This window comes from Xiphophorus hellerii, chromosome 20 (genome assembly GCF_003331165.1).
Source record: "Xiphophorus hellerii strain 12219 chromosome 20, Xiphophorus_hellerii-4.1, whole genome shotgun sequence".
NCBI classification, from domain to species: Eukaryota; Metazoa; Chordata; class Actinopteri; order Cyprinodontiformes; family Poeciliidae; genus Xiphophorus; species Xiphophorus hellerii.
Window position 1 is genome coordinate 21,135,617 of NC_045691.1, and position 138,264 is coordinate 21,273,880.

Here is a 138,264-nt window from a genome sequence, read left to right on the forward strand (position 1 = left end):
ACAACTGAGCAACCTTCGCCTGTCGTGAAGATGATGGTAGTGTCGGCATCGGGGTGCGAAGTTACGAGTTTTTCAGCCGCTTCATCAGCGTCATCTTCACCTCCGTCCTGATGGCAAACACAGAATCGCACCGTAACGTATCAGCGCTTGACATTCTGCAACACGACCACAGACGCGCTACGTACCATGTTTTGAATCTGATCTTCTCCGACAGCCATCTCGTCTTCATCTTCCTCCTCGTCTACTGCAGCATCTGCATCATCAGCAGCGTCCTCGGCGGAGTCTGACTGTGCAGAGACTTGACCTTCAAAAACAGAGAGCAGCAAAGCGTCAGAACCACAGGAAGGCTGCAGGTGGCTAGCTTTAAGGCTTAGAGATGTGCTGTTTATGTGTTCAGATTAAATATTGCACTCAGCAAAATCCTGGTTATTAGCAGGTCATAAGAAGAATACAGCTTTTTCAAATTAAAGTAATTTTCACTTTAATACAAGAACAAAGCTACTTCGTACAGAAAAAAGTCAAATATATGTTATATAAACCAAACAGTGTCCATATTAGCTTACTTTTGGTTGGATACAAAAGTAATTAGACTTTGGTCACAACTACATTACATGGTTAAATAATTAATAACTGAAAACATTGTTGGGTCCAATAAATAGTACACCAAATATTTTGATAGGTGATGATACAAATTTGACGTCTTCTCTATGATTTAAATTCAAATAGAAAATAATCAGAAAAATAAAGACCAGTTTGAACCCTGAGCAACACAGTGAGATCCCACCCCCACCTGTTGCTGCCCATATGGCTCCAAATAGGCAAAACTTTCCCCTCACTTAAATAACAAATCTGACTTTTTAAAAATAATAATAAAAAATGTACATAATAATCCTAAATCTGGACAAATTGTTGTGAAAAGTTCAAGCACTCTTCTTAACTTTCTTTTTTATTAGCGATACCAAAATCAGTGGGAAAGTTACCATATTCTAGCCAAACTGAAGGGTAAAGTGTTATTATTTACTGTGAATATGCATCTGAAACAAGGTGTCAGGCTGAAATGACCGACAGAAAAGCAAACCCTGAACGTGTCAGTGAATGGAGAAAGAAACAAAGTGAGGTCCCCTTCTTATCTATGATGACGTGTCCCAGCATGGGGAGCTGCTGCAGCTGCTGTTTCAACCCCAACATCTCTAAACCCAGAAACTCCACAAACGTGAAATACCGCATAAAGTAATTTAATTATGGGATGATTTTTACTATAATTTATAAGCGATGGTCGTTTTCATTCAATGAGCTGCGTTTGAACTCTGCTATAATGGATTTACAATGAAAATAGGCGCACATTCAGTTGTAGGATCACTTCATGCAGCGGTTCAGATGGTTCCCACTGCGCAGCTTAGTGGATGTGCCACGTCAATGTGGACTGAACTTTTTCTAAAAGGCTAACAAAAAGAGGGGAGAAACCAAAACTCTGCTCTAAAGAGGGAATAAACACTCACCGACTGATATTAATCCGCAGGGGAAGGCCAGCAGGAAAAGAAGCAGGAGTTTTGATCCGAAACCAAACATTTTACCAGACGTGCAGGCTGAAGTTAGTAACACATCAGCGCCTGGGAGAAGAGAGGGCAGCGAGCGAGCAGGAGGAGGGAGAACAGGAGGAGGAACCGCCTCTGGAAGGCGTGCGGTGCGTTCACAGGCGACTCGGAAATCGGATAGTTTGTTTTTTCTCCTGCAAAAAATAAAATAATTATTACTATTATTAATATGATCATTGATCACATTTACTAAAGACACAAATGGATTAATATATAAAACATTTAAATTAAGAGGAAATAAAATGAAAACAGAAATCACAAATATAAGTGATATATTTACCAAAAGTCATACCAAGTTTATTCCTATAGCAGTTCAAAGTAATTTGCACTCATCAATTCTGAAACAGACAATAATTATTGTTTGTTAACGATAAAAAAAATAATCATTATATCAATGATTTTGGTATAGTGATCAAAATCATTATATGCATCAAATATGTTGATCAAAGTTCCAGTTATTATTAATTAAATAAACTCTAAACTTTTGGTTTTTAAGTCTTGATTTAAAGGAATTCATTTTTTCCAGATATGTGGTGCATGGAAGCTGAATGCTGCTACTCCATGTTTGATTCTATTATACGAATTATTATTATTATTCATAATTAAATTATTAATAACTCCAACAGTCTTTGGGTGAGAGGCAGGGTAGCCTACACTCATAGTCAAGACAGAGACACACAGCTCAGACGCTCATACTTCAGGGAAATTTCAAAGTATTAATTCATGTTTCAAAATACAACAGATATTTAATACATATTTAAAAACAATCAGTTCTGTTAATGTGAGTTCCTAAGTCCACGCTGAAAAACTAAAGGCAATATAAGTGATAGTAGAACAACATGTGAGACTGAGAATTAGATTTATTTGTTTATTATACATTTATACATCGACCATCGTCATAACTTACATTTGCACTGTATAACAGTTTGAAAACACACTGAGATCTGTTTTCGCACTGTTTCAGTGAAGCTAAATTTAATTGTGGTTTCACAAATCTAGTACACTGAAGTTCTCGGAAAGTTTAATTTGTTGTTTGATTTTAGTTCTCTGATTACAATGTTGGCCACCATCTTATACATAGCCTTAGTGGCTATGAATCACTAACAATGGCTGTAAAAGCCATTCCACTCCTCACTTTTGGGTACAACAGAGTGACAAATCAGGCAAAAGGATGTTTGAAAGCTGGTTTCATGGCAGCAACCAGCCATGACCTCTCTTTAAATGACCTCAGTGCTGGTCTAACATCAGGTCAAAGTAATGCCAGAAGTTTGCTGATGGCTGCAAAAGTATATTTGGTTCCTCTGGAACTTACAAAAGGGACACTTAGCACAATGTTAGAAGCGATGTGTGTATAATTTGGACCCTGTTTGGTTTAGAAAATAATTGCTTCAAAATGTCATTACATTTTCTGTGCCTTTGTATTGTCATTTTTCATATGTATTTTCATTGCAGTTGACATTTTGGTCAACCTACACTTGATTGTTCAGTTCTTCAATCAAAGCCTGGTGTTAAAGTTGTTGCTGTTACATGATCTTTAAAAGGTTGAAAGAGAAGAATTCAAATGTGCAATTTAAAACCCCAAATTAAAATGGCACTCATGCAGACGGGGACTATTTTTAGGCAAAGGTGTGAAACCATTAATGGGACTTTCCACATTTGGAGGTCTTACAGTCACAGAAACATTGTCGTCCTAGAAACGTGTAGGGCACATTGATAATCATTTTAAATTGACGTTGTACGCCTCTAAATGCTCTTTATTCACTCATTCCTAAGCAATTTTCTATCAAATCTAGTCTTAAAATTTAAAATTTCAGGTGCGTGCTGTGGTGGCGCAGGGGGTTAGCACGCCCCACGTTTGGAGGCCTTAGTCCTCGATGCGGACGTCGCTGGTTCGACTCCCCGTCCCGATGACCTTTACCGCATGTCTTCCCCCCTCTCCTCACCCTCCTTCCTGTCTGCCTACTGTACAAAAAATACGAGCCACTAGCGCCGCAAAAACTCTTCGGAGAAAAAAAATGTTTAAAATTTCACATTAACTGACTAAGTTGTTTGTCACAATTATCTAAATAAAACAAAGAGTTGATGTTAAGCAAAGCTAAGAAAATTATAATAAATCAGAAAATCACCTCATTTCACTCAGTGAGATAAGATTTTATCTTGTTCTCTTTGCAGTAATTTAGCACACTGCTAATTTCTCTTCCTCGGTCACATGTGCATGCAGTGTACATGCAATATGTATTTCTGAAGATGCTCCCTGAGATTCTCAGGTTTATCTTGCCTCTTTCTCCTTTGATGCTCTTGGAGTCTAAAAAAAGCTTGCGGCTTTCTGCAAAAGCATACATCCTGTGACAACCCTCTGAGAAAAAAATAAAACACAGACGAGCCTCCTGCACGCCATCAGAGTGTGCAAACAGAAACATGCATCACACTCTGTAGAGTCGTCTAGCTAGCGAAACAATCAGTTTAAAGAGTTGCTAATTTAATTTTAAAACAGTTTCGACCATGAAGAATTGTAGCGATCGGACAAAAACAGGAGGTAAGTGTTGAAAGAAGGAACATGAGTGATCAGGAGATTCAAAAGTTGAATGTAAAATTTTGTTTAAAAATGCCAACCTAGAGATATTTTGTAATTATGCAAAGAATTTAAGAGACATAACTTTATTTTTAGGGAATTTAATGCCACTGTCACAGAATAGTAGACAATATTACGCTTTGCAGCAGGTATAGAAGTAACGTTTTCAATGAATGCTACTTTATTTTAGAAAATAAATTACTGTCTCTATTGTTTCATTAGCTTCATAGTTTAATCGTCTGTTCAATGTTTAACACTTATTCAGCGTTGCCAAAATCTTAAATAGCTCTAACAGGAAATTGTACCAACTGCATGGTTATTGTGAAATATGAAACTTTGAGCAAAATGCGTAACCACCTGCCAGCATTTTTTATTGTGCAACTCAAAGTTGTCAAACGTCTCTGTCTGTTTCACATTGTTCAGTTTGCTTGTAGGTTTATGTGGTTAAATGAAAAACATTAGTGTTTTTTTGATATAACAAAGTTATTTGAAAATAAACTGTTTAAAATGAAAAGTATTTATTGTGAATTGTGGCACAGCAGATAAAAAGTTATTTTTTATTGCTTACAGAAACAACTGGCATATACATCTTAAGAAATATTACTACTTTTCTGCAGTTGCTTGTAAAATTGTTTACTATTTGTATTGGAACAATGTTATTGGAGAATTATAGCGCAAGTCAAAATATGGACATACATTTTTCCAAGAAGGCAGACAATAAAGCAGGAAGTATGAATGTCAGTGATTATATTACTAAACACTGACTGGGCTTTTCTTTATTGTTTTTTTTTTAAACGTATATGTTCCATCACATCCTATTTTTACCTGAACAATTACATAACTATCCCAAGAAAAAGGATGAATAAAACAGACGGATAACTTGCACATTTCATTTTATAAATACACACCATGCAGTTCATTCTAGGATAGATTTTAAAGTTATGGTTTTTACTCTGGGGACTTTCCACAGAAATCTTTGGTTCTAATAATAACTTGCTTTTAACAAGGTCTAGGCTGCTGTGTGGAGCAGCTGCAGCTCCTGAACTCTGGACCGAGCTGTTCAGACAGTTTTCAGCCATCAGTGTTTTTAGATCACAGCAGACGAGAACTCACTGACGTTTAATACAGCATGAGATTTTGTATTTTTATGTTGTTTATTAATTCACTTGTTTTATTTTGTATAGTTAGGGTTGACCAATGCAGCAGTCGCATTTGAGTCAATTTAAACTTGAAAAATAGGAAAAAGGAAAATATGAGCTATAGATCAAAATACATGGAACGACTCTTGTTTGTTGTATATTTGTGGTTACACAGTTGGTCAAAAATGTTGCTAAGTGCCCCTCACACCGACACACACCACTCTCACGCTCTGGTGACATTTTCCATTGAAGGAAGGTCTCGTCTATAATGAAGCATAAGTGAATATAATGCAACAATGTTTTGTAAAGCACAAGTACAAGTGTTTAACATCATAGCAAACCTCTTATCACACACACAAAAAAACAAACAAAAAAAACAGCTTACAGAGATTTCAATACACCTACACTATACCAACTTTTATTCTGATACTTTGGAAACCATAGCGTACCTTGTCATGATTATTGCCATTACAGTGCTAAATTAAGCTTTAAATAACACCATACGTTAATCTAAGCCCAAATGTAGCCTTTTAATAGCTCAGTAGTCATAAATTAGAGGAAGATGCACGCAATTAACATTTTTTTCCATTTCCATTTTTGTCACAATGTGTAGCAAAATGAGGATATAATTGTTATTTTTAAAAATATATTTATAATAATAACAACAACAGTAATAATAATAATAATATCCATGTTTTGTTCAATCATACAGTTTGTTGAATAATGTTAAAGAAATATTTTAAAAATATATCATTTTTATCTATCACAGTCCATGATAGCTAATTGACATGATAGTCAAGTTTAAAAATCTTTATTTATTTATCTTAATTTCACCTAAAAAGTGGCAATTATATTGTTTTCTAATCTGTATAAATGCATTTAAACTATTTACATGTGGAATTTAAAGGGTTTTCAATGAAGGTATTCAGACTAGCAAGGATTCTTTTATGCAAATCTCCTTTAATAAGCAAGAATTCCTGCTTATATTATTATTTTTCCACTAAGGGACTTAATGTCATCCATTCTTTGTATCAAAAGTTCTTAGCTCTGCAAGATTCATGAGCTCCCCTGCACACACCGCTCTTTTGAGATCTCTATTTATGGCGTTGATGAGATTTAGGTTGTAGTGATACCTCCAGATCTTTTCTGCAAAGGCCCTCTGCTGCATATTTCATGGTACATGTAGTAATCAGTGTTATGGTTACATGTATTCAGAACAGCTTTCTACAGAAAATGGTGTGTTTGAAGGGAACAAACCCAACACTGACTGCTGACAATTTACCTTCTGTCTTATTTAGGTCTGACGCTGTATAAAGTCATCTTTAAATTTAAATTTGATAACTCTCATAACAAACGGCATGCTATTACAAAATCTGAAAAAAATCAAAAGACAGTTCATTTTCTCATCAGTTATGCTTTAATACATATCTAGATAAATCCAATACACACCAGTAGGATAAGTTCAAGCTTCTGCGTAAAATAGTTTAAATAACTGTCATATAATGTAGTGATTCTGTAAAAACAAATGACAGGGCAGTAAATAACCCAACCCATTTAGAATGGTTTTTCAGGCAGGAAAGAAATTCAGCATGATCCGCTGAATTTGTTTTCCCGCAACATCTAAAAAAAAGTTGCTTGCACATCCATGCTTGCAAAGGTTTCTGCGAAACCACATCTTCTGCTGACGACTGAGAAAAGCTGTGATGTAAACCATTTTGTCAGGATGCAGACTGCATGACTCTACTGCTTAGTTTATCACAGTTTTGTTTCTTTCAGTTCAGTATTTATTCATTTGTACCCTGGGATGAGACTCACCTCTAAATGGATTTTTATAATTGGCTGCAAATCTAGTTTAAAATTTGAATCTGGATAAATAGTTAATGCAAAAGCAATTGCTTATTTTATCAATGTTTGGTTTGTTTGTGTTTTAAATGTTTCCTCTCAATACAATTCCATTGTTTCTAACAAAGGCTAAGGTTGACGGTGTGGTGGATTTATGGTAAACACGGCCATCTCATTGAGCAGTTTGGACATTTCTTGGTAAACTTTGTGTTCTGCCTCTATATCATACAAAGTTCGGGTGCCAGCTGTCATAACAAGTCGGGTAAACATAACAAATAACTAAATATATATTCAGAGTTCATGTACAGATGGAAGATTTTGCTCCACAATAGCTAATCATTGGTTCTTCATGTCAGCAGGAACAATCAGCTTGGAATATTTCTGCTGCAGATTCACATGAAAGGAATTCAGTAAGGAAATTTAGCATGTTATACCTAATAGTTGTGCTTTTGCTTTTTCACAGATTGTGATTGGTTGAAATCAAATGCTCATAACATCATCTATGTCCTCTGTACTGTTCTGGCGCTATCGCTATTGTTTAACATCGCATGCTGCTTGTCAAAGATCTGCTCGGGTAATTATAATTTTTTTCTTTCATACATCAAAGGAAAAGTGGTATTTTTTTTATGGAGAATATATGATTACTTATGTTGCAACAGGGAAAGGAAGATGTCAGTGCAGGAAGAGACGAAGGTATGTAACTTATGTTTAACATGAGATTAAGTCAAGCTCTTTCCTTTCCTTTGACTAAACAAGAAGAAACTCATGGGCCTTTTTCATCTTTCTCTAAAATTCAAGTAGGAGTTCCAGACAAATGGAGGACAATCCAATTTATGGGAATTTAAGCTACATGGATGCAAGTAGGTACTCCGTGTGTACCGGTGCGTATTCACGTGTTGGCGGACATATTTTAAACAAATTGTAATGTTGTTGTCAACAGATGTAGCTGTGTATACAGACCCTGCTCCTCTCCACTCCTCACTGAGCTCTTCATCTTTAAGGATTGCACACAGGGTCCATCCTGACTCACAGGTAGAACCTTTACAGGTTCTCCACTGAATAAAGTATTTATCTGCCAAATACTGAAATTATCTTTATTTTTTGTATCCTTCTAGTCCAAAAGTCAGGAATGCTACGCCAACCTGACCCTGAAGCCTCCCAGGCCGCAGTCTGGGCGCATCTCTCCACAGATTCAGGTCTCAGATATCGTGCATTTAGAGAAGCCAGAGGAACCCGAAGAGGAAGAGACGGAAGAACCTGTTACCATAGATGATGCTGTCTCCACCATGTCTGATCTGTACGCCTCCGTGCAAACTCAGCGAGCCAAATTGGTCGACAGTGCGGACGGTGAAGAAGGCTACGCAAACCATCTCTGAGACGACCTGCTGACGCTCAGAGGAGGATGGAGGATGTTTTAAAAGCTTCACCTGCCACCACAGGAGGGCGCTATTTGTCACCACATTGAACTGACAGCCTGTTTGCAGCAGTGAAGTGCATCACTCAAAGTGTTACTCAGCCCTAGGTATACTCAGGACACGCAGACAAACAGGTCTTTACAATTCAGTCTAGTATAATTAAATTAGAATGCATTTTAATTCAAGGTTTAAATTCTGAAAGATAAAACATAACCATCTAATGATACCAACAGGATAACTTGAAGCAAACTGAGAACTACTAAATGAACCTATTATATCTATTATACATGTATTAATGTCCTAATTTTAGTTTAAGTGCAACTATTCACTCCTTTATGTTCATTACTTGTAAGTTCTATAGTAATGATGCCTGTAAATACTAATTCTTTGAATACTTTTGTTAAATAAAATATGTTTCATACTGAATGATTTCCATCCATCCATTTTCTAACACCCTTGTCCCTAGTGGGGTTGGGAGGTGCTGGTTCCTATCTCCAGCTAACGTTCCGGGCGAGAGGCGGGGTCACCCTGGACAGGTCGCCAGTCTGTCGCAGGGCAACACAGAGACAGACAGGACACACAACCATGCACACACACACCTTTAGAGAAACCAATTAACCTGACTGTCATGTTTTTGGGCGGTGGGAAGAAGCCGGAGTACCCGGAGAAACCCAAGCATGCACAGGGAGAACATGCAAACTCCATGCAGACAAACCACGGGCCGGGAATTGAACCCAGGACCTTCTTGCTGCAAGGCAACAGTGCTACCAACTTTGCCAGGTGTATTGCAGCCCTGAATGATTTGTTTAAAAGTGTGACACAGCAATCAATGGCAATAATGGGAATCTAGCACCAGAGAAAGCTTTTTAAGTTTTTCTGCTTTCTTAAAAATGTCAGGGGAACTCAAATCAGGTCGGACATGTTACAAATTGTTTAATTTTTTAAGTGTGTATTATTTTATCGGCAGTGCAGAAACTCATTAGACGTTGCAGGATTATAAAACTTTTAAAGGACCAGATCACTATAAAAGCACTTACTTGCCCTCAGATGTCCAGTGGGAAGAAAAAGTGCTGACTCCCAGGAGTGCGATACATTTCTGCTCCTTCTTGTAATCTTTATGAAGTGCACTATGTGCAGTGTGATAGGAAAATGTTGGAACGAGACAATAATACCTGACCTTTGACTGACAAAGAGCCAAAGGTGAAATCAATTTTACTGAGTTGAATCATATTTTAACAAAAAGAAAACAAAGACAGCATTAGTAATGCCATAATGCTATAATGTGTGTTTTATGTCTTTTCCTGGCTCTCCAATGAGCTGATGGCTCATTAACAATAAATCTCTGCAGAACCTGATGACAAACTGAGGAGGCAATTCAAACATTGGATTCAGCTGTGATGGAGCATATCAGCAAATGATCTGAAAGCCCAGATATGAACTGTCACTTCATATCTTAACTGGATATGAAATGTGTGTACACTTCCTAGATCAAAGAGTATTGCTGATTGCATGTTAAATTTATCACAGCTGCACCTTTATCATAGCAGTGATAGCATTTATCTTCACAATAATCACTGTGGGAGATAAGGAAGTGTAACACACAGGGGAAGAATGTTGTTAGTGCATATTGTTATTAGTTTAAATTTTGTCTTTAGCTGCAAAGATTTTTTTTTGGTTACAATTGATGTGTTTTAGAAATTTGTCATTCTTGTCTATAGTAAATAAATCTCAAAGACAGACTCAAAGCACAAAGATTATTGTAACTATAGATAATTTATAACGTGTAGATGATATAGACATGCCTTAGTAAGCTTCTTGTAGGTTAATTCAGAATATTTGAGTCAAATGGATGAGTTTAAAGGCAACTTCTCAAAGGCTTTCTTGTGTGACACTGAGGGAAAATCAAAAGAAAAAAGATTCTTTTGCTTGTGGAGGGATAAATGTTTGACCCAAGTCATACAACTTAAAAGGCAATTCTAACAAACACTATGTAATGTATACAATTATGACTTTGGAAAAAAAGTATTAAAAATGATCTCTCTCCTCTCTAGTTTTTAGCAATTATAAATAATTTTAGAAATCCTAAATGACCAAAACAAGAAGAGAGTTTTGTCACATTTAGCACGAGGCAATGAGAGAGAAATGTTACGTTTCTTTTTATACAGTGGGTGTAAATATCTGGCTTCAAGCATTGTTATAAATGTCTAATTATGTTCTTACATTGTGGGTGTCAAAATTGAAACTCTGGCAAGTGTAATGATTAAAAATAATTAATTAATGAAAAGTGATGAACAGTTGGAATCACACATCCAAAGAAAACATCAACACACTTTATATTAAAATACTTCAACCAAATGTGTTTGTCTATATGGAAAATTCAGAGCAGAGAACTTGACTGTAACAATGTGTTGTTCATTTTCCAGTGTTCTTAAAAAGACTATTAAAATTATGCAAGAAAAATATTATATTTAGCATGACTACATCCTCAGAGGAGGGATTTTCTAAATATAAGAACCTCACTGCATAGGTTTGAAAAAGTACCGTTTACATGCCCAGAGCTTAGAAATAAGTTTCTATGATTAGATAAGTTGACCCGGTCACTTAAAAAAAGGTACGTAACCTTTGTATTGGTAGTACATAATGCAACACCAAGAAGCACAAGAACCAGCTCAGCTTATTTTCATTTATAGCTTTGGATGGAGGAAGAGGACACAATGATTATGTTCAGAGTGATTTCTCATTTTATTGGTTTCTCTCCAGGTTCGGAGCAAGAAAATTCAGTCTAATGTCTGTAAAGGAAGCTAAGGTTTCTCTGTAGATCTGTTGATGCATCCTTGATTAAAAAAACAAAACAAAACCTTTTTATCCCAACAACAACTAAAATTTCATGTTTCTTAATAGATTTTAGAGCAAAAAATATCTTAATGCTACCTGTTGATTTGTGAAAGCATATAATCAACGGTACAGACGTGACTCAATTTAATCTGCTGAGCAAGATTATATAGTTGACATTTTACCAATTCAGTTTATAATTAGTGAGATTATAAACTGAATTTAAATGTCAGGCATAAAACTGAACAGTATGTACTTGATTTGAAGGAAAGTGTCTGGAGAAATTGTTGTGAAATTAGCTATGTAGAAATAATTTGAAATGAACTGTATGTAAATAAAACAGCTTTTCCTTCGACACATTAAGATATTTTAAGGTACTTGGCTAGTAATTGGTTAATTTATCAAAGGTAAAGGTGAAGATTCAAAGATAAACAGCTGATTTTCTGAACTCAGCATTGGAGGGAGTATGAGTTAAAAATGCTCAGACTCAAATGTGCAACAAAGTGTGACAAAAATATGAATAAAGTGGTACACTTTTGAGTAATAAACAGTACAGACCAAAAGTTTGGACACACAGTTGTGTCCAAACTTTTGGTCTGTACTGTATATGTACTGTATATATAATGAATCAATCAAATATTTTTATTTTACATTTTCTTCTAAAGTAAAATAAATTCAAATGCTGAATTGTTGCAGAGGAAAGACACGCTGGGGGCGAAAGGTGGATTTATTAGAATACATTCTAGTTGTAAAACAAAATTAGCAAGACATAACATCAGGGTGAATGTTAAGATACAAAACACAAGAGTCACAGATTAAATGAAATTAAGTATACAAGTAAAGCAAGTAAGTAAATAAAAGTTAGTGGGATATTATACAAACAGAGAGAAACACAGATCATGATTAAAAATAAAAACACTGAACCAAGACTAACCTAAAAAAGTAACATAAAAAACATGCCAATCTGTTCCTTGTACAAACTAAAAGTCAATTAATTACAAAACTCTGCTTCTATAGTTGCAAATGTAAGTGCAACTACATGGAAAACAAACTATGTAAAAATCATTTTTGCATCAAAACCTGACTTTAAGAAAGAGGGTAGAAACATCAGACTTGGGTATTCAAAGTTTCTGCTTTTTCTGTTGCATCAAAGTTTTCGAGAGTCTTGAGAACCTCTCCACCATCAAAGTCTGAAGGCACATCGAAGAAAAGCTCATCATCAAAGCAGTTCTCATCAGTTGGTGAAGCCATGAATGGCAGCTTCATGACCAGCCCGGTGAGCAGCCCACCAGCTGCAGCTGCAGCGATAGTGGCAAAGACAGCTGCAACCTGAAAGAGAGCTTGTTCCTGAGCAGTGCGGCCCAGACCTGGCTTCAGCCCGGGAATCAGCTTTTGCAGCTCCAGCAGCTTTGGATCTCCCTCTGGTGGAGCGCGATGGGAGAAGATCTGATACATGCTGGGCCCGTAGGTGTCTTCAGTGGCCATCAGGATAGCACAGATCCCTGCAGTGGATGATATGAGTCCGGTAAGCCCATGCAGATTGTGAATGCCACACTGGTCCTGGATCCTCAGGCGCTGAGCCAAAAAGGGAGTGAGGTACTTGTAGCCAAAGAAGCAGGCAGTGCAGCCTATGATGCCCAGAGCATATGCAGCTACTGGGGAGATCATCATATCCACAGAAGCCCCAACGGTAACTCCACCTGCCAGTGTCACGTTCTGAATATCTGCCATTGTTAGCTTGCCTCTTTTGTTGAACATCGCAGAGAGGGCAAAGGCGGTGATAGTGGATGAGCTCAGGCCTAAGAATGTGTGGAGTACGGCTCTGTGCTGGTCGTCACCTTTAAATGTGAGAGCAGAGTTAAATGAAGGCCAAAACACCCAAAGAAAAAGCGTTCCCATCACAGACAGAATGTCTGAGTTATAACTTGTGGTTTCTTTGGGGTGTCCTTTATTCAAACTTGGGCGATAGAGGACAAAAGTTACCCCCAGCCCAAAGTAACAGGCAAACAGGTGAATAAGAATACTGCCTCCTGCGTCATTGATCCGTAGATATTTGAGTACAGCCCACTCCGTGACGGCAAAGATAGGAATCTCCAGCAAAGCCATGACCAAGAGCTGAACAGGGCCGGTCTTCCCAAGCACAGCTCCAAATGAGATGAGGACCACAGCACAGGCAAACTCTGCATTTATGAGATTGATAACTCCAAAGTGGATTTTGCCATCAGAGTAAAACTGGAAGTACCCTTGAACCAGGATGGCCCACTGGATGGCGAAGGTGGCTGTGAGGAAGTTGAACACCATCCCACCGAAGCCGTAGAAGCGAAAGAAGGCCAGCAGGCAACCGAAGCCCAGGAAGATCATCACCTGAATATCAGCAAAGTAAGGGTAATCCTTATACATTGAGTTCTCCATCGGGTTGGTCTCGTTGTTTTGGAGCTTCGCACTGGAGTTATCGTCATAGGTGACAAAGATGCCGTAGAGTGTGATCATTACAACCTCCAGGACCAACACAAAGGTTGGCAAACGCAGCTTCAAGCTTGTTGATGCACTCATGATGATGAACGAGTTGAGCTGAGAGACATGCTCCTCCAGTTACTCTAACACCCCTTATATACAATTTCTTTCCCTGAGATAAGAGCAACTAATGGCTTTGGTGCATTATACTCCTCATATAAGGCAGGCCAGAGTCTTTAACAAAGCAGCATGTCAGATGAATGAACTTCAAACCTTCAGACTCATTATGATTATCTTATCTCTTCTTCAAGTTTTTATTTGCCTGTTCCAAACAGCAGTACACTGGTCATATATCTGTACATCGTTCTTCAAGCAGTGAACTTCAATTTACTTCTAATTCCTATAATTTTGATTATTTTTTGGGATGAAAACCAGATAGCATTTTGAGTCTAAATGTGAAATCAAAAATGAGTTTCACAAAGCAAAGACAGTGATTTCAAATTATTATCTGACTCCTGGTCAAACTCTAATAGAATTTGGTAGTCTGTTATTAGTAATTTTGGTTTATTAGACAACAGAATGTCTGAACACAAGCACACTGAATTCATAGCTCTCTATTATTCTTCAGATGTTAAGATTGATATGTACAGTAATATAAAATATTCAATTATCTATATTACCACTTTTATTTGCACATTGCATTACATTATTCAAAAGCTAAGATCTAAGTTGAATACATTTGAAAATGTACGTTTTCATAGTTAGACTTTTTTGTTGTGTATAGGGTAAACAAAAGATTCTTATTAGTATTTTATTGAGTATTGAACCTTCAGGACATCCCCTTTTAGTTATTTGTCCTTAATTTCTCCCACATTTGGTGGCAATATATCATTTATAAAATCTGTTTTGTTGGTAGTGTAGTCTATGTTCTACTTAAATTGTTAATAAACTTTATTTTTTAAAAAGACCACTGTCTCTACATAACTGCAACTTTTTCTCAGCTCATGATGACACATATTTACTTCCATACAACGTTACAATGGTTTATTTCACCGTAAATATACGAATGTTTTTTTTTTTTGTTAGCAGTAACACATTTTGACCAGCAGGTGTCGGTAGTAAATTTAATTTCTGCTTTATCCTCGCACATTCAACTTAAAGAACAAGAATTGAGGCTTGTCCCGTGATGCATTGCTCTGCCAACGTATGCAAACAGGAACATGGCCACCGGTTTCTAACGTAGGTGCTTTTTATTAGTCTCCTCTGTGAGCCTCACGCAGCCCGTGACAGCCTGTGAACCTGCCACGGAAGAAAACCCCACGGTAGAGTCCAGCCGCGGAACGTCCACACTCTGAAAGCAGCGTCCTGGTTGTTGTTCATCGGTCCCAGTCAGGTAAGGGCCGGTTAGCTCAATGCTAGCACACAAAAACCCCTCCAGTCAGTAAAAATATTATTGGGTCTTCGTGCGTTTAGGAATCAGGATTTTAAATGTTACGTGACGCCAGAAATGAGTACATAACTTTAACCCGAAAACAAAAGAGATGAGTTAAAGTGATGTAGCTTTGTTTCACTAAAAAAAAAAAAAAAAAATCCTTGACACGACTACACCAGAGCACAAGCCACAAAAGAAAAAAAGACAGTGATTTTCACGTCATGTTGCAAACGTTACTGAAAATGTTTAACATTTTCTCGCCACAAAACTGACTAAACACTGGATGTTACAGAAGTGCTTTTGATAAAACCCTCAAACAACTGTGTTAAAATGAAAAGCCACATTATTGATGTTTTTACACTGACACTCACACTGATTAATTTATTGCTTTGGATTATGATTAAATCAGAAACTGATGGCTGTTTGTTTTGGTGTATCCGTTTCTTCATACTTTTTTTTTCATAGAGATGCACAAATGAAGCTATTTTTGGTTGATACCAGTTTCTGGTTTTCATTTTTGAGGTCTAGATTTAAAAACAGAAAGTAAATAAAGAAAAAATATTTAGATTAAAATAAGACAGCCAGACTGAAGCGATTTATTTTTGATTTTCTTTTAAAATCATCAACTTTCTTCAAATGTAGTTTTAAAGACGGGGGCTGTGATAAACGATTGAAGCTCATCATGAATTGTTAGTTTCTCTTTATGTAAACTAAAAACACATAGTTAGTTAGTTAACAATTAATACTTAAAGACAAATAAAAACAGGTTAAAATATTTTCTGAAATGCGGACGTTATAACAATTACACAAAATAAATGGCATCTTTTTTTGGTGCAATTTTAATATAATTACTGACTCAAACATATGTTGTTTGTCCTATTTAGTTTTATACTAATTTAGGTAAAATTAACACTTGTAAATAATTCCAATAAGAACATGCATATTTAATTAATGCAGTTAGAGGAAAAACCAGAACAAAAATCCAATGAAAAGAGTAAAATGTACCTGGAAATATTATATAAAATATGCTAACATAAAACCCCCAAGAAATAACAAATGTTAACAATACTTTTCCAAATTTCCTGGTTTTTATTTGTTATCGTGTGAACTAGTTTTTATCATGTTGTTTTTATTATTCTTGTCGTTAATTAAAACAAAAATACTTTAAAGAAACACACTTTTCTAAACCAATAACATCAGCAGACTGTTTATCACCCTACTTACACAAACGATGAGGATACAACAAAATGTGTATCATCTTTTAAGAATTAGAACTAGATTAGAATTAACATAAGTGCATGAAAACTCAATATTTCACTATGTTTTTGTTTTTTCACCATATTCATGCTTTTGATAGTCACTGATTTTGTGTACAGCACTTTAGGCATAGCATGTTCATTCAATTGTTTTCAGCTGTATGGAAACAATGATTTGTTGATTGTGTAACAAACAAATTTGAAAATTGCATTAGTTGCAATTTGTAGTTGTACTTGCAAAAAACCTTTTCACAAAGAACATGAAACGACTTATAACGACTGTCCACTTTTAAAGCTCGTCTTAAAACCCATCTATTTTATTTGGCTTTCAACTCTAGCGGGATCTAGTTTTAAATTGTATGTTTTTGTTTTCAAACTGTAAGTTTTTATTTTATGTTTTTTTTATTGTTATGTTGTGTTTTGATGTACAGCACTTTGTATCAGCTGTGGTTGTTTTAAAGTGCTTTATAAATAAAGTTATTATGGTATGGTATGGTATTCTTTTACTCTCATCCTGTCACCTTGAACGACCGGACTGACATTGTGGTTTTCATCCTGAAAAGCAAAGACTGAGCCATCATCACAATGTGTTTGTGGCATTTGGGTCCATTCAAATATTTCTTTCCCCTTTAACTTTTTTTGGCAAGTGGATTTGGTTTGCACTTTTTTTTTGACTGAAAATGATCAAGACATGTGGGAATACAGAATAAATAAAAAAAAAAATACAGAATGAAATACCCTGTAGTAATAAATATTGCTGATAACTTGATACATGTCTGCAAAATTGTCTGTCAATTTATTTCTGCTTCAAATATAACCCTATTTAGATTGAAGTAATTAGGAAATTCTGCAAACTCCAGTGTTTTTTCAGAAAACGATTTTTATTGTGTAAATGACAGAAGACTAAACATGCTCATATAAAGATTGAAGAAACAGCTGCTTTGTGTAACATTGTTTATAGATTTCTCTAGGGACGCTCCAATCAGGTTTTTTTCCGATACCGATCACCCATGAGGCCGATCTTTGATACAACAAATATAACAGGAGCAATATTATAGATCTTTTCTCATAGTTGCTCCTGAACAATCTGGAGGAGCATTAAATATTTAAAATATTGTGTAATTTCCAAGACCAATCATTTAATAAGACTCACCCATTTGTCCTCATTTATTTCTGTGCATCCACATGTGAGCAACTGCTTAAATCATTAGAGGACTGCTTGAAAGATTGCATCAGTAATTGCAGAATGAAATATCCTCATTTTATCACGAAAAGAGTCAGAAAAGCAGAAAGTTCATGAACTTATAAAGTAACCAGATGTGCAACGACATGCTGTTTTTTTTTTTTTAATGTACCAGAGAGAAACAATAGAGTCTATAATGTGTGGAAATTTAACATTTTCTCATGTGCAGTACATTGATAACGGTTAATTCACAGAAACAATGTTCTGTTGGCGTGATCTGCTACCTGAGGGTGGTTCTCGTTTTTTCTGAGCCTCGCTGTGACTCTTCCTGGACATGCCAGCGAGCTGTCAACTTGCTTCCTCCTCTTCCTGAAATAGATCTAGAGGCAGTCTGTACCGCTGCAGGTCCTGGAAGAGCCTAAACTCTCCAAACTGCTTTCGTGCCCTGAGGATATTAGGAACCTATATTCCCCTACATCCGCTCCTAGTTTCTGACTCGTTCTCATTAATAAAGAAATGCCAGGTTAGGAAGATGCATCTTGTGTCCAAATCTGCAGCTAGAAAACTATTTATTTCCTGGATGTCTTTTGGATCAGAACTAAAATGTGATGTAATTTATGTCAATTTAGCTCTAATGTTCTGCAGCCAATCCCCATAGAAAGCTTGTCACCCTCTGCAGTCTGTGTGATAAAAACACCTTGACTTTTCAATTTTAAATTTAAACTTCATTTAAGGGCTAATAAATATTCATTTGTGATAATGAATATTTATGACAAATATTCATTATGATTGATTTGAATTGATTATTTTTTCTTACATTATTTAATGATAGTTTCCTTTTTCCCCACTAAAAGTTACTAAAAATCTTGAAATTTAAAATTTGCCAAATGATCAGTAGCTGCAACTTGTCTGCAACTGATGAATGTAACATTTTGATGGATGATAAAATGTCCTAGTAGTTATTCTAATAAATTATAACATTGTTGTTTTCAAGACCATTTTAAACTAATATATTGATAATGCCAGCTCACCCTCTAAAAGACCAATAAACACAGCAGTCAAAAATAATAAATAAACCGGAAGTAACAATCACAAACAGTTGAAACCATAAATAAAATGTATTATGATGTCTCTGTAAACAAGACCTTGTTGCCTTTCAAAAAATATTAATCATCACAATGGAAATTAATCAAACTCATTTTAATTTATCCAGCAATTATTTGATAAATTAGTTATCGTGATAGGCTTAAGTGCATACCAATATATAATATATTAATTTTGACTATGTTATTTTCAATAACAAACCTACATTCAGCTTCTAAGGAAATTAGGGTAGAACTTAAGCAATTTAACGAAACAAATCTGAAATGTTGGTCTAACAAAAAAGGAGTTCATTCATTGTACAGAGATCGGCTGCTGTTAACAAAGCTCTGGATGTTTTAATAGCATTAGCATTTAGCTGGTTGCCATTGTTAACTTTGGATATATACTCTTCTGACTCTTGGCAGGATGAGAAATATTCTTTGAGTTTTAGGCCCAGGCCAGTTTGCTGGCTAATCAAGCACAGTGACACCATCATCGTTAAAGCAAGTATTGGTACCACATTATCCTGGATAATAAAATCAGCATCTCCATAAAGCTTGCCAGCAGAGGGAATGATGAAGTGCTCTAAAATAGATGGCTGTATTGATTGTGGACTGCAGAAAACACAGCGGACCAACTTGACAGATAATAATAATATGACGCCACAAATCCTCACTGACTCCTGGCTGAAGTCATTTCTGCTGCTTGTGAACCTTTTTTCCGTCACAATTTTTCCTTCCACTCAACTTTGCATGAATAACATTGTTTTGTGAATAGCCAGCTTATAATATTTGGGATTACTGATCTTCTGGAGAGAGTTGATGTGTCTTCTGGACACCTGTCAATTCTATTGTCTTTCTCGTGATTGCGTAGGCCAATGGTTTTCAGTCCTTGTTCTCAGGACCCACTGTCCTTCATGTTTCTACTGTAGCACACAATGGCATGCTGAGGAGGCAATGCTTTTGTTTGATTCAGGTCTGCCAGAGCAGGGAAACATCTAAAACATGAAGGACTGTGGGTTTTGAGAATTAAAAACCCCTTTTGTAACATTTTAATGTTCTGTGACACTGAAGATTGGCTTTTCTCTGAGCTATAACCATAATCATTGAATGGGATTAGAAATAAATAGTTGAAATATGACTGAATGTTTTTGAATCTGTGCAGTTTCTTTTTTATTGAACTGCTGATATAAATTACCTTTCAATTATATTCTAATTTATAAATATACACCTGTACCATCACATTGCTTATGTGCAATTTCAATATGCATTGTCAATGGTAATGACAATAACTAAAGTACTGAGGCAGTAGTTCAAACTGGATATTACTTAGTAGTAAAGATCTGGTCAAACTTTGTTTCAGTGTCATCATGGCGAGTCCAAGGACCAGAAGAGTTCTGAAGGAAGTGAGAACCCAAGATGAGAATAATGTAAGTCCTCACACATTGGTGTATTTGTGTGATTTGATTTTATCCAAGAAAAGAAATAAAATTTTACCGTACTGGAAACAGAATCACTTTACAAATAAGCTTGTCTTTGTGTTATAGAGAAGCCATTTGATGGTCCTTTCATCAGTGCCTAAATAAGCCAGTAGTCATTTTTGACGGTCATTGTTCTGCCAGTGGACATTTGGTTGGCCGTCATCTCTGGCAGACATTTTTCCGCCTTGTAACTTTTGTAAAAAAAACAAAACAAAATCAACCAAACAAGATACTTTGATTGCACCTAATTTGTATTCTGAAATACTAAGAGTAGACTGTCAGTATTTTTATTTTGTGAAAATTTAGATTGGGAAAAAAAAGCTGATGCACCACCATGTACCATTTTTTAAAATTGTAACTCACTTTTTCTAATGTTTTCTTTGCAGCTTTGTTTTGAGTGTGGGGCTTTCAACCCTCAGTGGGTTAGTGTCACATATGGCATTTGGATCTGCCTTGAGTGCTCTGGGAAGCACAGAGGCCTGGGAGTGCACCTGAGGTAAGAGGGGTGGAGAACATCATGCTTTTGTTAAATCGAGAAATATAATATTTTAAAATCTGTCTGGCTCATGTCAGATCATTAGTGATTTTCCTGGTGTTTCAAAGCACATTGTTATAGCCTTTGAGTCGTCCTCTCTCTACAGTTTTGTGCGCTCGGTCACCATGGACAAGTGGAAAGATATTGAACTGGAGAAAATGAAAGCTGGTGGAAATGGAAAGTTCCACCTGTTTCTAGAACTCCAAGATGATTATGACCCAAACTGGACCTTACAGGATAAGTACAACAGCAAAGCTGCTGCGCTCTTCAGAGACAAGGTGAGCAGCACAAAACCAACGTTTTATAACTAAAACTTTCCGTTTGGTCTGGAAAGGACACAGCGTGTTACTAAATATTTATTTGTTGGAAATGAAATAGCTTTGTAAACTGTCTTGCAAAAACATTCCCACTCCTTTAACTTTTTTACACTTTATGAAATTACTACCACAAAATGCGACGTGTGACTGAATTGTAGATGATAATCCAAAGAATATCTGATTTCTGTTGTGAATTTTAATTTAGACCCCTTTTAATCGGATTCCTTTGAATAAAATAAAGTACAAATACTTTTTGGACAACCGCCTGAGTTATGGAAAATTTTAAAGTATTCAATTTGATTGAGCTTTTTTGCTAAGAAGGATGGGCAAAAAACTTAAGTCTCTATGTACGAAACTGGTTGAGACATTTCCAAAATACTTGCCGCTGTAATTGTAGCAAAACATGATTCTATGTCATGTTGACTCAATGGAGCTAAATTCAATACAATGCACAGTAAAAATTGTATGTTTATTTTTAAAATTTAAAATATGCATGGGTTTTCGACCATTTCACATCTGTCAATTTTAGATTTGTCACATAAAATCCCACTAAACTACAATAAAGTTTGATGTAATAACATTTTTGCAAGACATAATAAATTAATGAAATGAGTGCACTTTTGTCTTGTGGTCTAAAGAATTCAGTCTTGATTTACTTTTCTAGGTAGCAACATTAGCTGAGGGGAAGGAGTGGTCCATTGATACGTCCCCTGCCAGAAACTGGACTCCTCCTCAACCTAAGTCGGGCCTTTCATCGTCTCACCGGTACCTTGGACAATTTGAACACATTAATTCTGGTTGTTATTGAAACAGAGCAGGCTTTAAATTTGTTCATTTATTTACATCCAGATCTGGAGGATCTGGACAGAATCCAGCCAGTTCTGGTGACAAAGCTTTTGAGGATTGGTTGAGTGACGATGTCAACTCTTATCAAAGGTAAGATTTTTCCTGTCTCATTTCATTCTGGTTTGTTGTGCACAGCAAGTTATGTGTTGGTAATTTCATGTAACGTGCTTTTATTGTTCCTCAGTGGGGGAGGCTACAGTGGGAACCAAGAGAATCGATATGTTGGTTTTGGCAACACTGTAACCCCAGAGAAGAAGGATGAGGACTTCTTGAACAATGCAATGTCGTCAATTTATTCAGTAAGTCTCTGTATATTTAACTTCTTTTGTTTCGCTGAAGACTACTTATTATGCTTTCGTTGTTGTTTAATATTATTTTTTGTGTTTTGCAGGGCTGGAGCAGTTTTACTGTTGGTGCCACCAAATTTGCTTCAATTGCCAAAGATAATGTAATTTAAAATGTTTCATATAAAGCTGGAGTTTAAACGTAACTCCCCTTGAAGACTTGTGAAACTCATTATCTTGTTTCTTTTTATGCACTTGTACAGACAACAAAACTGGCAAACCAAGCAACTTTAAAGGTAAGAATAGCATCTCAAGTAGCCTGGTAAAGCCAAAGATTTCTTTGTGCTTTTCAGTCGATTTTATTGAAACATTCCTTCCAGCTTGAGGAGATTGATGGCATAGACATGCAGTATTTTACTGGCTATTTATTATGCAATGTATGTGGTACATCTTAGGCTGTGATAACAGTGTTATTACTAATATCTCCCTGCCCTCTTTGGACGTAGTTGAGGGGCTATAAAGCACCCCCTGAACCGGTAAAGCAGTTTATAGCTGCATGCTCATTTTTGCACATCATTTATTTAAGGCTACCATATTTTTTTTTATTTATTTTTTAAGCAAATTTTAAATAGAGAGCCATTGTGCAAAATGTTGCTGTATTACATGTTAATGTGCTTCTGCTTGTTAACACTAAGAGTTGCTTGTGTTGGTGCCTTGAGTTTATGTCCTGATGCAGGAGGTATATTGGGACATAAACGGTAATATTAAAAAAGGATTGCAAATAATTCCCACCCTTATTATGGATATGAGCTACTGTTCACTCACTTCCATATATAATGGGTTATCCATTTATGCATGTCTTCTTTTTGTCTTTTACAACCATTACAAGAAATGTTAGATGTAAAGATGTGCTATGGCATGTGAAAACATTTCTTTATAGCCCCCAGGATTATCATGTTACTCTGCAATGCATTCAGTGTAGTGCTGGGTGCACTGAACATATAGAGTAATAATAATACATTCTTGTCCAGTGTTATGGGCCCAAAGTGTCAGAATCAAATAAATACTTTGCTAAATAAGTATTTATGGGGTTAATTTCTATTTCTATTGTCTATCTATTGTTACATTTCCTCAACAATAAATATTATGGATATTTATTCTCTGTAGCTTCTATGCACCATCTCAGCCTTGTCTATATCACTTACTGATGTTGATGGGGAAAGACTGACAAACTGAAATAAATTGATATGCTGCAACTCGACTGTTAACTAATAACTGAAATAATTATACGTCTTTTGGATGTGTAACGGATACAAAGTTGATTAGACAGTTTTTACAGTTGATCAGCTACGCATTAAATAAATTAAAATGTTTACTTACACTTTTTCTGATTTTAGTTTCTTTAGAGTGATTTTATTTGTTGAATTGTGGCACTTTTAGCCACTGAAAGCCCTGAACAACATGATGGGGGTGGGGGAGATCTTTTAGCATTATCATGTCAGAGCCACTGGGAACCAAAGCCTCCTATATAATAAAAATTTGCTAAAGATTCTAAGATAAATTAAAAAAAAAGACAAATGATAGAAAAGTGTATAATGTAAAGCAGCTTAGAATGTGAGTGGAATCTTAGCTTTAAAAATATGTTCTATAAAACGTTTTACTTCTCAGAATATATTTGATTACATGTCTACCATAAATGACAGCCTGTGTTTGATGAGGACAGATGAATCAGTATGCAGTAAGCAGTGCTGCCTCTAAAAAGCAAGCTGATGTAAGCTTTTTTCTTTTTTTTTTCCTTTGCGCCATTACTCCCTCTAGAGCTTTTTCAGTGTCATTGTGAATGCTCGGTGTTTACATGCAACTGAAGGACAAGCAGCTCAGTGTGTTGCGCTAATGTGGATCTTTAATTATGTTTTTATTCAAGTGAACTCTCCTCTCTTGACTTCCAACTAGGCCACAGAGTTAGGACAGACAATAAATGAGAATGTTATCAAACCTACCCACGAGAAGGTAACACTGATGTTTGGAGTCGCTGCTTTGGTGGTGGGCTGCAGTGCTTTTTAGACAAAAACAACTTCAGATGTGAATGTGCTCTTTCCTCCACTGCTCGCCTCTGCCAGTTTTTCTGCTCAATGCCAGCTTACACTAAACGACAAAATCTGTGGACTTTAGTATAAAAATGCATGTTCTGTCAATATCTGTGGATGTCTGCAAACTGTCTATGCCGTCACATTTTGAATGCTTTGAATTGTTTGAGTAAAATTTTACGACTGTCTTATTTTAAGCTTCTTAGATTAAAAGTTATATTTCTCTAGTCCAATCAACTAATTGCCTTTAATTGCCCAAGTACAGAAGGATATGAACAATAATAGAGGTATGCTTAATCTGAAACCCATTGACTGACACTTTTGACAAAATCATTTTGTCTTCTAATGTAGAGTTGGCATTACTAATTCTAGCTGTCTGTAGTTATTGTGTGTTTGCTTTATTTAAAACTGTTATTACTTTCTTGCTTTTGCCTTCTTAATTGGTGGTGCTATCAACTAAACCAATCACTTTTCTCATCCAAATGTTAACTGCTGCTACAACAGTGTGTGCAGTAAATGAGTGCTTCTGTTTTTCAAAGTTTCTAATAATAATTTGGCTCATCCAGGTCAAAGATGGCAAATTGATAGATGAAATGACAGTCGGCATCACTGGGCTGGCAAACAAGGTATGATGGGCAGACCGCTGCCTCTATGTACTGGTGCAAAACCAGCCTCCTGACTGACTGACGGAGGGCTGCCCCCGTCAAAAAGAGATTTTAGAGCAAAAACTTGCACAAGAAAAGTCTGGACAGCCTGAGGAGGCTGGTTTTGCACTGTCGATAAAAGCCTGAACAATGCTAATTAAATGTGATGTTTTGTTTTTCTTGCTGCCATGAATATTCTGGCGGTGAGTACACTGTAGACCAAAATGTATCCTGTAATGTTAATAAAACAATTTTTATCTTTTGGACAGTTAAACCATAACGGCAATGTTTAAGTTGATTTAATAACTCTAATGTGTTGTGTAAATCATGATGTATCACCTTTAAATTCTACTTTACATTGTTCACTGTGTATTTAACAATTGTTGTAGTCAGGTTTTAAACTTGGTCTTACATTTGTTTAGGTTCAGGGAGCTGGAGCAAAATTGACAAACCTGTTTACTGGAAAACCGCAAGATGGGTAATTAACTGTCATATCTTTGCCTTCTTTTAAAGGTGCATTTTAATACATTAAAATGTAGTGAAAGTGCATTTATTTTAGTAATTCTGTGTTAAAATTGAAACTCGTGTATGACATTAAATAATTAGAGGGATAAATTTGAAATGTTTCTGTTCATTTCGATTATTATGGCTCACAGATTAGCTGACCAGAAATTAGAACATCAAATAAGACCAGTAAAGGAAACTTAGTATAGAAATGTTATGATGGTATAGTCATGACAACTACTAACTATTCCAGTTGTCATTGGTAACCTTCACAAGGAGAATATTCCTCAAAAGGTCACTATTGAAGAAATTTGCTGTTCAAAATTTGATATTGTAAAAGTTCCTTAAAACCCTCACCTAAAGTACTTTATTCCAATAATATAGTGTGGTTTTTCAGTTAATATTGTTCATTTTCTCCTGTGTTCAGCTCTGGTGGAGAGAGCTACCAGAACATGGATGCTACTGAGGGGTATCAAGGCAGCTCCAGCCAACCTGTGTCAAGGGATTTCTGGGAAACCTTTGGCAGCAACAGCTCCTTAAAGGAGAAGAAATCTCCCAGCAGTGACAGCTGGACCATGGCAGATAATTCTGCCAAGAAGAGCTCTGACAGCTGGGACAATTGGGGCTCTGAAGGAGCCTCCAACAACAAACACAGCACAGAGGAGAGCTGGGAGGCCTGGGACAACAACTGGGAGAATGCGGATGGTAAGACAAAGAAGAGTCCCTCGAAGCCTGCTGATGAAGCCTGGGATAATGCAGGCTGGTGATTGCCTCATAAACTTACATCACCTAAAGTTTTTTTTTTCTTCCCCCTTTCCACCTTCTGCCAGTTTCTCTCCTGTTATTCATCTCATTTGCACTTTCTGGAAGAGAGTTGCATTAGCTTAACTCCTGTTTATGCATTCAGGATGAATTTAATCAATGAACCCCAGAGATGATTTGAGCTTATCAAATGAACACCTAAAGGAACTGTTCACTGCCAGAGCTATATTTTATTAGGAACTGCCCCCATCTCAAAGAATCACCTTTATTCAGTGTAGATAAAATCATGACTTCCTGTATGGATTGATAAAATGTTTTGGTTGTAAAGTAAAATAAAGCGGTGTGCCAACAATAAGTGGTTTGGCAATACTGTTGTTTTTCAACATTGAAATTATCGCATGGAAAAAAAAATCTGGTATTGTAAATGAGTTACTGTAAATATTACAATATTTTTTCTGTTTAGTCTAATTATTATTTTTGAGCACCTGATGCCCATTTAGCCCTGCAGTCACATATTTAAAATCAATTACAATGAAACAGTTTAAGAGCTTGTCTACAGGTGATTAACCTATCGGAAATTAAAATCGTGATATGTAACATGCAATATGTGGATCTATTATTTGTCATTTTGAGTCATCGAGACCCCAAAACTGCTTCAAAAAATGTGAGAGCTGCAGAATCCCTTTGTTGTGTGATTAGGACAAGAAAATGAGACAAAAGGATCATGTGAAAATTGGCTGGTGTTGCTAAGACACAGAAAAAAAAATCTAAAACATCTAAATGTTTCTGTACAATTTGAATTAATTCCTTCTCAATAATAAGAGAAAATTGTTTCTTAGTGGATTTTACTGTTCTTGAGCATCCTCCTGTTTAGCATAGAGTGAGCCTGGACACTTAAGAGTCATAAAACTACCATTAGACACCAAATAAATTATTGGTATTCTCTCATTTTCATAGAAATTGCCATACAAGTACAACTGAAGATCTGATTTAATGATCAGATGAACTGTCCATCATTGTAAAGCTATTAAGAGCTATTCTATTTTGGGGCTTTTATGCGTTTTGTTATGTTTAGTTTTTCATTTTTTAATATTTGTTTTAAATTAACACTACGTGTCAAAATCACTCTGTCTTTACCGCTCAGATCAGGGTTCTTTAATTAAACAAACTTGTATCATCAATCAGACATATCATCTTGTCCTCATTTTCTACTTTTATGTTTTGAAGACATTATGGACCTTTGGGGGAAAAATTGTATTCTGTATTAAATCATTTTAAGTGAAAACGTCTTGTTGCAGGGAAGCACTCCTAGTACTGTACGTGTGCATGAAGGTTGTTTCAGAAACTGGATCCAGGGCATGAGTGTAGACTAGATTTTCATGAGGATAGTTTGCAAGCCGCAAATCTGTGAGCATTTGTGACATCACCTCAGGAGGTACTTGTATATTTCATCTCATGGTTACATTTAAAATTAGTATCACTATTATTAACATTCACTATGGCCGGTATACTTGGATTATCATTGGTCTTTAACGCTTGTGAATTAGTTCAATTGCAAATTGGATGAGTTTAGGTGGCATTTGCACTCAGTGATCATCATAGATGCGGGTACATTACGAAAAGTTAACCTTATAACAAAAAAGCATGATGTCATTGTGAAACGGGGTGTCTGTAGCAAATTTAATTGGACAACTAATTTCCTGTGGGGATTTTCATTTTCTGAATGGCCCAACCAAACCACATTGGAACTTGATTAGTTTTTCTATTAGTGCAATAAAATTTTTTATTTGTATCATGATGAGCATTGTAATGGATGTTGTGCCTCTTAGTCTTTGTATTATTATTATTATTATTATTATTATTATTATTGTTAGTGTTAATCAGTCAAAAAATGGCACTGAGTTGTTACAGCTCTTAGGATACAGTCTCGTTAGGCATAAAGTTCTGTTATAATCATAGAAGAAATATTCTTAGAAACTTCAATACAAACCCACTTCCCTACCTCCGAGAAGTCCATTGTTTACAGTTTACTATCCTTATTTTCAAGTCCCTCGGTTTTGTTTTGATGGTTGATTTCAACTGATTATTGTTATTATTTTGTGTGTACGGGGTTAAAAACGTGACTGACAGCAAACTCAAGTCTCCAGTGTTGATGTGTTTTCAGTGTCAATGCTGCGCTGTTTAAAAAAAGAAACCTGTAACAGTCGTCTTGCTGAAACTCTGCAGTCGTGTTTATGTACAGTCATGTGTTAAAGCCTTAAGAAGCCTTTGTAACTTTCTGTTAATGATGGATGTTTGCTTGTGTGTGTGTCTCTCTGATGCAGTGAGGTGTACATTTTAGTAAATGTTGCTCTTATTGTCTGCTACATTACTGACACATTGTGAAGACCCTGTTGCTTCTCCTTTTTTGTCTTTCTTAAGGTGGTATAAAATTGGGGATTTTAAGGGAAGACTTTGTGCTGAAACATCTCACCACTTTTTGATTTTTAAAAAGACACAAGAGCAGTAAACCAGCAAATGTCTTGCTTAGCCCACTTTCTTTTCCATAAAATACAGAATTTGTTGAACAAATCAAATGCATTTAACTACTTTTGTAAAAAGTTAAGACTTTTTTAATCAACAACTGATTATTTTTCACATTACAGTAATTTAATTTATACGGTTTCTCTGAGCATCAGTTGATCTGTGCCTGTGCAACATTTGAGATCGAGTATGTGTGTTTAGCTGTGAAACTAATCATGTCAAAATACTATTTTTGATGTCATGCATGATATTTAAAGTGGCTATGAATACATGACGTTGTTTCCTCAGTGAATTAAAGTACAGTTGTCTGCTTGTTTCACCAGCAGCATTCCTATAAGGTAAACCTGTGTTACCCATCACGTTAGGGCTGTGGATAATTTTTCCTGTACACATGGTTCAGTGTAAAATAAAACCGTATCGTGAGTGATTCTGTGTTGCGGTGTAGTCATTTCTTGAAATTTATATGAAATTTGTAATTTTCATAAATGAAAATCCAGATTTTTTTTTATCTGCAAAGCATTTTATGTTAAAGTATCACATGGTGATTCTTTTATACATACGCATCTGAAACATGGTGTCCACGTATTTAGCCCTTTCGAGCCACATTCAGTGCAAGTCTTGCGTGATGTGTTTACTAGTTTTGTGTTTATAAGGACTGAATATTTAGTCCATTCTTTGTAAAATTACCAAAGCTTAGATGAAGATGATAACCTATGTAATGAGTAACTTTAAAATATTGATCTAAGTTGTTCCATTATAGCTTAGGCTGCATGTTTTTGGTTGTTGTCCTGCTGAAAGTTTGAACCTCTGCTTTTCTGTTCCTGTTGAAGAAAATGATTCCCACAGTAAAATACTGCCACCATTCATAATAGGAATGGTGTGTTCAGGATGATGTGAAATGTCAAATTTATCGTTTTGCTTACTGACCAAAAAAGTTGAGTTTTATCTCCTACTCAAGATGAGATAAAACTCATCTTCTCCCTTTTTTAACAGCCTTCTTTTCCTGTGGTAAAGTACAAACAAGATTTATTAGGAATGTTGTTTTTTTTTTAACAACTTTCTTCTTGTCACTTTTCCATAAAGACCAGATTTGTGTGCTATGCATAACTTATAGCTTTCCTGAGTACAGTTGAATCTTTGCTTTCCTTTCCTAGCTGGCCTGATTAGTTACAGTCATCTCTTGTTGGGTCGTTTGCAGTTATATTATTTCTATTAAAAATAATAATATTGGTGCTCTGTGAGATATTGTGTGATCTACCATATTTATCCCTAACCTGTCTATTGTGTTCCTTCATGATGCTGTTTGTTCATTGTTTTCTAACAAACCTCCTTCACAGAACAGCTGGGTTTTTACCAAGAATCTCAGTATTAGATATGAGATTAAATCGGGTGACAACTACCTATTCAAATATGACTACTTTCCAGATTTTAATTTGTAAAATAATGAGAACTCCATTTGCTTCACCTGGCTGAACTTTTAATAAGGTATTTTGAGTTTTGTTTTGCATTTGGACCAGTAATCTAACCAGTAATGATGCATCCAAGGGAGCCTAAATAACAATCCCGCCTTAAATACCCCTTTAACTGTGGTGACGGGGTGATCAATAGAGAAGTACATGTCTACGTACGAGAGGACGATGTCGGTGTGAGCGCACGCACATGCTGAAAAGAACAAGGGTCTGCCTCATTTGCAGACGGTGACATTTAGATCGTGTCCCGCCTACAAGGCGTGGAGTCGTGTCTCCTTTCCACAAGTCTCTCACTGGGGACGGAGGGATTACCGGGTGGACCATAGATGGCCCGGACACGGGGTGAGTAGCACGGATGAATGAAATTAGCCCGTTTGTACGGCGTGATTAAACCCAGAAGGGGGGGAAGCTGAAAGGCATCATCTGCCTCCTTGACGGAGCTGCATCTTGTCAGCAATGGAGGAGCGGACAGGCTAAAATGGATGACTGTGGAAACATGAGCCGCCTTTTGAGGAATAACGCTGCTGCTCACTGTAACCGCGAGTATAGTGAGCAACAGCATCACTTTCACACAAAGAGAGACCACGTCTCATTCTGAATGCCTGACAGCGAGGCGAGCTGTGATTGATTTCTCCACTGAACACTAGCAAACCTTTGCTGCACCGCTCTTTGTGGTGATCACTGATCCAGTCAAGGCTGGCCGATCACCTGTAATCGATCACAAACATTTCCATAACTTCAGTGGTGCAAGATTTCTAAACAAAGCGGTGTTATTTGCGCTTTTAAGAGGACTGTCGCAATCAGATAAAGTTGGCAAGTATTAGGACGTGAAATCAGCTGATGGTGAGCAACTGACTCCAACTGATTCCAATACATCATCTCAAGTGTAGATATTACAAAATAAATAAATAAAATAAAATAAATGTACCTCTTACCAGAGCACCGATCTCGTAATAAACAACATATGGCCAGAGGGGGCGCAGCTGCATCGTCTTTAACTTTTTATAGGAAGTTTAGGCGCCCCACTCTTCAGTTTTCCCTGTCAGTCAGAATCTCTTTATATCCAGACCCCTCGAGGAAAGCCCCCCTAGCACATTTCTTTTTAAAGGAATGCTAAAATGGCGACAGAAACATCCGGGCCGCAGTGAAAAGCAGCTGGTGGGGGACAGAGCAAGTCTTTTGAGTTGAGGCCACACTGTTCAGATTTCCTTTCAGTCTGGAGCTCCCGGGCGACTGTTGCTAAGATACCGCAACCGCGCGTGCAGCCAAATTAATATTAACGGGTCGGAGAGAAGAAAACAAACATGGCGGAAGCCCGGAATCTGGTGACAGAACGAGGAATGGGAGAAAAAGTTTCCATCACTTTAGTTTGTGGGTTGTCGTCTTGAGGTTAGGGAAGTTATTGTCCACAACCCACATGACAGCTTGACCGCACAGTTAAAAATACGCAAAGCTTTACTCATTATACAGTGCAGTAAATAAGCATCTTTCACACCATGCCTAATATGACATCCAAAGTACTCTTTGTGATGGTAAAGGTCCTCACATTAATATTGTAATAATAACTGAATTTCAATACATTGCAAAGTTCTAAAAGAGTTCCTTTTGTCTAGAAGCTCTTTTCAAAAAACTGGAAAAAGTAGACAACTAAATGAATCTGAAAGAAGTAGAAATGAGTCGAAATGTCCCATCAGGTTACTATAACCGTTAGGGAACGTTCCCTAACGGTTTCCTAAAGATTACACAGCCTTCATAGAATCTCCTCTGAACAAATCAGTTAATGTTCTTGAATGGTTACCTGAAGGACATAAACATATAACTTTTAGAAAACCTTCAACAAAGAAGGTTGAAGTTGTTGAAAATGAAAATTAGTCAGACTAATTAAACTAAATTAAGAAATATAATAAAATATTATATTACACAATTTAAATGTATATCAAAGACATACATTATATCTTTTTTCTACTATAGTCAATTTGTTACATTTAATTGTTGAAATTAAATAAATAATCCTGGATGTATTTAAATTTTTAATCAATTTAGATCAAAACAGGCAGCTACCACTGGAGTGAGAAAAGCTGTGGCATCTGCTTGTTTTCCTGAGAATTTCTAACCTACTTACAGGTTATTAATATTAATACCATATTGCTATTTCAAAGTGCATTAATATTATTCTTGTGAGTATGGACCTTCTCTGCCTTAGTATGTAGAATCGTTCTAAGTGATAAGTGTAGTTTTACGCTAATATGCGACATAATTCTATGCACCACTGTGTACAATGCAGCACCATGGCAGCAGAATTAACGAAAACTTTGAGACAAGCTGGGGAGAATACTGAGAAAAGCAGTATGCTGTCATCCACAATATTGCAGAATTGCTGCAAGGAAGGACAACAAACATTTAATCAGAACTGTTCAAAACAGACCAGTGCTGCAGGTGAAAATGATTTAATGTTGTGATTTGATCTGAACTTACCAAAATTTTAGCAGCTTCTTGTTATGGTTGTCCAAATTACTTATACCTCCTTATTTTACTTCTTTTGCCTTAAAACACTGGACAGATAATTTGTTGGAACATTTATCTGTTAAGTTAATTGCATTTAATATTTTAAATGCAATTAATGCTGTTAATAATATTAAGCAGGGTTCAGCCTATTAGTCAATTGGTAATAAACACTCCCCAAAACAAAAAGAGCCTTCAGTGTCACTCTCACTAAAACAGGATGGCACTATAGGAAAATGACTTTGTATTCTTAATACTACATACTCTCTTGAACCCTGTCACTCACTACGACTATTGACAGAAAATATATTTTCCTTTTGTCTAGAAGCTCTTTTTATCAGGACTATGTAAGTGACGTGTCGGCTCTTAGAGGCAAAATTGAAAAAGGATAGCGTCAGCTCTTGTGCTACGAAGTTAAGACTAGTAGTGAGGACAAATTTTCCCCCACTCACCCAAAACAATCTCTATTGGAAACATTTTCTCTTCAGGATTAAGGGAAGAAACAACTCAAAACTGTGGTATAAAGACACAACACAGTTTATGCAGCAGCTGCTATTAGTAGCTTAGACAGCCATACCAACCAAAGTGACTTTGGGTATTGTTTGTGAGCATAAGGTTTATCAGATAAGAAAACAATTTACATTTCCAATAATTAGTTGTATCAACATTATTTTTTGTTATCCGTGTCAGAGCCAACTGAAGGACATAACACTTGCCTCTCATGCTAGTATTTTAACTTTCTCTCCAAACGATAGGCCATGAGAAAACTAACTAGAGATACACTAAAAGACTTTGAATGGCTTGACAAACTGTGTCTTTCTCTGTGTCACAATAGGCTAGCTGCATGGACTCTATAGACAAACATGTGCATCCGTTCAATCTTTGCACATCTAAACATTCAGCCTCAGATGGGGGTGATGATGTACTGCTTTCTAAACTGTCTTCTCAGAGGAATAGAAGAAGAAGAGATCTGAAAAGAAGGAATGAAGTGATTTCTCACCAGAATATTAATGGAGATTTTGTATCTTTCTTGTGCCTGTGGGATAAATTATTCACACAGGAAAAACAGCAGGGGTTTCCTCACTGTATTTGTTTTTTTTTTTTTCTTGTGCTCATGGTCTGATCTGTAGTTTATCTGCCGTGTTTGGTTCCAGCTTAGAGGATTTGTTGTTCCTGTTTGTACTCGTAGCCAACCGGGTCACAAACGTTTGGGTTGCACGTGGACATCCTAAGAGATCTGTAATGGAAAATAGTGGGTAGATGATGAGTTGTCATACAGGCTTCGCAGTGAAGTGGATAGTAGAGTGGACTAGGAATTATGTAGGTGATATTAAGAATGATATGGAGAAGAGTGAGACATAACCAATCATTACACGGCCTAATATAACATATTGTGGTAACATAGTTGTTTGGAGAAATAGGAGAGCTGAAGCAACAGTGCTGGTTTGAACCAGAGCAAAAACTGGAAGGTCTAAACTGAATTTTAGCGTTAGCAAATTACAGTTTGTGTTTTTTATTTTCCCTGCTTTGTTAAGCCTCCAAGCTAGCTGACAACATCCACTTGAAGAATTAGGTTTAGCCTTGAAGCTATTAAAAGTTATTTAGAGAAACTATTTGTCTTTTTAATTGCAACTAATTCTTATATTTGACACTGATGACATTTTTGTGTCTAGTGTAGATGAGAAGACATCGCTGTTGAAAATTACATTTTTTCAAGTAGGAATCTGAATTTAAATTTTCTCTTTAGTGTCACTCACTGCTACGATTTAAAGCACTTGTGTTGTATATCACCCAGTGTTCATCTGTTATGCTTTGTTGTGACAGATAATACAGAGAGCACACTTCACTAGTCCCATGGCTCGGAGATATGGAGATCAAAGCACTCAGGCATGCTTGTTATTCTAGACTTGACAGCTTGAATTTTTATTCCAACTTTCCAGGATGTTTTTATCATTTGGAGCTGGTAATGATCCTGGATTCACAAAAGAGCAAAAATACCTTTAGGACATTGTTTTTCTTTATTTCAAAGTGGATCAAAAGGCAAGCTTGTCAGACAGCTCAATCACTGTAAACTGGCTGGTGAGGTTATTTATAGAACAAATACCCAAACTCCTTATAAAGTTTGTGGTGCAGAGCTTAATCATACTGCATCATTGATAATTCTCTGGGGAAGACAATTATTGTTTTTTAAATCCAACAACCCAGCAGTGATAAAAAAAATCTCAAATGAGCCACACAAAGTGTTTTTTATTTAATCCTGAAACCAATCAGAATGCACGGAGCCGTTTGAAGAACAGTAGTTTCTTCTCTCTGTTCCAGAAAACAGTTTTGAAATCATCAGCCGAGCCTGTCATCTTTTATTTTGTCTTCTCTCCTTTTCTCGCTCTCTCTGTCAGAAAAAAAAAGCAAACCCACTTATTTGTGCCAAAAACCTGGTCCCTGTTTCTCATTTGTTGCAAAGCTGTTTTTAGAGATTGGGAAGTAGGTTTGTTAAATTCAAGCAGTAATTAAATGTGAGCACTGAAAAGATGCTTTGCCTCTATCAGACATGCACCGATTCTGATTTCTTTTTAAGAACTATTATATAAAAAGATGTAACAACATTGAAAATATTTTTTCCAGCCTTGTTGATGTTTGTGTGGTTCTTAATTTTGTATATTAGGAGCAGATGCGACATCATACTGTGTCTGAAAAACCAGTCATGTAAAGTTATGAATTTAAAACTAAGACAAAATGACTAGAGTTGAGATTTGAGACGGTACTTATATTCGCAATAAGCGATTGTTTTCTTTAGTACGACCTGCCAATCCAATTTTGAGTACAGTAATTCGGATATATTTTAATCTAAAATCTAGAATGCATACAAGAGAAAAAGTGTGCTGCAGGTTATTTGATAAAGGTTATAATTTTGAAGCTAGAATAAAATTTAATTACCAGATTATTGCTTGTTCATGCGTCAAGGCATCTTCCTAACCGCTATCTGATTTCTTTATTAAAGCGCGTCAAGGTCTGCGTTGTCAGTTTACATTCGGTGTTTTGACTACAGATAAATTTTTCCGTTTGCAAAGCCATTGATGAGCTGGTGCTAATTCTCTTAAAATCTCTGTTGATGCTGATCAACAGGGATTCTTTCTTCGTTTTTCCTGTAGGGTGCTTTAACCACAACACACAGATATGCCACCCCCGGCTGACATTGTGAAGGTTGCCATTGAGTGGCCCGGTGCCAATGCACAGCTTATAGAGATGGACCAGGTATGTAGTAGAGAGAAACTTTAAATGCCTCTGTTAATTCTTTGCCTTAATTTGCATATGGAAAGTAATTTTAGTTAAGCATTGCTATTTATGTAAGGTTGGAAAAACCTGATTTAGTCTTATTTAGCTATTCTAAGTCATTCTTATCATGACTGTGTGGTGACTATGGCTCAGCGGTAGTCATCTTGCAACCGGAAAGTTGTAGGTTTGATTCTAGGCTCCTCCTGTCACATGTTGATGTGCACTTTCACTTGCACTTAACCAAATCTGCCTACCAATCTGTCTATGAATGTGTGAGCAGTTGTGAGTGTAAATGGGGAGAGTGTTCAGTATTACTGGAAAGGTTTGTTATAAAATCAGATCATTTACCATGACTGAGACTGATTGTTCTGTTTTATCCATTCATTGTGTTTTGCTTTTGCAGAAGAGACCCTTAGCCTCTATAATACGGGAAGTATGTGATGGGTAAGAATGATCTCCCTTAATTTTTTATTTAACTTTTTTCAGATTATTTAAAATGGGGAAATCTTTTAGTTTATTAACCAAAATTGTCAAAATTGCAAAATAGCTTTTGCTTTTTGCAAAGGTTTTAATTATCCATTGATTTATATTGGTTCAGCATGGGGCCAAGTTTAGGATGGGGATCAGTGTTGTCATTATCACTACACAGTTATCATTTATTTATCAAAGAATAAATGATAACTGTAATAAAAATAATTTCACTTTGACATAAAATATGAATAAAGTACAAAAGCCATGAGCAAAATGTCAAATTTGTAAGGTATGGTATGTGGTTTACTGGTGGAGTATTCTTGTGTAAAAACAAAGTTTCTCTTTTTTTAAGCTGCTGGTTAAAGAATAAAGCGCTAGCAGCCAATGAATACAATTGTTGCACCTCTATCTTTGCTTAAATTCAGATTTAAATTTGAGTGGGTTTTCTGTTTAGTGTTTGATAAAATCTGGGTTATATGCCTTTAAGACTCAAACATCCCTTACTGTATTTCAGCATATGGTAAAGTAGATGTTTATGCTTTCATTTATCATTTAGGGTTGTTTTCTTCGTACTTTGGTAGTGTGGTAAAAATGTACAAAACATTTTACATTTTTCCTACCAATCCACCTCTGAACATGCCTGCATGTACCCACTGCCTCCCTCTGTCACTGGAAGCTGAAAATCCTTTGCACTTTTACTGTAAACTCCCACTGAAAACTCCCTTCACAGTTGCAGTTTGCCTCTCGTGTAAATACATTTGCCGGAGAGAATCGCCTGACTTGGCCAACCTTTTGTTCTTGCACTCTCGAGTATGCTGTGCTCTCTAACAGTCACACATTTCGCTACTTGTAATTACTCGCTTAAAATCAATATAAATGTGTATTTACTTTATCTCTCTATATTTGCACCCTCAGGTGGTCTTTGTCGGGCTCTGAGCAGTTCGCTCTCCGCTATGCTGATGGTCCTCAGCTTTACATCACTGAACAGGTTTTGTTCTTTGTTTTTATTTCCCACCACATTGTGTTAAAGTCACAGTGAAGCAATATTGACCCTAAGTTGCCCCTTTATTTTTCAGAGCCGCGGTGACATTAAGAATGGGACAATCCTTCGATTAGCAATTTCCCCAGTAAGTTTGCTTTGTTTCCACAAGCAGTGCTATAAATTAAACTCCTTACAAATTTCCTTAGAAGAGATTCCTTAGAGAAATTTTGACCTACTTAATGTTGTCAGACTAATTGTATTTTTTTGATTCTACAGGTTCATCAGTAATGAGGATGGGTGTGGGTGTTGAAGTAAAAAAAAATGTGATCACAGTTAATTAATGATTTAACAATCATTGGGATGGAAGAATAGGGATTGATTATAGCCAGTTTAGTTTGGATAGTTTTTTTTTTAACTTTAATAAATAAAGTCAGGGTCTGAAAACTATATTTTGTATTTACATCATATCAGAAACATTTAATAGTGGCAAAAAATAAATAAAATAGAAGACATCTGTAAGGGCGGAAATATTTGTTCACAACCATGGAATTTGTTTTTAATTTGTTAGAAACTGTTTAACATACACTTGCCTAAAATATTAATGATAATAGTTTATTATGTCATTTTTGCTAACCAGCAGCCATTTCAAGATTTTTCCCAGACTTTACTTTAGACTGCACTTAAAAATCTTCAATCACTGGCAAGTCCTGCAAATTATAGCTTTACCAAGTTAGCATGGCGCGAGGGGCACAGTCTGCTTTCATAAGGTTAAGAGGAGTTGAGGACGTCTGTCGTGTTTAATAGCACTAGTCACCGTCTCTCTGTAATCATGTGTGATTACCTGCCTTTTTTAATCCCGCCCTGCATCTAAGTGCTCTGAGAGTGTAGCTGATACCTCTACCTCCAGTTTAACAAAGGTGCTGAGGATTGCATTCCAGCTTACTTTTTATTTTTAGATGCTTTAGCTCCCCTTTCCACATCAGTTTGCTTGTCAAGTTCACTGCTATACTTTGGGATTCTGCGAACATTCACAGAGCGTTTTGGGCCAAGCCGGAAGGAAATCTACCAGGAGGGAAAACATGACGGATAGCTACAGTCTGTATGCACAATGGAAAAACTGCGATCAGGAAAACCAGCTAGACATGAGAGGACACAGTGAACATAACCAAGCACAAAGATAAATCAGAGAATGTAAAGAATAAGACAAAACTGAAACAGAAATCTCTAAAATGTACCAAAAGAAGTAAATATTTGACGCAGAACCATAGTTCCTGGAAAAGGTTCATGCAGCAACAAAATGACTTCCAGAAAATGTCTTCTTGTCTGAACTTAACTGTATCTACAGTCAGAGCAATACGTAATATACAAAATTTTAAAACAATGTCGGGTAATGGTCATAGAAAAGATGGTAAGCAAGAAAAAATCTTTGAAGCTTACTGCAGGGAACTGCAGCAAAAGACATTGGGATATTTTGTTCACAGAGTTTCCATAACAACTGGCTATTTTAAGGCTTTTATAAATGTCTTAAGCAGGGGTTCCAATAATTGTGGCTGGTGCTGCAGTCATTGCAGGGGTGTCTTCGTCCTCTGCTGCAAGTGGAAGCATACGATATAAAATAAAGTCCCATAGATAAGTCTCTGGTAAACCAATGAGATAAGATAACAGTAGTATCAGTGAATGTTTTGACTTTTACCAGGCTCGTGCTGCCCGTCAACTCTTGGAGAGGATCCAGTCGCATGGTATTGATGCTCGCCTCGAGGCTCTGAAGGAGCTCGCAAAGTTGTCCGCAGATCCAACTTTTGCTGCAGAGTTCATAAATATGGAAGGCATAGGGACTCTGGCTCGCCTTGTCGAGAGTGGCACGCAGTAAGCATTCATTTCAACTATTGAGACCTAACTTCAAGCCCTTCATGTTTATGAAATAATTTTTTTTACTTTGTTTTATTTTTATTTTTTGCATATTTCATTTTTAAGTCTCACCTTCTGAAAAATCCTGGACTAATTGTGAGTTTTCTCTCCAAGTTTTGGGGAAATGTTGGCCTTCACTCTCACTGCGTTCCTGGAGTTGATGGATCATGGCATCGTATCCTGGGATATGATCTCCCTCTCCTTCATCAAACAGGTGCTTCCTCTATTGAACAAACATTTTATGTTACTCATGGCAATTTTACACAAACTCTGTGTAAATGTTCACTGTTTGCGACTTCAAGGTTCGTCTTTCTTTCTTTTTTTCTTCCCGCTGCTGTTTTGTGTGATTCTTTGCCCTTCCACCCGTTTCACTCACATCCCGGAAATGTGTGGGTGATGTTGCCTAGTAATTCAGGATTTTAATCTGCTGCAGTGTGCATGTAAATAGCTTTCCTCAGTGAACCGCTCTGCAGCCTTGAGACTCACTCAAAGGAAACTTCTTTATGAAGTTTTCTTTTATAAAAATGTTTGAACTTTGTCTTGGTTTACAGTTATTAGCTTTTTAACTTTATGCATTGCTTCTGCATTTCCTCAGATTGCAGGTTATGTGAACCAGCCCATGGTGGATGTGTCCATCCTGCAGCGCTCCTTGGCCATCCTGGAGAGCATGGTCCTGAACAGCCACAGTCTCTACCATCGCGTGGCCCAGGAGATCACCGTGGGACAGCTCATCGGGCACCTGCAAGTGTGAGCACACACACATGCACAGGGGCTTCCTGCACTCTGTTTCGGGGGGGATGAGGGGAAAATGTTGTAACATGAGTTGTGTAATAAAACCGATGTAAAAGTACGATTAGGAGTGACACCAAAGATAAGGATTTTTTTAGAGGAAAAAATACAAACTATATTAAGTTTGGTAGAACTGGGGGTGTAACGGCTCATGTATTTGCATTAAACCACCACAGTAGAGAGATGTCTCTCATAGGTACACAGAGAGATGAAATCAGAATGAGTCACAGGTGATCACTCCTCTCATTTAGAGGCGAAGATTTGTTTTTATTGCTTTTTTAAGTGCCTTAACTGAGAATGAGTACATTAAGCTACTGTATACAGCACTTTAAACTAAACTAGTGCAGGAATGATGGTAATGAAGACCTGCTGGAGGGCATAGACCCACGTGCTTTTTTCAGTCGGTTATTTGCAGAGTGTATTTGAGTTTCCAGTGCAAAAGCAGCTGAAAGAAAGAAGTATGGCAAGCTGAGTTGTTGTATCTTTCTTGTTTTCACCAATTATTTGTCATGTAACGTGGGCTTAGCAATGCCTGGTAGAGTGGATGTTTGTTATCACACAAGACCCACAGGAAATGCCACTAGTTTCCCACAAGTGCCACAAAGTCTTAAAGCAATTTTATACCAAGTGAATAAGCCGGTTCATTCCAATTCACCGGCTCTAGTCAGCTCTACATCCAGTTACATGCATTTCAATTTGACTCTAATTATATAACAGTACAATCAGAGTCTGTTGATCTGTGACTGAAAACTGAAGTGATAACTGTACCGTTACACCCCTAGTAACTACTTTTACTCTTTTCTTTCTAATTTCTGGCTTCTTGTCCCAATCTCAGTGGTTCTTCTTAAAAAAAACTATCTTGAAATAATCTTATTGCATACTAGCTCTGAGCAGCAGCAGATTATATCTGTATATCAAGTCTGCTTTGAGTTATCAATCTCTGACTCTTATTAACTCCACCCCAGAAATGCTGCAGACCAGGAGCCACCAGAGCAAGATGGCTACTCTTAATAATAACAAATTTTGATTGTATTTTTTGAAAGACTGCCACAGGTGTATATGTGAAGAAGATTCCCCATTGTAGGAATTAGACATTTGCAGCACCTTTTAAATGCTGGTTTTGGTTCTTCGGTTGCAGTAAATTTATGCTAAAATAAAATCTTGGTGTCAAAGAGAAGCTTTTCTAAAAGCCTGCATCAGTCCCTTTTTTTGTAGTCAGAGTAGTTGCTAGCCTTTTTTTAAAAAAAAAAAAAAAGATCCTGTATATTTGTGGAGCATGATGCTTCTAACTGGTTGTTGCAATCCTGGACATTTCCTCAGGTCAAATCAGGAAATCCAGACCTACGCCATCGCTCTCATCAACGCTCTTTTCCTGAAGGCGCCAGAAGATAGACGGCAGGTCAGTGAACTGCTCTCAGCAGCGTTGGCTGCATTAGAGAGAATGACTGGATACTTACTGCTGTCATTACTTCATGCTACCTCCTAAAGAAAGCTATCTATACATAGACCTCTGTTTTTCTGCTGCTATAGAGCTGCAGACATTTGCTCACAGTAGCTGCTAATGTTGGCTAATGTTAGTTTGAGCTAGATTCATTGAAATACGTTTGTCTGCAAGTGCTTACATTGTGATTTCTGTTTGGTAGCGACTGCTGTAGTAATATAATCACTTACATTAGCCTTCACTTCCCTTTAAAATGTACATATTTGTATTACTGCAGACTTTTCTGTCAGCTGTAACTGTTTTAATTAGAGATGCACAGATCAGGCTGAAATTGAGGTTTTCTTTGAGGTTTGACACATAAATGTAGACTTTCACTAACTCCGACATATTTTTCCAAATTATTATTCTACATAAAAAACATAAAAGGTTCTTTGATATTAGATATTTTAAAGCCAACAGAGAATGTATAAATTGTAGTACTATCCCCATTTATCATGAATGCATACAGGATATTCAATAAACTGTAATATTATTAAAAGTGAATTTATTTCTGTTAATTATGATGATGTTCTGCTTACAGCTAATGAAGCATCTTAAGATTAGAATATTACATCATACAAATGACAAAGACATTTCTCGTATAAAAATGTGGGTGTGATAATGAAAAGTATGTTTAATACCTGATCTGACATAAATTTGTAATAACAGTATTACTGATTGAACTTTAGCTTTAATAACATAAAGCTACATAATTTTTAAAGTTTAATCAGTTATAGTTTTATAACTATTTTATGTCAGATCATGATTTTTTGGTTAATGTCAAATTGTCATAACAAAGACATTTTGAATAATGTCAACTTTGTATTAAAAGTGTCATGATTTACCGAATGACACTTTATGGCAACAGTCATAAATATTCATGAAGACTTATTCATGTTCATGACAGGTGTTATGTTTATGACGGTGTCATGACAGTCTTATTCACAGCCCGTCAAATAAAGTGTTACCCACAATTGTTTACAAACATACAACATAGCACGTCTTTGTATATGACACACTGCTAACGTGCTGGGATTTTTATGCGCAACCATCTCTCAGGGTTGCTCAGAATGGTTATAAAAAGGAAATAAAAATGAGCTACAACACTTCTGTGTTGATGCCAGATGTCAGAAAATAATGGGCAGAAATGTAGAATACCATCCCACAGCTGTGTAAACCTCGGAGCAAACAGCAGCAGAAGACCAGACTGTGTGCCTCTTGCGTCAACTAAGGACAGGAAACTCGGGCTACAATGCACACAGACTCACCACAAAAACACATGTGATTCACCTCCATAATTTTAGAATAGAATTGAACAAAATTATTTTATAAAAAAAGCTTGTCTTTTTCTGCTTTCCTGTCACAACTCAATTTTCATTCATTATTGAACACTCATGGCCACAGACCATGAGCAGCAGCAGCAGTTCATGATTGCAGAGGGAGCTTTAGGCAGAAATCACTCAGAGTAAGATCAAAAACAGGAAAATCATCTCAAATTATATTTTAAATAAGCAAGGATTTTAATTGGCAGTTGCTCCTGGATTACATAAATCAGGGCTAAAGCAAATCCAGAAATAGAAGTTATCATTTATTCAACCAGGTTCTAAGGTAAGATGCTCGTTATTGATTTAGTTATGGAGGGCTGCGCGGTGGTACAGTTGGTAGCTCAATTGTCTTGCAGGAAGAAAGACCTGGGATCAAATCTCAACCTGAGGCCTGTCTGCATGGTGTCTGCATGTTCTCCCCATGCATGTGTGGGTTCTCTCTGGGTACTCCGGCTTCCTTCCACTGTCCAAAAACATCAATGTTAGATTAACTGGTCTCTCTAAATTTGCTTTGGGTGAGGTTGTGCATGGTTGTGTGTTTCTGTGTTTCCCTGTGATGGACTGGCGACATGTCCAGGGTGAACCAACAGAGATAGGCTCTATCTCTGGTTAAGCAGATGTAGGCAGTGGATGGATGTTTGATATGGAAGTGGAGTTGATGTTATGTTAGAAAGGATGTGTGGACTTTTTTTCATGGGCTGTTACTGACCACTGGAGGGCGAACTGAGTCAGATTTGATGCCTGAACAAGAGGAGAAGGACTAGAGTACAAATGCGATCTGACTCACTGTTCAGCTTGTTGTATTTCCAACCCAAAAAAAACAAAACAAAAAAAACCCCGAATCTTGTTCTAACTATTCTTTAAAACTGAGATTATATTTTTATTTCTTCATATTTTAGATGTGTGTCCCTTCCATTTGTGTGTTTTTTATGCGATAAAAAGAACAGAGCGTCATGTTTATTGATTTTTATGACAGGAGGGAGAAGTATCTAGATAAACGCAGTATGTGCAGGGTACACCAGCTGCCATCAGCAGCCTGTTTTCTCATGTGATGTGAGTCATCTTCTTATTCCACTGCATGCTTGTAATGCCTGAGTCTCACGGTCCGTGTGTTTGCACTTTTTGTTTCCATTACTGTGGTACCCATGCCCCTCCTCCCTGCACCCACTCATAGGAGGAGTATACTAACCCACTGGAGCAGCACCTCACTGTGAGTACCCGTCCTCTCAGCTGCTCATGCCGCCCCATAGCCCTTCTCCTCCCTCACTTCGCTGATCTTTTTGTGTCACAATCAGCCATAACATAATCTGATCATGTTAAAATATAACCGCAGCTTGTTGCTGCAGCAGGCAGACTCTCCTAGCAGAATCATCTTAGGCCACGTTAAATGTTATTTTGCAAATCCATGCCATTCAAACCGCTGATAGAAATGTAGATTTAGAATTTCTAATTTTGTGTTTGTGTACTTCTGTGAAGTTTCTTCTCTGCAACTTTGCTGTCTTGTAAATCATTTTCAATTATTTGATTTTCTTGTTGACTTGTGTGTATCCTCAGGAAATGGCAAGCACTTTGGCTCAGAAACACTTGCGGTCCATAATCCTAAATGTAAGTATTAAACTCTATGTTGGAATAAACACATGATTGATGTGAGGAGTTCAGTGTTCTGGTCTTATTAAATACAGCCTACAGTAATTCTGAGCATGCAGCTTCCTCAAAATCTTTCCTGCGACTAAAAGTTTGTCTCTGGAAAATCGAACGCTTCACTCACTCGGAAAGCCGAGACCCCAAACCAGTAAATGTGATACGGCATCGAGTCCATGAAGTGGAAAATAATTTGCTCTGAAAATGATTTCTCTTGGCACTAGTCAGGAAAGACCTGCCTGAACTGGCTGTAAATGTCATCGACAAGAGTGCTGCGCTCCAGTTTCCTGGAGAAACTCAAACTTTTCTTGGACTAAAACTTTGTGATTCTGAGCACTTTTAAATGAGCCATAGCTACCTGAAACAATACAATGTGTGCCATTACCCTCCAATCCCTTGAGTTGCTTTGTACTTCTCATGAATAGTGTGGGTACAAAGTACTTAAATTTATATATATATATATATATATATATATATATATATATATATATATATATATATATACACTTTCAAGAGTGTCCATAGCACTTGAAGTATTTCACATTTTGTCACATCATAGTGACAAACTTTAGGGCATTTCATAGATTCTTAATTGGAAACAGCTTCAGACTTTAACTGAGATTTTCTTAGATTTCAATGAGATCAATTAATCAGAATTTTAAAGATTACATATGAAAGGAAATGTTTGTCTACTTTAAGAATTAAATGAGATAAGGTTAGCATTCAAAGTAAGAATAAGCAACCAAAAGCCACTTAAAATGTTGTCTTGTTTTCTTTTTGTTTTCAGTAACCTCAACTGATACATAAGTACAACATCTATGGACTTTTAAGACCTACTGAGCTGGTCTTAAATAATTGCAGTTTTCTAATGTTTTGTGGTCTAATTTTAGATTTATTTATCTCTTTATGTTTGATGTCGATCTATCACATTAAACCCAAATAAAACACAGTGGTCTTTGTGGCTGTAAATGAAAAGGTTCCCAATATTAAATTTTTAAAATTAATTAGAGTCCAACATTTTGTATTGTTGAATTTTGTCTGCAGTTTATAGCAGGAAACATGAATGCTCTAATTGCTGTGGCTCTTTCTCTTTTAGCATGTCATCAGGGGAAATCGACCAATCAAAGCAGAGATGGCACATCAGCTGTATGTGCTGCAGGTGTTGACCTTTAACCTTTTGGAAGAAAGGATGATGACCAAAATGGATCCCAATGACCAGGTGAGATTTTCCAGCGAAATATTTGCATTTCATATTTACCAAGACATGTTCTATAGTCTTCCTAAAATGCATTTAGGCACCACTAAATGCTCATGAATGTAAAAAAGCCAGCATGTAGACAATCTGCCGTTGCATGTTAAAATGAAAGCCGTGGTTAATTAAATGGGAGTGGGTTCATGCTGCGAAGGTTTAATAGAGACATCTTATTACGTGGGTAGCACACTCGCTGATAAATTTGCTTTAAGTGCAATCAGCAGACCGGAAAATTAAGCCTTTGCCGTTTTTGCCAGTACTTGCTGCAAGCCATCTGCTCATCGCTGATTGACCCATCTACTTACTGGCTTCTTTGTAATTTTGATGCTATCATGGTAAATGTTTCCCTCTTTATGCTGATAAGCTGTTAACATGGTTGTTTTTTCCCGTCTCAGGCTCAGAGGGACATCATTTTTGAGCTGCGTAGAATTGCCTTTGATGGAGACACTGATCCCACCGGTACAGAGAAGAGGAAAGCAATGTACACCAAGGACTACAAGATGCTCGGGTTCACTGTGAGCTCGCTCTGCAGATTTCACTAGATACACAATCAGATTCAAACAGAAAAACCAAAGCGTTGTTTTCTCTTTCTTGTGCCTCATTATCTCTGTCTGAAACACAGAACCATTTGAACCCAGCCATGGACTTTACCCAGACTCCTCCTGGGATGCTGGCTCTGGATAATATGCTTTATCTGGCCAGGGTTCATCAGGATACTTACATCAGAGTCAGTTCTGGCATCACACATGACTTTGACCTACTAAAGGAGCTGAAAAGCCTGGCCGTGCCATAACTTGTCTTTCTATTTACGATAGATCGTGCTGGAGAACAGCAGTCGGGAGGACAAGCATGAGTGTCCCTTTGGCCGCTGTGCGATTGAACTTACTCGAATGCTGTGTGAGATTCTCCAGGTCGGAGAACTGCGTATGTGGCTTTGTACATCTGACTCTGGGTGTAAAAAGTGTGCTAGGAGAGAGAGAAATAATTAGAGGTTGTGTGTCTGATTTCCCAAATTTTGTAAAGCTTGTCAATATTCATTTTAATTGGCCATCATTAGAAACCATGAAGAGTTTCTAAGGAGGATAATAATTCTTTACATGCTTTCTGCACAAAATGAATCTTTACTCCTAATAGTAGAATTAAATAATGACGGCAGCCTAGGGTTACAGGGATTTTGCTTTCTGCATCAGAAACTTTGCAGACACATTAAAGTCCTTCAGGCTTTGCGGTACAGAGGTATGTAGAAATAAAACGCCTCCGAACAAACGCACAGCAAATCTCATTTACTGTTCTACCACAAAATCTGTAACTCAATAACTGTTTTGTTTTGTTTTGTTTAGCATGCCCCACATAAGAAGACATTCAGTATTTTTTTTGCAACATCTATTTAGAATAAATAATAATTTTGTTCCACTTAAAATTTTGAGAAAAAAAGCTTTGGTGTGCTTTTCTGTGTTACTTACATATCGGATTGTTAAATCATACATGTAATTTATTGTAACTTTAATATTCTTAGCATCTTTTCTGTCATAATTAGTAAATAATTAATTCTTATCAGGAACGGAGGGGGCAGTACGTATTACACATAGGACTCCAAAACTATTAAAACAAGGACAACATGCCTGCAGAAGAGACATTTGAAATTGTCTTTAATAATAATAATAATAATAATAATAATAATAATAAATAACATACAGCGCTTTTCTCAACACTTAAAGACACTTTACAGGAATCAAGTAAAATTATGAACAGAACACTATGTACATCAAATAAAATCATTAAACTGGCTAGCACTAAACACCAATCTAAGTATATATACATATATTTTAAGATTCCCAAGAGGCTGCCAGTACTTGCAAACCCAGCATATTTCATGACAGACTGAGGGGAAAAGCTCGGAAGAAAACAACTGTATTCTTGTTTTCTTTTGCTGTCTGGCAGCTTGAAGAACGCACAAGCATCTCTTGACATGCCTCTGTTGAAAATACAGTGCCATCCTTGAACTTTCTTGCACATTTTAAGCTTCCCGTGACTGTGTCAGCATCCCTCAGTAACAACTTGTCTACTCAGCAGTGGTGTTAGCGCGACTCTTTTAGTGCTTTGGTGTGCTCAGTGAACAAGAAAAAAAATTGGATCTTTATTTTCAAATCATTGATTAGGACCGCCAAAGAATAAATTGGCTGATCCTGGTCACCTGGAGATTTTTTCCAGTGTCTCTGCTAATAAACTCTTCCTAACGCAGCTACATCAGGGCCAATAATCCTGGCAGTTTCAGGGCAAGATCAATGCAATAAAATGGTTACACTTTACATGCTGATGATCAGGTTGACCAGTGTGTCTGTGCATCCCCGGCATCTAATTTCAGTGCAGCATCTGGCCAAACCCATGTTTACAACTTTGAAATTGTTTTCTGTTTAGCAAACGAGGGCTGCAATGATTATCACCCCATGTTCTTCACTCATGACCGCGCGTGGGAGGAGTTCTTCTGCGTCTGCATCCAGCTGCTTAATAAAACATGGAAGGAGATGAGAGCCACGGCGGAGGACTTCAACAAGGTCTGAGATTACAGAACGCTCGTATTTATATTCAGATGCACACATTAATTAAAAGCTTTCAATTTTTTATGCCTAAGCTTTCCAAAACAAATCTTAAACCATATGGTAACAGCTTATTTACCTGCAGCGCTCATGGAGACCTTTACAAACAGAGCAAATTTGATTTGTTCCTGTTTATTTTATTCGTCTGCTAATTTTAAAGGTGAGGTAATTAGCACCTTTGGTTGCCATGTACTTTAAACTGCCTCCTTCCAATTATCTGGCTCTCCCTTTTTATTTGGCCTGAAACCAAATTGTGCTTGCTACATGCTTTAAAAAAACAAAATCAATGTGGATATTAATCTAAAAAATAATGAGTCATCCAAAAGGGAAAAAAAAAACTTATTCACTGATAAAAAGCGAATGTTGTTAAGAGTCAAGAACATGTCCTCCAACAGCAGATGTAGTTGCTAGTTTCCTTTAATTATTGGCGCACAATATGACGAAAATGGACATTCCTGGACGAGTTGAACTTCATGACCCGCATGGTAGCCCTCACGTAATTGGTTCCAACACCGACCCACAGTGACATCTGCACACCGCTCATGCAGAGCAATTATATGATGCGACTGCTTAATCTCATACAGACCCACAATGTGACCCCTATCAAGCTCCATCAAGTGCTGATAAAGCTGTATAATTTGTCTATGAGGCATCTTCTGTGTCCAGTGACCTTCACTCTCAGTTTTTATGACCACTAAACACTCCAAAATCTGCCTCATAACACAATTTGTCCATGCACAATGCCGCTACTCATGCCCACTCTAAACCCGCATTTTCACTCCAAAGAGAGTCATTTACACGTCCATCGCTGGTCTGCACTAATGGGCAGACTGGGAGATTAATGTTTGGGCCAGTGAATAATAAGTCCTGTACTTTAGTAGCAGAAGCTCGCTTTGAAGACAGTAGCTTCTGTTTCAGAAGAAAATTGCAATTTGCTTTAATAGTAAAACAAAGAATCTAACAAGAAAATAAAATGATTAACAATTTATACATTTTAATGTATTAGGGCTGGGCCATAAATCAACCACTGATTAATAAAAAAATTTATTTATGAAGATTTAATTATTGGAGAATCTGGAATTTTTTTCTTTCACTCAACACACTCTGAGATGCTTGTTTTAAAAGATGAATGATCCAAAACATCTTCCAACAGAAATGGTTCACCATATGGTAACCATAACACAAAATCATCTTTGTTTCATAGTTATCTTAGTCTCTAGACCATGGATGTCCAAAGTGTGGCCCAGGGGCCATTTGTGGCCCGTAGATTGATTTTGTACGGCCCCCAACTACAATTCAAAAATGATACAGATTTGATCTGTAGATGCAGATGAAGACTTAGAATTTGACAAAAAAGGGTAAAAATTGTTACCAACATTATTTTCTTACATAGGAAAATGTAAAGTACAACACAAAGTATTCTTATTTATGTAACCAAGTTTTAACAAAAGGTAAAACCAAGTTTAACCAGAGACTTTTACTAAAAAAACAACATTGCTGCACATAAATCAGCTTTTATTCTTTCTTAAACTTGGCTAAATATAGTAAACGTTTCGAAAGAAAATGACCCAAATCCTTTTCTTATTCCTGAAAGTAAATTTACTCAGTCGAGCCCAAAAGAAACTGAAAACTAGATGTCTTTCTTTTAATACAGCAAACATGCAAAATTACAGTAGTAGTAAGCAGTTAATTTTTGCCAAAAAACTCAGAAATGGGTGTGCTGTGGTGGCGTAGGGATTAGCGCGACACACATTTGGAGGCCTTGAGTCCTCGACGTGACCGTCGCGGGTTCGATTCCTGGACCCGGCGACATTTGCCGCATGTCTTCTCCCTCCCCTTCCCCCTTTTCTGTCTGCCTACTTTCATATAAGGGACACTAGAGCTCACAAAAGACCCCCTGGAGGGGAGAAAAAAAAAAACTGAAATTTTGGGAGTAATCTCAGAAATTTTCTAGAAAAACAAGGGAATTTGCTAGAAAAAACCATAAAATTTCTAGATTAATATCAGATTTTTTTCCAAAAAATCTTATACATTTCTGAATTTCAAATGTCAAACATTTTCTTTTGAATTTGTTTCTAGAAAATTTCTGAATTTTTGTGAGAAATTTTCTCCTTTTTTTCTATCTACAATGGCCCTAATGCAACACTGTAAAAATTGTTTTCAAGTTTTTGATCTACATCGGCTACTTTATTTGCTTTAATTTAAGTTGTTTCTTTTTTTTTGGCCCATGATTACTTTTGAGTCTGTAATTTTGGCCCATGTGGCAAAAAAGTCAGACACTCCTGCCCTTGACTGAAATAACTGAGAAAACCTGTGGGATGAGCTGAGAGGAGAACATGAGAGAAATCAGGACTACAAAGATCTTTATGAATGCTCAAACCTCGTTAAATTTTATTGGAGAGGAAAAAATTATTTTTGGTATAAAAGGATGGTAAAATGGAGGCTTACAGGTGATGCAATTATTTCTTAAACTGTGAACTTTTTTCTCCACTGAATAAATGTGCTGAGCAGAAATAAGTCTATTTTGTGTGTATGGTTTTGCATACAGGATTGTGTTTCCCATCTGTTTAGATACAGATTAACACAGACCATTGAGTTCGCAGTTGGATTACTACATATTTACATGATTACAGAGAGAAAATGACTTGATAATTGTACACCTCTTATTAAATAGCATTTTTCAATTCTAATTTTCTGCTTTTGGTCCAGACCAGTAATGTTAGATGAGCTTTTTATAGTAACCGAATGAGCACCTTACCAGGTAAACACTGGTATTATACATGCAACACGTGACACTAAGTTCAATAAAAAGGGATATTTGAAATAATTATACCTAAAGAATCACATAGAAAAACTAATCTAAAGAGTTCACATGCGTCTGCATTAACCCAGCTTTTGAGCCTTACATTTTTATTCCATCAGCCCTAATTATTTGTGAATGTGTGTCTGTGTGTGTGTGTGAACGCTGCCCAGGTGATGCAGGTGGTCCGGGAACAGATTACCAGGGCTCTGGCTATGAAGCCGTCCTCCATAGACCAGCTGAAGAACAAGCTGCGAGGCCTGAGCTACTCTGAGATTCTGCGTCTGCGGCAGTCAGAAAGGATGAGCCAGGACGACTTCCAGTCTCCGCCCATCATGTCAGTCTCAACCTTTCCTACATTATTCATTTGTGTTCATAGTTTTCCAGTTTCTCATGCTGTGTTGTGCTGCAGAGAGCTGCGGGAGAGGATTCAACCCGAGATCTTGGAGCTCATCAAGCAGCAGCGGCTCAACCGGTTGTGCGAGGGAAGCTGCTTCCGTAAACTGGGAAACCGTCGAAGGCAAGGTACCTAGAGGAACCCTGCAGACATTTGTCTCTCTGCACAGAGTGTTGCTTTTATTGATTATTGTATTTTTTTTTAAACAGAAAAGTTCTGGTTCTGCCGATTATCTCTTAACCACAAAGTTCTGCACTACGGGGATTTGGAGGAGTCCCCTCAGGGTGAAGTGCCTTTTGAGCTACTTAGTGACAAGAGTAAGACACACTTTCGTTTGTTTATGCTACTTTTTGTATTTTTTAAGAAAACACAAAACAATTCTTCTACATCTGGTCACAGGATAAATTTCTGTAATAATTATAAATGTTTTTTTCTCTTCAGTCCCTGTCTCAGATATCAAGTCTGTGTTAACAGGAAAAGACTGCCCTCATATGAAGGAGAAAAGTGCTCTAAAACAAAACAAGGTGCTAAAATGTTCATTTATATTCATTTCTAACACATTTTGCTGACTCATGACCTTGCTGCATTGTTGCTGAATTTGTTTCGTTCTGTCAGGAGGTGCTGGAGCTGGCCTTCTCCGTCCTCTACGATCCGGACGAAACGCTTAATTTTGTTGCACCGAACAAATATGAGGTAAGATATTTGCAGGCTATGTCTGTGTGTTCACAGGTTTTTGCTGCAGTGTCTGAATTGTGAATGAGATGAAATAATTGAATCTTATATTCATTTTTTGATTTCGTCTGCTGACCTTGGCTGGCTGCAGTAATGTTTTGATACTGACTGATTTCACGTTAATCTGAAGACAGTCAGGCTGGTTCACTGAAGGTTTTGCATCTACAAAGTTCACATAAGCCAAAGTCTGAATGTCCATCTTGATTCCTGGGTTCATACACAACCTGGAAAGGTATGGAAACATCTGACATTTGTTTCCAGTGTTTTCCATGTCTGAATAAGTATCAAAACAGGCAAGGGGAATATCAAATCACTTTTCTATTCTCAAACTTTATTTCTTATCGCATTTTCCTCCCTTTGTTCCTTCATTCCTTCCTTTGCTCTTTCCTTTCCTCCTTTTATTCTATTTTATTCCTTCCTTCATGTTACAATTTGCAACAGCACTGAGACCTTTAGAAAGTTGAGCCTAGAAAAGTTTGCATTTTTCCCATGAAGACGGTGTAAGAACCCTGTGATTGACAGAGCCTTTTTTGCACACTTTGCTAATATTTACATGGTGTTTCAGGCTTGTATTTGGAGGAAACTCTGCCCATATTTATCTAATGTTTGTAAAACGAACAGCAATACTTGAGCCGTGACATTAGCGTGAAATGTGCCACAACCTCTGGGGGCTGGATTTAGTTTCACCAAGGGGTACAAACAGGAATTAAAGTAAAAATCAAGACTTTCTGCACCGTTAACTTTGTTGACTCAGGTGTACTTGGGGCTGTGTGCTCAAGCTAGTGGCCAGAAGCTCGGCTGAAGAAGAGAGACCAACAGATCCCATAAATAGGCACACAAAGCAAACGGCGTACGATAGAAACCATTTACTCATTCACAAATGCACACAAATGATTCCAGTAGACAAAAAAGCAGAGGACATTCAAAGCATTTGCTGACATCCCCAGGTTCGGCTCTCCAAGCAAATTGACCGCAAGATGCAAAAAGAAGTCATCAAATCCCTAAAAGGAAGTCATTAGACCTACACCAGTAGTTTGCTGACATTAGAGTAGATGTCTGATCAATGTAAAAAGGACTGCACACGTTTACTTTTCGTGGGAGGTCTGGAAGGGGACAACCAAATGCAGCATTCCTGGAAAGGAAACTCATGCCAACCATGAAACATAGAGGTGGAAGCATCATACTGTGGGGGTGCTCTTCTGCAGCAGGAGCTGGCAGTCTCACCCTCGTAGGTTGCAGTAAACCCTTCAAACATCTCACACCTCTGAGGGTAGAGTTTGGTTGATTACCGCAAGTGTCTTTGAAGTTATTTCTACCAAAGGTGTGAGACTAAATAACTTTTCCCCTCACTAGAAAACACATTTTTCATTGCGATCTTTTGAAAAATAAGGTGAATTTTTGTTGCGTGAATTCAGTTAAATCTTTCTGTTCCAGAGAAAAAGCTATCAGGCATCAATGTTTGAACATCTTTTGATAAAAATCTAAATGTTTTGTTCTAATTTGCTCCCATAACTCTGTGTATAATCTTAGAATGATTCCCATTCGCAGAGCTACTTGGGTCAGTAAATTTGACTGTGAAGGATCCTCACTCACCGAAACTCCTCTGCGTGTGTGTGTGGGTGTGTTGGCGTGTGTTTGTGTTTCTGTGCCCACATGTTCAGTATTGCATCTGGACCGACGGGCTGTGTGCGCTGCTGGGCAGAGAGATGGGCAGTGACCTGACACGCAGCGACCTAGATACCCTCATAAGCATGGAGATGAAGCTCCGCCTCCTTGACCTTGAGAACATCACGATCCCTGAAGCCCCGCCTCCAGTGCCAAAGGAGCCTAGCTCTTATAACTTCACCTACAACTACAGCTGAGTTGTGCGTATGCTTCTGTGTGTGCTCGAATGCTATGCATGCATGTATTGATAAAAGATACGTTTACTCATCTGTTGATGAATTTAGCTGCTTATATTGATAACAGTTGATTTTGTTTTCCAGAACTTTACACACACACGTTTAAGATGCAGTACGGTTGTCAGAAAAAAAAAGTGATAATAGCTTTACGGTGAGGCCAGAGGTTAAACTTTACTTGACAGTTGAGAAACCCGACAGCATCTTCATCTCCTCTAATTCACAGGCAGAATTTAAACTGGAGCTTTTAGTTTTTCAGTAAAATGAAGGCGTTCTTGCTAAGTCAAGCTATGCGTGGTAGCCATGGCAACTGGTAATGAAGGGGCTACACTTTCAGTTTAAATGTTTAAAATTTGCTGTGATACTGCTCGTTCCTCCACTTGTACAGTAAAATACAATCAGCTCTACACCTTTTCTCCATTATTGCCTCATTAATATCAAGCTATAAACATATTGGATCGTAACTCAGATGGACAGCTTTCTCTGTAGCAGCCTGTTTCTGCTATGAAATGAAATGTTCATGTGCTAGAGAACCCTTCTGACAGGGATTAATTTTTGTCGACTATAAATATCAGGACTGGCACAAGTCCAGGTGCTGAAACCTGCATTTGTGTCTTCACAAAGTTTGTTGTTTTTCTGAGCATTTGCTGAATCTGCTGATTCAAAGCCCAAATTGGATCACACAAACAATCAAAACCGGACTAAATTTGGTAATTGTTACTGGATGAGGGCTGGTAGTAAACAGTTACCAGCTCAAAGCTGAGTTTACACACCTGGTGCCGCTGATCGCTGATGCTGCCTGAGTTAACTTCTCACATTTTTCTTGGCTGCTCTACAGTATTAACTCACAAAAGGGATTCATTTACCTAATTCAGCTTTCATTCTTTGTGTCTGAGTGTGGGGATCTTCAGATTTTTTTTGTGGGTTCATATTGGTTCCCAAACTGTGGTACAAACACCAGTAGTGATGCAGTCACTCTAAAACGTTTTAGTACCTCTGGTAAACTGGGTTTTATGAGCTTGGTCTTTATTACCAATATAACTTGGTGCAGCATGTTTCTGAACATATGACAAACCTGCTTGATGCAGTTGTAACAAACATAAAGATATTTTAGCGGAGAACATTTCTGTGTATGAAGTAGAGATTCGCCAATAAATCTACCAACGATTAGGATCTGGCAGTTTTCTAAAGACAAAAAAATAGTTTTTCCCTACTTATGAAATGTCTTTATTGACATACAGTATGCTTTGACACATAAATTACAGAATATTTTCTGTAGGATTTTAAAGTAAGGCCTCCGTCAAAGAACAGCACATTTGTTAAATCTATAAGATCTTATAGTCCTTAGAATAAGAAAATCTTTATCAATCAAAATTAAAATTTGGAAGTCAGACTTAAAAAAAACTGGAAATTGGTATGAGCCAAAAAAAAAAAACCTAATTTCTCTAGAGGTTAGCCTGAGTAATACATAAATTACACAGCATGAGTTAATAATTTACTTCCATAATTAACAGTTTAACAGAGTTAAAAAGTATTAATGTATTTTGTCAGTTCTGTGTTGCGTATAAGAAAAAAGAGAAAACATTTTTTATGGGTAAATTACTTTAATATTTGATATCAGATGACTACAACTACATCATGCTGGATATAAAGTAGGTAAAGATGGTTTTTAATATAAATACTATGTGGTGTTGTGTTTTCGCAACTTAAAGCATGGCGTTTGAGTTTGCATCATAAAGGGGTGCAAACTGAACATTGCTTAAATGAAGGAAGCCGCTTATATTTGTTTCACCTATTTAGCAGTTTAACACGTCTGCTCTCACTGCACAGACCAGGGGATTTAAGGAGCTTCTCTGCAATCTACTATTGAAACTCTGCTAGATTTTCCAATCTAATAAAACTCAAACTTTCCAAAAAGTGAAGAAATCTAGTACTGCTCATGCATCACATGAACACAGGATTGTGTTCTTTATATTTAGCAGTGTTGTCATTTTCAATTTCCCCGTAGTTCCTGGTTATGGTCTTTTAGCTTGTGAGCCGATACTCAGCGCTGCTACTATTTGTTAAAGCTCTATAGAATTATATTTTTGTAAATGACTTTACCTTCTTGTCACTAGATGGTAGCTATAACTCTCAGTCTTCTTTCCAGTATTTCCAAGTTTAAATATTAGTTTTTTCAGGCTTCATTTCCCCTTAGCAATGTTAAAATGAAGAATACATTTCTAAAGATAAATTGCACAAAGAAGCAAAATTATTCTATTTTACATATAAAAGATGAACATTGTCATATTTTTACCTAAGTTTCTACCTAAGTTTGAAAATCTGATTTATAGTGGCAAACAATTTGCAATAAGTTGCACATACACAGCGCTGAAGTGTTTGTTTTTTCAATTTTCCTCTGAGTTCAAACAGATTTACTAAATGAGCCCCTTGCTGTATCAAAGAACATAGCAATGTTCAGATTGCAACCCCAAACTCAGAATGTAAACATTTATCATGTTTAAGACGATTTAAGTCTGTGAAATTAGACTTTTATAATGTGAAGGAACCCTGTGTGTTTTTTGCATTCAACATGCTCAGTATACACTGAAACAAATCCATTATATTGTTTTTTAAGGGCACCATCACCAGGACCTACTGTAACTATGATGTCAGCTTGTGTCAATAATCTGTGTAGCTGTTGATGCGAGTGGGAATAGCAGAATTCAGCCTGTATGCGATTTGCTTTTTTCCATGTTTGTTTTTAATCTGATTTTGAAAATTCAGAGGGTTTAAAATTGGGTTGTGGCACTGAGAGTTTCTTAAAGACTGTACATCTTCATCATCTGAACATGTGCTCTGTAAAAGATGCAGTGTGCTCCAGGCCTGTGTGTTTACCAAATGCTTTTCTAATTATAGTGAATTGTGGGAAACAAGCTGACTTGCTCTTCCTTTTATTAATTCTACCTAAAGCATTGTTCTCTTAGCTCTCTGAGCCTCCATACCAGCCCATAATCAAACCAGTAACTGAACCAGTTGACGATGTTCAGGCATCAACTTCTGTTGCAAAAATAACCATTATCTTCTACAATAGCTTTTGCCTCGAATGAACAAAAAATTGACATTTTTAGATCCATTAACTGTTTTTACATGACTTACTTAAAAAATGTATTTACACTATGTAGTGCTACTAAAGAATGAAAGAGTTATATAAATATTTGATTATGGCATACATATAGATCATTCTATGTATATACAGTAATGTCTTGCCTTATTGAAGAGTTGTATTATGTTTTGTGTGAATAAAGAAGTCCTAACTGATGCTCAAGGTGTCGATTTTTAACACAGAATTACATTAACTTGTATTAATGTCTTTTAAACTTTCGCACATTTTCATCTTGCAACTACAAACTCCAATGCATTGTCCAAAAATGTTATGTGAAAGAACAACATAAAGTAAAGGATAATTATGGAAAAAGTATTTATTTACAACTGCTAATCTGAAATGTGCGCTGCGGCTTTGTTTTCAGAAAGTCTTACCCCTGGATACCCCTAGATGAAATATATCACCACTAACTACACTCAGGTGCCTCTTAATTAGTAAGTTGATGCTGGTCAAGTCAGCATCATGCTGGGGGATGTTTTTATTCTAATTTCAGTTGTTCTGTGAAAGCCTCAGAGATTTGTCAGATAACATTTGTACACAGCAGATGCGTTTTTCTTTTACAATTTTAAAACATATTTCAATCTTTCCTCTAAAGATGAAGCCAGAAATACAAAGGAAGTGTTACTTTAGATCAAATCATATTCATGTGTTTTAAATTACCTAGTCAAATCCAGACCTACAACCAACTGAGTACCGGAGGCAAGACTTGAAAATTTATGTTTTTAGACATACTCCAACCAAAGTGCCTTTTAATTAGCATTTTTGGAAAGAATGGGTAAAAGTTGGCAAACGTGCTCGAAAGATGCAGCTGTAATTGAAGCAAAGGTTGTCTCTCTTCTACAAACTACTGACTCACAAAATACTCAATGTTTCAAAGTTACATTTGTATGAAATTTAGAAAACCTCTATATTTTCTGCTGTATTCATAAAGTACTTTGAATTCGTCTATAAATCACAATAAAACATGTTGGAAGTTGTGGTTCTAATATGTCGAAATGTGAAAAGCTGCAGTATATGTGCAAAATGTTTACCTAAAGTAGCGGACTTTAATAGTCTGCTGGTTGGGAACAATGTTGATGGTGCAACTAATCTGACAGAATCACTGCTGATGTTACTCTATGACATTCATACATTTACAATTTTAATTAAAAGAATTAAAAGGCAAGATCTTGCATTTCACATTTGTTCCTGTCCGTTTGAAATAGGTTTCTCTTCCAGCTAAGCAGAGATCTGATGCTATCAGATAATCAGAAACTGGAGTAAAGTGGATAGACGTATATTCCACCCATCCATTGTCTTTACCTGCTTGTCCTTGCAGGGTCGAGGAAACACTGGTGCTCATCTCCAGCGGTCATGGGGTAACGGATGGAGCCCAGGACATTTTAACATTTTCTGTTTCTTACCTTCGCATAAAGCTAAATTGAGGTAACCAAAATCCAGTTCTGATAGAAGGGAAATTCAGCAGCTACTTGAGTTTGGGACAATTGCATCTTTGGGCCCTTTAATCTGGCCTTTCAGTTACATTCCTCCTCCAGCAGGGGACATTCTGCGTCTTGTGTTACTAAGAAGGCGTGAGATGTCTAACACCATTAGTATTCATATTGGTTTGGTGGAGAACCTAAGCTTTGCTGAAATGATGCAACACTATTTTTAAATGACTTTTTCTAAATTTCATGTCCTGTCAAATGAGGATTTTCCATATGTCAGTTTTTGATTAAAAGAAAAACACAAAATGATGCAAAAAATGTAATTTAAAGCTCAAACTAGTCACTTTTAAATCACTTTTATTTTAAAACAGAGAGGGATGTTTTATCAGGGATACTGCAAGATGGACGTGTCAGTCCAAGAGCAAAGCTAAAGCGCCGTATACATCAATCACTTTGACTTAAACTGTCCAAACCAGCAGAAAGTCCTTCAGCGCCTGTCGTAATGCAGAATTTTATCAGCTTGGTGAGAGTATGCTTGAGTCCGTGGAAACATGTTGACTATAAACAGGACAAAACCTCGGAGGTCTGAGCTGCTCTCTTCTGTAAATATCCATTCCTGAAATGTATGAAGCTCTCTTTAGTTTCAGTCCAGTGATCATAGGCAGCTCAGGCTCTGTTGTTTCCCCTGTGTTAGGCAGGAGTATGATTGTCCAGTTTTATTTCCCCGGCAAGGGGAGATAAGCAATCTTTACAACACATCTCAACACAGAAACAAAGTCAATATATACTTTATGCTTATATAAAATAAATACAAATCTCTCGTTGCACCATAATCTTTAAATCCTTCATTTGTGTGAGTGCTAGTGTATATTTCATGTCCCATGTTATGGATGTGTGCCAGTTTATCTTGTCTGCATTGGAATGGGTGTAATTATCTCAAATGATATAAAACGATGCCAGCTTCTCTTTCAGATCTGTTGGATCTTCATTGCTCTCTTTTGTCTTCTGAGCGATAATAACAGTCTTGGGACCCTTGATATCCACACAGAGGGCATTGTGATGCTTCCTTGCTTCCTCACCAGGTTCAGCATCCCAGCCCTGCACTGCTAGCAGCAGGATATAAGCAAGAAGCAGTAGTGTGACCGCTATGGAGGTCAGCTCTGGGTTGAGCTGCAGACCAGGCTGAGGCTCTGGCACATCCTTGGTCCTGAACGACACACAACGAGGTTTTTTGCTCTCCTCCGACCCAAGGTTGTCTCTCTTGCCGTCCTCACCGATTCCTAGATGTAGACACACTCTGTAAAATGTCTCTGCCTGCAGGTGAGTTAGGTTGAAGCTCTGTGTGCCAGCAAGTATGCGTGTGGTGTACGTTGGTGTGTGGGAGCTGGGCTGCATGGCCTGCCAGGATAAGCGAGTAGAGGGCAGGTTTTGTCTGCTCTGCCAGGACAAAACAGCATAATGTTCTCCAACCTTGTTCAACTCCAACCTGGCTTCTACTCTCATGGCTTGAAATTTCTTCGGTTTAGTCATCAGCCCCCTCTTTTTATTTTTCCCCCTGTTGTGCACTCCTACTGTAACACTGCGTGTATCTGCTCCTAATGCATTCTCAGCCACACAGGTATACAGTCCTGCCTCTCTGGGGGAGATCCTGCTGATCTCTAGAGTTCCCTCAGGCTGTAGCTGGTAGTGTTTGAAGAACTGGCAAACAGTATCATTGTGGCCTTGTGGGTGCTGGAAACTGAGGGCAGATGTGTTGTTAAAGCCATCTGAAGTTGTGTTTCTACAGAGGGCAGAAGCTGGAAAACCTTTTGATGTACTGTTTGCTGAAGGCCCAAGTCTCAGGCCAGAGGGAGTCACCCAGTACAGTTCAGGATACGGCTCTGCAAGTGCTCGGCAATGCAAGACCAGTTTTCCCCCTTCTTGAACTCCGACATAGGATGGAAGGGAACTGGCAGGAATAGTTGGGAGGCAGGATGCAGACATCTCTCCTGAAGAGACCTCTCTTACTCTACGTGCTCTCAATTCAGGAGGTGCAGCGCATAAGGTCGCCTCAGGTTGGATAAAGCGCACCACTCGGGCTACTTGGGCCTTCACTTGTGTGTCCCTTTTGATGCGAGGATGAGAGGTGTCCTTGGCGGCCCAGTGGAACAGGCAGTCACATCGCAGAGGGTTGGAGTGAAGGCTGACCTCCTGCAGACTTGGCAGGGAGAGCATGATGTTCTGGTGCAGAGCACTTAGAGAATTTGAGTTTAGCATCAGACTCTCCAGTCTGCTCAGCCTGACAAAAGCCTGAGGATGAACATAGGATAAACGTGGGTTGTTGGTGATCTCAAGCTTGGTGAGCTCTGGCAGGTTGTCCAGAGAGGCTTTATCTATAGACACAAGCTCCTCCATGTTGTTCAGGCCGAGCTCTTTTAGGTTCAACATGTCTTTAAAATCTCCCGTCTCGATCAGTTTGATGCGGTTCTTGTTGAGATCAAGGAACTTGAGTCCTGGCACTCTTTTCAGGGCTTGTCGAGGAACCTTGGTAAGATGGTTGTCATAGAAGGAAAGACTTTCGAGTTCTTCAAGCCCTTCAAGTGCTTTTTCAGCCAAACTTCTCAGACCCATACCACCAAGTACAAGGCTTTGTAGGGATGTTAGGGCCACAAACCCCCTCTCAGGCAGAGCCTCCACAGGGTTGCCCCCAAGCATGAGAACTTCCAGCTGAGGCAAAGCTCTGAACCACCGAGGGTCAATTGTTGTGAGTCTGTTGTTATTGATGTGAAGACGACGAAGGGAGTCAAGGCCATTGAAGGCTCCGGGTGCAATTGAATGGAGGTTGTTGTGGCTGAGAAAGAGTTCTTGCAAAGCTGGCAATGATGAGAAAGAGGCTTCTGGAAGGTGACTGAGATGGTTTTCCTCAAGGTGTATGGACAGCAGAGAAGGCAGGGAGGAACTCTGAGTTATCATCCTGACACGACTGAAGCGGTTCTGTGAAAGGTCCAAGTCGGTGAGGTTGGGGAGCCCATGTAGCACTGCAGTGTCCAGCACTGACAGCAAGTTACTCTGCAGGCGAAGAGTGTGTGTGTTTAGTGGTATGGGCAAGGGGAGCTTCGTCAGCAACAGATTGTTACAGTCCACCGTGGGTGCTTCATGATAGACAGAATCCGGGGAGAACCATGGCTTGATCTGACACACACACCTCACTGGGCAGAGAACATACCACGGCAGTGCAGGTGGCAGGGAACCCACAACAATGGGCACACACATCCCGCTAAACACGTACAAGAGACAATGTGACTGTAGGAGAGCTAAAGCTGGCCTCATAATCCTCTCAGGAGGTGATTCAGACAAGGTGAGGAAGACTTTGTTATGGAGATGAGGGATGAATCATTTGGACTGGAGATGTGTGAGCAAACTGTAACTGGAGAGCAGATGGTTTGGTTTCACCACTCAGCATAACATTAAGAGGTATTGGTTTAAGAGAAATATGAGAAATGGAAATGTGAATCTACTCTCTATACAAGTCTTCTGTTAAACGTTTGCAGTGGCAACGCTGTAGGGTGATGATGGTGTTCGTTGTCCGAACGTCCGTCTCAAGTGCTAGCTGCAGGTGGACGACTCATTCCTTGGGTCACTGTTTTCAGAAACACAAGAAAAAGATTCAGTAACACGTCATTTTTGTTTTGAAGTACAGTTCTGTGAAGCATTTGCTCATCTTACATCATCAAACAATTTGGCTCACCAATTGACTGAAGAAAAATAATTAGAATTTAAAAAGAAGTAAACTGAAAGATCTCAAAAAGCAGCACATTACGCCCTGATCTAAAGAATTAAAACAGATTGCACAGAGGTACAATACCATTTGAAGGCTTTGGGACTGTAGAGAAACACAGTAGGAGTCATAATCTACAAATATAGAAAACATAAAGCAGTAGTGGTACTCCTCAGGAGTAATTTTACCAAAATTTTACCAAAACTACTCAAAGGGCACATTGATGATTCATCCAGGAGGTGACAAAAGAACCCAGTAAAAAGCACTGCAGACCTCACTTTCCTCATTGAAGGTCATTGTTTATGATTCAACAATAAGAAAATAAGCAAAAACAAACATATTTATAATCCCCAAGTCTTCAGGGACAATATCCTGAGGATTGACAAAACAGGAGTAAAGCTTTTGGAAGATATATGTCATGTTTTCTTTGGTTTTTATAATTAGAGTCCTCTGATTTAGGATTTTAGTTGTGAAGTCAACTCTGTTCAACCTTCAGCAGCACAACAATGCAAAAAATAATGATTTGGAGTGGCCTAGTCAAAGTCTGGACTTAAATATGACTGAGGAGTTGTGGCGTAACCTTCAGAGCTGTCTTTGCTTGAAGATCTTCAATGTGGCTAAATTAGAAAGCCAGGAGAAGTGGGCCAAAAATCCTGCACTGGCAGTTCTTACAAATGGCTGATGGGAGTTATTACTGCCAAAGGTGGCACAACCAGTTACTATTTTAAAGGAGCAATTACTTTTTCACTTAGAGCCTTTTTGGATTGGATAGATTTTCCTCTAAAAAATTAAATTGCCATATCAATGCGAGGATGAGAGGTGTCCTTGGCGACCCAGTGTGTTGGTCTGAAGGCTGTCCTCTTGTAGTTTTGTGTATTTGTATTTCAGGAAATGTTTGAATTTGATGATCTGATTATTTAAACACACATAAAAAACCTGAGCAAATCTACAAGGGGCAAATACTATTTCACAGCATTATAGTCTAATATCATACCTCATCTTTTCTAAAGCTTTCAGGTGACATGTGGAAGCTGAAGCAGTTTGCTCTGACAATGTTGCATCAGTTTGCAAAAGAGTTTTTGTAATCGCACATTTTCTCTGCAACTCAGAACAATAAGAGAAAAAAATCAATCGGACGGACAAAAGGTTTGAAACGTACAATCAGGAATAGCGGCTGTTTGAAAAGAAATTTTGCCGTCAAAATCCATTTAGACAGGCAGAAAAGTAGGACACAAATGGTGACGGCTGTAAAAGTTAAGTGACTGTAATTTAAGAAAATGGCATTGGATTAAAGACAGGGAAAATGATGTTCTGCTGTAATCTTTCATGTTATTCTCAACCAGAGGTGATGAAATCATCCAACAGGTACATCAATATTTCATGGGAGTACTTCACATGAGATAGTCAGAATATGGCCTTATTCATTATGAAACATGTAAATTAAACCCCAAGGATCATCAGTCTTCTGTATTTAAGATCTTAATGGGGACAGGAGTGTAAGTGTTTGCTGCTGAGGCACACACACACACACACCCACCCCCCCACCCACCCACACACACACACGCCCACACACCAGAGTTACATCAGCTTCTGGCAGGCTGTCGTATCAGGAACAACTTAGTATTCATATTACAGAATTATCATTTTAACAGATCGTAGATGTTTGGCAGCAATCAAATCAGTAATTGACTTAGTTTTAAAAATGAATGTGCCTTTCTCAACCGTGTCTCAACACCAGATTTTAATAAGAGGAACCAAAGCAGAATATGACATGATCTAGAATCTAGATTATTACTCTTTCAAACAAGGTTACATGTTTTTATTGTAATAGATTTGATGTGGTGGCTTTTTAATCAGCTTTTTCATTAGTTTTTTTTTTAAAAGTTGTTCCAAATTACACACACGTCTGTTATAAGACAAATAATTATCTGATTAAGGAGACATGAGAATCATCATGCCTTTTTGATAGGAGCGCTGCAGATTTGGATGTTCTCACCTCAGCTGTTGCACACTTTAGGGCATCGGATTAGTATGCAGATTTATGTAAAGATTTTATGAAGAACCTTGGTGATGGAGGGCTCAATTAACCTTTCTGTTGTAAACTCATGATTCTTAATATGTTCACAGACATAAGGAATCGGCACTGTTTTATGTAATATTTTTGACAATTTATTCTATTTTATCAATGCATATGATATTTTTTCATCGTGTGTATCTTCTTATATCTCATTCCCAGCCACACAGCTATTCAACCCTACCAAGGAAGAGACCTTGTTAAGAAACATTTCCAAACTGCATAACTTACATGGCCTGTAAATGTCTTTGAGGCTCAGTTGTAAGATCAGTACATTTTATTATAGCAGCTCAGCTACAGTAAATATCTTACATTTTGGGACCATATTCTACCATGTTCTGTGTTTTCTGTGTGTTAATTTCGAGTTTTCAGTGTCTCTGTGTCTCCGTGTTGTCCTGTTCTCCCCTTGATTAGTTCCCAGGTGTTTCTTGGTCCCTGATTACCCCCAGTGTATTTAGTGTCACCTGTGTGTCTGTTCTTTGTCGGGTCCTCGTCTAATGTGCGTTCGTGTTGTTCCGTTTTCCCTTCATTTTTACGGTTGCTACCGGCGTGGAGCCCTGGTTTCCGCTCGGCCGTGCTGCCCGTTATTTTGGACTGTGTTTTGCTGGGCATTCACCATTAAAATCATTCATTTATCACATCCTGGGTCTACAGCGTCTGCCTCACCACCTCAACACCCGCAATTCATGACAATAGGAGGATTTCTGATCTGAGATGGTTTTTGTTTATTATTAATATGATTACTCAAACTAGCCGAGTGAGGAAGCAGGACTGTGAAACAGGCTGTGAGCCAGAAGTTAGGCAGCATTTCTCCAGCAAAGGTTTAGCAAAATCAAGTTCCCTTCTGCTTATTACTGCTGATAATCAACACTTCTCAAAAAATGTCATGGACTTTGATATTCAACACTTAACTAACTCAATACAGCTTCAAGTAGGCATGCAGCATCTACATCTACAGGTAATAAAACGGTTTTGTTTTTGTTTTTGATTATTTCCACAGCAAAACTTCAGATGCAATCATGCTGATTATCTTATCCCTTCACTATTCAAGGTTTTGCTCTCCTAGCTATCTTTTCACATTAAGCTTTGATACATATGACAAGGAACTGTTCTCAACTAGATTTTTTTACTACTGATCTTCATTTAATCGATTCACCAGGCTGGTGTTTTCACATGCGTTAACAGTTAAACTAAAGTACATTTTTATAACCTTTTGTAAGAAAATGTGGCTACAGTAAGTAGTATTTACCAGCAGGACGTCACTTAGAGTGGTTTTAGTTTGAGCAGGGTTTATAATCTGCTATAAAAGTCAACTGGCTCACCTGGGGCTAAGAAGAACAGTTAATGGAAACGGAGTAAAATAATTTCTTTTCAGAAAAAAACACCATCAAATCACATTAGCGTTTGTATTTTTGTGTTAATTTACCCCATAATTTACCAGAAATACCTAACTACCAAGTAAAGCAAAACGTAGCGCAATGGTTTAAGCACATTTGCACAAAATAAAATTAGCAGAGCACAAAATGTCAATATGTGGTTATAAAGTGGGGTGACATGAGGGACAAATTAACCTTAAAGATGCACGAGAGGCTTGCATGTAATGTCCTTTCATCCGGTTAAGCTCAAAGAGGTAATGGACGTAGCAGAGACTACCACCACCCATCTGTCAGTACAACAGTTGGTTACCATGGATACTTATTACACACTGGTGAGTCGGCATTATTGCTGACGATTGGAGTTGCACTGATATTTTGGCAGGTCTCTTTGCTGCCAGGTGTCAGGCTTTCATCTTACAGGAGCTGCCTGCTCTGAAGACTCTGCTGCTTTGATAACTTCAAGTTAACAACACAATTCACTATATTTTACTTATTTTTTTATTGTCATTTCAGAATATTTGAGTACATTGTGGGAGTTTGTGTTTAACTTTCACGTTTAACTCCTTATTATGAAAGCTAGAGTTTTCAATAACCTGTTGATATGCTATTCTTATGCCTGTTTTTATATATTTAATATTTTTGTGTGAATCTGCTTTGATTTGCTGCTACTTTGGTGTTGTTGCACTTGAATTTCCTCTCTTTGGGAAAATAAAGGATATTTCTATTTCAATTCTATTCTATTAAATATAAACAAATCTTCTTGTTTGGAAATATTTAACAACCATTTCCAAACAAACCAAATAATTTTGCATAGCTGGTTTTCTTTCCCTTGTATCTGCAAGGAAACAGAAATTTTGACAAAAGAAAAAGAGAGATTTTAAAAATTGATCTCCAGAGTGGTTATGTTCAAAAACAGCTTTGTGGACTGGATATCTAGATATTTTTTTATAAAAGGAATAAGATGGAAGCCAAGTTTTGTAAATGCCTTTTTTCACTTACTGTGCTGAAAACTCTGAAGTCCATCTTTTTCACGTTGTTCTGCTTTCATTAAACTTTAAATGTAGCAAAAGAAATGAATGACTTAGAGGAAATGAGTTACCAGTGTTAAAGAAAACATGAGCCAGAATTGCTCTGGGAGAATCTGTAACCTAACACTGCTTTGGCCATGCTCACAGACTTCTTATTTTGAGTAATGCAAATATTAGCATTACCACCACTTAGAACAGGCATTACCGAATCGTCTGTTTGGAAAGAATCTAATAAAATCATTCAGCAATATCTGGGCTTTAAAATCCCACAGACAAAATTGGAAGTACTCCAGTTTGAGACTCAGTTTGATGTTAAGATGTGTTTTGTTTCAACCACTTCATAATATTGCAGATGTTCAGAAGCATGCCATATCACCCCACTGAATCTGTTCTATGGAAAATATGTTGATGTACATACTGTATGAAAATTATGCAGTAAAACTTGACGGATAATTAAGTTGCAGATTTTTATTTTTTTTCTGCCGCATGCAAAGGATAAAATGCCGGCATTTAAAACCAAATTTTCATTGCAATTACCTGAAACCAGCTGAATTAATTTTGAAAGCCTCTTCACCTGCCTGGAATATTTGTGCAATCTTCAACATCATTTCCATACTTCTGAAGCTGCAAAATGCCATGTGTTTCATAAACATTCATTTGCACTGCAACAAGAGCCATTCGTTTAATATCTGTGATTGGGTTTTGTAAGTAGTTAAAAAAAGTTATTACTAAAGGATTTTATAATCTCTCCTGACATTTCCAGATTCAGCTCATCCTGCCAGCTGGTGTGCAGAAACTCCGCATGTGTGCAGTTTATGTAGCTAATTGGAAGAAACAGAAAAACTTTAAAGCTTTGTCAGTTGTTTGCTGATGTTTGAGGAAAGAATGAAGAAAGTCCTTCTGTCAAAGCAGAAAATTACTAAAACATAGCCTTTCATCAGATATTTTCAAGAAAATAAATAAAATAACAGTGGCCGTTGCGCTTGCTGTATATAAGTGAGTTTATAAAGTGAGCTGTAACAGTAACCGGGTGCAATTTCATCCTCCTGGGACTCATCATACCCCTCCATCATCCATTCACTTTAATCGCAGTTCATTCATCCTTTCACATGCAACCTGCTCAATAATGGATTCATCATTTCATTTTGATATGCTCCCGTTTTTACTGCTTGTCCTGGAAAGCTTGTAGTGTTTACAGCCTTTTCAGAAAAGCGAAATCATTTACTGATTAGTGCCAATAAAGTGTTGCCTTGTCGCTTGAACTGTTCATAAAAGTAGAGTAAAGTAGATGTGTATGACTCAGCAACCCATTCTCACGGCTACCTTTATACCACTGTGCAATCTTTTTAGGTTTGGATAAATGCAGAATATTTCTGCTTTAGGGGCAATTAGTACTCTGCAGACTCCTGCAGCTCAAACTTAGAAAAGCTCAGATAGTCAACAACAGGACTTTTCCTAGTTAAAGGAAAATATGTGGAAGTAATGCTCAGGTGGTCATTCAGTGAAAGTTGCTTTCAGTATTAACCTCAACTAAAAGTTAAGATGTATATTACTTACATTAATGGAGAGGTCTAAGTTTCTATCGCAGATACACCTCAACTGTGAGAGACTGAATCAAAAAACAAACAAATAAAACTTTGCATTTTATTGCATGAAATAAGCATTTGATACAAATTAAAATACAACTTAATATTTGGTACAGAAACATTAATTTAAATTCCGGGTACCAGACGTTCCTGGAACTTAAATTAAATAGTTCTCAACCAGGTTTTCACTCACTGCAGCAGGGATTTTGGCCCTCTCCTCCACATAGATTTTCTCCAGATCTATCGGGTTTCATCGGGAATCCTGCTGGAAGACCCGGAGATGGTCCATCTTCAGTGCTGACATTGTTACCCAAAATCTTGCGAGCATTTTGGGATAATCCATGACGGCATGATGTGTTTGTAGCCTTTGCAGCTGGTTCCAGCTCTCTTCAGGTTATTGATTCGGCCCACTCGGGATCCCTCTCTTTTCTCATAATCACTGATGCTCCATGAAGCGACATAATGCATGTAGCGCCAGTCTGAGGGAGATTGACTGTCTTCCATAATTGCACCAGCAATTGTTGCCTTCTCACCAAGCTGTTTATTGTCCTGCAGCTCATCCCAGCCGTGTGCAGGTTTCCATTTCAGTCCCTGGTGTCCAGAGACAACTCTTTGATCTTGTCCGTGGGGGAGACGTTGGAGTCTCATTGAATGTTTGGACAGGTGTAAACAGGTGCAATTTATGCAGGTACTGAGAGGAGTACAGGAGGGTTTCTTAAAGATGAAATAACATAAATAACAATATCTGTGAGAGCCCAAGTTCTTGCTGGTTGCTATGTGACCAAATACATATTTAAAGCAATACAATGCTAACTAATGATTTACAAATCATACAATCTGATTTTCTGGAATTTTCTTTTAGATTTTGTCTCTCACAGTTCAGGTGTACCTACGATGAAAATTACATGCCTCTACTCTTTGTAAACGGTAAACTAGAAACATTAGCAGTGTGTCAAATATTTATTTAGCCCACTGTATGAACCCACTTCTGTAAAACACCCAGCAATAACCTGAACTACAGCTAAGGGGTCTCCAACCTGTGGCTCCTCCAGGGCCACATGTGGCTCAGCATAATTTCCAAAGTGGCTCCTAATAACATCGACCCAGAATAATATGCAGTTGATCAGTGTTTTTAAATTAGAAGATAATTAAAAGAATAGATTTTGCAGTTCTCTTGTCATGCAGGTTCTGCCTATAATCAAAATCACCCTGTTGATCCAATTAATACTTTTATTTTTTAAAATTGTCATTACATCCCAAACTGTGCTTTTTTTTTCTCTATTTGTGAAAAAATTTGGAGTTCTAGAAAGCTTCTTTTGGGTTTTTCACCACTTCTCTAACAGTGTATTTGCTCTGTAGAGGGATACTTTAAAAGCCAGTTGTTTTAGATTACTGGTACTAAATTATATATTTTGTCTTTCTTCAAGTTCTGTTTTGTTTTTCTCTATTCTTAAGATCAATAATAAAAGATCAACATTTTTCCTTTTCATGTTTTATCTTGTTTTTGATTTTTCAAGTTTTTTTTTTTTAAAGCTGGTTAACATTCCTCATGCTGTCGAATGTGTTTGATTCCTCGAAACATGTCCACTTTTAAATTGATCCCACTGAGATCAGTGGGAAAAACCGGTGTGATTGTCAAAGATGATGCAAAAATAAATGCGCGAACAGATCTCATAAATATCTGCCTAAAAAAACAGATAAAGGAAATTGTTTATTGGACATGTGAAACTAAAACTGTGGCCCCAAGAGACGCACATTTCTTTTAATTTCTCCCTACTCAGCTCTACATTTAGATCAGTGGTGGGATAATTTGATGATAATCCGTTGTAATCTCCAAGCTCTGACAGAAAACATTGGGCTGAAGCTACATGAGAACTGTGAGCAAAAGAACAAAAACATGAGGAGGATTTAAAGTCATTTCAGAATAGTCACACATTTTCTCCTTCGGTTCCTTTTTCCTGTTCAATTCAGGATTAAGTCAGAGGCAAGCAGAGAGAAAATGGTGTAAAGCAGAGCTGCATGTATGTGGGCTGTGTAGCTCCAGCACAGAGAAGCTGAGCAACAGGGCAGAATGGAGAGCAGGAAGGAGGGATGATAGGACAGATAAAGGTGCTGGATGCAGATTGAAAGAAAAGAGAAGAAGAAGAAGAAGAAGGAAAGACACATTGCTCCAGAGCTGAATTTGTTTCAGCATTCACCCAGACACCCTCTGACACAAACATTTATTTTCCTACAAGCCTCTTCATTTAACTCATACACACACATCGACGCCCACCCCCACACACTCACACACACCTGCTGTCATCACCTTTAAGTGGCTGCGCATGCATCCAGTGCTGCATGTGTGCATGTCCCTGCGCGTGCTGGGATGCCCTCCTAGCTCAGAAAATATCAACATATTTCCAGTCTCTTACCGCAACAGAAGCATTGACTACATCTCTCTCTGTCGCTTCTTCTTTCTCCATTTGTTCTCTGTCTTGTCTTTTTGGATGCTTCATACGCCAAGGCACCTCTTGTCCTCTGCTTCTCTCTCTCTCTCTCTGCCTCTGTCTGTTGTTTATCAGATAAGATTTCTGAAATATCTCTTCCCTGGCTCTCCGTCTCTGGAGCAGAGGAGAAAATTGGCACAGACTGAATCTCTTTCTCCCTCTATCCCTCCAGCTAAAGAGGAGATGAGGTGTGTTCTGCAGCAGCGCTTCTCATCTCTCCTTCTCTCTCTCTTTCTCTCGCACTGCCTGCCCGACTCTCAGTCTCTCTCTAGTTTCCAATTTCACAAGCCAATAGAAAACCTCTTGTTTTGATAACAACATGCTGTTTTTTTGGGTTTTTTTTTTTGCTGGATGAAAGGTTTGCTTGGGCTCTCAATGGCATTCTGAATGTACACTGAACACCAAGGCACAATGCTGGATGCAATGCATTGTGAAAGCCAGTAGACATAATATGAGATTTGTTCAGCAATTGTTGCATACAGGTAATAAACCGGAATATAATCCAAAAATATTATTTTTTTCAGTAATTCAAATAAAAAGCTAAAACTTAGACATGGATTCCTACAAATGTTTCTCAGGAAATTAGACTAAAAAAATCCAAAAGAAATAATAATAATAAAAGAAAAATGTTATGGTATGTTAGTGGAAAATTAGGTGGAAGGAAAAAGTGTGGGTGTAAAAGATGCACATGTGTGTAAAGCAAAACTACATCAAGAGTTTGAGGGAGATTCACAAGGTGTTAAGTGTGGATAGTCAGAACTCCAAAAGCAATTAGAGTCACAGTCCTGGTAGCTTTAAAGCACCAATACCTGCTTTATTAATATCACTGTGTTCGACTGGCCAACAAACTGGCCTAGCCAAAATCCTGTAGAAAATCTAAGGAGTATTCACAAGAGAACGATGAGAAAAGAACTCCACCTGGATGCAGTAATTCATGAAAAAGAAGCCCACACTAAATCCTGTATCTTTGTACTGTACAGTACATAGACACGCTTTTGCTTGTGTAACTTTTTCAACCACACTTTTTCCTTCCACTCATCTTTCCATTGACATACTGCGCTCTAAATAACCAGCTTCTTCAGCAAATACGTTGTCCAGCTTATGTCACTTGTTGAAGGTGTTAGTCGCTTCTTGTCAAGTCACCACTTTTCCTCATAACAGTGTGTAGTGACAGGCCATTGTATAACAATAATTTTTATTGATTTTATGTAATGTTCTAATTTTCTGTGAAACACAGTTTTGGGTTTTAATTAGCTACAAGCGTCGATCATAAAAGCCAACTGAAGTAAATAGTTAAAATAAATCACTTTTTGTGCTATGCGTCTTCATAATAATTTTCCCTTTTGCATTTATTTGCCAAAATAAACAAACTTTTCAATAATTATTCCAAATTAATGGGATGCACATGTGTTTAAACTCATTTTACAAATTTAAAGGGTAGAAAGTGCAGATGGAATTGTGACAACATTAAATCTGAAAAGTGTTCCTATAATCAACTTGTTCAAATTTAGGTAAATTAAAGTTCTGATGAGGACTCTTGGGTCTTATCCTATATTAATGCAGCTCTCTTTGAACAAGCCTTTCTCTGTGATGATACTCTCCTGGTCTCTACAGGGATTGCAAACTGACTTTCCCAGTTGCCATGTTTTTAGTAACATTCCTCCCATGTGTCCCTTCTCTGTTTTTTCTTAGATTCACAGCCAAAGGAGATCTCGGAGTCTGTATGCAACATTAACAGCTATGGCTACTGGTGGTAATTTATGTATGACAGTAACGTAATATGACTACAAACACTGAGAGGCTCTTACTGCAGCAGGTTTATACATCAGCAGCAGTGCCATAACTCTGCATGGAATAACTCATGTCATTACTTTGGCTTTATGTTGCAAATGAAGACAGCAGCAGGGGGGAGCTGAGGCATAACCTTTTTACTCTGTAAGGTGCGCCAGGCCTCTGCAATCCACCTAAGACATGATGAACAGTTTGCATGCAGAATAACATAGGGTCACCTGTGAAAATTAAAATGTCCACCATGCATATGCTGTAAACGCTCTTGTTTCTGAACAGGTGGAACTGGACATGAGGGATTTGTGTCTTCTTGCACCTTGCATCAAGTGCTGACCTTTATTTGCAAACCTAAATAGGATTAATGAAGAGAATTGGTGATGAGTGAGGAAGTGCAAATACTTCCTGAGATGCAAAGTGCTTTTCATGTTTGCTGTAAATCACAGAGAAACACAACCTCTGCTCTTTAGAGAGACAAAAGATCATGCTAGATGAATAGTAGCGAGTTTCATTGTGCACCTCTACAAGGAAAACGGCACCGCGAATTGCTTTGATTCTTACGTTTGCTCACCTGAGGAGATGAAGTCCTCTAGTGAACATACTGTAACTGTTCCTATATAACATGGAAGATAACTGATGGTGTCAGTTTTTGACACCATCAGGGCTGCAGGACATCATCTTCAGTCCGTCCTCACTGATAATTTCAGCTCAATTTGTTTGGATATTAAAGAAACAGTGTGCACAAGTAAAGAAGCAGATTGCATTTAAACAAATATAAACATTTTGAAAACAGAAGAAGCCAATGTAAAAGATTATTACTGTCCAAGTCTGATGAATCTAGAAGACGAACACTATCTGAAGCCACAGGGACTAGCTCTAAAAATCACTGTGATTTTTATTTTCTTTTGGTATTTTTTTACTCCAAATCTACCCAAGTTAAAGTGTTTTGTAACATTTTCCACAAATACGAAATCTAAAATTCTTCAATAAAATCTGGTTTAACCAAATGTCTTCAGGAGTCACAAAACTGCTGAATACAGCTGTATTTATGACAATATGTTTTGCATTATTTATACTAAATATTTGTATACATTTGGTTTAAAGTTAATATTTGTACTAACCCTATTGTGACTGCCAAGAAAGTTTGTTAGAAAACATTAATGGACAACCAGCATCATTAAGACTAAGGATCACATGTCTCCTTGGTCTTAATGATGGAAATGTGCAAAGCAGAGTTACATTATAAAACAATATTCCAAGCTTTGAACATCTCACAGAATTCTGTTTTATTTATTATTTAATACGGAAAGAGTACAGACCAGTTGGAAAACTCTTGAGAAATGGTCATCCACCTAAACTGACAGAGAAGGTAAGCGAGCATTAATTAGCAAAGCAGCCAAGAGGTGAATCTGTCGACAGGATGACTATTAATTAATCACTTTTCAAATGTATGGCCTTCATGGAAGAATGACAAGATTGTTCAATTGTTGAAAGAAAGCCAAAAGGAGATCTATCTGCAGTTTTTATATTTGCAGGAGAAGCAACTATGGTCAGTTTATAGAAAAAATTAAACCTTTTGCCCAACATGCAAAAGCTAATGCTTAGCAGCAAGCTAAAATCTGAAACATGTAGAAGGAGGAATCATGCAGTTGGGATTAATTTCTTCAGCAGGGACAAATGCTGGCTAGAGTTGAAGGTAAGATGGAAGGAGCTAAATAAGGGGCAATTCTGGAAGAAAACTTGCAAAAGATTTGAGACAGGAGGCAAAGGTTCACCTTCCAGCATCCAAACCAATCATACAGTCAGGGCTACATGGAAAGGTTTAGATTTAAGGATATTATTGTGACATAATTGTGGAATGGTCAAGAATATTTCGCAGATATTCTCAGGTGCACCAGAGCTCAAGCTCAGGTTTAGATATTTTGAAAACATCTGCAGGTCACTGTAGAAATGATCATATCTAATTTCAGCTAATGCATGTTTAAAAACTTGACTTTTAATTAGAAAAATGCTATGTTTTAACACATGAATGTAAGCAGGTATGAAACTGTACATTCAAAAAGTGACAGTGAGGAACAAAGGCTTGTTTAAATAAAGATACCATAGAAACTGTCTGACAGGAGCGGTAATGTCAGCTGCATCTGGAACAAGAAACAGCTTTCTGGGACACTCAATAGCAAAAAGCAGGTTGTACTAATAGATGTTGGCAAGGGTGGTAACGACATGTTATTAATCAGGCAGAGTACACAATCAATTAGTTTAAAGTGCCTCATTTTTAACCAAGCAACTGGCCAAAATGTCATAAAAGAGCAAGGCAGTTTGTTAAATAATAGCGGCGGTTCTTGAGTCGGTGACGGTCTGTTTTCAGCTCAAGGAGAATAAGCCTTGGAGATCTACAGCATTCTCCTGATTTATAGACACTCCAGACTTTTACTTTAGTTGAAGCACAAACCTTTAGTTGAAGCAGATTTATTCAGTGGTTAAGAAAATTCATATTAAGAAATAAAAAGAAATGAGTTTTTTTTACTGAATCATTTTTGTCACAGTTAGTCAAACCTTTAATAGTTTCAAGATGAGAAATTTAAATTTTTACTTATTTTAGGATTGATCAGAGTATCTGCAAACTTTAACTGGCCATTCATAATTTACTAATTCTTTGGGGTTTAATTGAGATATGAAACAGAAGCCTGTTTTTAGGAGGCCCTCTTCAGAATGGGTAAGACTAGAGAACATGTTATTAAAGTGAGGCAGATATTTGCTGATCTGCATCAGGAAATGGTTACAAAAATATCTGCTTGCCTAAATTTCCCCAAATATATCACTTAACTTAACATATTTTAATTAAATTAAATTCAACACAGCTTAGTACAATTTAATTTAATTTAATTTAATAATGATGCACAATTGCTTTTTAAATGTTTCCACCTAAAGTGGATTTACAACAAATGTTATTTCGCTTTACGAGACAAACAAATTAATTTACAGTATATTAAAGTATATTCTAATTTATATGCAGAAATATTTAATCAGTTTAATCCAGTCAGATTGAAATTCAATTCCACATGTTAAATTTGATGTTAGTTATAATACAATGCTGTCAAAGTGTAAGCATGTGGCGACAGTGGGAAGGAATGACTTCTTTCCATCAAGGAAAACCTCCAGCTGAACCGGGTTCAATGTGAGTGGAAACAGACGGTGAGCACTGAGCGTGTTCACTGCACGATCATACGACCTTTTATTGTGTTTATTTGCTGATGCATTAAATTAATTTAAATTAAATTAGTAGTTGTTGCAATATGTGGAAAGCAGTATAAGCAAGAAAATTCGCACAAAACAAAGAATGGCTCTGATTCAAGCTGAGGTTCAAGTTCTTTGTCCAGAGTAAGAAGTTAAGTAAAGAGTTGTTCATAAGAATTGGATCGTTTGTAAATGTCAGTGACTTTGAAGAGGCAAAACAGCTTTCGCCGATTGAAGTCATCAGTTGCAGCAACATTGCCTCTCTGCAGCGTGAGAAACATGGCAGTGTATACTGTTGACTGGTCAAGAAATCAATTTATTTTTATCAGCACTGTGAAATTCAGAAGATGTGTTTATTCGTGCCATGTTTACCTTCGATTTTGAAATCAATAACATCCGCTTTTCAAAGTTGAAAAAAATACTGACATCCATTAAGTACTTTGAAAGACTCTGAGGTTATTCATTAAACTTGAAATGAAAAAAGCCGACTGCTGAGTGCTGATGTTGAGTCACTGATACATTTTTAAGTTTCTTCACAGTGTGAAAACAAACAGAATCGATGTGTGAGCTATGGTGTGCACCTCTGCAGTCTTGTTCAAAATAATGTACAACGCTATAAGAAAGTGAAGGTGGGAGTTCATTACTTATATAAAAGCCTGGATTATATTTAGGTATTTTATTTGGGTAGTTTTAACCAAATATTGGGCCAAAAGAAGACCAAAAGGAAAGTTAGCTTTAATGACTGCCATTTTCTCCTAAACAGACTTCACTGAACTTTTCCCACAAGATGAAATATGAAATGTAAAGATGGAAAAATGATGCTGTAAAATTATATTAATACCAAAGGGTTCAGTTTTCTACTTCAGTTCACACCAAAACTAGAGACAAATTTGTTCACGTAAAATATCGCTAACCTTTTATCTGCTAACTAGTTAGCACAAGCTAGTGGCAGTTGTGTTCTGCAGGCCTGTTTTTAGCTGACAGTTGCAGCGCCAGGTCTGGTCATCTGTTGCTGTGTCTCAGCTGTTTTAAGGTTTTTGTGTTCAGTCACTTACGCTGCTAGTTCAGTGATTCTAAGGAAAAACTAAACCTTCAACATTTTTTCACTTGGAATTGTCAGGATCTGTGTTTTCTGTGTTCATTTAGAGTTTTTTGTGTCCTTGAGTCTCTTCGTTGTCCTGTCCTCCCCTTGATTGTTCCCAGGTGTGTCTCGTTCTGTGATTACCCTCCCGTGTATTTAACTCCACCTGTGTTCCTTGTTCCTCGTCGGGTCCTCGTCAATTTTTCGTCAATGTTAGTTTCTGTTTCGTCTGTGTTTCCTTGTGCCTGCTGCTCGTTGTTGGATTTATTTATAATTAAAATCATCATATTCATGATACCTGGGTCCGCTGCATCTGCCTCACCACTCCACCACACCACCTCATGACAGAAGGACCCGACCAGACCGATGGTGAGACAGCAGCTCATGGCCCAGCACGACCCGGAGGTATGGTTCCAGCAGCAGTTGGAGTTGGCTCAGCGGGATCTCTACAGGGACGTTGAGATCCTGCCATCTCCGCTGCTGCTGGAAGAGATGGGACTGGTGTCGGACTACACCCTGGCGATTAGCCAACGCCAGATCCTACCAGTCCCCACCCCAAAGCCCTCCGGATTCGGCCCCCGCCGTTACTCACGCCGGGGGAGACAGCGACGTGAGCCGCCGGTGAACCCGGCCCCTCGTCGCTCTCCGGAGCCGCCACCTCCACGGTCAGCCCGGAGACAGCGACGTGAGCCGCCGGCAGACCCGGCCCCTCGTCGCCTTCCGGAGCTGTCACCTCCGCAGCCGTTTCCAAGGCTTCGCTGCGGCTCGCCCCCGCGGCCGTTTCCAAGGCTTCGCTGCGGCTCGCCCCCGCGGCCGGTTCCAAGGCTTCGCTGCGGCTCGCCCCCGCAGCCGGCCCCGAGGCTCCGCTCCGGCTCGCCCCCGCAGCCGGCCCCGAGGCTCCGCTCCGGCTCACCTCCAGCCGGCGCACCCGAGGCCGAATCAGCCGGCGTTCCAGCCGGCGCACCCGAGGCCGAATCAGCCGGCGTTCCAGCCGGCGCACCCGAGGCCGAATCAGCCGGCGTTCCAGCCGGCGCACCCGAGGCCGAATCAGCCGGCGTTCCAGCCGGCGCACCCGAGGCCGAATCAGCCGGCGTTCCAGCCGGCGCACCCGAGGCCGAATCAGCCGGCGTTCCAGCCGGCGCACCTTCCGAGACTCCCAGTGTTCCTTCCGAGACTCCCAGTGTTCCTTCCGAGACTCCCAGTGTTCCTTCCGAGACTCCCAGTGTTCCTTCCGAGACTCCCAGCATTCTTTCCGAGACCCAGACTCCCAGCGTTCCTTCCGAGACGACTCAGACTCCCAGCGTTCCTTCCGAGACGACTGAGACTCCCTGTGTTCCTTCCGAGACCCCCTGCGTTCCTCCTGAGACCCTGACTTTCTGCGTTCCTCCTGAGACCCTGACCTTCTGCGTTCCTCCTGAGACCCTGACCTCCTGCGTTCCTCCTGAGACCCTGACCTCCTGCGTTCCTCCTGAGACCCTGACCTCCTGCGTTCCTCCTGAGACCCTGACCTCCAGCGTTCCACCCGAGACCGAGACTCCCTGCGTTCCACCCGAGACCGAGACTCCCTGCGTTCCACCCGAGACCGAGACTCCCTGCGTTCCACCCGAGACCGAGACTCCCGGCGTTCCACCCGAGACCGAGACTCCCGGCGTTCCACCCGAGACCGAGACTCCCGGCGTTCCACCCGAGACCGAGACTCCCTGCGTTCCACCCGAGACCGAGACCCCCAGCGTTCCGACCGAGACCCCCTGTGCTCCACCAGAGACCCTGCCTCGGGGGGCTCGTCGTCTGTGGGCGGCCCCCGGGACTCATCGCCACCTCCAGCGCCACGGACGGCCGCCGGACCGCCTCCGTGGTTCCCGCCTCCAGCGCCGCGGACGGCCGCCGGACCGCCTCCGTGGTTCCCGCCTCCAGCGCCGCGGACGGCCGCCGGACCGCCTCCGTGGTTCCCGCCTCCAGCGCCGCGGACGACCGCCGGACCACCTCCGTGGTTCCTGCCTCCTTTGCCTCCGCCCACCCTGTGGGTAGTTTTTTGTTTGTTTATGGACTCTTGGCCCTTCTTGTGTTTCCGCCCACGATGGTGGGTAGTTTTTTGTTTTTCTGGACTCTGGCCCCCCGTCCAGCGCCCCTCCGCCCACCCTTGTTGTGTTTTTGTTTTTTCTGGACTCTGGCCCCCCATCCGGCGCCCCTCCGCCCACCCTTGTTGTGGTTTTTTTTTTTTTTTTTGGGCGTCTGGTAGCCGCCCTTGAGGGGGGGGTACTGTCAGGATCTGTGTTTTCTGTGTTCATTTAGAGTTTTTTGTGTCCTTGAGTCTCTTCGTTGTCCTGTCCTCCCCTTGATTGTTCCCAGGTGTGTCTCGTTCTGTGATTACCCTCCCGTGTATTTAACTCCACCTGTGTTCCTTGTTCCTCGTCGGGTCCTCGTCAATTTTTCGTCAATGTTAGTTTCTGTTTCGTCTGTGTTTCCTTGTGCCTGCTGCTCGTTGTTGGATTTATTTATAATTAAAATCATCATATTCATGATACCTGGGTCCGCTGCATCTGCCTCACCACTCCACCACACCACCTCATGACAGGAATAGAACAGAATAACTCTTATTGGTCCCTGAGTGGGGAAATCCCTCATGCAAGCAGCAAAACTGTGTGGCAAATACAGGCACATACTATTTTCTTTTAGCAGACGCTAACTAAAACAGTTAAAAAAGCAAGAAATCTTTCTTTGCAAGAAATTAGGACACAAACAGAAAACAACTGCGGGGTGAGGAGTGAGTAGTAAAAAATTAAATTGAAGAAAAACATCCTCAATAGAATAAAATGTACTATATCTTTGCAAATTATATATTTTGAGCAGCAAATGTTAGCTTGTAAATATTAAGTTTTGTTCTATGTTCTTTGGTGTGTTGGCAAATTTGATATATTTGTTTTGATTTAACATATTATACAACGTGTTCCCAGTACATTTGCATGTATAGAAATGACAGCTTTTACAAGGGTTTTCAGTCTTATTCACTCTTTTAAGTGCACCTCTATTCTCTTAAACAGATTGTATGCTCTGTCTTTGCCTCAAATGTTTTGTTTTTTAAATGAACAGAAATCTGATCTACTTCAAAACGCCTTGTAACAATAATGGGGCAAAACAAAACAAGCTTATTAAGTTTTTCATTAATGCAACAAAAAGAAGAGGAAAGGGGAAAGAAAGAGGTTAGATAACTTAAATTAAAGAAACTGCAAACTTGGCTCTCTAAATGCTCTCCCTTTCATTTGCCTGATTCATTCAAGAGCCAACACACAAAAGCACACACACCCACATGCCCTGCTGACTGAAAGGCAGCAAGGATAAGTGGTAGCTCGCTGAAGAGAGGATAGCGAGAGCAGGTCGCCATGGCAACACGGGGGGGGGGTTTGTTGCTTTCACTGGCAAAAGAGAATCAGCTTTGACTGTCCCCGCTTCTCCCCCTCGTCCCCATCTCTCTCTCTCTCTTCCTTCTTCTTCTTCTTCTTCTTCTCCTTCCCCCCGTCTCACCTTTTCTCCCTCTCTGTGTGTTTTCTTTTCATCTGACGTCAGCTTCCTGGGACATCTGCACAGTACGTGAACATTCAAGTCACGTCTGTTGTTTCAATCTCTTCATGTCAGCACAACAAGTGATGTTCAGCGTGTGAACAGAGGCGTTGATTTGAGTCTCATATTTACAGATTATGAGTAATTGTTGCATTCTGTTGTCGCAGTGTTAAAGCCACAAATTGTTTTTTTTGTTTTTTTTATTTCCCATGCATGCAAAACTAGCGTTATCTCACTAAAGAGTACTTTGGAGGACCGGCTTGCACATGAACACCTACACACATGTCTCAGTGTCCATGAGGGATACGTGTTGATGTGTGGCAGAGCATGTCTCCCCTCCTGTCAGGGCATTTGGATTCTGTTCACAGGTGGGTGCACCCCCACACCCCACCTCCACGCCAGACCTGAGAAGACTGAACAACCCAAGGACAACCCTCCTCCCACCACATCACACCCACCTATAACGGCATGCGTGGACGGGGGAGTCTGTGTACGTGAGACTGTGCATCAGTAAAATAAAGGGGGGGTATAGGGGGAGGATGATGGAGCATTTGCTGCCATGGTGACAAGCTCAGCGGTATCTAATAGCAACAGGCTGTTGAGAAGCCTGACTTATCTGGGTGAGTGGGAAGGTGGAGGGGAGGGAGGCGGATGAAGGCGGACAGAGAGGAGAGGGACGGAGATGGAAAACAGAACCGAACCTCGGCTCAGGCTTTTTCTTCACCCACAACATCCACATTCAGATTAAAAAACAACATTTCACTTTTGTGCATTTCTGTTTCCTTCAGAAAAAATACGCATCTGTCACAATTCAAGAGACTAAAATGATTTTAGTGGCTTTTTCTACATTCTGAGAAACTTAAAAACAACAAAATTAATCTGGATTCGTTTGATTTATAACATACAGTTCAAACAGGGGTCTATGTCTCACTGCCTGCTGCTTCCCTGCACATGGAGAGAAAGAAAGAAGAAGAATCTGATTTGAGGTTCAATAGGTTCACTGTAATTTCATTTTGGGAACAAAAGACAAAAAAAAAGGAGCAAGATTTAATTTTTTTTCTTTCTTTTATATAAAGAGAGCTGTTCTGCATGCAGCTCACACAGATATTCTGACCATTTCACAGAGTTAATATAAAATCTTTTGGTTTGGGCTTAATGGAAATCTGTTGTTAAGGAATATCTTATATAAAATATAATTGGACTCCACGTGACTTTTCAGCTCTATCTGGTGGTCAGATGTGGTGATGCAGCCATAAAAACATATTTTACTACTCATAGAAAATGGTTTGTATCTTTATAGCACTCCTCAACAGATGACAAATTTTGTAAAAGTACATTTTGAAGAAATAAAATCTTCTAGTATTTACGAATTGTTTTGTAAAGAATTATTTATTGCTGTTAAATGATCAAACCCTGCCTGTAATTGCTGACCAGGTCTTTTGCTTGCTACCAAGGTCTCCTTGCCTTCACCCTAATTGTTAGCTTCCCCCACATCTTCTCAAATGAGACTACCATGGTTGACCAAACATTACATTCACTTTCTTCCATGGTCTTTTTAGTTCCTAGTGCTAAATCAGAAAGCCTGCAGATTTAGCTAAAGAATAGAGATGGGAGTAACTCTGGTTACAAAAGGACACATGGATAGAGATTTTACTTGGGCATGAGCTTCAAAGTGTTTCTTTTGTGCCTGAGTAAAATCCCTTATCAGTATTTAGCAAAACATTGCATCCATATAAAAACAAAGTTCTTAAAGATCCACTGTGCACTGGTTGTGTGATTTGGAAAGCCGTTTACCCCTAAAAATGGAGAACAGCAGTTCAAAACAATCAATAAATGTTACGTGTTCAAGTTAGGAAGCCATAAGTGAGCCACAATTTTAACTCTAAGTGGCAATGCAGTTTTACTAAAAGATGTTCTTGTGGTGGTAGAAGAATACAGTAGGAAACTACTTTTTGTTCTTCTTGTGTATATTTCTTTTTATGTGCCATCTAATTTCTGTAGACGTTGGAGCACATTGATAATTAAGCCAAATAAATAGGATAAATGTGTGTATTTAAAATATTATTAATATATACTGTATATAACATAAAAAAAACTTTATGTCTATCATACAATCTCACATGTAGAGTTTCATTTATGTTGTAGCCATGGTGTGACTTTCAATGTCAAACATGAACATCAATCTTGTATTTCCCTTTTCTTCACAGACCAACACATGATGCAATCGCTGATGTCCACAGCTGATTCAGACCTTAGTGGACAGGATCCTAAAGCTCATTGAGACACATTAAATCTTTCTGGGAAACAAAACAACATAAAATGTGGAACAAACACAGGGAATTGTTTTATATCAGAGTTTGATAAAGGCATCTGATGTTGGCTTTTTATTGACATCTTAAACATTAATGGTACAAATGAAACACTCATTTACAAAAATCGGTAGATTAATTGAAATTTCAAAATAACATGCACAGTCAATCACATGTAAACAACAAAGTTATTAGATAACAAACATATTAGTGTAATACATAAAAAACTCCAAAGAATTACGTATATAAACAGAAGGTGACATTGGATCATATAGTAAACTTGTCTCATATCTGATGCAGCTAAACTTGCGTTTAACCTGGGAAGGATGTTGTTGTTATTAGGAAACCTAGTAGGGCAGAGTGTGTGTTTGTGAGTAGAGCAGCCAGCAGTGAGGTGTATTCTCACTCTGGTAATTAGGTGGCAGATACAAAGGCCTTAAAAAAGACCCTGCAGCTCTCAGGAAAATGGTTATCTGACCGCTCTGAAGAGGTTAAGAAAGAAAACAAAAACAAATATCAACCCCTTCTTTTTCTCCTCTGCAGAGCTAGATGGAATAATAAAACCAAATTGTATGTCAGATGAGAACCAAGGAGGGTCACCTAAGTCGCTATAAATGGATTTAAGCCTCAGTCCTAAAAAATAACTCTTTTCCACACTTTTGCATATTATTCACAAACTTTTACAGGGATTTTATTTGAGACGCCAGGACAAAGTAGTGTATAATTCCTCACGCCCACTATGGAGTGAAAATAGTGTGGTCAAGTATGTTTGACTTACCTACTTTTTTTTTTGTCTGCAAAACTTTGGTTGTTATTTAGGCTTCATGTACATTTATCCACATGACAATACAATGTTGCTGATCAAGATCATCACAAAGAGACAATGGCAAATTATCACCTTAAGTAAAATAAAATAAACAAAACATACATTCAAAATAATCAGATTTTTTTTTTTACAATGCTACAAGTAAGTTTAAGTTTAGATTACAAACACTATTTGGTCCCACAATGCATTTAAATAAAAGTAAACATGTTAAAACATTTTTTTGATCTATTTTAAAACATTTCTATAGATTGCGAAAGATGCCACAAATACTCAGATGAACAGATAAACAGAACAGCAGACACATCAAAGCTGGTAGTCGGAGTTGTCGTCAGCCTCATTGGGATTGTTTGCTCTGTGGACACCTTGATCTTTTGGGTGGCTCTCTTTTCGGTGCCTTTCCAGGTAGGGACGCCAGTCCTCCGATGGGGCACACACCGATGTCAGTCGCTGCAGATATCAACATATTTGAAATTATGAAAATGCAGAAAAATAGTACACATACGACTTCAAATTATGACACGCTTACTTACATTTAAGAGGCTTCCTTTAGCTTTTGTCAGATGATAGACGGCACCAATAGGGAGCCACATCAAGACAAAAACAAGCATGCACCATCCCAGAGACAACCCCCAGGATGGGAAGTGTATATCTCCATATGTGGGGGGTGCAAAGGTCCATAGAGACCATACCAAGATAACCTAAACAACAATGAAGTAGGACTTTATAGAGAAAGAAAATGCTGGGATCTTCTGTATCTTTATCTGCATCTTCAGATAAATGTTGATCAAAATTACAGTGGCTGTGAAAAATTGACATCCAAATATTAGGTGCACAAAAGTTGACCTAAGTCTAGGTTTTTCATTATTTATCCATTTAAACTGTTCTTTTATACGTTGTTACACTTAAACATGATAATTAGAAGAAGCAGAAACAATGTATAAGTTCTATTTTTGTTTTTTTACCAGTAAGATGAAGGGGGTGAAAAAGAGCCAACATGCCTTCCACCACAGCCAGAAGCGGGGGGATTTTTTTCCAATCATCATTTCGATGTCGTCTATGAAACGGTTCACTCCTGTTGAATGTAAAAAAACAAAACAAAACAAAAAAAACACACCCAGACTGGGGTTTGAGGGAGTCTCTCGCTTTCATAAATGTGTGCACAGATCTTTGGAGGTCACGTTTACCGTATAAATAGGAAACACCAACGATCTCTAAGAGAACCAAAAACAGCACAACCCAGGTGGCAACAAACGAGTCGATGAGTGTCACCCAGTAGATTCCAGCCTTTAATTTAAAGGAACAGATAGAACGCATTGCCAGGTTTTAAAATAGACAACAGAAAGCTTCAGTGAGACAAACTTACTCTTGTGACGCACGGCAGGCCCAGAAGGTAGAGGAATGAACATGTTGCTATTGTCAGTAAGGGTCGCCTGGATTTTAAGACTTTGGGATAAGCATCCTGCAGGGAGGTTAATATCACCTCTATGGACAAAAGGAAAGGCTTTAGAAAATGAAAATCCAACAGGTTAAGTCTGAGTTAAAGGTCTAACCTATTTCTGCAAACAGAGAGTCCAGACCGACAATCAAAGTCATGAAGAAGAACAAAACGGACCACAGAGGTGAGATGGGAAGCTTAGTGAGAGCTCCTGGATAGGCAATGAATGCCAAGCCAAATCCTGCAGAATAACACAATGGCATCAATGCTGATAGTCTCATACACAAGACCTCAGGGTTGGCCAATCACTTTGAATGTCTGACCTTCCTTTACCACTTCCGTAACTGGTAATTTATAGACGTGAGCCATATGACCCATTATGGAGAAGATTGCAAAGCCAGCAAAGATACTAGTTGCTTTAAAGACAAGAAAACACGTCACAAATTGGAGCCATTTAAAAATGTCTTTACCAAATAGTGCCTCAATCTGGGCTCCTACCAGCATTAGTAATAGACACAACTAATGTGTCTGTGAACACATTGTTGTGGAACTCATTATAGGAAGAGAGGGCCATGAGTCCTCCCAAGCCAATAGAGAGGGAATAGAAGATTTGGGTTGCTGCATCTTTCCACACCTACAACACATACACACACAATGCAGCTGAAAAGTATAAGCTAGTGTTACATGCTGAGACAGACATTGGATGATTGGACACCCACCTGGGCATCAGACAGCTTTGTCAAATTGGACTGTGAGCCAATGTAGAACTCAATCCCCTCACTAGCTCCCTCTAGTGTCACACCTCTGATCAGCAGGATAAAAATCACCACATAAGGAAATGTGGCCGTGAAATACACAACCTTTAGAGAAAGAAGATGAGTTTGAAATCAGAGGCTAAATATAGTCTTAAAATGTACATGAAATGTCTTCACACATGCTTGATGCCAGACATTGGACAACAGAGAAACAACAGAAAGGATGAAAACATAAACTGAAGGTATGTTGCTCAGAATTAACTTGAAATCTCTTTGTTTATTAATTCCATCCATCCATGTTGCAGAGGTCTGTAAGGGAAACCCAGACATCTCTCTCCCTGCATCAATCTCTAGCTCATTCCTGGGGTCAGATGATACGTTTAGTAAGACGTGTCAGATTTACCCAGGATTCATTGTTATCAGACGCCTGATTCACCATAACTGATTCCTGTCAACACATTGGGGCAGCAGCTGTAGTTTATTCTCCCTCTTGAGATGTATGAACTCTGCACCCTTTATCTAAGGTTGAGTCCATACCCTCTGTTGTTAAGGGATATACAGTATAACCAAATGTTAACTGGGTGGTGTGGAAATATTTGGCAGCACAGTGAAGCAGTGCTTAGTACTTTTGCCTTGCAACAAGTAGGTGGTGGGTTTTAATCTCAGTCTGCAGTCTTTCTGCATTGAGTTTTTATGTTCTACAGTGATCAAAGTTGGATTGAAGTCAGTGTCTTCAGTCAGAAGCTTCTTCCGCGTTGCTGCACTACAGACGGCTACAGGAGATCTTACCTGCCCACAGTCAGTAGCATCTACAACAACTTTTTGAATGTAACTGTATAAAACTAGTTGCAACATTTATTTTTCTTCTGGAATTAATAAGGTGTTTTTTAAATTAATTGGATTAAATAATACATTCAAACTTCTTTGAAAATCATTAAAGTTGTATGGAAAGTTACATTAGGTAGTTATTCCACCCTAGACAAAGATAAGTTCAAATTAATCATTAAAAAAAATAAAATTAACATGAAATTTGCTCCCTTGAGTGAACCTAAACTTCTTTGGATAACTGCATTCTGCATTGTGCAAGAGTTCTTCTTTAGTCAAATATTACAGAACTTTTGATTTTCCACTTCAAATTATGGACAAGCTTCTCCATTTGCTGTAGATATGAGGACATACTTTTCCTGATGACTTGATGCCTTTGATCAGAGATGCACCTGCAAGGAGGGTGCTCAACAACAGGCAAAGAGCAAGGTGCCAAACTACTGGTCCTGTTTCCTCCAGGCCACTGGATCTCTGCAGAGCCACATTGCTAAACATGACAAGAGAGACAACTTTAGCATGCTAGCATATGTTCAGGTCTACATTGCTGTAGACCTGAACGCAGTAGGGTCAATTTTAGTATGCTCATTAGAAATGTGTAGCTCTTACTCCCAGTAGTACTCGCTTGGGCTCTGGATATCCATCTTGATTTTGTCGGATTGATTACAAGTCTGGACCATTTCCGTCAAAGTACCATTGATATTACAATACACTAAAAAAAGATAAACAGTTAGTGAATGGATCAAACGTGTTTTGAGTGGATTGTGTCATCTGTCACAATGCAACCGTTTGACATCTTATAATGTTCCTAAAGGGTTTAAAATCTCAGAGAAATGGCACCTCCTTCCAAACCGCAGATGCAACTATGACATTTTAAATAAGCACCTAAAGGCTTTTCACTGCAGGTAGTGACAGTGGTATTTGGGCAGTTGGTCCATGGAAGAGGGCTCTGCATGGACGCAAACATGTAGTACAGGCTGTAGCCAATGATGACGTTGTAGTAAATAGCTATTAAGAGAGTCACAATCACCATCCCTATGCCGACACCTGGAAAGACAGGCGAGAATATAAACTATAAAATGATGAAAGCCCTTAAAACATAAACATTTCATTAGTTTTATCAGTGTACAGTATTTCAAAAGCAAAGATTCAAACCCAGGACCTTATTGCTACGTGGCTGAAGTACTAAGCTGTGCAGCCCATCAAAGTGTTTCATTACATATCAGTATTTACATGTATAATTGACTTGTTTTCACAGACTGCAGCAAATTTTTGAATGGTGAATGACTTGTCTAATGGCTGATAAAATATGTATATTTTACTTAAATTGTACTTGTTACAGTGCTCTTCATGTTCTTTCACCAGCTAAAGGAGAATTTGCATGATCAAAGTCTTAAAGAAGCCAGCGTACAACCAGAGCTGGGCTGAAGTTAATTGTTGCTTAATAGAGCTGTTCACTAACAGCGGGTCTCTTCAAATATGAGACAGCATTCATTTATGGATACAGCGTTGACCATTATCCACATCTATCTTTCATCTCCCTGAAATGAATGATACATGCTTTTTTTCTAATCTCACCCTGCAGGATCGGCACTGCTCTCCAAACATTGATCGGACCCTGACTGCAGAACTGACCGAAGGAACTTTCAAGGAAGAAAAGGGGAAGACCAGTCACCAGAAGCATTGTGAAGTATGGGATGAGAAAGGCCCCTATATGACAATGGCACAGAATAAAAAAAATGATAGCATAATTAATAACAAGACTGAAAAGGAGCCCTGGTGGATTGGATAATTTATCTGAGAATACTAATGTACCCCCTCCATTCTTGTAGGTCAGGTAGGGAAACCTCCAGATATTTCCCAGTCCAACAGCATAGCCGATCATGGAGAGGACATAGTCACGCTTGTTCGACCAGTTTTCACGGGCAATATGTCCGCTCCCTTCACTGGATTGTATTCAGATACATCAGAGTAAAAAGGGCTGAATTCAAATGCAGATTATGCTGTATAATTGCACATAACAAATGAAATTTGATAAAGAGGGTCTATGCAAAATTCACATGTTTTATAGTTCCAGTTGGGTCTCAATTAGGCGTCGGTACTTATTGTATTGTTTACCATGTATCGTGATAAAGTACTTATCATGATAAAAATTTTGATTTATTGTTGTGATCATAAATTCCAATTAAGTATGATTGGAATTTCCTATCAATCCTATCTGTGTCAGGATTGTGAGTTTTAATATTTTCTCCAGTCAATGAGTATCAATAAAAATCAATAAATTTGAAAATATGATTAGATGCAATTACTGTGTGCAGATTAGCGATATACATTACACTTCTTTATGTGACTGGTGTCCTAAAAAACTGTACATGTGAATGTTTTTCAAGAGCAGCATTTATGTTTGTGGGGCTACGATTGCTGTGACATGCAGTCAGATCCATACAGTTACCTAATAAAGATAGAATAAGTAGCTGTTATTGCTATTGTCACAGCCCAAGCTCTTAAAAATAAAAAAAAAGAAACTGCTATTTTTGGCAATAAGTTATTTTTGGTGTCTGAAAAGCCGTTCAAAAACCTCTTTAACCTTGTTAAGAACAACCAGCAGCTTCCTATGTCCTGAGTAAACAGCCAGAGATCCCGTTTCCCAAGCACTGCAGTCTGTCTCACAGTCCTTGTTCATCCTGCAGCAAACCTTCGCCAATAGTCAGAGTAAAGGAGACCCATTCCGCTCTGTGTCCACATTGTGAATAAACAAATAAATCACACATTTGGAGGCCATCATCACTTGTTGCTGCGGCCACGCTAACTCTTCCAACTCCCAAGTCGGTGGTGTGTCTGAGTGAGATGGTTGCGGGGCTTAGTGAGAAAAACCTGAAGGTTTGAAACAAATTGAATAATTCAACTGCTGGGACCGTTAGAGGAAAGGGGCCGCTCTGAGACGGTTTTAGGCAAAAAATAATGCGAAACTAAAGAAATGTCAAAATACAAAATAAAGATAGGACCATACATAACTTACTTAGACAGTTTATCAGCAAAATAAAAGCTGATTTGGGTCTGATTACAAAACGATCTGTGTTATCTGCCGTTGATTGTAGCTTAAAATCAACGGCACTGCGCCGTTACCTAGCAACTCCCAGCCCCTTACCTAACCAAGCGGAGCTCCAGCACTATTTATCAATTGGTTTTGCCGCTGTATGCAAAGCACAGTGGGTGGTAAGAAAGGCAAGTGTTTTGTTATTGACTTACCTTTCAGAAACTACTTGCATCACTTCAAAATGTATGGTTATATAGTAGCGCGTCTAGTCATAGCCATCCTCAAGTACGAATGTGAACGTTGAATTGGGGGCGTGGCCAGCTACCGCTTATTTTGATTTAAAGTGACAGGCGGCCCTCAAGCATAAAATCATCCTGAAAGGATCTCAAAATATAGAGAAATCTATCTATCTATCTATCTATCTATCTATCTATCTATCTATCTATCTATCTATCTATCTATCTATCTATCTATCTATCTATCTATCTATCTATCTCTCTCTCTCTCTATATATATATATATACTGTATGGGTGTGTGTGTGTGTGTGGGGGTGTGTGTGTGTGTGTAATCCTGCTGAATATATAGCAGGAGAGATTTACAATAAAAACATTGACGTACAGTACAGACCAAAAGTTTGGACACAACTGTGTGTCCAAACTTTTGGTCTGTACTGTATATAATATCACCACCAGCCATACTGGAAGTACTGACATCAAGCATGTCTAAAATGCATTTGTGAAGTGAACAACACTTGAAAAAGTGATCAGCAAGTTTTAAAGTTAGGTGTTTAAGGTGTTAATAGTAGTGAACTTCAGTCATAATACCTGCATTTTTCCCACTGTATTAGTTTTTTCCCCCCCTTTTCTTCTTTGTGTTTTACACTTTACTTAAATCCTGTATATGATCAATGAGCATGAAATTTGAATGCTTATAATGTTTTTGCAGTCTTAAGATTTTGAGCAGGACTTTATATTATGTATCAGAGATAGCAGAGGAAAACAGAGTAAAACAGAGAGAACTATAGGAGAAGACGCATAAAGAAAAATTGAAATTAAAGGCAAATAAAAGGCTATAAATGATCCTCACAACAAAAAAGGATCATAGTCACAGACATATCATATAATACACATTATATTAAAGCTCCTAAACTGATTTTGAGTACAACATGTAATCATGATCAAGTGACTGTTATGTATATCAATATTTTCTGACCTTTGATGCAGCGTAATACTGAAGAAACATCTCTTAAATTTCACATTTGTACAACAATCACAGCGGTGTGTGTGATAATATCACAATATGTCTCTGAGCCTGCACTGATTTGGGTTTGGCAATTCTCGAACAGTGGTCTAATGCACATGGTTAGATCTGGATGCTGGAAGCCCAACGCAGACAGAGAGCAGACTCTGACGGGATGTCCTCCTGACTGATCTCGTTCCCATCCAGTCGCAGCGTCTGCAGTCTGGAGAAATTTGTCACGTCCACAACGGAGCAGAAACTTCCCAGGGAGAACTCTGCAATGACAGGACAGTGACTTGTAAAATATCCCTGTGAGTGGAGTAATTTCCTCACAATATGCCTGAAAGGCCACTTACCTTTGATCTGATTGGCTTGCAGGTAGAGATGCTGCAGCGTGGTGCTGACAGTAGGGATTCTCTCCAGTTTGTTGTAGCTCAGGTCCAGCTCCACCAGTCCGGTTACATTGAAGGTGTTGGATGGGATGCCTTTGTCTTTCAGCAGATTGTGAGACATCCTTATATACTGCAGCTGAGCTAATCCCCCCAGGAAATCCTCGGGCAGAGAGTCAATGGAGTTAAACTCCATGTAGAACTGGTGCAAATGTTCAGGAAGAGCATCTGGGACCTGAAGCAGAAAAGAGAAGATTTATTTGCACAACGTCATTCGGGCACAATTCAAAGTCCTTTGTAGGAGAAAACGAAAAACAGTTAAAAAATGTACATTACAGACTAACATGAATAGTAACATATGCCAAGTAAAAATAGTAAAAATGTAAATTATAAAAAACCCTAACCCAGGAAGAATGTGGATGTGGGAAAGCCGCTCTTTTGGTCAGCTTTATGGGAGCTAGCTTAGTGTGCTAATTGTTGTAAAATGTTTAGGTTAACAAACTGTAACAAAGATTTCATTTAATTACAAATTCATAAACATTATAAGACTTAGGAAAATAAGTTTAGATAGCTAATTCTATTTTGAATTAATTGAAATGAACTATTCAAAATAGCAGAGATAACTTTTATTTTGAAACAGGAAATGGAAGTGAGAGATGTTTTGTTTTGAGCTTGATTTGTCTTGGCAGTTTGTGTTATTTTCTGTTATTGGTCCTGTGATCGCTCCTCTGCAGTGTCTGATTTAACTGCTCCCTTTGCTTTACTTATTAATTAGTCTGAAATAATGAACATCATCTCTGTAATCATTTTGATACTATAATCTCAAGAATTTTTGTTTTCTACCTTAAAATGAAAGAAAAACTGTCCTTTCACTGATCCCACCCACATACAAATTGTGTAACTGGAAGGGACTTTGGTAATCTTTTACCACAGACATATGAAGATGTATGTTATCAAAATAGAAATGCTAGGAGATATTGTAGTACTCTGATAAAAATTGAGCAAGGGAAGCATGTAGACACTGAATAAAAGAGGTCCAGAAATCTCGTCCTGAAGAACCCCACACTTGATCTTTTTTTGTTCAGATTCATGCTTGAAAAAAAACAACAAAATTTTATTTATTTTTACTCAAACATTTAGCTGTCTAAATACCTTTATTAGCTTGTTGTTGCTGATGTCAAGTAGTGTGAGGGATTTTAGAGCCTTCAGTGATGTAGTCATGTCTGTAACAGCATTGTCATGAAGATGCAGGATAGTGAGGTTATCCATTCCTTCAAGGTCTGTTGGGATTACCTAGACAAGAGTGAAATTATCAAAGCCAATTTGTTTGTCATGATATACAACCAAAGCACGCAAAAGTGAACAACAAAATGAATGTTTAGGAAATTAAGTTAAGGTGAAGCAATGCCTTTTCAATCCTGTTGTGGTCAATCCTTAAGTCCCGCAGCGAGCGAGGAAGGTTTGGTGGAACGCTGGTCAAGTTATTGTGGTGTAGAAACAAACGCTCCAGTCCTACCAGCTTTAAAAATACCTAAAATGAAAAAGCATGTTTGCAATAATGGCATGTAAAATTAACAGCTGTACCTGCTATTTTCCTTCACATGTTTTTTGTATTTGTTATGTTGTTAAAGGGCTATTTGGTTGAGTCAAGCAGTCACTGCTCATCTTATTAGAGAGAGGAGAACTTGGTCTTTCCAATCTGAGATCCTGCCAGCAGAGACCACTTCAGGAGGCTGTCAAGTAACCTGATGCAATTTAGTTTTTTCTTAGCAGTCGAAGAAACGTGCGTCTTCAAACAACAAGTAATAATTGTACATCTTTGGTAGCTGCTGAGCATCTAATTAGTCATATAGCACAAAAAAATGAGTATTTTGAATATTTGTTTTACTGTTCAACTGGCTGTTGCAAAATATAAACTAAATAAAGTGTCTTGCAAAAGTATTCACACCCCTTGAATTTAGCAGATTTTGTCTCATTGTTTAATTTACTTTATTGCGATTCTATGTGATGGACTGAGATGCATGTTTTACAATTATAAATCAGAAATGCGTGACATGCATTCATATTCAACTCTCAAGTGAATCTAAAGGTCCAAGTGTTTTGGGATGTGATCCCATTAGCTTTGCTCATCTATTGTTATGCTTGCATATTGATCATTGCAAAATAAATCAACCTTAGTCCCTCTGAAGAGAAAGTGCCTGAACATAATCTCCTTTGGTCTTGGTGTATATAATCAATAGGAATTAGTTGTTGACCTTGACTGGGTCAAAATCTAAAACATTTCTTTGTAGTTCTGGCAGCATGTTTAAGGCTACGGTTCAGCTGAAAGGTGAACCTATGTGATGAAGAAAAGCACTCCCCCCACGGCAGGATGTTCGTTTACTGTGTTCCCTGTGGCTTGTAAACCTGAAGCCTGAAAGCTACAGAATGGACTTTATGTGGTTTCCTTCACTAATAGCGTTTTTTATGACAAAATAGTTCAAACTCACAAAGATCATGTACAATATATGAGCAGCAATCTTAAAGTCTTATTACAGATTCTCAGTTGAATTTAACTCTGGACCTTCTTCCTTGTCCATTCATTAATATCACTACAGTATGTCAGAGAAAAAAGGGAATGAATTATAATGCACAGAACACTTTTTTTTTTACGTATTTATTTGTTAAAATACTAAAATCCAATCAGAACTTATTTTAGTCAATCCATTCTCTCTTCCTTTGAGAGAACAAATTGATTCAATGTTTGATAGGACAAAGAATCACTTAACTTCTCTAATATAGACAAGACCAAAAGTCAAACGACAGGCCGGCAGACATCTGCGGGCCATCTGTCTGCCTCTCAGACCGGCATCATTGCATTTAGCCTCGCACAAGCACACATCTGTGCGTAGTTTTGTGATCGCATTACGTTACCTCCTTTCCAATAGCATCAGACGTCAACTGATTGTGATGCAACATGAGCCACACTAGATTTGTTGCGTTGACCAGAGCTGAGTCAGGCACAGCTGAGATGGCGTTGTTTTGGAGGTACAGGTACTTGATGCGGGAGGGAATGGATGGAATAGCAGTCAGGCCCCGTCCATCACAGTACATGGCTATGGGGAATGTTGGCGGGCAGTCGCACTCATCAGGACACGCCCCTCCCACTGTGTCTGCCCGCAGGAAGCCAACCTGTTGTGTTTGGCTGTGGCGGTGAAACAGCCAGGCTAGAGGGTCCCATCCATGAGAGAGACAGAGTGGAAGCAGGGCAGACAGGAGGATTACAGTCTCCAGACGCATTTTCACAAAGCACAAAAGCCTTCACAGTTGCCTGAGACAGAAATGGAGAGAAAGTATTCAGAGAAAGTTCCTTCATGCTGCACTAATTGATGGAGATTTTATTAAAAAAGAGATTGATAATGATAAAAATATCAAAAAAGAAAGAAAGAAAAAGAAAGCCACTGGCATACGCGGTTGAAACAATGTTTTCAGGATGTAAAGAAATTAAACCAAAGATTTTTCCAACTTTAATGTGTCACATATCAGTGTCATTCAACTAAAAAGTGTTTGAGGGAAAGTTTAAAAACTAAGAAAGGTGAAACAACCCTGGTCATATAAGCTGGCACAGTCTCAAACTAAAACTTTGCAGAACAGCATCTTGAGTCCACTCCTGTTGTCAATTACACTGAATTTGACCAACATAAGATAAAGTGTACATATCCCTGAACATTATTTTATTTTATTTCTCATTTTTGTTCATTTGTATCTGCTAGCTAAATCCTGCAGAGAGGTTACAAAGTATTTAGAAGATCTTATTCTACAAAGGAATCAATCAGGATCAGAGAAAAAAAGAGAAAAGAAGCAGAAACAGGACAGAAAGGGAGCAAAGCAGCAGCAGCACTGAAGGAGCTGCAGGCATTTCTGGTCATTGCTGGTTGTGTTCCACATGTGAAACATATTGCTGGCAGAATCATGCTTTAGGGTTCCATTTTTTTATTAGATAAAATAAATGTCAAGGTGGATGAAGTAATGAATAGTTCTAAATATTGTTTGGCACAATTCGTTCATTTCATTCGTACAGCTCTGATTCAAAACTTTCAGAAGAAAATAAGAAGGAATTTTAATTTTCACCATCACTGAAAGTCCAAGCACACATCAAAAATTAGAATAAGACTAGCCTCACTCCAAGAAAATTCAAGTGCAGGAATGGCCTATTCAAAGTGACAGAAAATATGTGGGGTCATCTGAAGAGAGACCATCACAACTTCATTGCTGTTGAGAATGTTTGACAGACTAAAATAGATAGATCAAAAGATTTATTCACAAAGTGTTAGCCAAAGGATGCACACACTGATGTAACTTCTGGCTTTAAAAAATCCCCAAAACAATCTTCTTCTTCATGGTATATATTTTTAAGTTACACTGTACAGAATAATTAATTAAAAGTAAGAGAAGTTTTGTCATGGCCGGATTTTGTATGTCACAAAAACCTGTGATTTTTACAGGCATGTTTATAGTTTTTGATATTTTTCAAGAATATTTTTCTGCTGAAAGGCTTCTATGGCTCTCCTGCTGGGGTTGAATTATCAATCAGAGCCTTTGCCTTTGTTTTTAGACATGTGTGTCCACAGGGAGGCACATTTTTGGAGGACTAGGATCCTATGAGGAAAATATGTAAAAGTTCCACGTTCTGTTTTTTGAAAGTTATGTGGTTTTTGTATGTATTTCGTACAAAGCTTGAATTGAAAGTTGGTTAAAATCAAATCTTTTAAATGGAGCTTGTGTTTGTTCCTTCGTCTAAAATATTTTTGTATTCATATGGTCACATTTTACAAATATTATCTAGTACACTTAAGCTGCTAACTGTCTAAGTGTGTTTATGTTTGACTGTGTGTGTTTTGTGCATTTATTTCATAAATTTTTAAAAAGTACCTTGATTAACTCAGCACAAAAGTCTCTGAGATCAGTATCCTGTGGTACAAGAACGCTCAGTGTCAGAAAGCAGAATGCACAAAGAACAGATCAAACTACATGTACACACCCCCCCCCCCCACACACACACATATATACAGTAAGTACCCCTAAACACACATACTTAATAAACATTTTTAGCCAGTTTGGTAAACCAGATAAAGACAAATGATTCTGCCTCTAAGTCTTTGAAAGACCACATTCTTAATGTGCATGTGCATCATTTTCTTCTAACTCTGCTTAAAAGTTTGATACAGACACAAAGAGAAAAGTCAAAGTGGAGGACAAAAGAAAAAGTACACGGTCATCTAATACCCATCTAATTCAGGTGAACTGAGTCTGAAAGTCATTTCTTTAAGAAACAGAATAAAATAAAATCAAAAAGACAAGGCAGGATTTAAGAGACGCCTCATCTCTCAGTTGATTACTGCAGATGAAAACCAGCTCTTTATGAATTAGCTGGTTGGTGCTTATGTGCTATTTTCTGTGACAAAGCGTTATCATTGGTGTTATTTGCAGACTCAGTGAAAGAAACTGGAACACATTTAGCAAGAAAGTATGAAAAAATCCAATTAAAAGTTGTTGCTTCTTAGTTGTCTGTAATCTTGTAGCACAACACTGTTTTATCCCTTTATCTGCCTGAAGGATCAATGGGTCATGATTGAACATCTTAATAGAAAAGTTGAAAACCAAATTACATCAAAATGGAGCAAAAGCCCAAATTAAAAGCGTTCAAGTGTTCAAGACCTCCAGTGAGCCTGGAGAACCTGCTGATCAAAACCAACCAAGATCTAAAAGTTTGAATAAATTTTAGTTTGAAACTTCTTTCACTGAAACACAAAACACAATTCTACCATCATTACCTTCATTCTTCTCCTTAAAGCCACAGACACACACTCCTCACCTGATCAGGGAGACTGGTCCTCCTTGCCTCTGCTTTCTCTGTGTGCTCAGGAGCGGAGGGGCCCCTGAGAAACACTTTATTAAAAAAAAAAAGAAAAGAAAAACTTTCTCTCCTCCCTGCTCTCCTTTTCATTATTCCACGCCTCTGACTGTTCTCCATCTGCTGGTCACTTACTCCCCTTTATCCAATCGCCGGCACCCCACTTCTCTCAATTTAGAGAGAAGCAGAGGGTGTGAAGGATTGTTCCCATCTGTGTTCCCCTCACATTCCCCCTTTTTGTCGGCTGAATCCCACTGCTTTCAAACATTTTGTGGGACCTTGTCTCACTGGATTAGATGTTTTTGTTTTCTGAAATGAAAGGCTGGACAAAACCACACATCACTCATCTAACCCTATATCCTATTTATCTAACCAAACTTTTGGATGGTCAACAAAATGACTAGTGTCACAATTATGACAAACACTGCATGAAAAATGTGTGCAATATAATAAAACATGTGAAGACAATAAAAATTATACCAAGTACATTTTAATCAAACATGCTGAATATGATTCATTTCTTCATTAATATTCCCAGACATTGAACTACAATTTCAGTGCAAAAGTATTCATACCTCTTGAAAGATTTTATTTATTTGGTAACGTCAAAATTCAATGTATTGTTTATTTTCTGTGATTAACCAACACAGAGTAGTGCATGCATAATATGTGGTTTTAAAACTATTTTATAAATACAAATCAGAAAATACTGCACTGCATTTTTATCCAATGCTTTCTAGAAATTGTGCAATATGTGCAACATTTGCTTGCCCTGCAGATCCAGAATGAGATCGTTCCCATTCTTCTTCGCAAAATAGTTCAAGTTCAGCCAGGTTGGAGGGAAAACATCTGCAGTTTTTAATTGTTGCTACAGATTCTTAGATCTTCCATCCTCACAGCATTCCTACAGTAAAATATGATGCAAACATTATGTTTTATTGTAGAGTTTATTGTACATTGAAACATGGTGGAAGAACTGCCTTTTAATGAAGAAAGAAGTGTGAAAGAGAGGTATAAGTTTGCCGTTTCTTGGTTTTACTCATGACCAATGAGCCAAAAATGTATTGTGTTTGCTTATGCAAAATATGCAGAAAAAAAAAAAAATCAGCGTTGTTTTTTTACTTCATTTTTTGGAATTGGTTTCTCCTGCATGCAAACATAAAATGAAATGTTTTTCAGCCGCATGCAGTTTTTGAGCAGCGTATGAGACTGCTTCAATTAAAATATTCCAAATCTATTTTTGTGTAGTGATATTACACAAAAATAATATCACTTTATTATTTTTGAAATTAATTTTACTAACCTTTACCATGTAAATTAAACATAGAAAGGGTAAAGTCTGAGTTTTATGGTAACCCTAACACTGATATCTGTAGAAATAGAAGAATCACTCCAGCCTTATCATATGAAAGACTGCGTAGGTTAAACCACAAAAGGTTATGCCAAATTACTTTGTAAATAGTGCTGCAGCAAGTAAAAATACAGACATCAGAATGTTTCCATTAATAAAGAACTGCAATTTTAGTAGAAGTAAAACACGGATTCTGTTGTAAAGAAATTAGTGAGCGAATCAATAATATTTAAGTAGGTGATTCTGTAAAGACAAACACTAGATGAAAAGATAAATCCCTTTTTTTATATTATTATTTTTATATTATTGCAGTTAATACTTTGCTCTCTTCAGTGGTCATCTTTGCTCTTTTACCTACATTTGTGCAAACTGTCAGCACCTCATGTGAAAAATGTCAGCTAAACTGTAAAAAAGACCCATATATTTTGAGTTTTGATGTGGGATGGATCCAGCTTTCTTTGACTCTCTGCAACACTTTCACATCTTGTAGAGAGGTAAATGAAAACAGCTGTCAGCCCATCCTCTTATGGTGTCTGTCTGGTTTTGATGTGGGCCTCTTCCTGCCACAGAATCCTTCAAACTGGTGCCCCATCTGGACCGAAGTTTCGATGCATAGTTTTGTCTTTCATTTCTCAAAAAAAGTAGTAAATTTCAGCTTGTTTTGTCAGGTCTGACATATGTTTTCACGTGTTTTATTCTCGGAGGAAACATTTTACATGTATGATTATCATAAAGGAAGAGAGGTCTTGCTTCTGAAAATTGACATATTTACACTTAATGACGGAGCGACTAGTCAGATGAGAGAAATTCGGATGATCTGAAAACAGAAAAACCACAATCTATGAAAGATAGTATTACTTGAATGAAATTTAAGTCAGCCATAGAGATAAATAAAGGCGCAAAGTTTTTCTTGCTACTTTTATGGAGGAAAAACAATGGGCAACCATACAGTATTCTAGATGATATACTGTATCTCAAAGTTGTTCTATGGATTTTGAGGTCAAGACTCATCCATGTCTCCATGGAGCTTGCTTTGTGGACATGTAGAAACAGGAAGGAGCAATTCACAATAAAACTGGGTGCATGAAATCGTCCATTAAGTTATATATGTTCAAGCATGAAGTGGGGACGTATTATGCAAAATTCACTACGGGAATGTTTTTTGTGCATGATCTTGGGTTTCAGCTGCTTTTAGAAATAGTCCAAGTGCTTAAAAACTCCACTTAGCTGTTTTCTGACAACATGTTAATGTTTTTTGGTGTCTGGAAAGCTTCTGAATATTATGTCACAAATCAGCAGGTGCTGCGCCTCTCCTAGCAATTTAAGAAGATTTTAGACATGTTTGGTCATCTGGTTTTACTGCTGTATGTGATGTACAATGGCTGCTGGAAAGGACAAGTGCTTTGCAATCTTCTTGGTTGCGAAGGAGGCTCTACATCTGCTTCAGGGTCTAACTCAAGGTCAAAGGTGAACGTTTAAAGTGACTTGAGACCATAAAGCAGCTCATTCTGAAAGGAACTCAGAACTGAGCAAAGTGAAATCTCATTATCTCTGAAGTATTTTCTGCAAAAATGTAAAGCGGATGTTTCATATAGCCCATAGGCCCATCCTAATTTGTTAAAGGAAGCATAATCGCTTCCCTTCAAGAGTTTCTTTCACTGGACCTAAGGATCCAGTCCCAACTCCAGAACAGACATAATCCTCTCTGTACCAGAATATATACTTAGTCAAATGTGGTCCGGAAAAAGATTTTCAAACAAAAGCACGGTTCATTACTTCAGAAAACAAATCTCCAAAGAAAGCAGACTTCACATCAAGGGGTCCAACACTTGGTCATGTAAGGCTTGCATGCAGCTGCTCAGCATGAAGCTCTCTACTCCCTGTAGTTGAGGTAATATGTAGGTCACACAAGGCCTGGAGGCCCGTAGCTACCTCTTCACATCTCTTCACCTCGGCATCTGCTGGACTTGCTTTGTGATTTTATAGTACAAGACACGATACATTGTAGCTAAGTTGACCCTGCTCCTAGTTGCTTACACTTTGCTATAGCAACACCCACAGTTGATTGTATATTCTTAACAATGAAGTGATTTCATGACTGGACTAACTGGCCCGGCCCATCCTGCCAGAGTACTATGGTGGGATCCAACGTATTGCTGAGAGTGACCAATTCTTCTTCATTGTAGAAGAAGTCTTCATGCCTACCAACTGGATTTTAAATAGCTGTGGCTGTGAAAGTGATCAGAATGCATTAATTCAATCAGTTGGATGGCAGCCCCAGTGCTTTTTGCGAAGAAACAAAGACTCTCCTCCAACCTGGAGGACTGCAATGAAAAAAAGCTCAGTCTGGTGCAGAGGACTCAAAAACCAAAGCTTGTACCCTGAGACCAGATAGCCAGTAGAAACAAGTCAAGAACCTCACTTTCCTGCAAAATATAGCTATATGCCTTCTCCATGCCCACAAATCTGCCATTTGAATTCCTCTGTAAATTTGCAAATATAAAGATAATATTTGCTTTTACCCCACAAAGATAAGAGTCAAGCTGTTCCTCCTTTGAACAAGGCTCTTTTCCAACACCGGAGTAAGATTTACCTGTGGAGCAGAGTGATCTCTGTGCATCTGTAGCAAATACCACATTTGTGCTTCAAAAGTATTAAACTGGTAAAGGTTTGTGGCTATATAGATCAAGAAAAGCCTAGTGAGAATTATATTTGGATGAGGCACTTGCACACACTGACCACTTTATCTTGTACACTTTGCTAGTTCCCTACTGTACCAACTTTGACCTTCAGAATTGCTTTTACTCTTTAAAGCATCAATTCAATGCAGTGTGGAAAGCATTCCTTACGGACTTTGATACATATTGACGCAATACCATCACTCAGTTGACTCATATCTGTCTACTGCATATTTGTGATGCAAACCTCCTGCTCCTCTACATCCCAAGGGTAATCTACTGGATTGAGATCTGGTGACTGTAGAGACCATTGGAGTGAAGAGAAATTACCACCAGCACCCTGAATAATTGACAGACGGGAGGATGAATGCACACTTTCATGTTGATCTGTCAGTCCATCCCTCCGTCCATCCATCTACCCATCCGTCTTTCATTTCAGGGTTGCGGAGGGGTTGGTGCACATCTCCAGTGGTTCTGAGGCAGGATTCGACCATCACATGTTGTCTAAGCAGAAATCTGACTCTATCATCAAAATGTTGCAACTAAAACCGAGACTCATTGGACCACACAACCCATTTTTGTTCTGCATTTGTCCAGTCTTAGTGAGCCTGCTGTCTCTGTTTCCTCTAGATGACAGGAATGTCACCCAGAGTGACATTCTCAGTGGACATGTTAGATTTTCTGGAGCGTTCGCTTTAAACCTGGGAGATGATGTCAATATCCATGTCAATATTTCCACTGTTCCTGTGAAAACATAAACCTCCTCCCCCCGCACATTCATCATAGAGTCAGACTGTATATTTTGTACGTCTAAATTTGTTTTGCCCAAAAGTTACACAACTGACTAAACAGCCTCCACATGTTGCGATTCCTTATGTTTTACCATCAGCTTTTCATCTGGAGATATAAGGATGAGATCATTGACTGATTTTATTTAAATTACATCAACTTATGTTTTGGTCTCAATGATTAAAGTCTTTTAGTAACACATAACAGATCCGCCCTGTAAAAAGCTTGTCTATTGATTTTTTATCTTTTCTTTGGCTGTACCCCCTGCAGGGCCATCGAGTGGCTGTGAGGGAGAGAAAAGGCTTCATTGTAACAGCCTAACCCAGTCAAACAAAAGAAAAAAAACAAACAACTTTTGTATTTTGATTGTGGTAGTAAGAATCTATACTATTGACTACATAGCAAGAGCTGATATACATCTATGAGCGGGTTTTGGACACTTGTCTCAGCACTGCAGCAATCATTCCCAATTGATAACAGAGCAACCTGGTCAGCAGTAAATTATTACTCAAATACTAAACATATAAAGATCTATGCACCTTTCAGCATTTCAGCTGCTTATTTTTGACTATAGCGTTTGTGTTCAACATCAGACAATAAAAGCCTTCATACAACAAACATGTGAAGACATCTGCAATGCATTAAACTGATCCAGACATTTTGCTTGTGCTTTTTCAATGTCTCAGGCCGAAAAATTCATCAGCCATGCAAACCTTTGTGCAAGAAGCAGTAAGACATGATATTATATTCACCAGTTTTAAAGTGTTTTGTGTGACACATATACTCTACTCAGCATCACAAGGTTATTTAGTTTCCAAATTTAACATCTGTCATGGCTTATGAGATGGTCAAGCTGATAAACTTGTGAGTATTGCAGAGAGATAAGCTATATAAATAAAGAACACAAGGAGACATTAACAAGTGAAAAGGAAAGAATGCAATACTTAAACAATTGATTTACTTGACTTCAAAGAAAAATGGCTAAAAAAAAATAACCGTATCCTCAAAACATCCGTCCTCCATTGTATGGTATGTGAAGGACTAAAATGAGAGATGGGAGATATATGATTTTATTAATGTTTTAGAAATAGTCTGAAAACTGTGGTATACAGTATATAGAGGAACAACCTTTGTATTTATATCTGTAACTATACTTCTCTGGCAAGTTTGTACGTCCAGACAATGACAGTTTCATTTGTTCTTCTTTACAGCTCACTCTCAGTCAGAATTGATGGAGAATATCTGCAAAGAAAGACTTTCCCACAACATGATGCTGCTACCTTCATGTTTCACAACCTGCATGTGTTTAGCGTGTATTATTAGCTTTCTCCCACACATTGCTTCTTGTACTCAGGAATCAAAATTTAATTTTGGTTTTCATCAGACTTTTTTTTAGTATGTTTGCTGTCTCCCCTACATGACTGATGGCAAACTGAAATACTTTTTTCCCACTTTTTGCAGGTTTTCTTCTCATACCTTTCTACAAACCCACATGTGACTGTAGAACTAATACTTGTAGATCTCTGTATCTAGTTGTCAAGCAGCTTTTTGCAGTTTCTCTGCTCAATACTCTCTGTTTTAGGTGCACAGCTGTTTCTTGGTATGTTCTCTTTCCATTTTCATCTTGTGAATTCAACAGTGCTCTGTGGACTGCTAAACTTTCAAAAAAATCAGACATATAGTCAGACACTGTGTGCATGCTTGTACACAAAGCATTTATATCTCTCAGGCTTCCCTACACAATATTGCAACAATAAACATGCTGTGACATTTAAGATATGCTGTTTAACAAATTTGTTATTTAAGAAATAACACGATAAAAAGGGAAACAGAGGAATGAAAACTTTTTTTGGTCTTTATTGGAAAATATCAGTATCTTGTGTTGCTTAACAGAACTTTAGATGTTTTTTAATTTTATAGTTTTCCATCTTGAAGTCTCTAATTTCCTGAGTTTTAGCCCTATCCTTAACCTTCATGCTCCTCAGCCTAAACCTGACCCTGGCCTTAGCCATAAGCTAACAAAGGTCTAATGTTTATGGTGCATGTGTGGGTTTCTTTAACTCACACACACACACACCCCCACACACACACAATACATCAACGGTCCCTTGGAAGACCTCCTTATGCAGGTGATATTCAAATCTATCCATCCTCCTTTCCAAACATACAGTTGTACGTATTAAAACATACACAGGGAGAAGGCACACCAAAGGAATTTTTCTAAGGAATGAAGTTTTCAGCGATACTCGGACACCGTGGCTCCTGGAGGTAATTTGAACCGTGGCCCTCCAGGGCACAGGGGCAGCACAACCATGCAATAGAAAGCAGATGTTCACCCATATGCCGAATCACACAGATGTTCAACGTTTTGCAGGATCTTATAGTTTTATGAAGAAAAACAGTTAACTTCCATGTGCATGACTTAATTACAGCACGTTCATACCATTTCTGTATACTGGCTAGTTTTACCTGCACTAACGAGCATCTGGAGATCAAACATGATGTTTGAAATACCAGAAATATTCACTTTAGAAAATAATTACAGGTAGTACCCAGCTAAGCAATCAGGATGATGAATCTGAGGTCAATTTTAATGGAGGGTTTTGCATTTAAAAAGAGGTAGTCTTAATAAAGAGGGTTGGTTTTTATCTCCCCCACTTAAAATGTTATTATACATGCTATTTAAACATGCTGCACCGTGAGAACACTACGGTTTATATAGAGCTGCACAATATCAGGAAAATATGTGATTGCAAATTGCCAACAGATAATTGGAAGTCATATAATTAATAATGTTTCTCTGAGTCTTTCATCCGTTACATAATGTTCCCTCCAATCTCCTGGTGCTTCAGTATCTACAATGCATATCAAATCATTTAGTTAGAGTTAATCTAATAGATCATATATTCTCCTACCAGGCAAAGCGTAAACGCGCAGTGCTTAAAGTGCTGAATCCTACAAAATCACAAATCCTTTGTGATTTTACACACAGACACTGCCCTCTGGTGTGGGCGACAGGAACTGCTGAGCTGCAGGTTTGGTCACATACTGTACTGGTTTAGCACATTTTGATAGATGCATGTTAACATACATATATGTGGATGTAATCAATAGATAAGAAGCAGCAGGCTGTTTGGTTGCCTGAAAAACTTTTCAAAGAGCACACATTAATGTTTGCACTGTGATATATTTCATCAACAACTTTTTGTTAGAAGCTTTTAATATAAAGACAATTCACATTTTTTTTCTTGTCCTTTTCTCCTAAAAGTACTTAATCAATTTTGAATATTCTTCTTCCTCTGAAGAACAACAATAAAACAATAAGTGAAATTATTTACATTCAATAATATCTTGTCTTTTATATTGTTTTACTGTGACTTCGTTCTGATGTTAAAGTTTTAGGATTTTAAGGCAATACTTTAGAATATATATCCTATTGAGTAACAAAAATCATTTTAAGCAAAGATCATCTCAATAAAATTTAAGTGTTAAATGAGTGAAAATGTGAAAATATGCAGGTACTCTTTTTTTATTTTTTGTAAAACTGCTACAAATTGACAAAATATTGGACTGGATTATTTTATACTCTCTGTAATAATCTCTTCAGATTTACTCACTTATATTTTTACAGCTGCACTCTTCTGCTCCTTTGTAGCAAACTAGAAGATAGCAATAGATGGAGGAGTAGATGCCATCTACTGTATGTAATAACTTGTGACTGGATAGCAAAGGAAACCAAGATATTTGTAGAAATGACTTGGGTTACGTCATCCACGTCTCAGTGGTGGATTCATGTTTTGATTTATTCAATATTTATACCATGTTGCACAATGACATCAGTTTTAATCAACATTTTGAAAATCTGCTTAGCTGAAGTTGGCATTTCCTACATGCTTAAAACCTGCCAGGCCTGATTTTCAAATATTCCGGTGGCGTGCCAAAAGTAACCTGCCTCTCTAGTGACGTGTCAAAATCTCCGAAGAGCAGCAGAGCTCACCGTAAAGAAAAATTGCAAAGTCAGACCGGTTAAAACTTCCCGGAAAACCTGCATGTCGTGTGTTCCTAACATTATCAACAGGCTGATGACAGATCTGCTCAGCAAACAGGCTCCAAATCTGCATGAGCAGAAGACTGTGCATTTTTATTAGATTATTTATAAACCTAAGATAGAATAACTAGAAGAGAACTCCATTACTTCCTATTCATACTATTGTTCTTTTATGTTGCTTTGTAGAAATTGTTTATCTCCTTTATTTGTTAAATATGCTTTCTCAAACAGATGTTAAGCAATTTATTTAAAGGAGATTGAAGTGAATTGTGAAAAGTCATATATTACTACCTTTTAAATTGTAATAAATTTTGATAGACATTCTCACTTTTACAGCTCATCTGATGCTAAAAAGGGAAAAGTTTGCAGAAATCAAAATATTAATGTGATAAACCTAAAAAAAAAAAACAGGAAACTTTATCTTTTCAGTCCTGTTTTTGACTTTAACCAGTGTTTGGTACAAATTTCCTCTAAGTATTAGGTCTATATATAATTTCAAGCTGTACCAACTTTTCTGACAATTTATAGCTGAAGTTTTCTTAGTCTTTTAAATAGCATGACTACAAATTGATATAATTTAAAATTTAGCATCTCATAAGTTTTTCATTATGGCTTTTATTAAAACTTCAAATGTGACATTACCAAAACTTTGAATTATGACCTTGGTTAACTAAGCTCTGCAGTAAGTTTTTCCAAATTTCCTTGTATAACAGAACTTTTATCCATCACATGTGTTTGATTGTAAATCTATGCAGTCATTTTATGTGTTGCAGGTATCAAAATCCAAAAAAGTGAGTACTTGTAAAAAAAAAAGTTTATCCGTTTGCATATTAAATATCTTGTGTCTGTACTAGATTCAGTGGAAGGTTGAAAAGGACTTGCAAATCATTGTACTGTGTTTTTATTTATGTTTTAAACTTCATAAGAATTGGGATTTTGAACAATGATGCCTCTCTATAGTTTATATTGCAACTTTAAATTACCAAAGAGATCGTGGATGTTCTGTGAGTCACATTAGCTCAAATATGGAGCATAAAACTTACCTGAGTAGTTAAAACACTGATTGATGCACAACTACTGAAAGAACTTTACTAAGACTAGAAAAGGTCCAGAAAATACTTAGTTACTCATTAATAAAAGATAAGGAATCACATGGCAGCAACTGGAAAACATTCAGTGACAGTGAAGAAGCTTTAGTTCAAATCAGAGCAGGATTTATGCAACTTTGGTTTGGTTAACGGCATCATATGTCCTGGGCTGATGATTTAAGAAACTGCGGCTCTACTGGGATTTTCAGACACATCACGTTGGGTTTATAAAGAATGATTAGTCTTGAATGAGGTCATTGTTAGTGGTTTCTATTACTCTGCCAGTGTGATTGTTCCTGATTACAACTTATAAGCCAAATGAGTTTCATGAGCCCTGAAACAACATAAGTTTCAGGGCTCATGGATGAGAGATGAAAAAGAGACGAGGATAATAAAGAGTTAATGGATGCAAGCTGAAAAGTGTTTGTGAGAAACCATCTGATCAAACGTCACCTATAATTGATGCAACTTATCCTGTTAAATTCATAATAATCACAGAAAGTTCTTCGAGATCCATAAAAATGTCCTTCTGTGGGAAAGAAACATTTTATTGCAGGGCCAGTTTTAATGTGGATCATTCCTAAGACTACTCTTTTCAAAAGTTGATTTTATTGGTTTATTACCAGCATGCCTGAGGCAATACAGTTAGCAGTATAGTCAAGCTATCCAAAGGAAGAAATCCCTTTGAAATTAATCAGACACAGAGGTAGCTCTGCTGGAAACACTTCTTCATTATGTTTGGAGGAATATCAGTGATTGGGTAAAACTAGGGTCAGTACCAAATCACTATTTTATCTGTAAAATAGGACCATTTGTTGAAATTACACCAGATGTGTATTATTCTGTTCTCTGGAAAAAAAGCTGGGAAGCAGAAGATCCAGAAGACACACAAACTATGCTGAACGGTGTGTGACTACCTATAAACGTCCTGCATAATCAAAAAAAAAAAAGGCTACTTTTGTATTCTTGCCAAGATTTGTACAAAAACCACTTTTTGTTTTCACAATAAAATGTTTGACTGAATTCATTTGATGCAGATCTCCACCTTCATTTGCAAAACTAATGAAGAAACTTTTTCTACACTTTGTACAGGCATAATTACCGACATTTTCTGGCAGTAGGGCGGTTTAGCAGGTAAAGAAGATTAGTGAATTAGTTAATACGTCAATGCAAATCTAAAAATATCCCAATTTTACACACAACCTCGAAACTCTCTGTGAAGTGTGTGCAAAGGTGATGCAAGTCTCATTTCTGCAGCGTGAGTCAGTTTCTCACGCTGTCATTCTAATCTGTCATTTAATGACAGTGTATTTAAAGTAACAAGCGCTTAGCAGCAGGATGCAGATTAGAAAATACCTGTCACAGATACTTTATGGACAAATCTTTGATGGAAATTATCTTTTTTCTACAGACTCCATTTTAAGTGCACTGTGACATACAGATCCATACTTTGTGAAAATATGGTGAAACTGTGGTATTCTTCACTTGTTATGTGACAAGAGCCTGTTCTCCAATAATGATGAAATAAGAAATATCACAAGTGTCTGTGTCTGCTCGGCCTTCCTAGAGGGCGCTGTTTTTTTTCCAATAACTGCTTCTATTAAAATGCTCCCCAGGTTTATGGAGTGAAAATAATCTGGAACCATTTTGCTCTCTTTTTCACAGATGTTTGCAAGAAGCTTCGGTTCTTCCTTTAAGACACACTTGCCCAGAGCATGCGGTAACACACATACACACACAATGGTCTCTTTGGCTCCCCAGGTACTCTGTGGCTTCTGTGCCTCCAGGCAAGAACACATTTTACACACCCCATTCACACACGCATACACACGCACACACACCCCCCCACACACACACACCTACACACACACACACACGCACACCCACACACACACACCCCCACACACACACACACACCCCCCCACACACACACACGCACCCCCCCACACACACACACACACACACACACGCCGAGACGCGCAAACTGAAATATGTGCTTATTAAAATGTCAGTTTTAATATCTAAAACGACTCACACTAGCTAGATACCAATGACTTCCTTAATTGATCAGGCTTTTTTATATATTTCTGTGCATCTCTTCGAAGATGTTGCCACAAAAATAATATAAGTTTAACAAATGCTGCAGGGAGAAAGGAAGACTCAACTTTGTGAAAAGATTATGGAGGAGGTCTGGTGTCTGGGATGTGGGGAGTGTTTGGAAAGGAGGACTGCATCAGACAGTGGGCAAACACTACTGGTAGCTTGAAAACATACCCACACACATATATGTCTCCCAAGGGCTTCAGTGAGAACAAGAGATAGCCCTGTCTCTGCTGTGTGTAGCTTCTGATCAAACAGGTAAGTGTCACTTTCTTTGTTTCTTTTGTTCTACTGTTTCCTCTTTGTGTGGTTGGTTAAGCTGGAAATGATCACCACTACAATGCATGCTTGCTTCATTACAGTAAACTCTTGACAGTGTTCTGAGTTGTTGTTGCACCGCAAAGCAGCACGGTGCAATCATGTTAATCAAGTTCTACTTCCTGATTGTTCAGACCTTTCCTGCAAATTACCTCTGCCTAAAAACTTTTTGCTTGTGAACCTGTGGGAAACAACTGCTGTGTGCATGTTACTGTAACCCGTATGCTATGCAATCAGGAAATTATTACACTATTTCCTCTAATAGCTGATGCATGTTTAAGAAGTCATCTGCTACTGCAACTCAAACCAATGTTTCAGTCTTTTTTTTCAGTGTTTCAGATTAATAACTATTGTTGAACCTCATCTTCAGAACGGGACTTGCAGTTCTATGTGAAATTGTGTACTTTTGTGTAATAATATTCTAGATGTACATAATATTATAATTTAATCTGGATTGTTTAAAGGGGCAGTATTACTTGTTTTCCAGCTACATAGTATCACTTTATAGCACAATCAAGTAACTGTTAACTTGAGTTGTTATGAAAATTCGGCATTTATCAAGTGTGACTTAAAAGAAATTGAGCTTCATAATTTAGCGTCTTGAAATTGGGCCTCTGTCTGTTTCAGAAACTCCCCCTCTTTCAACACTCCACCTTCAGATAGTCATCACATCGTCTCTCCTCTACTCACCTCTTAAGTACGTTTTTTCCTGCGTTTAACTGAGGAGCAGTTTGTATAATGAGCCTAGCAGATGCGCTGCTCCATCAGGTGTTTGCTAATTGTAGCTGGCTAGTCTGAAGGAGCAGAGTGACCTGTCCTGTGGGAGGGGTGATCTGTAACATGAAAATTGACCCTCCAAGGGGGAACTGTGTCTTGAAGGTGGAGCTAGGTCCACCCTTGGCATTTTGCACAACTAAACGGTTGCCACGGAGATCAAATGATTTCTCAAACATGCATGTTGGTGCAAAACTCCAGGGACGTTTTTGATGAGATTAAAACATGATATAAAGCTCAAAAAGATAGATTTTGCATAATACTGCACAACAATATTCCTCTGGCAAGACAAGACACATAGAATCCATTATCTGATGTCCCAGATTAGAGAGCAGCTTTGATGATCTGTTTTTGAGTTTTATTACTTTATGTTTAAATTGCTGTTCTGATGGGAGACCCATTTCCTCTTCCTCAGTCTTAAAGCTTCTGCAGCCTCTTAACAGTTGTACTTCCATGATTGCTCTTTTATCCTGAACCGCACTCATCGACTCTGATCAGCTTTCCTGTTGATGCTCTCCACGCTGGTAACATGAGAAATAACCCGCCTCCAGGAATGGTTTGAAATTATTTACTGACTTGGCCAATAAACTGTTATATGACTTACTTTTCTTGACTTTTACCATTAGGCTCAGAGACAAAAACATTAATCAATGATTATTTTCTTGTTTGATTCATTGACAGAATTGCGAGTCTCGTCCTCTGGCTCCATGGCTGCCCTGCTTTGTGGCGTGTTGGTGCTGCTGTGTGGCCTAGACTCTGCGTGGGCCACATTAGTCACTGACATAGACTATGGTGGCATTCCTCTGTGGATTAACCGTCTGCTGGGTGAGCCCAGCGTTTTAAGTCTGCAGGGAAGGATTGACCCGGCCTGGTTTCGAGCTAACAATGACCAGGTCTGTCCTGAGCAGTGTGACTGTCCCATCCACTGGCCAACGTCGCTCTACTGTGACAGCAGAGGCCTTGAAAACATCCCCCAGGGCCTGCCGCAAAGAACCCAGTACTTGTTTTTACAGGTAGAATCAAAACACAGAAATGTTATTCCTTTTCCATGATGTTGTCCATTCACCAATCTTCTTTACCTGCTAAACCACCCTACTGCCAGAAAATGTCTACGATTATGCATGTACGAAAACTATATTCTTCAAGCAGATTCAAAGTTAAGCAAAGATTGTTTGAATATTGCACATACAGCAGATTTAAATTTAGGTGTTTAATATACAAAATTAGAGTAATTAAGCATATTACGTCACAACTCCAGTCATTAGACAGTGGCGAATTTATTCCAATACAATTCCTAGTACTTCAAAATGCATAAATTGGCATTAGTAATATACAAACAGATCCTGTTTATGAATAAATATCTTTTGCTTTTTTAGCTAATTCGCATAGGTAAGTCCTGTTTGGGTGATATTCATGTTTTAAACTGTGCAGACAAGCCAAAATTTCTGAAGTGAAAATTTCAGAACATGGAAGGTCAATGTAAAAAGATCTAAACCTCTTACATTTAAACTAAAAGCCTCACCAATGGAGTCACTGTGGAGCCATGTTCATTTTTACTTCTAATACAGCATTAAAAAAAAAAATCTAGCATCTTTAGGGATGCATTTTCTTTTGTTCCCAGGGCAACAAGATCTCATCCCTGTCCTACCTCGTCCTGGCTAATATTACGGGTCTACGTTGGCTAATCATCGACAACAACCAGCTGGAGAGCAACGAACTGGAGCTGGCCTCTCTGCAGAACCAGACTGAGCTGCGATACATTTTTGCGAACCGCAACGACCTGACGTCGGTGCCTGGCGGCTTACCGGCCGGACTCAAACAGCTGCGGCTGGCCTACAACCGAATCAGCAGCATCAGCCCCGGAGCTTTCCAGAACCTGCAGAATCTGATGCTTCTGTTGCTGCAGGGAAACAGGCTGCAAACCATCACAGAGGGTGACCTCAAAGGTGGGGTCATTTGTTAGTTCTGCTCTTCATACATTTGGACTCAACCTCTGACATCTGGAAGGGAAATAGACCAGTCCCATATCCAAAATGCATTCAAAAAGCAAATTTAGATTCAAGCTTTTCTTAAACAAACTCACAACTTTTGAAGAAACTATTAGGGTTTCAGAATTAAAGTAATAAATTATTTTTCATTTTATTGAAATGTTAATCAAACATCAAAAAACTTTGGCCGGTAAAGATCATAATTAAATTTGTCTGTCGCAAATGTTGGTAGGTGCATAGACAGACGGTTTAATCTGACAGAAATTGAGCTGATAAGGTTAAAAGATCCAGAGATGAGAAATAAAACATTTCTAATAAATTCAGGAAAACATAAAGGTCAGTAGTTTCTAATATTGTGCATCTCTTTCTGCACATTAGAGAAATAAATCAGTCAAATTATTTTGAAGCACTATCTCGTCATTCATTGACAGAGGATATTTTTTGCTCTTTATTGTAATCACAATCTGGATTTTTACCCTGTGAAGATGTTAAATTAATTTCCTACTACCTCATAAATAAGAAATTAACTATACTCATAACCTTTTAACCGAAACAACACTCAAAAATACTGAACCATTCCATTTATATCTTCTGCAGTGTTAGTAGACTTGTTGGGTATTTATTGCATGTTTTAAAAGCGTAAAGGGCAATATTTGCAGTAAATGCAAAAAAGAATAAAATAAATTAAGCCTGTTTGTTTTTCATCTGTTCTCATCTTCCTTCGGTATAACAAATCACATTTTGTCTGGATTAACTCCTGCATGTGTGTGAAGACGTTCTTCTGTCTTTTAGGTCTCATCAGGCTGAATCTGTTGGACATCAGTGGAAATTTGTTCTCAGCTGTCCCCAGCCATTTACCTCCCTCTGTCCAGCAGCTTTATTTGTCCTACAACAAATTCTCTGGGCTGGACGAGGGCAGTTTTGAGGGTTTTCTCAACCTGAAGTATCTGCGTCTCAGCCACTGCGGCCTGCAGAGCAGCAGCGTCCACCCGCAGGCCTTTAACCACTCCAGCCTGGTGGAGGTGGACCTCTCTTACAACAAGCTGATCACCACCCCCACGGTTCCAATAACCCTGCAGTACCTCTACCTGGAGGCCAATAACATTCAAGGTAATGCGCTGACTCATTGATACACACATGCATCATGAATACAGATGCTTTGATTAAAGCTGTGATTCAAAGAGGGAGGAAATGTAGCAAAAAATTGCTTGCAGCTTCAGCATTTTGTAGACATGTTGCTGCATATGAATGTGGGAGGAGTTTGGGCTGCGACAAAGATGCAAGAAGATGGTGGAGAAGGGGAGAAAAGTGACTAAATATTAATTGGTTGGATGTGAGGAAAGTAGGTTAAAAGCAGGGAGAGGGGTAAGAGAACATCTGGGAGAGATTCAGAGGTAGAAGCGCCAGATGGAGCAGAAGCTGAAGCTGCTCCCCTCCCCAATCTGTGTTGCTCTGTGTTGTCTGTCTGCTCCCTGTTGCTTTAGCTGGTTTGATGGTGCAGGACTCTCGGAGTCAAAATGTGCCTGACAAGATGTCCTACAGCGCATTTCAAAAGTATTTCTGCTCTTTGAACTTTTTCACATGGTCCTGTTTATTAGGGTTTTATGTAACCATCACAAGTGCATAATTGTAAAGAAGGACAGAGACACCTAATGGTTATTCTACCAAATATTGATTTCTGAACTCTTCCTGAGTTAAAACATTAGTATTGTTGTTTCTAAATGAATATGAACTTGTTTTTTTTGCATTATCTGAGGTCTGAAAGCACTGCATCTTTTTTTGTTGCATTTCTCATTTTCTGCAAATAAATACAAAATTTTTGCTTGGAATTTCAGAAACATGTCAATAGTTCATAGAATCAAAGAACAATGTTCATTTTACTCAAACATTTACATATAAAGAGTAAAATCAGAGAAACTGATCATTTTAAGTGCTCTCTTAATTTTTTCCAGACCTGTATATTCATCCTTCTTTACTCTGAAATCTCTGAATAAATTCTGTTTTTTTCAGAACTGACCTAATTTGTAAACAGAATCCATCTGTGTGGAATTTAAACCCACGATGCCCTGAAAACGAAATCCACGTGGTGTTGGCAGCATCATGCTATGAGAATGCTTTGCTTTTCAGGATTATTAAAGACATGATGTTAGATAAAATCTTTGTTTTTGTAATTTGTGCACTCACATTCACCAGTTTAGTTAGATGTAAGATTGGTTAATGTTTATCTCTAAGAAAGCGTGGACAGGTTGAACTTGCTTGGCCTCGTCCATGTTCCTATTTGTCTTAGGATTTTGCACACTTCCTGCTTTTGGGTCCCTTTATTACAACATATGACAACCAGAGGGGATGCCACAAAGTATTTACTGGAGGGGCTCAAAACATACATATAACACACTTTTCAGAGCTGTATTTGCAGAAAATTTCAATAGAATACATTGAAGTTTGTGGTTTTAATGTGACAAAGTTTAAAAAGTAAGGATATTTTTTGCAAGGCTCTACAACAGCAGGAGTTGCACAGTCTGTTAGTGAGTTCTGGCAAAGATAAAAATGTGCTCTGGTTTTTTAATCTGCTTTCGCAAAGAACAAAGGATCTTTATCCTAATGAGACAGAAAGTCTACAGAAAAACTTCAGCATAAAAACACTTCACTGTCTCAGAGCTCCTCCTGACTGAAGCCAACAGAGTGGGCTGGAAGAAGCTCTGCGGTGGGTTAAAAAGGAAATGGGTTGAGTAGTTTCCACTGCTTCTTTTTTCACCTCTGCACCTGAGACCTCTAATGGTAAATGCAGACTCTGTGAGTGGAGGACCAGACTGCAGCAGGCTGTTTTTGATAGACAAATTGCATAATATGTCTGAGCTAGTCGGACTTAGGGGGTCACACATGCAAAAGAAACGCTACAATGTGAAACTGATGCTCCGCCAAATATAAACAATGTCCTGACAGATCACCGACTGTCACTCTGGGGGATAACAAGTTTCAAAATATAAAGTAACCATCCGAATAATGCCATCTGTTTTCTACAGAGTTCAACGTGAGCAGTTTCTGCAGAGAGGTGGGGCCTCTGTCCTACTCCAGGATGAAGATCCTACGGCTGGATGGAAACAAAATGGCACAACACCAGCTCCCTCCTGACTGGGTTCACTGCCTCCGAGTGCTTCAGAGAATTTTCATCTGACTCGGAGAATTAGTTAGACGCGAGTACATTGTGTACCCCTCCGACCCGAACAGGTGCTACAGAGAAAAACACGACTAAACCTCAGCTTGTTGATGTCCAGCTCATTTCTGTTCTTCACATTAAAGCTTGAAATCAAACAGACGAGTTGTGATTTACGTTGTCTTCACTATGTAAAAACAAACCCAGTCGTTTCAAGAAAAATCAAGGTTTAAAAGAGGACAAAGACTAAACGTATCTCAACAGAAAACTGCTGATTATAACATTATTATTCCTGTAGCACCCCACTGCTCCGTCCGCTGGTAACTGGGACAAGAACTTAAACTGGTGGGGTGGCTATTTGGGTTCGAATAGTTCCGGTAGATACCACGCAGGTTTACCAATACTGAGTAATCCCTTACTCTTCCAATTATCATACACTCCTATGATGTAACATGAACTACTCCAGACAACCAGCTACCTGAACAGGTTTTTTAATAAGAGCTTAAGAAAAATAAAACCTTAGCTCTACAAATCCCCAAAACAATCAAAAACTTAAACATAGAATGAGGTTATCAATTCCCTCACAACAAATGTTTCCCAAAACAAAATAAAGTCGATAAGGCACTTTTTCTTTCAGTCCCTTATGTTTTACTCACTTTACCTTTGTGATTTTTAAGAAAACCCCTCACTGTTAACTATTGCGTTACTACAACCAGAATTAAATTTTTGTTACCAATAGAACTCCATACATATACAGAAAGTTTACAGTTCAAAATCACAATATCACACATGGGCCCATACTCTCTCTCACACACACACACACACTGTCCGGTACCGGTTTAAGGTTTCGTTGCAGGCCTGGTGAAGCTAGAGATCGATGTCGCCTCGACGATCCTCTTCTCCGTTTAAACAACGAACCAACTCCGACCTGCTCGCTCAGCCGACGTCCTCTCCGTGAAGGATGCTTCGCGAGTCCAACTTCCTTTAAAACTCCGCCACCCGAGTTGCAGGACTACTCCTCCGTCGCGCTGAAATCAGTGTCGCCATGTCCCTCTCGCCACCTCGGATCAGCCGCAGTTCTCCTTGATTCAGCCGCAGTTTTTCCTCCGTGCTTTTCACTGCAGAATTCTTTCGCAGATATCCCACACCCCGTGTGCAGGATTATTTGTGCAGAACGTACCCTAACAATCCAGTTCCTTCTCCCATCTCAACCTTCAGCAAACATTAGCAGCGGTCACCATTAGCTTCTTCTTCTTCTCTCCCTCGCGCTCTTCTCCTTTCTTTTTCCCATAATCCCATTGTTCAGTTCTTTTTTCTCTCTGTTGAGTTCACTTGTCCCTCGTTAACCTAAACTACTTTCGTAGGTAGGATATTCAATATAGTCTTTAAACAAATGGGATGATTAATCAAACAATACACTTATGTAAATACACAAGTCACCTCCAGAAAAGTTTTGGCTTTCTGTTTTTTCCATCATGTATATAATCACTCAGATTAAAAATGTACAAAAACAATACACATTTCCCACTTATCTTTTTTTTTCTTACTTAAAACCAACCTCGTAAATATTTTGTAAATATTACAGGCCTTAAGTGCATGGTTTTTAACCAGGGGCTACACCCTCCCCCTTCTAAACCGTTTGATGTCCCTATCAAACATCAAAGTTACATAACCCAAATAAAAGTAGGGAACTGTGGTAAGCTAGAACTAACACAGTTAGGACACAGAGCCATAGAGTGACACCATAGAGTAGAACAAGAAGGTTGTCTTGGTACCTTAAAGGTTCCACTTCCAAGTAGCACTCCACAACTAACAACACTTACTGGCTGGTCTGATGGCTGTCCTAGTTCATCATAGCTTAATCTTATGACTGGTTTCCTCACTCGCCTACAGCGTTCTGTAAGGATATGTTCTCCCTCACCTACTACCTCATCACTTTCCTTCTCTCCCCCTTCTAAATCTAGATCAGAGCAGAGCAGTGAGTCTTGCATGTTAGGTGAGTTGGGACCTAATCCAGCATCATCAATAGTCCTGTGGGGAGACGTAAACTGAACTTCACTTGTGACTGTAGAAGGTTTGGTAGCTCTCATGTTTGATTGCCTCAAAAGTTCTCTCAAGTTGACTTGTAATGGAACTGCCGTGTTCACCTCTTCATATTCAGAATCAGAAGAGAGTGCAACATCTGTTTGAGCAACAGGCATGGCAGATTCAGACCGTCTCTGTTGGCTCCTAGTGACAGGTTTCCGCACTTGTTCTGTCTCAGCACCAGCTGGAAGTCGGACCAGATGACCAATGGGTAACAGGTGGTTGCGATGCACTGTTTTCTCAACCCCAAGTCCTCTTTCTGGTTTCACCTTGTAGACTGGCAGGTTAGGCATTCTTTCCAAGACAATGTATGGCACTGTCCTCCATCTCTCTTTCAACTTATGTTTTCCGGTGACACCAAAGTTCCTCAGCAGCACACGGTCTCCTTCTTCTAAGATCTGTTCTTTCACATGTTTGTCATGTGCCTTCTTGTTTCGTTGATGATTTTTGTCCGCGGCTTTTGCAGCAAGGTGGTAAGCTTGTTCCAGATCTTTCCTTAGTTTCGAAACATATTGGTGGTAAGTTGGGCTTTTCCCAGTTTCGTCTGATACCCCGAAACAAATGTCCACCGGAAGACGAGCCTCCCTTCCGAACATTAATAGATAGGGGGAATATCCAGTTGCCTCATTCTGGGTGCAATTATAGGCATGCACCAACTGACTGACATTCTGACTCCATCTCTGTCTCTGAGTGGGATCCAAGGTCCCGAGCATGGACAACAATGTTCGGTTAAATCTCTCAGGTTGAGGATCTCCCTGAGGATGGTAAGGCGATGTCCTGGACTTTCTGATCCCCAACATTCTCAGCAAGTCCTGGATAAGCTTGCTTTCGAAATCACGTCCCTGATCGGAATGTATCCGTGCAGGAAGTCCATAGTGAACAAAGAACTGTTCACACAGGATCTTGGCCACTGTAGATGCTTGTTGGTCTTTAGCTGGAAACGCCTGAGCGTATCTTGTAAAGTGATCGGTCACCACCAGGATATTAGCATATCCTCTCAAATCAGGCTCGAGAGAAAGAAAGTCAATGCAGACCAGATCTAGTGGTCCCTGGCTGGTGATCTGATTTAAAGGAGCTGCTCGCTGTGGCAGAGCTTTACGGGTAATGCACCTACCACATGTTTTCACATACTGCTCCACTTCTGACCCCATCTTAGGCCAGTAGAATCTGTTGCGAATCAGTTCAAGCGTCTTTTCCACCCCAAGATGACCTGATTCATCGTGGAGCGACTTGAGCACCATGGGAACATGTTCTCTGGGTAGAACCAGCTGCAGTATTTCTGTGCTAGGTGGTTTATTAATCTTTCTGTGGAGCAATCCATCCACCAGCACAAGCTTACTCGCCTCTCTTTGCAGGAAGATGGCCCCATGGTCAGTACACCTCTCAGATGAGAATGTTGGTCCTCCATTTAAGGATTTTTTGACCAGTGAAATCGTTGGGTCGTGGTCTTGTGCCTTAATCAGATCTGCTCGGCTGATCTGGGTCAAACAACCAAGATCTAGTCGGGTTGGAAAAACATAGCATTCTGGCATAGCAGTGGGAGGGACACATAGAGATTCTGCGCAGCTAACTGGTTCAGCAGCCTGGTCTCTGGATACCTGCTTGCAGAGTGCTTTAACATTGTCAGGTGTTAAACTCCTGAACTCATCTCTGTCATCAGGAACAGGGTTCCGCGATAACGCGTCTGCATCTGTGTTACTAGAGCCTGGCCGATACTGCAGAGTGAAGTTATAGGTGGAAAGAGCTGCGAGCCAGCGATGACCAGTGGCGTTAAGTTTTGCGGTGGTGAGTATATATGTAAGGGGGTTGTTATCTGTCCTTACAACAAACTCTGCGCCATACAGGTAATCGTGAAATTTATCCACCACGGCCCACTTAAGTGCCAGGAACTCTAGCTGATGCACGGGATAGTTCTTTTCAGAGGAACTGAGCTTCCTGCTGGCAAAAGCGACCGGTCTCAGTCCTTCGGGATGCTCTTGGTTTAGCACCGCCCCCAAGCCATGAAAACTTGCATCTATGTGCAGCACGTAGGGCTTAGATGGGTCCGCAAATGCCAACACTGGTGCCTGAGTGAGGCATTTGAGAATCTGCTTGAAAGCCTCGGTGCAACTCTCATCCCATCTTTCTCCAAAAGGTTCATTGACTTTATAGTAGGTTCTCCCAGGAGACTTTGCGGATTTCCACTTCTTTTGAGTTGGTGGATATCCCTTGCACAGTTCGGTTAATGGTCTCACAGTAATTGAATAGTTTTTGATGAAACGCCGATAATATCCACAGAATCCTAGAAAGGACTGGAGGGATGGAAGATCAGTGGGTTCCTTCCAGTGGGCAACTGCCTCGACCTTGCTTGGATCTGTAGCAATGCCTCGTTCAGACACTACATGTCCAACATATGTAACTTGGGGTCTACAAAACTGACATTTATCAAGCGACAATTTCAGTCCTATTTCCCCTAAACGGTCGATGACCTTGAGAAGCCTTTGCTCATGCTCCTCCAAAGTTTTTCCAAAAACAATCAGGTCATCGAGATATACAATAACCTCCAGCATGTGCATGTCCCCAACGGCCTTTTCCATGAGCCGCTGGAATGTTGAAGGAGCACCAGTTATTCCCTGAGGCATCCTTTCGAACTGGAAAAATCCCAGAGGACAGATGAAAGCGGTCTTTTCTTTATCCTCCTCAGCCATCGGAATCTGGTAGTATCCGCTTCTTAAATCTAACACTGAGAACCATCTACTTCCAGACAAACAGTCCAGCGCATCATCGATGCGTGGCACTGTGTACTGATCAGGAATGGTTCTGCGGTTCAATGTACGATAATCGACACACATGCGAATGTTTCCATTTTTCTTTCGTGCCAGCACAATAGGTGAGGCATAAGGACTTCTGGATTCTTTGATTATCCCAGCTGCTATTAACCCCTGAAGATGGCGACGAAGGTCCTCTACATCAGCAGGTGCTATACGCCGTGATCGCTCTCTGAAAGGAGTGTTGTCAGTTAGCCTTATGTGGTGTTCCACTCCAGATGCTAATCCCACATCCCACTCCTCGGTTGAGAATACATGGGATCGTTCTGAGAGTTTTTTCCCCAGTCTCTCTTTCCACTCAGTCGGGATAGAGGGGTCATCAAAATTAAATTGTGATGGATCAAGTTTTTTAGGATTTTGTGTCTTGGTGTTTGGGATCTCAGTCACTGTGTCAGCTACATGAAGATGAGCTACTACTGTGCCGATGGGTAGGGCAGTGTCTTTCAGAGACTCATTTCGCATGAACACCAAAAACTTGTCTTTATCCAACATCTTAGAGAATAAAACTGTGGGCTGCACAAACAGACTTGGTGGGAGTGCAGGTGTAGCAGCACGCTCAGAGATGAGAATGCTATCTCCCACTCTCTTCTTTTCAATGACTTTACAGATGGCTATATGCTCACCACCAGCAGGGATCATTAGTGGACCTGGGCCTACCCATTTAACATCAGCCACTGAAACATTGCTGTGCTTCGTCTCTTTAAAGTCCAGATCTACAGAATCTGCGAGTTCTCTCTCTGTTACACCAACTCGTGCAGCATAAATAGTGCGTGAGATGGCTGCTTTACGATTTAATGGAAGGGACCACACTTTGCTGACATTGGTTCCAATTAGAACTGGAATGGTGTCTGAGCATCGCGGGTCTGGGCACACTAAAGCAAGAATGGGAACTGATTTTCCTTTGTGTGATGTCTTCTCTGAAAACTCCAAGTCTACTTGAATGTAGCCTTTATATGGGTAACTGCTCTCAGACTCACTTAAACCCCAGATGGCTAAACCTGACACTGGATGTAAAGGAACATGTGATAAGTGTTCGACATACCAGCTGTCAAAAATGATTGTGACCTGAGAGCCACTGTCCAAGAGAGCAGTACATGGTGTTCCATTTACTTTAACATGAGCAGTCGCTGGTGGTCCTACTAGTCCTTTGGGCAGGTTACTGGCCTGCAGACTCACCGCGCTCCTCTTCACATTAGCATTTTTCCACTCAGAACGAGGGTTGGTACATCTTTGACCTGCTTTACCCCTCCTTTGGGCCTGTATCAACTTTTGTATGACTTTTGGATAGTTTTCCGGTGACATACATTTAGTGGAAATGTGCCCATCTTCACCACACCTGTAGCAGAATATGTCACAGGGTTCTTTGTGCATAGCTGCTTTAGGCGTCTCATGACTTGAAGAAGGATCTGAGGGGGTTGGATGGTCTTTTGGTCTTGCAGTCGACTGGACTGACATTACTGACACTTGTTTTCTCAGCTTTACAACTTCTCTCTTGAGGGCTTGAAGGCCCCCATCCCCTTCTGAGCTGCTTATTTCTGCTTTAAGTGCAGGTTGTGGCTCAGGAGGGTTAGAAAGGCGCGAAAGGGACAAAGCCTTGAGTTCACAAACTTGTGACCTCAGCTGTTCAACCTCCACGGCAAGATCTTTTGAGTCCATAGCTGCAGCAGCAGTACTTTTGACATGTACAGATTTAGGGGGATTTAATCGACGACGTGACGCCTCATGTTCCTCCTCAATGCGGATTTCATTCAGAAGCTCCAGAAATGCGGGTGGAGAACTTCTCCTCTCCCGTAGCCTGAGACTTAACATCATCATGTCAGACCGTGTGGCACCTTTGATGAGTTGCTCAATACGTGCCTTGTCTTTGGACAAGGGAGGTAGACCCCCTCTTTGGACCACTTTATTTAGAACTCTTTCCATTCTCCTGAGAAACTCTGATAGCTTCTCAGCTGGGTGTTGAGACATCATTCTGAAAGCAAAGTAGAGCTCTTCGCCAGTCTCTGTTGTCCCAAAGGTATTTTCAATAATGTTTAGATATTCTGTAGGCGTAGCATCAGGGTTGTTAAATCTCACAGCTTGAAGGATCTCCATGGCAGGACCTTTTACACTCTCCATTATCCTCATCTTTTTTTCTCTGTCCGGCTTGTCAGACTCCTCAATCATCAATCTAGCTTGCTCCAGCCAGTTCTCCAAGTGTTCTTCCCCTTGAGGTGTGTGAAGCACGCCGGAAAAGGTTCGAAGTCGTCTGTAGCTGCCATTGTCACTAGTGGGTCTTGAAGTGAGCTGCAAGACATCACCAACTGCTCTGATTATAGCCTCTGGACTAGATGCTTGGAAAAGTGAATTTTGACTCATTTCTAGCTCTGGTGTTTGCAGAGAATCTGTCCCCGTTTGAGCTGTACTCTCTTCCTCCACCCCTGATGGCCCAATGATCCTCCAACGAGAATCACTACCTTGTGGTGTTACCTCAGCAGGAATGGCTTTAGCACTTACTGGTTCCCTACACTCACAAAGAGCTGTCAGGCTTTGAGACATTGGATCATACATTCTCCCTCTAACTCTAACACGTCCAAGAGCTTTGATGGTCTGCAAAGTGTCTTCTATCACACTAACTTCAGTTTCTTCAGGGATATCTTTAACCAAAACAGCATGTAATGGATTAATTCCCTCTCCTTTACACCAATGTAGTAACTGAGCCATTCTGTCTTTTCACCAAATTAAAACACGACTAATCACTAATGAAAATACGTCTTCTGCTGTGTTTAACCAAAATGACTTACTTTTAATCTAGAAGCTAGTTGTCTGGGTATGATACTGTTTTTATGCAAATAAAATCAAAAGTATCCCAGCGGTGCCTCCATTTTATTTATGTAGCACCCCACTGCTCCGTCCGCTGGTAACTGGGACAAGAACTTAAACTGGTGGGGTGGCTATTTGGGTTCGAATAGTTCCGGTAGATACCACGCAGGTTTACCAATACTGAGTAATCCCTTACTCTTCCAATTATCATACACTCCTATGATGTAACATGAACTACTCCAGACAACCAGCTACCTGAACAGGTTTTTTAATAAGAGCTTAAGAAAAATAAAACCTTAGCTCTACAAATCCCCAAAACAATCAAAAACTTAAACATAGAATGAGGTTATCAATTCCCTCACAACAAATGTTTCCCAAAACAAAATAAAGTCGATAAGGCACTTTTTCTTTCAGTCCCTTATGTTTTACTCACTTTACCTTTGTGATTTTTAAGAAAACCCCTCACTGTTAACTATTGCGTTACTACAACCAGAATTAAATTTTTGTTACCAATAGAACTCCATACATATACAGAAAGTTTACAGTTCAAAATCACAATATCACACATGGGCCCATACTCTCTCTCACACACACACACACACTGTCCGGTACCGGTTTAAGGTTTCGTTGCAGGCCTGGTGAAGCTAGAGATCGATGTCGCCTCGACGATCCTCTTCTCCGTTTAAACAACGAACCAACTCCGACCTGCTCGCTCAGCCGACGTCCTCTCCGTGAAGGATGCTTCGCGAGTCCAACTTCCTTTAAAACTCGCCACCCGAGTTGCAGGACTACTCCTCCGTCGCGCTGAAATCAGTGTCGCCATGTCCCTCTCGCCACCTCGGATCAGCCGCAGTTCTCCTTGATTCAGCCGCAGTTTTTCCTCCGTGCTTTTCACTGCAGAATTCTTTCGCAGATATCCCACACCCCGTGTGCAGGATTATTTGTGCAGAACGTACCCTAACAATCCAGTTCCTTCTCCCATCTCAACCTTCAGCAAACATTAGCAGCGGTCACCATTAGCTTCTTCTTCTTCTCTCCCTCGCGCTCTTCTCCTTTCTTTTTCCCATAATCCCATTGTTCAGTTCTTTTTTCTCTCTGTTGAGTTCACTTGTCCCTCGTTAACCTAAACTACTTTCGTAGGTAGGATATTCAATATAGTCTTTAAACAAATGGGATGATTAATCAAACAATACACTTATGTAAATACACAAGTCACCTCCAGAAAAGTTTTGGCTTTCTGTTTTTTCCATCATGTATATAATCACTCAGATTAAAAATGTACAAAAACAATACACATTTCCCACTTATCTTTTTTTTTCTTACTTAAAACCAACCTCGTAAATATTTTGTAAATATTACAGGCCTTAAGTGCATGGTTTTTAACCAGGGGCTACATTCCAATCCCATTTCTACACAAGATCTGCTACTGCAGGTTTAGACATCTGTGTTGTGTTACTGGATAATAGCATTGGCAAATTTTCTCTTCTGAATTTACTGACTCATGTGACTGCCATGTTCCAGCAACACGGCAGCCACATATCAAGCCCAGCAGCGAGATGAATGAATTGGCTTGAGGTGAATATTTAACTTAATATTAAGCCTAAGGATGAATATGACAAAAATAATCTACAAAAAAGGAACCAAAGTCGTAAATGGAATAATGAATTCATGCTAATAGAGAGGGAGTGAAGTGAGGATTTTAACCTGCCCAAAGTCTGGATGATTAATCGAGCAAGAATGTCAGAGAGACAACAAAGCTGTATGTTCAGTGTAAAACTGACAAGTTTACTGTCGAGAGATGGCAAAACAAAGCTTAATGTTTGTTAATGATGAGATTTCAGGAGTTATAAGAAGTTTAGAAAGTAAAGTAAAGGAGGGGAAAAAGCAGATTCTAGTTTGTATTTGGGTCAGTGGCGTCACAAGAGGTACAATAATCAAGTTGATCGACTGGCAACATCCTGATGAATGAGTGACTTGATTTTGACAAAAGATTCAGAATCACTCAAGTTGCAGTTTAGTTCCACAAGGTTCAAGCTTAAATGTTGGAGCCAAAGTCTGAAAGACTCAGAAGAATCTTAAGTCCTGATTAAATTACTGTGGATATTCCTTTTTCTTTTTTTAATCAGATAACTCACACTTCCACTTGTAAAATTAGTGTCATATTCTGCTTGTGTCACCTCATATAGTAGCAGGACTTATCTATACTAAAGTGATATTTTGATTCTGGAAACATGTTTCTTGTTAGGGAAGTAAAGTTGAGGTTTTGCAGTGGCCCAACCAGAGTCCTGACTTGAATCTGAAAAGACAATTTGAGACCAAAGATTATGATGGAGGACTTTTCAACTATAAATACTTGTAGCTTCATAAGTTTATGCTACATGCTTTTCCAGGACGAGTGAATGCTGCAAGTCAGTGACTTGATGTAATTCGGTGGGTTTCCTTAGATAGAAACTTTTTAATCTACTCTAATTAACTGTGCTGTTTGATAACTAGAATCTATGTATGATTACATACCTTGAGACGACATTTGTTGTGAATTGGCACTATATAAATACTCTGAATTAACCTGAAATGAATTTTGCTCTGCCACCTTCCCACCTGCAGTCTCTCAATTCAATGTTTTTTCACTGGTATGAAGCTTTTCAAACAATATTCAAACAAATGAAAAATGTTCTGCAAACAGAAAGTATGAGGTGCCACAGAGTAGTAGCCTTTTATTGCTCATGTTTTCTTACTTTCATTTGAATTTCTCATGAATTAGGACATCATACATCCAGCAACCTTTACTCAAAACCATTTACTGAACTTGATGTTTTCAAGGAAAACATAGAAAATAATAATTTTTAAGATCAAGAAAATAGCAAACATTTGACCGCACCCAAAGTGTGAAAATTCGCCTTTGTCTTAAAATGTTTGTATGTCTAGAATAATTTTAGTTGTTATTTTAGAGTACTTTGTTCATATAATTAATGCATGTGTCTTTAGTTTAATGTTGAAAAAGTAAAGAAAGTAACAAAGAAGTTATGTTTCTTGTTATCCATGAATTATTTTTATTTAATGATTTAATTTGGACACCATTGGTAACAGCTCTGGTTCATGCATGGAGTAGCTAACTGGAAAACATATTATTATTGGGCTGCTTATTCATGCCAACTCCATCTTATCCGACACATTCACACGGTTTAAGTGGTTTCCCTCTTTCAGCCTAAGATCTCCTGCTCTTTTAAAGAAGGTTACATTTTTCTCACAGCAGAAGAGACGCTTGGTTTCCAAGCTCCACTTCAGCTTGAATTACTCCATGCTAATAATGGCCAGTTTTGCATAACAAACTCAAACTGAGAGTCATTATTTATCCCCTCCAGATGACGTTACGTTGTCTCATAACGTTTTAATCTTTCTTTTTATTCCTTTGGTAGAACACTGTCTGTACGGGTGAGGTACAGTTTGCTCCATGTAACAAATCACTTAGTTTCCTACCCTTCAAAGGTTCTGTTTTCCTCATAGATTTAAGTCTGAGCTGCTGCTGTGTCACATTACCGCTGCTCAGACATTACATAAATGGGACCAGGTTCAATTCCACAGATATGTAACTGTCCATCCAAAGCATTCCCGCAGAACTTAAACATTTTAATATTTCTTCTAAGGATTCTGCTTTAATAATCAAAGTCATATAATTTTGAACAGGTTTTATGTTGCAACGTAAGTTGGGAAGAGGTGAAACAATGTCAAAGAAACTATTATAAAGGTTCAAATACAGTATTTGGGTGTGAGCCAGCGGCAGTAAAACTGAAGACAGCGTGCTTTTCATTATGAAGGTGAAGGGGACAGGAGTTGCCAAGGCCAGTAATTGAGAATTACTGGGATGAAGCCAGAAACGGCCCAAACTGAGGGGACGTGGCGCTGATCCAGAGATGTGTGCAGCAGAAGAGCAGGGCACGTGAAGTCAGACAAACTGAGCTTCAGGAGGAAAAAATGGCCAAATAGAGATTAAACATTACAAGTGGCACAAAAGCTTTTTCTTTGCAAAACAAGTGAAAAGGCAAAAGAGAATTTTGACAATATTATTGGATTATAACACGTATTTCAAAGTTTAATGTCAACTGACCTGAAGTGAGCAGCTATAAATATACCTGATGGGCCATTTGTGCTCATAAAAGGTGTTTGTCTGGCAGCATGAAATCATTTATAATAGCAATATATTGTATTTGGGTACAATCCAAATAAGAATAATAAATATTATAAAAGTCCCTGTGTTGCTTTTCTCATGACACATAATTACAAAAAAGTCATACAAGTTTTGGCCAAATGACAAACTAAACTGTTCATAAACATCTAACAAACATTTAGTTATACTACATAAAAATACACACGACCTTTTTCACTATCTGACAGTGAAAAAGACAAAGCTTTTCCTTTTTCAGATGAATCAGAATGATCAAAGATATTTATATTTGCTACATAATAATAGAAATTTTCTATGAGATTTAGAGTAGAACTTTTTGATTTGCCTTTTTTGTGCTTATTCCACTTTGTAACTAATTTGGTTATGTGCTTAGAGTAATTGTCTGTTTACAGTCCCTTTAACTTCTTGACTGTTGTTTTAAGATGCTGCTTCTATATTTTTCTTTCCAATGAAATCCAACTACACAACATAATGCTGCCACCACCAAACATCACAGCTGGGACGGAGCTTCCCCATTTCCTGCTGAAAAGTAATTCTGATAATTGTGGTCAAACAAATTTAACTTCAGTTTCATGACACTACAGAAAATACCCAAAGGAAATCTGGCTTTTTTATGCATGTAATTTTTATTTTTATTTTTTCAGGAAATGGCTTCTTCCTCACTGTGATTTGCCTTTTTGTCAATGCAGACAATTGTTTTATCATTATAGAGAGCAAGATATTTTGCTTTTGCACTGCTACTGATGCACATTTTGGACCAAAACCTGTTTATCTCTAAGACATAAGACCAATCTAGATTTTATATGGTGCCATTGGACATTCCCATGCTTTGTATACCTGTGTAAATAATTGAACAGACGAACCAAAAGCCTTCGAGCATCTGGAGATTGGTTTGCGTAAACATCCGACTTTAAACATAGCAATGAACTGTTTCTTTCACTTGTCATTCTGGCATTTGGCAAATAGAAATACTGTTGGTAGTCGCAAAAAACTATACATATATACAAAATGTTTTCAGTTTTTAATTCTGATGCTTTTAGAAACCTTAAGAGACGTGAATAAAACTCTGTATAAAAAAACTTATTCAAAGTCCCTTCAACATTATACCAGTCATAAGACATCTGCATGTGTGTTTCTGGGTGTGCCATGTTCTAATAACAGGTTTACTATCATATTTTCCAGGTGACACCATGTCTTAAAACCTCTGGTCAGCGTTGTCCTGTGTCTGGAGCCGCTATTACCAGAGACAAGAGATACACAGACAGCCCAAGAAGGACGAGCATTAACTAGTTTGTTCCATTAATGGCCAACAAACAGTCTGCTAGGCGTCATGAAGTCAGGAAGGATGGAGAAAAGTTCACAGAAAAGACCCAGTGATTGACCAAAGAGCAGTTATTCATCTTCCTGCAGTTTTTGCTGTTTTTTTTTTTTTACAGGGGAACAGCACTACATCTGTCCAGCCCAATGCAAACCAGCCAGGACTCCCTCTATCCCCACACACATCTCCTTCCTCCCTGCTGAAGCAAAAACAAGTTCAGCTGGAGTGCAGAATATTGCAATGACACCTCAACAAATCAAATAACAGACTCGTCCAACAGGGTAGGTTAATTAACTTCCAAATTATGAGTTAATCAGGAATGTGGTTTTGCTTCCAGACAGGAGTCCTTAAACTCTTGTCTCCTGTATATTTTAGTTGTTTTTCTGCACCAATACACCTCTGTTAATTGACAGAATTTCTCGCACTGCATGTTATAAAGTTCTACAAGAGCTTGTCAATGATCCACCCATCTATGTGAGGTGTGTTAAGACAGAGAGCCACAGGGCATGTTAGGTAATACCATACTACAGGCGGATCACAGGAAGCATGTCAGTAGAGAATTTGGTGGAAGGAAAAAGTGTTGTTGAAAACAATCCACCAGCAGAAATGATAACCACAGCCTTTAGTGGATTGTTGTGCTTGGAGCATGGAGAAAACGCCAGACCTGCAAGAACCTGCACAGATAAGAGGGACTTTCTGTGGCTAACTTCCACCATGCTGCTGCACATTATCATCAAAACGAATATGAATAAATGCTTGAAGTAGTGTGGATCAGTCTGTATGCAATGAATTTTTCAAAGTACTTCCTGAATTACCCCAGTGGTCAATATGCAACATGCAAGATACACTATAAAAATCCACTAATCCAGTCCATCATGAAGCCAGATATGGCCAGTTATAACAGAGCACTTTGTTCTTAGATGCAGAATTGATTAATTATGAGTAGCTACATTCCAACTGTTCTCTTAAAACTAACTTTTTCTAAATGCATCCAGCTCAAGACTTGAGTTGGTGAGATTTTTCAACCATAAATTCAGTTCTAAATAATTAAGTGTTGATAGCAATTTGATGGGAACTGATTTGAATCAATTTATTATTTTTCATTAAATGTCATGTTTGCATTTACAGTGTAACATGACATGAGTGTTTTTGGACTGTGGAAAGAAACATAAATACTTGCATAAACATGAAAACTATGCAGCTGTTTTGGCAGAGCTAACCATAATATTCACTACAAGTCAAGTTTGTTGTTGACCCCTTAACCAACAGGCAACGTTTTTACACACATGGCAGAGATTGCAGAAAAAGCAAAGCTTAAGTAATTATGATGAAGCACTGCATGCTCCAGCCCTCACTCCCCAGCTGCCTTCCCTGGTGGCTGTGTGATTTCATTTCACACTGCAGAAGAAGAAGGACTCTGAACCAAAAGCTCTGATCAGGACGAGCCTCAACATCCCAAAGTCTCTGATGTCCTCTTGCAGGCCGGGTTACCAGATGGCCTCAGCCTGCCATGTCCATCCAGCATATTCCTTCTGGCCGTTTTAAACAAACAAGGACAGAAAATAACATATTTTGATTTTATTCTTAGATCATGTGAGTTACTTTCTGTAAACATACTGGAAAAACAGACGTTTTTTTTTCCTTGTGCAAAATGAAACTGTCTGGTGGAGTCATTAACGTTCTGGCCATTCCTCTCTTCTGAACTAAACTCTATCCTGGAAACTACAGTCCAAACATTCAGCCGTGAAGCTCCCTGTGGAGTCGTCACAGATACATACAGAAGCACAAAGCAGGAGAACTAATTATGTTTTGCATCGTCTACAGACTCAAAAACTTTTCATAACCGCAAAACCATCGTTGTGCATTTGAACTAATTGAAAAATCATTAGATTCATTTTATGAAAAATGTTGAAAGGTTCTAATTCTGGCCAACTTGAGCCAGAAAACAGGGACTGTCCCTGGTTTTCGTTGGCCTGAACAGAGCGATCCCCAGAAATATCCAAGTTTTTTCTCGCACTGAAAAAAAGGAAGCTGCCAGTTCACTCCTTTGTATTATAATTAGTTTTTTATATACTAATTAAAATACTGCCTCAGTGTGACAAGTGAGTTTTTAAAAAGCACCAAAAGCAACAAAAAGTCAGACTTTTGCCATTACAGAAACTCACCATGTATTCAGGATCTTTGATCTGGAGATCGCCTAATATTCTTCAATGATGCGTAGAAGATAACAGACATCTTGCTATGCAGGAGAAGCTGTGTGACCGACTGCTGAGGAAACAAAAAACCTCAGACATTTAATAATTAGTGGTTCTTACTTTTACTAAAAATATTATTTTGAAAAAGTCACACATTCAGGTTCATATCATAGCTTTTACAGCATTATTAATACTAAAAAATATTACAAAATACTGGATTTTTAAAATCTTTTTGAATTTGTACATTTGCAAAATAAGGTAATTCATATTACCTTACCTAAGACAATATCTGATTTTTTTAGATCTGTCAGCAGCCTTCATATAAACAGGAAGTGCAATAACAAGTTGGTTACACGACCCTACGCTAACAAATTAGAGAATCAGGTATTCTTGATACTTTGGAGATGCTAGGAAATTCTAGCATCTGGGCACAACAAGTTATTTAGACCAGATCTAAAAGTCCAGCAAGGACATTTTGAGTAAAAGAAAAGAAAAAAGAGAAAAAAAGCAAAATATGTGAAAGGTCATAACCAAGAAGTCAGTGGGCTCTGCACAGAGCAGATTTATTTAACAATAAAATAAATGAATAATATTTGTTATTTTGAATTTTAGAAAATACCAGAAAATATAAAAAACTCAGTATAGCAACAATGTGAATTTAGTCAAATGAAAACTATAATTAATAATTAATACTACGAAGCCCTTCTGGTGACATGGCAGAAAAAAACAACTTGTATAATTTGCGCCCACGACTTAAATAAAAAATCAAATCAAATTTTATTTGTATAGCACATTTCAGCAGCAAGGCATTTCAAAGTGCTTTCCATCATATCAAACACAGAAACACAATGCAACATAGAATCAACAATCAAAACATGACATTAAGTCAAGTTCCATCAATAAATTTGTAATTGATTACGTTTCAAATACAACGCTAAACAGGTGGGTTTTTAGTGGAGATTTAAAGGAAGTCAGTGTTTCAGCTGTTTTACAGCATAGATGCTGAAAGCTGCTTCTCCTCGTTTGGTTCTGGTTCTGGGGATGCAGAGCAGACCAGAACCGGAAGACCTGAGAGGTCTGGAAGTTTGATACAACAACAGCAGATCTTTGATGTATTGTGGTGCTAAGCTGTTCAGTGATTTATAAACTAACAACAGTATTTTAAAGTCTGTTCTTTGAGCTATAGGGAGCCAGTGGAGGGACTTTAAAACTGGTGTTATGACTTAATGACTTAATTACTCATGGCAATTATTACTCGTTATAATTAAGTTGTTCCCACAAAAGAAGTAACTTGTTCAAATGAAATATTAAGTCGTGGGCTCTAATTAAACAAGTCGTGCCCACAACAAGATGTTAAGTCGTGGCCACAATTTTGTACTTTTTTGCATCCATGTCACCAGACGCAATCCATTGAATACTGTTCATAGTCATTGTATTTATTTAAATAAAATTAATCAGCCAGTTGCATGAATGGGTCATCTTTACCCGGAAACATGCATCTTGAATCTGAATCTAAAAATGTAAAGTTCAAAGTGTATCTGAACTGAGACGTCGGGAGGTAGGAAACTGTTTTTTAGTCATGCGGCTCTCAGTCTGCCTGAAGGAAAGCTGGAGAAAAAATAAAGTTCCTGTGTTTGGAACGATCACTGTAAAACGTAATTTTAATATTTTGTAACCTGAATCTGATTATGCTTAAAAAAGATGAATAAATCTTAAAAGCAATCAGTATAGTACAAATCTAAATTAGTCTTATGCTGCCTCTAGTTTACATGTTTTTGCAGTAATTCAATCAATTAAAAATGCTTTCTGATGAGGTTTATTAGATTAAAAGTACCTTTTGAAAAAAATACATTTAAGCAAGTCTTGAACATACGTTTTATGATATATTTGGAGGTTTTTTTCATTACTGATCTGATTCTAATGTTAATCTTGTTTTTATGAGACGTAAGCAGAAAATTATCATAAATAAATAAAAACAATGACAGCATCAGTCTGAGTGTAATTGACATACAGTACAGACCAAAAGTTTGGACACACTTTCTCATTGAATTCAATGAGAAGGTGTGTCCAAACTTTTGGTTTTTATTTTGGTACTCTGAGTTTATAAAATGTATGAACTTTTCAATAATATCCTAATTTCCTGAATATGACTGTAGGTAAAATATACTTAGAAATGCCACAAAAAGGGAGGATTTGTTCTCTTCACTCAAGCAGTGATGTGCAAAATCAGAGTAGTTTGTGTTGGAAAAAAAGAAGTAAAACACAGACAGGAAGTGTCATGCTATTCTGTCTGTTCTTCAACCAGCCACCTCTCACAGTGGACTTTTCTGCCTATTAAATATGATGAGATATTCCTTCAGCAAACTTGTCAAGAAGTGCAACAACAGGACGACTGTCGTTAATAAATTTCCTATCCTTTAGCTGAACGAAGATGGTGAAACTTGTTTCTGTTGACAATAAATAACTTTAGTTTTCTGTCTCTGGTGTGTGTCATGTCATGACTGCTTGTTCAGACACACCCTTGCTGATATAGGCGGGTCTTGACCAGTGGGAAAAAAAAGAGTAAAGTATTATTGTAGCTCTTTCTTCTTCAATGTGATTCAGTTTGGGATTTTGGGTAATTCAGCTGTTTTATCAGCTGCATTTGATCTTACCGATTGCTTGGCTAAAACTTTCTTGTCCTATCAATTTGGATAAATAAGAAGTATTTTCTTTTCTGTTCTGAATGAACGATTGGTGATGAGTTGGCATCCTGGCTCTGTGAGGAATCTGTTTGTTGTTAGACAGGAGAACTGGGGGCAAATCTGCTGCAATATTGTAAGACATTGTGGTTTTGGCTTAGGATTTGACTGAGGAAGTTGTTAGCTTCATTTTTACAGGCTTGTTTATAAGGAAGACGAAGACCTCCAGTATCCTCGCTGAACACACACTCAGCTTTTAAACATGCTATTTGTGCTGACTGCTCTCTCTGTCTTCCCAAATGCACTGAAAACTCATTTAAGTTCATTTTTAATGGAAAACGCAGAGAGAAATTAGTCTTCACATTATTCTGTTATTAATCTGACAGCTGTGGACAGGAAATGAGAAAACAAGAGCATTCTGGTTCAAACTGGACGCAAAACCTGCAGAGGTTAAATAAGAGCTCAGTTGATACAACCTCCCCATATTCATCATCCATCAATAGGAGACTTTCTAAAGTAACCCATATTATAAATAAAAGTAAAATTCCAAATTATCTAATAAAATTTTTTCAAAAATAAATCTTTCTGCGTTATGAAATCTATATTCTGCATTCCTTTTATCAAAGAAGACGAGTCTTATACTTGAAACGTGCATATTACCTAACACAATATGGAAAAACACATATGCTGCTGCTCTGCACTAAAACAATCTACACTGAAAAATAGAGATCATTCCTCTTGAACGTTTTCACATTTTGTCACCCTGCAAACACAAACTTTGAAGTATCTACAGATTAAATTTGATAGATCAACACAAAGCAGCGCATCATTTTTTTTTTTTCTCCGAAGAGTTTTTGCGGCGCTAGCGGCTCGTATTTTTTGTGACAGTAGGCAGACAGGAAAGAGGGCGAGACATGCGGCAAAGGTCGTCGGGACCGGGAGTCGAACCAGCGACGTCCGCGTCGAGGACGTGGGGCGTGCTAACCCCCTGCGCCACCACAGCACGCCCCAGCAGAAAAGAGACAGGAAACAATGTAAAAGTCTTCACGTCACAACAGCAAGATTTTTCTGGAAGCAGATACCGGTTGATAGTAGGCAAATCAAGTCCAGAGGACCCCAAAGCGCCTCACACTACAGACCCATTCACACACACACACTGATGGTGGGAAGACTGACAGAAGCAAAGCTGCCATGCGGTGCCTTCTGACCCACCAGCAGGCAAGATGGGTGAAGTGTCTTGCTCAGGGACACAACAATAGAGGCGGGGCAATGATTGAACCAACAACCCACCTATTCGCCACCATAAGACCCATTTGTCAGGACTTAGTTGTCTGGGAAGAACTAAATTAGATGTCAGTGTGTTTTCACACCGAACAACCACAGACCACCCAATCCTGCTCACGACCAGAGTTTTTATTTTTACGACTGAAGGTTTTGGTTTTAACGGCCTCGGATGGCACAGCGTGAATCTGGCTGTAGATTAAAGTGAACATGTGTTAGAATAACCTGGTCAACATTCATAGCAAAATTTAAATGTGAATCTGTGGCATAACTTGAAAACTAATGACTGACTGAGTTTTAACAATTTGGCAAAGAAGAAAAGGCAACAAAACTTAAACCTCTGGATTTTAATTGCAAAAAGCTCCACAAAGTATTGACTCAGCCAAGCTGATTGCACAGTTGGCAGATTTTTATTTGTAACAAATGTTTAAAAATTTCACTTCCGCTTCACAATCACCCATGTCTTTGTCTTGGTCAATGTCATTACAATCAGTTCGAGTTTGAGTTTGTACTCAAAATTCAAAAAACTTTAATATGTATATATTAAACCCCTGAAGGATATGGGATTTGTTTCAAACAAAAAGTAGACGCTGAGTCTAAGTTGAGGCCAAGTAGCTTGGCCAGGCTTTGAAAGTCTTGACATACCAAAGCAGTGTGAACTCCGCTTTCACAAGGGGCTGGATGCAATCTAGGTAAACTTTCAAAGGATCCCTGCTTCAAAATGAGTCAGCTGGAAACATTTATCTGGCGAGACGCCAACTTTAACTTAATTAGGCTGACAGCTGATTGAGTCAGCCGGAGGTAGTTGTCATTCTTACTGCCCTGAAGTAAAAGAATGCGTAACCTGCTGATAGTTCCTGCTGAGGCTGGAAGTATTTACAATCTGGGTGAGTTTTATAGTGCTTAAAATGATGAAAAGTAAATATAGTTTCTGCTGTATTGCATCCAGAACAATTATTAAGATAAAATTTTAATGAACAATAAGTTAAATAAAATGTCTGAGGTATATGAAAGTATAGAAATTAGCTTAGCAACACTGATTATCTGCGTGGAGCTTAAACCTTCATACCTAAAGCTAAAATATTATGTATTTATTCAAACTCAATGTAGAAATTAAACATTAAAATCCTCTCCTGGGATCTTATATTTTAGAAAACATAAAAATAATTCAACCATATTTGGTGCCTTTATTTTATGAACAAATAGTTGGTGGGGTTTTTTTTTTTGCTTAACTATAATCTTTTGATTATTCGTCAAATACCGTCCTCAAAGTCCACTTAGTGAGTAAATTATAAAGAATTAAACTGGTTGAAGGATTATGAAATAAGCAGCTAGAACCCCCAAATTAACAGCAGGTCCGCAAGAGAGCCTGAATTTAAGTTTACCGATATATTTAAATATTTTTTTGTTGAATTTGAGCAGTAATTTTTAAAAATCTGCCTTACCAGATGTCATGTTTTTCAGACTGCAAAGACTTCTCAGACTGAAGCAACTTTTTGTTTAATAGTTAGTATCATAGTGGTAGCACAGCTGGTTTTACATCTCTATAAAGTTCAAGAATAGGGATGACTTAAAGTATGAGAACATTAGGAAAAAAATACAGTTTTTCCTTGAAATTATATGAAATAAATCTTTAAAAGGGCAAAACATAAATCAAGGTACATTCTGTTCTAATATGAATCAATATTAAATCAATTGAAGCCACAGAACAATTTCTATAAGAACTGAAATAAATTATACTGATTAAATTACATTAAATTATAGTGAAATATTTTCACCTTCCTAAGATAATGGCATAAGTTTTTTTTCTTCTTTTTTTTGCCTAAAACATCTTTTGGAAAGAAAGAGGCAGTGTTTTGTTTTTTTTATTATTGTTTTGTTTTTTTTTCCAAAATCACTTTTGTTAAAAAAACGATTTTGGCCATTATTTTAATATATGCTCTTTTTATTCTAATCATTTTCACTATTTGAATCATGTGAAGTTAATGTAACCTGAACAAAATACTTTCGGTCATTAGTAATTAATTGAGCTTATTGCATGATTAATATTGCTATGTTTGTAAAATATCATTTAATTATAGTGGATGTATAACATTTAAACGTTTGAAAATTAAGAAAATATAAGTTTAGCTGGGGTGACTGACATTTGTTTTAACTGAGCTCTGATGAAGTTCTGTTCAGGACCGTGTTCAGCTTTGGAGCGGCTCTGGCTGCGAAGCTCGACCATCACAGACGTGAGACCAGCTAAAGTACAATTTGATTCTTTTAAAAATGCCAACATTTCACAGCTTTATAGATGTCTTTTCACATCATCATGAACAGACCGAGCAAAACAACACATTTGGTGGAGTCAGTGCTTGATCTGACCTGCATGTGAACCGTCAATGAGCTGAAGCCTGTCTGGGCAGCTCAATGTTTGACTCCATAAATCCTGGATAAGTTTTGGTTTGGAAGCGTCTGCTGATTTTTTCCTCTGTTTTAATAGCTTGCATATGTCAAATGAAAAGAATTTGAACTTGCTGACTTTTGATTGACATTGATTTGATGAGCAAAAGAAGTCAGTCTCTTCAGCTGCTATTTCAGACTTTTATTTACTTGAGCTGAATGAATTAAGCTCACTTGGTGCCTTAGTAATCCTCTCACTGTGCGATGCCCTCAGGCGCATATTAATAAAATCAGTTCAACTTCACTGCTTTATTGGTTTTGTAGTAACACATTTATCTTACTAATTTAATTTGCTAATTGCTTTAATTAAACCTATCAGCAATATTATGAGGCCTGTAGATAATAACACCGTGTGGTTAATAAAAAGCATTTGGTTATATTAATTATGTTCCTCTTTTATTGAGTTACCTTGTTTGACTGCTTTTTGTCTGGGGAAGAGCTCAGACTCTTTTAGAGCGTTTTAGAGTTAGTTGGATTATTTGTCTAAGTTAGTATGATGCTGCATTCCAGTTGCTCTCAGAACTGGGACATTTCGACTTCACAGTCGAAAAAAATCAACTAGAACTCCTTCTGTAGTCGGATTTCTAACTGAGAAACTGGGAGCAATTCTGGCTTCCCCAAGTTACAACTTG

General features: G+C 38.3%; 9 protein-coding genes across 24 annotated transcripts in view; 4 read left to right on the forward strand and 5 right to left on the reverse strand.

The window, feature by feature from the left end:
• LOC116710793 (translocon-associated protein subunit alpha-like) overlaps positions 1-1,641 on the reverse strand; it is a 5,574-nt gene extending 3,933 nt beyond the window's left edge. Inside the window, exons 1-3 of the mRNA XM_032550032.1 lie at positions 1,500-1,641; positions 186-304; positions 14-107 (exon numbers count right to left, since the gene is read on the reverse strand). Coding sequence (XP_032405923.1) covers positions 14-107; positions 186-304; positions 1,500-1,569 — 283 coding nt within the window. The 5' untranslated portion in view covers positions 1,570-1,641. The remainder of the gene's footprint in view (positions 1-13; positions 108-185; positions 305-1,499) is intronic.
• Positions 1-8,816, forward strand: part of LOC116710794 (signaling threshold-regulating transmembrane adapter 1) — a 9,292-nt gene extending 476 nt beyond the window's left edge. Inside the window, exons 1-6 of one of the 3 annotated variants that reach the window (XM_032550033.1) lie at positions 3,622-4,131; positions 7,612-7,722; positions 7,808-7,841; positions 7,947-8,008; positions 8,089-8,180; positions 8,264-8,816. In XM_032550033.1, coding sequence (XP_032405924.1) covers positions 4,098-4,131; positions 7,612-7,722; positions 7,808-7,841; positions 7,947-8,008; positions 8,089-8,180; positions 8,264-8,524 — 594 coding nt within the window. In that variant the 5' untranslated portion in view covers positions 3,622-4,097 and the 3' untranslated portion in view covers positions 8,525-8,816. Of the gene's footprint in view, positions 1-3,621; positions 4,132-7,611; positions 7,723-7,807; positions 7,842-7,946; positions 8,009-8,088; positions 8,181-8,263 lie in introns of those variants that run through there. The other 2 variants (XM_032550034.1, XM_032550035.1) reach the window with 2 other exon arrangements.
• A 3,289-nt stretch (positions 8,817-12,105) lies between these two features.
• rh50 (Rh50-like protein) lies at positions 12,106-14,032 on the reverse strand. The gene has a single exon (XM_032548825.1). It carries the CDS (start codon positions 13,946-13,948, stop codon positions 12,503-12,505), a length of 1,446 nt encoding a protein of 481 aa, XP_032404716.1. The 5' UTR covers positions 13,949-14,032; the 3' UTR covers positions 12,106-12,502.
• A 992-nt stretch (positions 14,033-15,024) lies between these two features.
• On the forward strand, positions 15,025-29,212 carry arfgap1 (ADP-ribosylation factor GTPase activating protein 1). Of its 7 annotated transcripts, XM_032549069.1 has the most exons (14): positions 15,026-15,242; positions 20,166-20,232; positions 20,670-20,779; positions 20,925-21,096; positions 21,800-21,900; positions 21,985-22,071; positions 22,166-22,280; positions 22,373-22,429; positions 22,529-22,561; positions 22,772-22,801; positions 24,219-24,275; positions 24,919-24,978; positions 25,419-25,474; positions 25,928-29,212. In XM_032549069.1, the coding sequence occupies exons 2-14, from the start codon at positions 20,173-20,175 to the stop codon at positions 26,265-26,267; spliced, it is 1,278 nt and encodes a 425-aa protein (XP_032404960.1). In that variant the 5' UTR covers positions 15,026-15,242; positions 20,166-20,172; the 3' UTR covers positions 26,268-29,212. The 7 variants fall into 7 exon arrangements, with proteins under 7 accessions (XP_032404962.1, XP_032404960.1, XP_032404961.1 ...); XM_032549071.1 differs by lacking the exon at positions 24,919-24,978 and having other exon boundaries at positions 15,025-15,242; positions 25,425-25,474; XM_032549070.1 differs by lacking the exon at positions 22,772-22,801.
• A 1,190-nt stretch (positions 29,213-30,402) lies between these two features.
• On the forward strand, positions 30,403-57,602 carry elmo2 (engulfment and cell motility 2). 6 transcript variants are annotated; one of them, XM_032548374.1, is made up of 22 exons: positions 30,403-30,596; positions 35,906-36,008; positions 36,433-36,473; positions 37,416-37,488; positions 37,577-37,627; positions 39,179-39,348; positions 39,505-39,604; positions 39,986-40,137; positions 41,500-41,578; positions 44,159-44,194; positions 44,539-44,589; positions 45,722-45,844; positions 46,273-46,392; positions 46,500-46,604; positions 46,693-46,801; positions 48,296-48,432; positions 51,448-51,611; positions 51,687-51,799; positions 51,881-51,988; positions 52,113-52,195; positions 52,287-52,364; positions 54,065-57,602. In XM_032548374.1, exons 2-22 carry the CDS (start codon positions 35,931-35,933, stop codon positions 54,263-54,265), a joined length of 2,172 nt encoding a protein of 723 aa, XP_032404265.1. In that variant the 5' UTR covers positions 30,403-30,596; positions 35,906-35,930; the 3' UTR covers positions 54,266-57,602. The 6 variants fall into 6 exon arrangements, with proteins under 6 accessions (XP_032404265.1, XP_032404264.1, XP_032404266.1 ...); XM_032548373.1 differs by having other exon boundaries at positions 30,404-30,596; positions 35,880-36,008; XM_032548375.1 differs by having other exon boundaries at positions 30,404-30,596; positions 35,880-36,008; positions 39,986-40,131.
• Positions 57,603-59,213: 1,611 nt separating this feature from the next.
• On the reverse strand, positions 59,214-71,414 carry LOC116709728 (leucine-rich repeat neuronal protein 2-like). The gene is made up of 2 exons (XM_032548372.1): positions 71,109-71,414; positions 59,214-62,492 (listed from the first exon to the last, which is right to left on the reverse strand). Exon 2 carries the CDS (start codon positions 62,180-62,182, stop codon positions 59,810-59,812), a length of 2,373 nt encoding a protein of 790 aa, XP_032404263.1. The 5' UTR covers positions 62,183-62,492; positions 71,109-71,414; the 3' UTR covers positions 59,214-59,809.
• An 11,786-nt stretch (positions 71,415-83,200) lies between these two features.
• Positions 83,201-90,260, reverse strand: slc6a14 (solute carrier family 6 member 14). The gene is made up of 14 exons (XM_032549432.1): positions 90,241-90,260; positions 88,570-88,937; positions 87,877-88,038; positions 87,601-87,703; positions 87,349-87,481; positions 86,134-86,274; positions 85,913-86,048; positions 85,738-85,830; positions 85,530-85,655; positions 85,343-85,461; positions 85,164-85,263; positions 84,942-85,051; positions 84,510-84,677; positions 83,201-84,426 (listed from the first exon to the last, which is right to left on the reverse strand). Exons 1-14 carry the CDS (start codon positions 90,258-90,260, stop codon positions 84,283-84,285), a joined length of 1,923 nt encoding a protein of 640 aa, XP_032405323.1. The 3' UTR covers positions 83,201-84,282.
• Positions 90,261-90,883: 623 nt separating this feature from the next.
• fmoda (fibromodulin a) lies at positions 90,884-97,621 on the reverse strand. Of its 2 annotated transcripts, XM_032548417.1 has the most exons (7): positions 97,512-97,621; positions 96,569-96,607; positions 94,571-94,967; positions 93,066-93,188; positions 92,810-92,950; positions 91,625-91,892; positions 90,884-91,543 (listed from the first exon to the last, which is right to left on the reverse strand). In XM_032548417.1, exons 3-7 carry the CDS (start codon positions 94,934-94,936, stop codon positions 91,392-91,394), a joined length of 1,050 nt encoding a protein of 349 aa, XP_032404308.1. In that variant the 5' UTR covers positions 94,937-94,967; positions 96,569-96,607; positions 97,512-97,621; the 3' UTR covers positions 90,884-91,391. The 2 variants fall into 2 exon arrangements, with proteins under 2 accessions (XP_032404308.1, XP_032404307.1); XM_032548416.1 differs by lacking the exon at positions 96,569-96,607 and having other exon boundaries at positions 97,512-97,617.
• Positions 97,622-109,475: 11,854 nt separating this feature from the next.
• Positions 109,476-116,000, forward strand: LOC116711223 (lumican). 2 transcript variants are annotated; one of them, XM_032550636.1, is made up of 6 exons: positions 109,476-109,862; positions 111,112-111,252; positions 111,378-111,709; positions 112,318-112,642; positions 113,477-113,794; positions 115,708-116,000. In XM_032550636.1, the coding sequence occupies exons 3-6, from the start codon at positions 111,404-111,406 to the stop codon at positions 115,857-115,859; spliced, it is 1,101 nt and encodes a 366-aa protein (XP_032406527.1). In that variant the 5' UTR covers positions 109,476-109,862; positions 111,112-111,252; positions 111,378-111,403; the 3' UTR covers positions 115,860-116,000. The 2 variants fall into 2 exon arrangements, with proteins under 2 accessions (XP_032406527.1, XP_032406526.1); XM_032550635.1 differs by lacking the exon at positions 111,112-111,252 and having other exon boundaries at positions 109,477-109,862.
• The last annotated feature ends 22,264 nt before the right edge of the window (positions 116,001-138,264 follow it).

Excerpts from the sequence above, each read along its gene's own strand:
- rh50 (XM_032548825.1), bottom strand. The coding sequence starts at position 13,948 with ATGAGTGCATCAACAAGCTTGAAGCTGCGTTTGCCAACCTTTGTGTTG.
- arfgap1 (XM_032549069.1), top strand. The coding sequence starts at position 20,173 with ATGGCGAGTCCAAGGACCAGAAGAGTTCTGAAGGAAGTGAGAACCCAA. Across the intron at positions 20,780-20,924 it reads GGCCTGGGAGTGCACCTGAG|TTTTGTGCGCTCGGTCACCA; the intron begins GTAAGAGGGGTG and ends CTCTCTCTACAG. Across the intron at positions 22,562-22,771 it reads CAAACCAAGCAACTTTAAAG|TTGAGGGGCTATAAAGCACC; the intron begins GTAAGAATAGCA and ends CTTTGGACGTAG.
- elmo2 (XM_032548374.1), top strand. The coding sequence starts at position 35,931 with ATGCCACCCCCGGCTGACATTGTGAAGGTTGCCATTGAGTGGCCCGGT. Across the intron at positions 41,579-44,158 it reads CGCCAGAAGATAGACGGCAG|GAGGAGTATACTAACCCACT; the intron begins GTCAGTGAACTG and ends ACCCACTCATAG. Across the intron at positions 48,433-51,447 it reads CGGCGGAGGACTTCAACAAG|GTGATGCAGGTGGTCCGGGA; the intron begins GTCTGAGATTAC and ends AACGCTGCCCAG.
- LOC116709728 (XM_032548372.1), bottom strand. The coding sequence starts at position 62,182 with ATGAGGCCAGCTTTAGCTCTCCTACAGTCACATTGTCTCTTGTACGTG.
- slc6a14 (XM_032549432.1), bottom strand. The coding sequence starts at position 90,260 with ATGCAAGTAGTTTCTGAAAG. Across the intron at positions 87,482-87,600 it reads CCAAGCGAGTACTACTGGGA|CAATGTGGCTCTGCAGAGAT; the intron begins GTAAGAGCTACA and ends TGTCATGTTTAG. Across the intron at positions 84,678-84,941 it reads TCACCCCCTTCATCTTACTG|GTTATCTTGGTATGGTCTCT; the intron begins GTAAAAAAACAA and ends ATTGTTGTTTAG.
- fmoda (XM_032548417.1), bottom strand. The coding sequence starts at position 94,936 with ATGCGTCTGGAGACTGTAATCCTCCTGTCTGCCCTGCTTCCACTCTGT. Across the intron at positions 91,893-92,809 it reads GCAACAACAAGCTAATAAAG|GTCCCAGATGCTCTTCCTGA; the intron begins GTATTTAGACAG and ends TTTCTGCTTCAG. Across the intron at positions 91,544-91,624 it reads GCAAGCCAATCAGATCAAAG|AGTTCTCCCTGGGAAGTTTC; the intron begins GTAAGTGGCCTT and ends CTGTCATTGCAG.
- LOC116711223 (XM_032550636.1), top strand. The coding sequence starts at position 111,404 with ATGGCTGCCCTGCTTTGTGGCGTGTTGGTGCTGCTGTGTGGCCTAGAC. Across the intron at positions 111,710-112,317 it reads CCCAGTACTTGTTTTTACAG|GGCAACAAGATCTCATCCCT; the intron begins GTAGAATCAAAA and ends TTTTGTTCCCAG. Across the intron at positions 112,643-113,476 it reads CACAGAGGGTGACCTCAAAG|GTCTCATCAGGCTGAATCTG; the intron begins GTGGGGTCATTT and ends TCTGTCTTTTAG.